The sequence below is a fragment of the Oncorhynchus nerka genome, linkage group LG3, assembly GCF_034236695.1.
Source record: "Oncorhynchus nerka isolate Pitt River linkage group LG3, Oner_Uvic_2.0, whole genome shotgun sequence".
Classification (NCBI taxonomy): Eukaryota; Metazoa; Chordata; class Actinopteri; order Salmoniformes; family Salmonidae; genus Oncorhynchus; species Oncorhynchus nerka.
Genome location: NC_088398.1, coordinates 27052031 through 27196209, shown reverse-complemented (window position 1 = coordinate 27196209; position 144179 = coordinate 27052031). Strand labels below are relative to the sequence as shown.

The 144179-nt window shown below is 43.7% G+C and overlaps 6 protein-coding genes and 2 pseudogenes across 9 annotated transcripts in view; 2 read left to right on the top strand and 6 right to left on the bottom strand.

Annotated features, from left to right (window-relative positions):
* Nucleotides 1-46492, bottom strand: part of LOC115141333 (zinc finger protein 407-like) — a 205315-nt gene extending 158823 nt beyond the window's left edge. The window contains exons 1-3 of one of the 2 annotated variants that reach the window (XM_065010852.1): nt 46404-46492; nt 39422-43241; nt 34196-34310 (exon numbers count right to left, since the gene is read on the bottom strand). In XM_065010852.1, the coding sequence (XP_064866924.1) occupies nt 34196-34310; nt 39422-43160 (3854 nt within the window). In that variant the 5' untranslated portion in view covers nt 43161-43241; nt 46404-46492. Of the gene's footprint in view, nt 1-34195; nt 34311-39421; nt 43242-46399 lie in introns of both variants that reach the window. The other variant, XM_065010847.1, reaches the window with a different exon arrangement.
* An 8495-nt stretch (nt 46493-54987) lies between these two features.
* Nucleotides 54988-56820, top strand: LOC115141349 (nuclear receptor subfamily 0 group B member 2-like). Its single transcript, XM_029680123.2, has 2 exons — nt 54988-55749; nt 56011-56820. The coding sequence occupies exons 1-2, from the start codon at nt 55218-55220 to the stop codon at nt 56250-56252; spliced, it is 774 nt and encodes a 257-aa protein (XP_029535983.1). The 5' UTR covers nt 54988-55217; the 3' UTR covers nt 56253-56820.
* A 5282-nt stretch (nt 56821-62102) lies between these two features.
* Nucleotides 62103-68618, bottom strand: LOC115141344 (keratinocyte differentiation factor 1-like). The gene is made up of 4 exons (XM_029680115.2): nt 68015-68618; nt 66362-67482; nt 65944-66021; nt 62103-62985 (listed from the first exon to the last, which is right to left on the bottom strand). The coding sequence occupies exons 2-4, from the start codon at nt 67461-67463 to the stop codon at nt 62897-62899; spliced, it is 1269 nt and encodes a 422-aa protein (XP_029535975.2). The 5' UTR covers nt 67464-67482; nt 68015-68618; the 3' UTR covers nt 62103-62896.
* Nucleotides 68619-81652: 13034 nt separating this feature from the next.
* LOC115142251 (trophoblast glycoprotein-like) lies at nt 81653-84176 on the bottom strand (annotated as a pseudogene).
* An 877-nt stretch (nt 84177-85053) lies between these two features.
* On the bottom strand, nt 85054-88737 carry LOC115141352 (transmembrane protein 222-like). Its single transcript, XM_029680127.2, has 6 exons — nt 88313-88737; nt 87968-88052; nt 87816-87847; nt 87599-87695; nt 87233-87363; nt 85054-85826 (listed from the first exon to the last, which is right to left on the bottom strand). Exons 1-6 carry the CDS (start codon nt 88423-88425, stop codon nt 85739-85741), a joined length of 546 nt encoding a protein of 181 aa, XP_029535987.1. The 5' UTR covers nt 88426-88737; the 3' UTR covers nt 85054-85738.
* A 919-nt stretch (nt 88738-89656) lies between these two features.
* Nucleotides 89657-104617, bottom strand: LOC115141341 (WD and tetratricopeptide repeats protein 1-like). 3 transcript variants are annotated; one of them, XM_029680110.2, is made up of 16 exons: nt 104528-104617; nt 101070-101205; nt 100772-100855; nt 100598-100644; nt 100385-100496; nt 100090-100277; nt 99109-99291; nt 98684-98778; nt 98321-98436; nt 98092-98164; nt 97603-97696; nt 97271-97441; nt 96738-96973; nt 96309-96477; nt 92247-92439; nt 89657-91778 (listed from the first exon to the last, which is right to left on the bottom strand). In XM_029680110.2, the coding sequence occupies exons 2-16, from the start codon at nt 101133-101135 to the stop codon at nt 91575-91577; spliced, it is 2031 nt and encodes a 676-aa protein (XP_029535970.1). In that variant the 5' UTR covers nt 101136-101205; nt 104528-104617; the 3' UTR covers nt 89657-91574. The 3 variants fall into 3 exon arrangements, with proteins under 3 accessions (XP_029535970.1, XP_029535969.1, XP_029535968.1); XM_029680109.2 differs by lacking the exon at nt 104528-104617 and adding an exon at nt 101949-102019; XM_029680108.2 differs by lacking the exon at nt 104528-104617 and adding an exon at nt 101683-101994.
* A 127-nt stretch (nt 104618-104744) lies between these two features.
* Nucleotides 104745-122625, top strand: LOC115141337 (centrosomal protein of 85 kDa). The gene is given in 14 exon segments (XM_029680096.2): nt 104745-105427; nt 106693-106824; nt 111676-112188; nt 112191-112477; nt 115965-116098; nt 116537-116654; nt 116781-116966; nt 117165-117317; nt 117585-117739; nt 117972-118089; nt 118227-118277; nt 119974-120081; nt 120394-120637; nt 121105-122625. Coding segments are annotated over 13 exon segments (2349 nt in total). The 5' UTR covers nt 104745-105427; nt 106693-106706; the 3' UTR covers nt 121269-122625.
* On the bottom strand, nt 121575-137978 carry LOC115142250 (UBX domain-containing protein 11-like; annotated as a pseudogene).
* Between the last annotated feature and the right edge of the window lie 6201 nt (nt 137979-144179).

Sequence of the window (144179 nt, the reverse complement as noted above, 5' to 3'; positions counted from 1 at the left end):
TTTCTATAGCAGCACCCATCCCCTATCATTTCTATAGCAGCACCCATCCCCTATCATTTCTATAGCAGCACCCACCCCTATAATATCTATAGCAGCAGCCCTCCCCTATCATTTCTATAGCAGCACCCATCCCCTATCATTTCTATAGCAGCACCCATCCCCTATCATTTCTATAGCAGCAGCCCTCCCCTATCATTTCTATAGCAGCACCCATCCCTATCATTTATATAGCTGCAGCCCTCCCTATCATTTCTATAGCAGCACCCATCCCCTATCATTTCTATAGCAGCACCCATCCCCTATCATTTCTATAGCAGCAGCCCTCCCTATCATTTCTATAGCAGCACCCATCCCCTATCATTTCTATAGCAGCAGCCCTCCCCTGTCATTTCTATAGCAGCAGCCCTCCCCTATCATTTCTATAGCAGCAGCCCTCCCTATCATTTCTATAGCAGCACCCATCCCCTATCATTTCTATAGCAGCAACCATCCCTATCATTTCTATAGCAGCACCAATCCCTATCATTTCTACAGCAGCAGCCCTCCCTATCATTTCTACAGCAGCAGCCCATCCCCTATCATTTCTATAGCAGCACCCACCCTCTATGATATCTATAGCAGCAGCCCTCCCCTACCATTTCTATAGCAGCAGCCCTCCCCTATCTTTTCTATAGCAGCACCCATCCCCTATCATTTCTATAGCAGCAGCCCTCCCCTGTCATTTCTATAGCAGCAGCCCTCCCCTATCATTTCTATAGCAGCACCCATCCCCTATCATTTCTATAGCAGCACCCATCCCCTATCATTTCTATAGCAGCACCCACCCCCTACAATATCTATAGCAGCAGCCCTCCCCTATCATTTCTATAGCAGCAGCCCTCCCTATCATTTCTATAGCAGCACCATCCCCTATCATTTCTATAGCAGCACCCACCCCTATAATATCTATAGCAGCAGCCCTCCCTATCATTTCTATAGCAGCAGCCCTCCCCTATCATTTCTATAGCAGTACCCATCCCCTATCATTTCTATAGCAGCACCCATCCCCTATCATTTCTATAGCCTCACCCACCCCCTATAATATCTATAGCAGCAGCCCTCCCCTATCATTTCTATAGCAGCACCCATCCCCTATCATTTCTATAGCAGCAGCCCTCCCCTATCATTTCTATAGCAGCACCCATCCCCTATCATTTATATAGCTGCAGCCCTCCCCTATCATTTCTATAGCAGCACCCATCCCCTATCATTTCTATAGCAGCAGCACCATCCCCTATAATTTCTATAGCAGCAGCCCTCCCCTATCATTTCTATAGCTGTACCCATCCCCTATCATTTCTATAGCAGCACCAATCCCCTATCATTTCTACAGCAGCAGCCCTCCCCTATCATTTCTACAGCAGCAGCCCTCCCCTATCATTTCTATAGCAGTAGCCCTCCCCTATCATTTCTATAGCAGCAGCCCCCCCCTATCATTTCTATAGCAGCAGCCCTTCCCTATCATTTCTACAGCAGCACCCATCCCCTATCATTTCTATAGCAGCACCCATCCCCTATCATTTCTACAGCAGCAGCCCTCCCCTGTCATTTCTACAGCAGCAGCCCTCCCCTATCATTTCTACAGCAGCAGCCCTTCCCTAATCATTTCTACAGCAGCAGCCCCCCCTATCATTTCTACAGCAGCAGCCCTCCCCTATCATTTCTACAGCAGCGGCCCTTCCCTTATCATTTCTACAGCAGCAGCCCTCGCCTATCATTTCTACAGCAGCAGCCCTCGCCTATCATTTCTACAGAAGCAGCCCCCCTATCATTTATACAGCAGCAGCCCCCCCCTATCATTTATACAGCAGCCCCCTATCATTTCTATAGCAGCAGCCCTCGCCTATCATTTCTATAGCAGCACCCATCCCCTATCATTTCAATAGCAGCAGCCCTCCCCTATCATTTCTATAGCAGCACCCATCCCCTATCATTTCTACAGCAGCACCCATCCCCTATCATTTCTATAGCAGCACCCATCCCCTATCATTTCTATAGCAGCAGCCCTCCCCTATCATTTCTATAGCAGCACCCATCCCCTATCATTTCTATAGCAGCAGCCCTCCCCTGTCATTTCTATAGCAGCAGCCCTCCCCTGTCATTTCTATAGCAGCAGCCCTCCCCTGTCATTTCTATAGCAGCAGCCCTCCCCTATCATTTCTATAGCAGCAGCCCTCCCCTATCATTTCTATAGCAGCAGCCCTCCCCTATCATTTCTATAGCAGCAGCCCTTCCCTATCATTTCTATAGCAGCACCCATCCCCTATCATTTCTATAGCAGCAGCCCTCCCCTATAATTTCTATAGCAGCACCCATCCCCTATCATTTCTATAGCAGCAGCCCTCCCCTGTCATTTCTATAGCAGCACCCATCCCCTATCATTTCTATAGCAGCAGCCCTCCCCTGTCATTTCTATAGCAGCACCCATCCCCTAACATTTCTATAGCAGCACCCACCCCCTATAATATCTATAGCAGCAGCCCTCCCCTATCATTTCTATAGCAGCAGCCCTCCCCTATCATTTCTATAGCAGCACCCATCCCCTATCATTTCTATAGCAGCACCCATCCCCTATCATTTCTATAGCAGCACCCACCCCCTATAATATCTATAGCAGCAGCCCTCCCCTATCATGTCTACAGCAGCAGCCCTTCCCTTATCTTTTCTACAGCAGCAGCCCTTCCCCTTATCTTTTCTACAGCAGCAGCCCTCCCCTATCATTTCTACAGCAGCAGCCCCCCTATCATTTCTACAGCAGCAGCCCTCCCCTATCATTTCTACAGCAGCAGCCCTCCCTATCATTTCTACAGCAGCAGCCCTCCCCTATCATGTCTACAGCAGCAGCCCTTCCCTTATCTTTTCTACAGCAGCAGCCCTTCCCTTATCTTTTCTACAGCAGCAGCCCTCCCCTATCATTTCTACAGCAGCAGCCCCCTATCATTTCTACAGCAGCAGCCCTCCCCAATCATTTCTACAGCAGCAGCCCCCTTATCATTTCTACAGCAGCAGCCCTCCCCTATCATTTCTACAGCAGCAGCCCTTCCCTTATCATTTCTACAGCAGCAGCCCTCGCCTATCATTTCTACAGCAGCAGCCCTCGCCTATCATTTCTACAGCAGCAGGCCTCCCCTATCATTTCTATAGCAGCACCCATCCCCTATTATTTCTATAGCAGCAGCCCTCCCCTGTCATTTCTATAGCAGCAGCCCTCCCCTGTCATTTCTATAGCAGCAGCCCTCCCCTATCATTTCTATAGCAGCAGCCCTCCCCTATCATTTCTATAGCAGCAGCCCTCCCCTATCATTTCTATAGCAGCACCCATCCCCTATCATTTCTATTGCAGCACCCATCCCCTATCCTTTCTATAGCAGCACCCACCCCCTATAATATCTACAGCAGCAGCCCTCCCCTATCATTTCTATAGCAGCAGCCCTCCCCTATCATTTCTATAGCAGCACCCATCCCCTTTCATTTCTATAGCAGCACCCACCCCCTATAATATCTATAGCAGCAGCCCTCCCCTATCATTTCTATAGCAGCAGCCCTCCCCTATCATTTCTATAGCAGTACCCATCCCCTATCATTTCTATAGCAGCACCCATCCCCTATCATTTCTATAGCAGCACCCACCCCCTATAATATCTATAGCAGCAGCCCTCCCCTATCATTTCTATAGCAGCACCCATCCCCTATCATTTCTATAGCAGCAGCCCTCCCCTATCATTTCTATAGCAGCACCCATCCCCTATCATTTATATAGCTGCAGCCCTCCCCTATCATTTCTATAGCAGCACCCATCCCCTATCATTTCTATAGCAGCAGCACCCATCCCCTATCATTTCTATAGCAGCAGCCCTCCCCTATCATTTCTATAGCAGTACCCATCCCCTATCATTTCTATAGCAGCACCAATCCCCTATCATTTCTACAGCAGCAGCCCTCCCCTATCATTTCTACAGCAGCAGCCCTCCCCTATCATTTCTATAGCAGCAGCCCTCCCCTATCATTTCTATAGCAGCAGCCCTCCCCTATCATTTCTATAGCAGCAGCCCTTCCCTATCATTTCTATAGCAGCACCCATGCCTTATCATTTCTATAGCAGCAGCCCTCCCCTATCATTTCTATAGCAGCACCCATCCCCCTATCATTTCTATAGCAGCACCCATCCCCCTATCATTTCTATAGCAGCAGCCATCCCCTATAATTTCTATAGCAGCACCCATCCCCTATAATTTCTATAGCAGCACCCATCCCCTATCATTTCTATAGCAGTACCCATCCCCTATAATTTCTATAGCAGCACCCATCCCTTATCATTTCTATAGCAGCAGCCCTCCCCTATCATTTCTACAGCAGCAGCCCTCCCCTATCATTTCTACAGCAGCAGCCCTCCCCTATCATTTCTACAGCAGCACCCATCCCTTGTCATTTCTATAGCAGCACCCACGCCTATCATTTCTATAGCAGCGCCCTCCCCTATCATTTCTATAGCAGCAGCCCTCCCCTATCATTTCTATAGCAGCACCCATCCCCTTATCATTTCTATAGCAGCACCCTCCCTATCATTTCTATAGCAGCCCCCATCCCCTATCATTTCTATAGCAGCACCCATCCCCTATCATTTCTATAGCAGCACCCATCCCCTATCATTTCTATAGCAGCACCCATACCCTATCATTTCTATAGCAGCACCCATCCCCTATCATTTCTATAGCAGACCTCAAGGACCTGCTCTTACGACATATGGGGAAATCCTATAAGACACAGTTTGTCTTCACTATATAGTGTATAGTCCATTAGCGCAGAAAAAACACTTCAGTCTGGCGTGAGGTAAAGTAGCTAATGTCCAACACTGAAACATTTATTCACAGTTCCTGACCATGACCATAGTATCAGGTTCCACCTTGTCAAATTGCCTCTCCCATGGCTGCATGGGGTGATATGAATACTTCCCTTTACTATGTCAGTGCATACGGTCAGCCCACGTCATTTACCCCGGTCTAATGCCACGCTGGGAGGGTATAGGTTACATGTTTTGTTTCTCACCCTCTCGCCTCCATGTTGTGTGTGAGAGAGAGAGAGAGAGAGAGAGAGAGAGAGAGAGAGAGAGAGAGAGAGAGGCTGGTGGGTGTGGAGGCAGTGTGGGGATTTCTCTCAGTGTGTTTAGACAGTGTTTAGATACGATCCCAGTCGAAGAACTGGAGAGGCTGGCCCCAGTGCAGAAACCAAATCCACCCACACACTCACTATACAGTCCAACCACCCTGCCTGTTAAACAGTGTAATGACTTGACCTGACAGAGAGTGGGGATTTTATAGTGCCTTTACTGCTGCGATAATTTACACCAGCAGCTAATATCTAATATCCCTCAACGATATTTCCCACCAATTCCAAACTCGAGACACCCAGTACGTACTGCACTGAAACCTACTGCTCTGTCTTCAATTAAATCATTGTGCCAATTTTGATACATTCAGCTCCAAATAATGATGCCAAATTATTTATTTTTAAACACACATTTTCACCTGAGATGCTTGCATCACAGTACTACTTTACCAGAGGCCCTATACGGGCTACCTTCATCTCTACAGCAGGGTTAAAATATTATTGTAAATCTTTCAAACTATTTTGGCATTAGCCTACCTGGGGTGCCAGATGGGCAAAATGTGCACATTTGCAACTATGTTCTGATTTCCTTTGCACCAGGCACGCTAAATCAAGGCCAGCTAGAGTATTTGAAATGATTTCCAATACCATTTGAACCCAGATCTGCTCCACGGCCACTCAGGAAGAAAAGCATGACCTCACAATGGAATAACTGCGGGAGGAAATCAGAGTGAGGGTGTCAGACGACCAGGAATGTGCCTCCAAAGAAAACACTGAAACAAAGTGCCCTGTGATTAATTAGCTATTAATTAAGTCGCACGCGGGGTAATATGCATTCTTCAATTAATTAAAGTTGGGCTCGCACCGTAAATCAAGCGAAACTGTCAATGTTTCCACAAATTAAATATATACTGTACATTTCGGGTATTCGGAGAATAGTAATGATAGTGTTGATTGCATAACTAGAGGGCTCATCAGGAGAGAGCGTGACATGGGCTGTGACAGGCTGTGACTCAGTCCAGTGCCCAAAATACTCAGACAGGGGTCGCCCACCCCCCCCCCCTTCTTAACGGTGCAGGTCTCCCACATTCACACAGCAGCACACATCATACATCCCTATATGTCATGGGACTGATATAACTAAAGTGTCCCGATATTCATTGAAGCCTTGAAGCAAAGACAATGCGTATATTGCACACTTTGAGTGAGCCACTGTCCGTCTTCTACCTGTTAAACGTGGCACTGTCATGTGAGACAAATTCCATATGCAGGTATTCAAAGTGACTGCTGTAACGATCACGGTTTCGTTGTGGTTTGTTATGTGGGAATCAGTAACCCATGTTCATGAATAAAGGAACAATATGTGAAATTGTAGTCATTATCCAAAATGTAGCGTTTGTCACGGTTAGCAAATGACAGAGTGTGATTTCTCGGATGGTTCAGACATTAATTTGCGGAAATACATTTGTAAAATGACAAACAAACACACGGGCGCGCACACACACGTATTCAAGCTGCTCTCTGACAGCAGCCAGATATATAATGAACCAATGACTGCAATCATTATCCTACACAATGTATTTCTTATCTCGGCACCGATAATGAAGTGTCTATTTGATGGTTGGTACAGTCTTTTTACAGAAGTGCCTTTATGAAATGAAATACACAGACAGGACATGCATACACACACACAAACAGTAATCTAGTTGCAATTTAACCCAAATTATTAATGAGTGTGTGTGTGTGTGTGTTTGTGAGTGTGCATACTGTACGTACATACACACATACAGTTGAAGTCGGAAGTTAACGTACACTTAGGTTGGAGTCATTAAAAAGTGGTTTTTCAACCACTCCACAAATTTCTTGTTAACAAACTATAGTTTTGACAAGTTGGTTAAGACATCTACTTTGTGCATGACACAAGTAATTTTTCCAACAATCGTTTACAGACACATAATTCACTGTATCACAATTCCAGTGGGTCAGAAGTTTACATACACTAAGTTGACTGTGCCTTTAAACAGCTTGGAAAATTCCAGAAAATTATGTCATGGCTTTAGAAGCTTCCGATCAAGGTCTATCTTCAAACTCAGTGCCTCTTTGCTTGACATCATGGGAAAATCAAAAGAAATCAGCCAAGATCTCAGAAAATAAATTGTAGACCAACACAAGTCTGGTTCATCCTTGGGAGCAATTTCCAAATGCCTGAAGGTACCACGTTCATCTGTACAAACAATAGTACGCAGTATAAACACCATGGGACGATGCAGCTGTCATACCGCTCAGGAAGGAGACACGTTCTGTCTCCTAGAGTGCAAAAAGTGCAAATCAATCCCAGAACAACAGCAAAGTACCTTGTGAAGATGCTGGAGGAAACAGGTACATAACGACATAACCTGAAAGGCCGCTCAGCAAGGAAGAATCAACTGCTCCAAAACCGCCATAAAAAGCCAGACTACAGTTTGCAACTGCACATGGGGACAAAGATCATACTTTTTGGAGAAATGTCCTCTGGTCTGATGAAACAACAATACAACTGTTTGGCCATAATGACCATCGTTATGTTTGGAGGAAAAAGGGGGACACTTGCAAGCCGAAGAACACCATCCCAACCATGAAGCACGGGGGTGGCAGCATCATGTTGTGGGGGTGCTTTGCTGCAGGAGGGACTGGTGAACTTCTCAAAACAGATGGCATCATGAGGTAGGAAAATTATGTGGATATATTGAAGCAACATCTCAAGACATCAGTCAGGAAGTTAAAGCTTGTCGCAAATGGGTCTTCCAAATGGACAACTTCCAAAGTTGTGGCAAAATGGCTTAAGGACAACAAAGTCAAGGTATTTGAGTGGCCATCACAAAGCCCTGACCTCAATCCTATAGAAAATTTGTGGGCAGAACTGAAAAAGCGTGTGCGAGCAAGGAGGCCTACAAACCTGACTCAGTTACACCAGCTCTGTCAGGAGGAATGGGCCAAAATTCACCCAACTTATTGTGGGAAGCTTGTGCAAGGCTACCCAAAACATTTGACCCAAGTTAAACCATTTAAAGGCAATGCTACCAAATACCAATTGAGTGTATGTAAACTTCTGACCCATTGGGAATGTGATGAAAGAAATAAAAGCTGAAATAAATAATTCTCTCTACTATTATTCTGACATTTCACATTCTTAAAATAAAGTGGTTATCCTAACTGACCTAAGACAGTGAATTTTTACTAGGATTAAATGTCAGTTTGTGAAAAACTGAGTTTAAATGTATTTGACTAAGGTGTATGTAAACGTCCGACTTCAACTGTACGTACTGTATGTGTCGGGGCTCTCGTCGGCATGAGGATCGGACTAAAGCGCATCGTGGTAAGTGTTCATGATATTTTATTACTCAAAAAACACAAACAAAATAACTACGTGAAAAAAAACGAAACAGTTCTGTCAGGTGCTGAGACTAAAGAAAAACTAACTACCCACAAAACACAGGTGGGAAAAGGCTGCCTAAGTATGATTCCCAATCATAGACAACGATAGACAGCTGCCTCTGATTGGGAACCACACTCGGCCAAAAACAAAGAAATAGAAAACAAAGAAATAAAGAACCTAGAATGCCCACCCTAGTCACACCCTGGCCTAACCAAATTAGAGTGTGTGTGTGCATGTGTGTGTGCGCAAGCATACGTGCAAGCGTGTGTGTATGCTTATGTGTTTGTGTGTGAGCATCTGTGCAAAACAAAATAACGCTATATACTTCTCACCAAATACTAACCAAGTTATTTCTTGTTCTTTCTTTTGAGATGTGTTTAAGTTTTGAGGGAACTTGGTCTTGTCACAATCACTTTGCCCAAGGCGAGCATACTAATATGGCCCTGGGTGGGACTAAATTATAGCTCAGATTAGCAGGAAGGATGAAGTGGTTTTATTTTTAGAAATTAGAATATCCATTATTAACAGGGGGAGGCATCCTTTGATTCTTCTTATGTCTTGTTTTCCTTACAGAGCCTAGTCCCCAAACTGCCTACCTGTGTAAAAAAAAGAGAATTCTCTTTAGTGGGACGTGAACATGCCTTCGGACATAAAAGTCTCTCTTTCTCTCTCGCTCTCTCTCTCTCTCTTTCTCTCCCTCCCTCAGAATCCTCTGGCGCAGCACATTTCTCCCTCACATCCTCCCAAAGCCTTTTCTCGTATTGTATCAAACCTTTTGTTGTATAGGACTATTGTATTTGTTAATAAGGCAGCCACACATACTGTAGAATACAGGACATACAAGTAATACACACATGCACATCCTCCCTTGACCAATTGTCACTTTGTGAAATTACATTAACGACTAGGCCTAGTACTTCTGAATAAAACAAATTATACTCAAACAGCTTCATTCAGTCTTTCAATGCATTTGTTTCCCTTCAGTTCACAATTGGTTATGAAGTGAGATCTAAAGATTCAAAATGTCTCTTTAGCCTCATAATGATCGTTTTGAAGGCTATTAGCCCAATAATCAGAATAGGGCACTCCAATGGATCACAATGGCAGTATGTTGCGACTGACCACACCACAACACACTAAGTGAGCCTATAAGGTCAAACTGCCCCCCCAACATTTGCTAATGTTGTTTTCTTAAATTATTTTATGACAAGGGAACAACAAGGCCTAAACAGGATTAGTCCACTGTGTCCAAACCCATTTGGGAAAAATTACCCCGTACTGATTTTTTTCAATTGCAAAAGACAGTTTTAATTATTGGAATAATTAGTCAAATATATGTGCCTTTACCTCTATTGATCTTTATTGTCTGTCCAGTTAGTAAGAAGGGGTCTGAGTATTGACCCCCACCACCTCCCTTCACCCCCCCTCCCCCGCCCCTCAGGGCTTGGGTCAGACGAGAGGCTGCACTACTGGCTGAAGGGGCCAGGAGAAGACAGATGACCAACCGAGCAGAAGGAACTGCAGAGCAAAATAGCTGGGCCTAAGTGTCCTGACGCCTACTTACCAGCCCACCACCAAACATCACCCAGTGACGAAAGCACAGCTCTCTCTCTCGCTTGTCCTCCTGCTCTCTCTCTCCATGTTTCTCTCTCTTGTCCTCCTGCTCTCTCTCTCCCTGTCTCTCTCGCTCTCTCTCTTGTCCTCCTGCTCTCTCTCTCCCTGTCTCTCTCTCTCTCTCTCTCTCTCTTGTCCTCCTGCTCTCTCTCTCCCTGTCGCTCTCTCTTGTCCTCCTGCTCTCTCTCTCCCTGTCTCTCTCTCTCTCTCTCTCTCTTGTCCTCCTGCTCTCTCTCTCTCTTGTCCTCCTGCTCTCTCTCTCTCTCTCTCTCTCTTGTCCTCCTGCTCTCTCTCTCCCTGTCTCTCTCTCTTGTCCTCCTGCTCTCTCTCTCCCTGTCTCTCTCTCTCTCGCTCTTGTCCTCCTGCTCTCTCTCTCCCTGTCTCTCTCTCTTATCCTCCTGCTCTCTCTCTCCCTGTCTCTCTCTCTCTTGTCCTCCTGCTCTCTCTCTTGTCCTCCTGCTCTCTCTCTCCCTGTCTCTCTCTCTTGTCCTCCTGCTCTCTCTCTCCCTGTCTCTCTCTCTTGTCCTCCTGCTCTCTCTCTCCCTGTCTCTCTCTCCCTGTCTCTCTCTTGTCCTCCTGCTCTCTCTCCCTGTCTCTCTCTCTCTCGCTCTTGTCCTCCTGCTCTCTCTCTCTCTTGTCCTCCTGCTCTCTCTCTCCCTGTCTCTCTCTCTCTCTTGTCCTCCTGATCTCTCTCCCTGTCTCTCTCTCTTGTCCTCCTGCTCTCTCTCTCCCTGTCTCTCTCTCTCTCTCTTGTCCTCCTGCTCTCTCTCTCTCTCCCTGTCTCTCTCTCACTTTCTCTCTCCCACTCTCTCTTTCTCCCTGTGTCAATCTCTCAACTCAATTCAATTCAAAGGGCTTTATTGGCATGGGAAACATATGTTTACATTGCCAAAGAAAATGGAATAGACAATAAACTAAATTAAATAAACAAGGGAAACATTAGTAAACATTACACTCACAAAAGTTTTAAAAGAATATAGACATTTCAAATGTTATATCGTTGGCTATGTACAGTGTTGTAACAATGTGCAAGTAGCTGAAGAATGAAAGGGAAAATAAATAAACAGAAAGATAAATATAGGTTGTATTTACAAAGTTGTTTGTTCTCCACTGGTTGCCCTTTTCTCATGGCAACGGGCCACACATCTTGCCACTGTGAAGGCACACTGATGTATTTCCCCTAACAGATATGGGATTTTTATCAATGTTTGATTTGTTTTCAAATTCTTTGTGGGTCTGTGTGATCTGAGGGAAATATGTGTCTCCAATGTGGTCATACATTTGGCAGGAGGATAGGAAGTGTCTTTCGCTCTCTCTTTCACTCAGTCTCTTATTCCTTTCACGCACTGACCGAAATCCCACAAATGTACCATGCTTGGATTCTTTTTGCCTGCTTTGTTGTATATCTGAAAGGGGTAAAGGGGTAAAGGGGTAGGCGGTAAAAAACAACAACATGGAGACATAAAACCCACCCATCAGACATTTCCTGGGCTTCAATACCTCTTGCCAATTGGTCAGGACCCTTTGCTGCCGACACGGAGCCCCGTCGATCCATCACGACTGGTCTGCCGACGTAGCCGTTCGAGGGGGTTTCAACAGGCTCTCCCGTTGCGACGTCCCCCTGAGGCCCATCTGCTAGCCTGCTAGCCCCGGCCTGCTAGCTGTCTGAATCGCCGTGCCTCCAGCTCGCCTAGCTACTCACTGGACCCTATGATCACTCGGCTACACATGCCTCTCCCTAGTGTCAATATGCCTTGTCTATTGCTGTTTTGGTTAGTGATTATTGTCTTATTTCACTTTATAGCCTTCAGCCCTGCTCAACATGCCTTAGCTAGCCCTTTTGTTCCACCGCACACTCATGCTGTGACCTCACCTGGCTTAAATGGTGCCTCTAGAGGCAAAACCTCTCTCATCGTCACTCAATTCCTAGGCTTACCTCCACTGTACTCACATCCTACCATACCCTTGTCTGTACATTATGCCTTGAATCTATTCTTCCGCTCCCAGAAACCTGCTCATTTCACTCTCTGTTCGAACGCACTAGACAACCAGTTCTTATAGCCTTTAGCCGTACCCTTATCCTACTCCTCCTCTGTTCCTCTAGCAATGTAGAGGTTAACCCAGAACCTGCAGCTCCCAGCATCACTCATATTCCCCTGGCGCTCTCATTTGTTGACTTCTGTAACCGTAAAAGTCTTGATTTCATGCATGTTAACATTAGAAGCCTCCTCCCTAAGTTTGTTTTATTCACTGATTTAGTATACTCCGCCAACCCGGATGTCCTAGCCGTGTCTGAATCCTGGCTTAGGAAGGCCACCAAAAATCCTGAAATTTCCATCCCTAACTATAACATTTTTCGACAAGATAAAACTGCCAAAGGTGGCGGAGTTGCAATCTACGACAGAGATAGCCTACAGGGTTCTGTCATTCTATCCAGGTCTGTGCCCAAACAATTCGAACTTCTACTTTTAAAATCCACCTTTACAGAAACAAGTCTCTCACTGTTTCCGCTTGCTGTAGACCCCCTTCAGTCCCAACTGTGCCCTGGACACCATATGTGAATTGATCACCCCCTATCTATCATCAGAGTTCGTACTGTTAGGTGACCTAAACTGGGACATGCTTAACACCCCGGCCATTCTACAATCTAAGCTAGATGCCCTCAATCTCACACAAATTATCAATGAACCAAGTACAACCCTAAATCCGTAACCATTTTGAAAAATGAGCGTGAAGGATCACATTGCGTAAGTGGAGAGTTGGGGGCTCTCAGAGTGAGTTTGTGCGCAATTGAGTAAAGCCGCCATTGTTCCTCCCGCTGTTATGGAAAAAGCTACACACTCGGTTGATATATTATCGAATACATATTTAAAAAACTACCTGAGGAATGATTATAAAAAACGTTTGACATGTTTCTGTGGACATTATGAAGACGTCTGCGTTTTCGTGACCGCTCTTTCCTGTGGATTTCTGAACATAACGCGACAAACAAACGTCGGTATTTTGGGTATAAAAAATAATCTTTATGGAACAAAAGGAACATTTTCTGTGTAACTGGGAGTCTCGTGAGTGAAAACATCCGAAGATCATCAAAGGTAAACGGTTCATTTGATTGCTTTTCTGATTTTCGTGACCAAGCTTCCTGATGCTAAGTGTACATAATGCTATGCTAGGCTATCGATAAACTTACACAAACACTTGGATTGCTTTCGCTGTAAAGCATAATTTCAAAATCTGAGACGACAGGGTGATTAACAAAAGGCTAAGCTGTGTTTCGCAATATTGCACTTGTGATTTCATGAATATGAATATTTGTTAGTAATATAATTTGTTATTCAATGTTATTCAGCGGTTGCTGACGAAAATGATCCCGCTACAGGGATGGGTAGCGTCAAGAAATTAACAAACAGATCACCGACCATTTAGAATCCCACCATGACTTCTCCACTGTGCAATCCGGTTTCCGAGCTGGTCACGGGTGCACCTCAGCCACGCTCAAGGTCCTAAACGACATCATAACCGCCATCGGTAATAGACAGTACTGTGCAGCCGTCTTCATCGACCTTCTCTGTATATATCAATGATGTCGCGATTGCTGCTGGTGATTCTCTGATCCACCTCTATGCAGACGACACCATTCTGTATACATCTGTCCCTTCTTTGGACACTGTGTTAACAAACCTCCAAACGAGCTTCAACGCCATACAACACTCCTTCCGTGGCCTCCAACTGTTCTCAAATGCTAGTAAAACTAAGTGCATGCTCTTCAACCGATTTCTGCCCACACCCTCCCGCCCGACTAGCATCACTACTCTGGACAGTTCTGACCTAGAATTTGTGGACAACTTCAAATACCTAGGTGTCTGGTTAGACTGTAAACTCTCCTTCCAGACTCACATCAAGCATCTCCAATCCAAAATTAAATCTAGAATCGGCTTCCTGTTTCGCAACAAAGCCTCCTTCACTCACACTGCCAAACATACCCTCGTAAAACTGACTATCCTACCGATCCTTGACTTCGGCGATGTCATTTATAAAATAGCCTCCAACACTTTACTCAGCAAACTTGATGTAGTCTATCCCAGTGCCATCCGTTTTGTCACCAAAGCCCCTTATACCACCCACAACTGCGACCTGTACGCTCTAGTCGGCTGGCCCTCGCTACATATTAGCCTTTCCTTCCAGTTCTCTGCTGCCAATGACTGGAACGAATTGCAAAAAACACTGAAGCTGGAGTCTTATATCTCCCTCTCTAACTTTAAGCATCATCTGTCAGATCACTGTACCTGTACACAGCCCATCTGTAAATAGCACACCCAACTCTCTCATCCCCATATTATTACTTACGCTCTTGCTCTTTTGCACCCCAGTATCTCTACTAAGAAACATCATCATCTGCACATCTATCACTCCAGTGTTAATGTTAATTGTAATTATTTCGCCTCTATGGCCTATTTATTGCCTACCTCCCTACTCTTCTACATTTGCACACAATGTACATAGATTTTTCTATTGTGTAATTGACGTTTGTTTATGTACGTTTGTTTATGTGTAACTCTGTTGTTGTTTTTGTCGCACTGCTTTGCTTTATCTTGGCCAGGTCGCAGTTGTAAATGAGAACTTGTTCTCAACTGGCCTAACTGGTTAAATAAAGGTGAAATAAATCAAATAAAAATGTAAAAGACCTAGTCATGTTTCCTGCCTTTTCACAGACCCTGTAACCAAAATACAGGTATCAGGTCTGTGTGAATAGTTTTCTGCTACCATTGTTAAAACACCTCTCTAATTTGAAATGCAAACAGCACCGATGGTTTAACCACACAATCCATTCTCTACCAATGTTCCAGTTACCCACTGATATTTATAAAAGGGGTATACCTGCAATAAAGTGGTAAATAAGGAGCTGTTTGAAAGGGGCTCATATAAACATTGCTGTATATTTTGTACGGGTAATATACCACACCACGTATTCTGTCTGAAATGGGTCTCTCTCTCTCTCTCTCTCTCTCTCTCCTTTGTACTTCATACACCGTAGTAAACGTGTGCTGGAGTGGGTGACAAGAATGCGAGGTCTGTTTTAATGTTACTTCATTTTTACTCCCAAATTGCTTTTCCTGACTCGTCAAAATTACGACACATTTTTATCCGAAAGAAAATATTTCCGTTAATGTGACATCGTCAAAGTTTCCCTAGACAAAGCACCTCTATAATCCCAGCCCCCGTCCCCGCAGGAGGTCTTTTGCCTTTTGGTAGGCCGTCATTGTAAATAAGAATTTGTTCTTAACTGACTTGCCCAGTTAAATAAATGTTAAATTAAAAAAAGAAAATAAATATATCCTACACTGATACGTGTGTTTGGTGATTGAAAGTACAGTGCTTCACGGTCCTGTGTGTGGCCACTCCGGCCAATGTGTGTGTCTCGGTCTACACATGGGGTGCTGGACATCACATACAGTACGCATATGTGCTGTGTAAGCGTATAGACTAACTGGTCGGTCTGAATTAAACCCGAATGAAGCCTTTTCGCTCTAAGGAGTGTTCTCTCCCAGTGCAGCCTTATGCCATTAGCTGTACAGTAAATGGGATTACACGGCAGCCATTGAGTCCTTCACCATGGATTTGCTCTGAAGCATCCAAGCAGGCTTTAACATAGAGAACAGAGAGGCCCATCAACAACCGGCACGTCTAATTGAGCGCTGGTATGTTTAACACAATCACACACACATGCCCACAACCAGGCTCTGTCCAGTGTGGAGGGGTAGGGCCAAGACTGCCATTCCACTACGAGCTAATCGGCCTGGAAGTAATAAAATAGAGGAGTCGGACTCCGTCAAAACATGTAAAGGGAAAACCTATGCAGAGAGCTAAAGCTGTGTCTTTTCAACTGAGCCTAGATCAGATCAGTGAACAGTCACATTATCTTATAAAACGAGGGATTTCTCGACGTAAGTGTCCTCTTGAGCAGCGTGTGAAGTTCAACTGGGAATAAATGATAAATCGGGGTTTGCATATTCGAGGCAGGTCGAGTGTCTGTACGACAAGAAGCACTGTTCGTTTCAATCAGGGATATACGGTGCAGTACGCAACGCAACGGCAAGCTGCCAGTGTATCTCCGTTACAGAAATGCTAAAAATACAAAAGCAGAGTAAGCCACTTAATCCTCTCTGCTGGTCAATATCTGGCGGCGCCACGAGAAGAGCACTGACCCCAAGAAACACACAGTGTCAGACACCCCCCCACACACACACACACACACACACACACAGAGCACGGGTAAACTCCACAGATAAAACCAAAACCAAAACCATTTTATTTTTTCCCAAGGAGGTGCTCCTCGTCAGGTTTTTAACCCAACACTCTAACCCGCGTGTTAATGCTCAAAGAGACATCATGTCCATCGATCCACTGGTGCCTGTGTGTCTTTAAAAAGGCCTAGGGACAACAACACTGGGGTTTTTATGTTTCTGGACCGGTCGCTGCCTCTGTGAATAGAAATACATGGATATGACACGGAAACTTCTATTAGCCCGCTTGCATATTAAATACGGTTCAATTAGATTCATATCTGATCAATTGATCTACAATTACTACTATTATCATCCTCATCTTTACAATAACTTTATGAAAAATGATTTACCTTGTTGATCTGCCTTGAGACTCTCATACACGTTTAACAACAAACCATATTTGAGATTCAGCACAAAGTTTGCAAATGCACCTGCCTGCAACAGAGGGATAGGATAAAGAAACCACTTCACCCTCTGGTGTTGCATATCCTGTGTGCTAATTATTGTAAAAATAACAATAATGAATAACACATTAAAGACAAGGGGGGGGGGGAATCCCAGCCATAAAACATATGTATTTTTAATATGAATCTCCCTGAATCAATACCCTCAATTAGCAACTGCAACCAAATTTCTAGGCAAAGCGTAATTACTGTAAGGTCACTAGGTATTATTCACAGTCACTTTAGTTTACCACATTAGGACAAGACAGGACGCCAGGCTAAAAATTATAAATTCTGTCCCCCATAATCTGTTCTTTTCTGATTTAGATGGATGAAGAATAATTAACTGCTAATTATTCAGATCACTTAAGGCACTTTCTGGATCCACAAAAGCGGATGCAGCTGTGTCTGTCAACCCACTTCGTCTAGCGATCATTTATAACAATCCTACTTGACCAGGGATGAGTCTTTAAAATTAAAATAACTGCCTGATTTCCCACCAACCCCGTTCTACCTCAGAGTGTCTTGGGAAGCACACTTCCTTTAAATTCACCCATATGCAAATTTTGAGACGTGATTTGCATTTTAAAGTATTTAACTCCCCATATTTATTGGGCTCTGAGGCCTTGCTGATCATTGATTTATGTGCTTCTGGCAATCATATTTCCATATTTTGTGTGGTTTTAATGACAGTAATAATTCAAATATGCAAAAAGTTGTTCTTTGAACGATATCTTTAATTATATCCTCAAAGCATCATTCCTTTTTATTTTTTTCAAACAAGGATTGTCCTGAAAAAGGCAAAAAAATAATAATAATTGCAGTGAAGTCTCAGACATTGATGGGCCAAACATATAGGCCTAGTCAGTTATGTGTGTGTATGAAGACAAGTTCTCATGTTTGCCAGTCTAGAAACCCAGAAACAGACCAGGTAGAGGACAAGGGATGGTCTGCTGCAGAAGGACCCGTGCGACATTGTCCCCAAACCCCTTGATTAATGCTGACATTCTTTCATGACAAATCCAATCTCAGATTCCTGAAATGAATCTCCCTGCTCAAAAAACAAGAACACCTTCCCCCTCTGTTATGCCGGTAACATACAACTTTCTCTGTTACATCTGCTTATTAGAGTTCTCATGGTCGCTGTGTGCTCTTATAAAAAGCCATCATGGTCCAGATGATTAAACGTTTTGGCCCATCAGCGTCATGAAGCAGCCGTCAAACGTGTCCAACGTCCTCGCGCAGCCGGAGCGGGTCCTCGCGCATATTCCCTTTGTCACCCCTGCACGCGGTGGAAACTTTTTAGAATCATTTCTCACTCGTGTTTAAAAACGCGGGTGACTAATATATTAGATGAGTAGCGTTCGGTTGCAGAGGGGGGTATATTTTATTATATTTTCAGTTGTGAGGCTGCATACTGTGTCAGTCGACATAAAAATAAATGAAGAGATAATTTATCTAAAGACTGCAATCGCCTACTGTACATTGCAGATTTATGATGTGTCCGATAGTTCAGCAAACAGGCTATCAATAGAATTAACAACATATCATATTGCTCCTCTCCTCTGCATGAATTAAAATATATTGAATAAATATACATCTCCAAATGATACAGTATATAGATAATACAATTTGAACATATCAGTATTGGTTGGACTTTTCAAAATGCATATATAGCGATTGATTTAAAATAAAATCAAAAATATATGGTATCTGTCTGGATGTCCATATCACATCGTTCTCGTTATCAAGATGTCTTGTGTATAGACACACATTTACATTCATTGTGTACATCTAGTTCTGGATTCATACCCCTAAGACAAAACAGCCTTATTTGTTAACAAGTTAACATGTTAAACCAATTACAATAAGTTGACATTTAATACTGCCAGCATAAATATTACTATGTTATTAAAATGCATGGGTAAACAAATTAACATAAACAGCACCAACACTATTTTGTATTATTATTATTATTATTATTATTAATGATTATTATCATCATTATTAGTAGTATTATTCTAATCTATCCACAATATGTGTGCCATTCAGCACCATTTGACCCTGTGTTATACATAGGGCATTCGTGTTTTAACTGGTGAGGACCGCAGTGGCTGAGTTTAAAACAAGCCCAACACATTAACACTCAGCCCCTTAGAGGGTACACTTCACCCTAATGTTTAACTATCACTGCTGAGCCTTGCAACTGAGTGCACGCAACATATGTTTCAACCCCCTCTGCCCCTGAGAATGCTGGCATACCACTCTCTCCCTCTCTCCATGCTCACACTTACCAATGTTTTCCGAAATCATTTATGTCTTCAACACGGTGAAAGAAAAATGCAATAACAAAACTAAATGGCAAAACAATTATGGATAAAATACCCTAGCTACTGTATTAAGGTGTAATTTCAGTTGTGATACAGATGCAAGCCAACATGCATGCCCACATACACACACACACACAAACAAACACACACAACAAGAGAGAGAGGAGTGGCCAGCCAAACCTGGATGGTAAGGAATAAACTATTTACAAAGCAAATTTAAAAAATCACCAGCATGTCTCAGACAGTGATGCCATACAGGAAAACAAACAATATCAACCATCTAATACATGACGACCGACCCCCCCCCCCCCCCCCCCCCCCCCCCCCCGTGGTCAACGTGGTAATTCTCAGCAAAAGTTTTTTTTAAATCTAAAGCGAAGAAATATGTTAGAGGCTGTGAAAACTGTTCATGTACTGCACAATGCACCCACTGTGAATCCCACTGAATCAGATTGTAAACTATTCTCTTCTCCTCTCCCAGAAAGGTTATCGCATCGTATCTTATTGCCATTACCTGGTCCTATTCACTCTGAACATGCACTGATTTGAATAAGCACTGCACCAGCAGCTCGCTTATCTGATCACAGACCTGTGTGCAAACACAGCAGTATCAAGTGCACCTCTCCCTACTGCATCTGGGATCTGTTGCCCTGATAACAGAATCCGAGCATCAATCAGAAACAGGCTGGAAATGCAAAGTGACCCAAGTAACGGAGAAAGGGATGCAATACCTCTCTCTGAAAATGATTCACTTTACTTTCTTACAATGACTTGTTCATCACATTCAACAACAACAAAAGTGTATGAGGCAGTATGTGCAATATGTTACATTTATAATTTAGATCAGAAACATTTAGACATGACTTGTTAGATTTTAAGGGAGAGATGAATATAAAATCCTCGTTAATTAAGTGTTCACACATAAAATGCATGTATTTTAAGGTGCGACAATGAGCCACATATATTGGCATATGTAATCCATGGTACCTGTTTTTGGATTGAGATTATCTTGGTTATCTTCGATTGAGATTTTTTCCCCCCGGCTACGGTCATGGTCAAATGAGTCCCTAACGATGAGCAGGTTTTGAGTTTAACACCGGGCAGTGTTTGGCTTCCCTGTATTATAGGGCACAGATCAGGTTAAGGAGGCAACAGTCAGTGAGGTAGGCCTGAATAGTAACAATATGACCTCAGAAGAATTATCCCCGGGAGGGTTACACACACATACACACACACACACACACACACGCACGCACGTACACACACACAACTGACCAATGCTCATTTCTCCACTCCTTGTAGTTGGCTAACCTGCTCTCTTCATTAGGGTGCCCCTGTGGGGACTTATCACTGTGTAGTCTTTGTCCTTGCTGTAATTGCCCTCTCGGTATGTCGCCTCCCACCACCCCTCCACCACCATGCAACCCCACCACCCACCCAACGTCAGCCCCCTCGTGACAGCCCGGCGCGGCGCTCTAGTGGGGGGGCTCTCCTGAGACCGGCTGATCGGACCCTGAGGTCCGCCAGCGTAGAGGAGCGTGTCCTAGTTAAAGCAGTACCAGGAGGGACACCCAGACTGAGACAGATACCACTGCCTGCCTGTTTCCAGCCTCTCTCCCGCTCTCTCCACCTACACAGAAAAGTCCAGGGATTGAGTCCATGAAAAATGTACCATATTGAAACTAGGCCCACTGTTAAGTATTAATGTGTGTTTTTTTTAATGCATTTATTTATATGTTTTTGCATTTCATTATCTTGGTTGATGTTTTTTTGCTGAATTCAATTGTGTATGAAAGCATACTGATATTTTCATGTGGGCATGATATAAAATGGTATCGTAATTTTGGTGAAAAATAAAATATATATAAATAAAATTGCACGTAAACCATTCAACTGTACCCTTATACTAATTATACTGCTAAATTGTACAGCTATTTTACTTCACTTGAATGCAAAAATGTAACAAATATAGATCGCTATTTTAGTATTCATAAAACGAAGCAAAGCCGGTACGCTACTTCTTGAACTTTTAGAGGATACATCACATGTGTACCATAAGACCTAAACGTACGACACATTATGCATTTACCACAACTCAGACATAACATTAGAGGCTCTCTTGACATTCTAAAAAGTAAAATGGCGCCATCTACTGTCCATTACCGACTACACACAACTCATCGACAGTTCTCTCTCCTACTGACTCCCAAGAAAAGGATATTTGAGAACATAAAACTCTCAAAGAAAAAATGTGTACATGCTGTCTTTCATCATCGGTGAAAATAAATATTGGGGGCTGGTGAAATGAGGGAGTTTGGCCACGTGGAAGTTAATTTGGAGAGACAAATAGTGGTCCACTGTAACACTGACCTATGTTAGTTGACTGAATAAACTGAATTAATAAATAAATGGTTCCTCACAGAGAGCGTGATCCCCCCTCGTCGCCAACCCCGTGCTGCTGTGTTCCAGTTCTGGTAATCGATGTGGCAGCGTTTTCACGGACGGCTGCAGGGTTCAGGCCGTAGCCCGCTTGGTAAGGGTTAATGCGGCAGGGAATGAGGAAGACAGTATGGCAGACTCTCGCTGTGGCGGAACTCTGGCAGAACGCGCCACCTCCCTCTGACCCGTGTCTGCCTCTCCCCTACGAGAAGCCAACCGGGTCCGACACTAGTGGATGTCCGAGGGGGAACGTGCGTCTCGGCCACTGTCGCTGACCAGCACCCTCACAGTCTTGACACTTCCCCATGTCCCAAATTTAGCCCCCTCGCCCCTTGTGAGGAGCCGGAGGGCAATCTGGTGGCAGTTGTGATGACGGGAAGATTTTAGAGGGAGCCATAGACAGAGCCTGTTGTAACCTCTCAGTGACCAGGGTCCTCCAACCCGCTAAACTCCCACATCAGCCTTTAGGCTAGAGGGGATACAGCCGGACAACAGGCAGGCAAGCGCATGTATAGGACTAGATTATGCCTTTACAACAAAACATACAAAAACACACACTGGCACATAGGGAAACAATGTGTGTGAGATAGTAGTGACGCGTATACGAGCGTGCACAGAGTACACACATCGCGCACACAAGCACACAAGCACAGACACATAGGCTATACAAATACACACACAGTACAAAAACAGACATTGTACTGCTGCATCCACATCTACAAGCCTTGGTGGAGTTTTCCTGGGGGCATTTGAGGTCTTCTGAGGGACCTGGAGCGAGGGGGCTGTAGCTATAGCTCACAGAGGATCCCAGTCAAGGACACAAACAACATCCCTCACCCGCCAATACTTCCTCGTATTTAAAAGACGGAAGGCTGTGGGGCTACCTGGGGGGGCCATATATACCCGTCCAGGGAGCCGCGGCTGGCAGGGAGGCCCGGTGATTTCAGGCTCCGAGGGTGTGTTGAGAGAGCTATAGGAGAGCTGGGCGGTGGGAGTGACGGAGGGCTTTCTATGTCAGGCACGGCGTTGCCAGGTTTTATGGCGGAATATTTTTGCTGTCAGAGATGGATAAGGAATCGCCATAAGGAGAGGGGCAGGGATACGAGCCTCGAGGGCCACGGTGTCTACTGATCGTGTTTACGGTTGACTTTCAATCATTTACTGTAGGTACAGTAGAAATACAATAAATCTAAGACTTTAATGAATCAATTAAGCGGCCAATGGAAAGCACCGGGCTAAGATGGTTGTGTAGTCTACGAGCTCTCACAGTCACAGGTCAGAATTAGACGTGAATCCCTTTGTCTCAAACGTCAAAATGTCAAAGTTGTTCCAAACGTCGAATTTCTAAGTGTTTAATGGTTAAGTTCAGGTATTAACTCTGAATGGTTAAGGTTAGGGATTAACTCTGAATGGTTAAGGTTAGGGATTAACTCTGAATGGTTAAGGTTTGGGATAGGCTTAAAACAAATATATATATAAAAAAAAAAAACGTTTTAATACTGGATTTGTACTTGCAACCTTTGGAATCAGAGGCAGATGCCCATCCACAACTGAAACCTACTTAAAGATAACAGCACTCACTGCTGCCCCTAGTGGCCAATTCCCAAGTTCTATACCAACATCTTCAGACATTGAGGTCCAATCCTGCCTTGTATCACGGGTGACCTGGCTGGTGGAGTAAATGTCTCTCTGATTGGTTGTTTGAGCTGGCGTGTAATCTAATTTCTAATATCGATCCCATTTATCATTATTGAATATTAACTGCTTTTTCAAAGAAAATGGTGCATATTGCCAAACAAACCTGAGGGATCGGCTGGATTTCTTGAATGTAAAATATGACCTAAAGCACGTGTCAAACTCATTCCACAGAGGGCCAAGCGTCTGCGGGTTTTCGTTCCTCCCTTGTACTTGATTGATGATTGTGAAATCAACATACATTTGAACCACGACATTAGATTTAAGTTGAAAAATTCCACAAATTCATTTTTGTTGTTGAAATGGCGTGAAAACAATGAATCAACCAGTTTGTATCCAGTGGGAACTACTGGTGGTTAATGGTTAGTCAACAAAGCACCAGACCGGCTCACGTAAACGACAAGCTCACTGAACGTTGGTCTCTCCTCACAGACAACAAACTGACATTATGATTCCTGACGAGACAGTTCACCTTCCCCCAGTCAAATAAAAACACTGCAAGTGTACTTTCTGTGAGAGAGGATATGAGTCGATTTAGTAAAACGGATGTCCGTTCCCGAGTGTGACAGACGCGGGTCCAGAGTGTGTGTGACAGAGTGAGAGGGAATCAGACATCCTAACCAGGACTACTCTCAGACACAAAGCGCTCCACACACACACACGTCCCATCCACTCCTCTCCCCTGTCAGAGTAGGGCCACCACAGAGCAGGTACATCAGCTCAATTATGATGATGGCAATGAGTGATTGCATTTAGTCTCTCACCCATTTTAATAAGTCTGGGCCATCACAGATGGAGGGAGGGAAGGAGAGAGAGAAAAGGACAGAGAATAATGAAAGTCCATGGAGAATAAGAGCACCTCCTCCCAGCTGCCCACTGCACTGAGGATAGGAAACACTGTCACCACCGATAAATCTACGATAATCGGGAATTTCAATGAGCATTTCTCTACGGCTGGCCATGCTTTCCTCCTGGCTACCCCTACCCCGGCCAACAGCTCCGCACCCCCCGCAGCAACTTTCCCAAGCCTCCTTAGCTTCTCCTTCACCCAAATCCAGACAGCTGGTGTTCTGAAAGAGCTGCAAAACCTGGACCCCGTACAAATCAGCTGGGCTAGACAATCTGGATCCTCCGCCATTGTTGCAACCCATATTATTGGTCTGTTCAACCTCTCTTTCGTATCGTCCAAGATTCCTAAAGATTGGAAAGCTGCCGCGGTCACCCCTCTTCAAAGGGGGTGACACTCTAGACCCAAACTGTTACAGACCTATATCCATCCTGCCCTGCCTTTCTAAAGTCTTTGAAAGCCAAGTTAACAAACAGATCACTGACCATTTCGAATCCCACCGTATCTTCTCCACTGTGCAATCTGGTTTCCGAGCTGGTCACAGGTGCACCTCAGCCAAGCTCAAGGTTCTAAACGATATCATAACCGCCATCGATAAAAGACAGTACTATGCAGCCGTCTTCATCGACCTGGCCAAGGCTTTCGACTCTGTCAATCATCGTATTCTCATCGGCAGACTCAACAGCCTTGGTTTCTCAAATGACTGGCTCGCCTGGTTCACCAACTACTTCTCAGATAGAGTTCAGTGTGTCAAATCGGAGGGCCTGTTGTCTGGACCCCTGGCAGTCTCTATGGGGGTGCCACAGGGTTCAATTCTTGGGCTGACTCTCTTCTCTGTATATATCAATGATGTCGTTCTTGCTGTGGGTGATTCCTTGATCCACCTCTATGCAGACGACACCATTCTGTATACATCTGGTCCTTCTTTGGACACTGTGTTAACAAACCTTCAAACAAGCTTCAATGCCATACAACACTCCTTCCATGGCCTCCAAATGTTCTTAAACATTATTAACACTCAATGCAAGCTCTTCAAACGATCGCTGCTCATACCCTCCTGCCCGACTAGCATCACTACTCTGGATGGTTCTGACCTAGAATATGTGGACAACTACAAATACCTAGGTGTCTGGTTAGACTGTAAACACTTCCAGACTCACATTAAGCATCCCCAATCCAAAATTAAATCTAAAATCGGCCTCCTATTTCGCAACAAAGCCTCCTTCACTCACACTGCCAAACATAACCTCGTAAAACTGACTATCCTACTGACCCTCGACTTTGGTGATGTCATTTACAAAATAGCCTCCAACACTCTACTCAGAAAACTGGATGCAGTCTATCACAGTGCCATCTGTGTTGTCACCAAAGCCTCATATACTACCCACCACTGCTGCGACTTCTATGCTCTCGTTGGCTGGCCCTTGCTACATATTCATCACCAGACCCACTGGCTCCAGCTCATCTATAAGTCTTAGCTAGGTAAAGCTCCACCTTATCTCAACTCACTGGTCACCATAACAACACCCACCCGTAGCACTCACTCCTCTAGATATATCTCACTGGTCATTCCCAAAGCCAACACCTCATTTGGCCGCCTTTCCTTCCAGTTCTCTGCTGCCAATGACTGGAACGAATTGCAAAAATTGCTAAAGATGGAGACTTTTATATCTCCCTCACTAACTTTAAGCATCAGCTGTCTGAGCAGCTTACCGATCGCTGCAGCTGTACATAGCCCATCTGTAAATAGCCCATCCAACTACCTACCTCATCCCCACATTGTTTTTATTTACTTTTTTGCTCTTTTGCAAACCAGTATTTCTACTTGCACATCATCATCTGCACAGTGTTCAATTGCTAAATTGTAGTTACTTCGTTACTATGGCCTATTTATTGCCTTACCTCCTCACTCCATTTTCCCACACTGTACAGTATATAGATTTTTCTATTGTGTTGTTGACGTTTGTTTATGTGCAACTCTGTGTTGTTTTTTGTTGCACTGCTTTGCTTTATCTTGGCCAGGTTGCAGTTGTGAATGAGAACTTGTTCTCAACTGGCCTACCTGGTCAAATAAAGGTGAAATACATTTTTTTATATTTTAAAAAAGAGAGAGAGAAGGTGAAAGATAAAGACATAGGGAGAAAGTGAGGAGAAGAGAGAGATAGGAAAGGGAGGAAGAGACAGTCGATGGATGGGTGGCTCATCTCTAGCCGGCTAACAGCATCCCAGATGCCTCCTGGATGGTATCAAACATCTCCACAATGAACTCGCCATGAAATAATCTATACCTACAGGAAGTCAATTAAAAAGTGTCAGGGGAGATTAAAAGCAGCATGACAAGCTTTTCACTGGGACACGGGTTCACCTGGTGGCACCATGGTGTGTGTGTGTGTATATACACGTGTGTGTTTGCGCATGGTGGGGGGACCAACCGCTCTCCGGCATCACTGAACCCCCTTTTAAAAGCCCCCTCATGCATATTTAAAAGGCCCTCAGTAGCCGGGCAGCTCCGACACAAGTTTGCAAACCAGCGTAATGTGCCTGTTTGTACTGAGAGGGGGGCTCACTCTGGATATCAATTAACTCAAACGCTGTCACTCTGAATGGAGGGACAGCCCATTCCCCTCTACACTTCAACTCAGCTTTGCGTCAACCCACACAGTGCCACCCATCTCTCACACTTCCGCTCATCCTCCCCTCCTCTCCCCCTGGCCTCCCTCCTACCGACTCTCACTCCCTCTATCTTTATCAACCCATCCCCTTCTTGCCCTCTTTCCCCTCACTCCCACCGCTCCCCCAACTCCCTCTCCGTCTCTCCGTCTCTCAAGCAGCGGTAACTGAATGCACAAATGACTCTCCCCTCCACCTTTAACTCCCACTAAATCTTTCCCCTTTTCCACTTTGCTGAGCCGGGATATTTTATTCCTCCATCAAATATGCATCCCATTAATTAAGTTAAATTACTCCTGACTGCCAAATATCCCCTGCCCCAATGGGTGTCAACACAGAAAGGCATGAATGTGAACCTGCAATGACACGGCCGCACACTTAAACATGAGTTACAGCCTTCCTCCGCTTCCATCCGCGGGCATATTACCAGACACTTCAGGAGTGCTGGAATTAAGCACTGTTCTCTCCTTCCCCTGCCGGCTTTTAATAAGTGCACAATGGATGACACACGCACTTTTGACAAAGAGAGGGACTGATATTTTAATTATACACTTTTTTCTCTCCATTCTCTCTCCCTCTCTCTCTCTCTCTCTCTCGCTCACTCTCTCTCTCATCTTTTAATTGCTGTTGTTAATCACTCATTAACTTCTCCTCCCCGGTTGGTGTGCAACTCCTACATCTACCTACGACAGGATTAGCTCAATGGAATCAACCGCTTGGCTTTTATCTCTCGAACAAGGGATTTCTTCTTTTTTAAACTAGGAGATGTGTTTCTGAGCCACAGCAGAGATGTTTGTTCTTCCTTTGCATTAACTGCATTTGAAACCATTGATGGAGTTGCAATTAAACACACCTTCGTTCAACTTACAGACATCCCCATAGGGCATGTGTTATTGTGTGCCATTTGCGGTCCCCTGATACCAACACACAAAGAGAGCAATGCACGGGTGATATCTATCTTATGTACTTTCTCTCCCTCTCCTCATATTCCTCCCTCTATCTCTCTCTCGCTCTCGACCCTCTTCATCTTCCCTCCTTCCTTGCTTCCTCTCTCTCTCGCTCTATTTTGTCACCATTCTCACCCCAGACATCGCCATGGGAGCTGTTCTGTTGTGTATAAAACTACGTCGAGACATCAGGTCCACTCATCTCTTCTGGTGAGATGGAGGTCTCTGTGTGTCGTGATTGGGAGTGACGTGTGCGGGGGGGGCGTACTCACAAGGGCATTGAGCCTTTGGGAACTAGCCAAGTCTCCCTATCACTCAGAGCGAAGGCCAGAAGAGAATGACAATCATGGATCGTCTGGATATTTAAAGGATATCTTGAACTGACTTTTCCAGAATGTCTAAGCGAACCAATAAACGCATGCCATTTCAGAGGGGAGCATTTTGCGCTTACCGTAAAACAAGGCTGCGATCAGACAAACCCTTCCATAAATCGCTATCATAATCATAACCCATTACAGCTTTCTACGTAAGTTTTCATTGTACCACACGGTACAGTGTAGCAAGGCCAATTGACTCCAACAGGCCCACCCAAACTCAGCCAGTGACAATGCAGCCTTTTTTGCTGATGTGATGACCAAGCCAGCCCTCCAGAGTGTATGTGCTGAGTTAGCTGCTTTAGCTAAAACACTGATCTTGCCGTTTATGGAGCCTGGCTTTTGTTTGTTTTTGTTTGATTAAAGGGGAATGTTTTGTTTTTAAAGCCCCTCAGCCCCCATTTCGAGGCCACTAAAGAGCAAGCAGGACCTCGACCTTGACCGTTAAGTGTCTGAAGATCTTACTAAAAGGTAGGCCTAATAGGATGGATAAGCTCAGAAAGAGAGAGTACGTACGATAGATGCAAAAGAGACGCTATACAATACAAAAAGATACTCGCAAATATTTCCACCTAAAGTGTAATTTGAAGCATGCATCTGATATTGTAAAAGAGGTTTGGGGTCACATTACTAAGAGTAACATTACTAAGTTTTGATTAACAGGTCTAGACTGATCCCAGCTCACAGAACAAAGATGCTCATTAAATTATTGAATATTTCCTCAATTACTGCATGCCTAATACCAGCATATAGGTCAGTGGAATATACTGTAGAATCTAACGCAAACTGACTGTGAAATATTTACGAACTGTGTTGCACATTGTATATGACTGTTAAAGATACTGCCCAGTCGTGGCTTTAGTGTGTGTGTGTGTGTGTTCCTTTCTGCGAAAACATTAATTTTACAAACATCAGCCCAAGGCTACTAAACACATCCAATCTATTAGGGTGTGCTTCATCATGTTATAGCGGGCTAACGGGCTGTAAAGCTGTCCCGGTCATAAAGAGCGATCGCGGCGCACAAAGTGAAGTCAGAAACAGAAGCCTGAGCTCTCCGAGCAGACGGACCCCTCCTTGTTATCATCAAAACAGCTCTGTCACATACTTAACCTTTCTAGACCAGCCTTTCTGCATTCTTTTCCGTATGACCTTTAGGGCTACTTCTTTCATTTCCGGATAATGCCGCACTAAATAAAGTTAAGCGAATCAAAGCAAAATGTGTTTGTTTTGGTCGATAAGGATCGTGCGCGCTGACGTGATAGTGAGGATGGGTAGCAAAACGGTAAACATTGATACTTCTTTTAATGTGGATAAACACCATGTGTGTTTCTGATTGGGGGGAGGGGGGAATTATTTTTCATTTAAAAAGGACAACATGACCTAAAAAAAAGCATACAAAAAAACCCCTGAGTTTGGTATAGGCGAGGAGTAATGTCTATTCAATCAAGATTGAAGCTCATTTAGAACTTTTTCAGAACGGTTGCAAATGAATTATGCAAACATAACGCGGCTCGTGGTTTCTGGCTTGTTGAGAGTAAATATGAAATGTTTTCATCTGTTGTGTGATAATGAATTCAGTGTTTTTGCATACCATTTCGTTCCACATGCACATGGGTGGGGGATCCTTTTCGTTCACACGAACCTATATAATTTACTGAGGCAATGAGCTTTCAAATGTCGTCTCCTCACATAAGTACAGAGCTATAGCCTGGGTGTTGTACTTTCAGACACAATCCAAAGCCTAAACAGTGAGAGAGAGAGAGACTGCTTCACACCAGAGTAGAAATGCGATGAAGTCGCTAATGCACATGATGATTAAGTGTAACTCAAATACCGACTGTGTTGTTCACCGACCTGACAGGCCGTAATTTCCTGTATTATATTCGCCGGTTTTAATTGCACGCCACCAACACCCCTCTGACACGTTATGAAGCGATGATGTACAATTATTTTGGGGGGCGGCGGAGAGATCAGGGGGGAGTGACGTTGTAACCCTCCTCATCGGGATCCCAACCATTAACACCGAAAAAATAGTCTGAGTTAAAACCAGATTCTGTTTGAGGATTAAAGAGTATCACGTCAGGGAGGAAGAGGGGTGGGAGTGGTGGTGGCGGGGGACACACAATGGAGGGGCTGAGATAAGTGACGGCTTTCTCTGGATAAGCAGAGCGCTAAGATGCTCCTCTCCTGTCAAGGCCCGGACTCTCTCTCTCACACACACACACACACACACAGAGGCCTGGGCATTAAGACATATTACAGAGGATGAGCTGGGGAAGGGAGGGGAGGGCGGAACTGAACTGATGGCGCTATTCTGGGACCAGCAGAAGACACACTCACAGACGGGGAGACACAAAAGCCTGACAAGAGCCAGCCCTATCCTGTTCCATTCAAATCACATGACACCAACATGAAACGATGACTAAATATACTCACTCCGGACTCGGCTACTAAGTCAACGGAGGGAGAGGGGGGGAAAAGGCCTCTCAGATACCGAAAAGACGGACAACTTTTTGGGGGAGATGAAGAGAGAAACCGTTAAAGTTTAAACTGGAGCTAGTTGACGGGTAGTTCCAACTATAGTGGCCGTCTGGCCGATATGATATCATAGAACCAGGTCCAATGTGAGGACCATCCAGGATGCTGTTAATACTTCCTACGACTTGGCCCCCAGATATTAAACCAATGCTTCACAGAGTTTAGACTCCTGATGCATAATTTAACACCTACAAACAGCACTGGCTGGCCATGGCATCTTTGGGGAGGGTGAGGCGAGAGCGGTGGGGCTATGGGGGGAGTGGTACGGGTAAGGGATGCTGAAACGCTGAATCCAGGGTCTTTTGGGAGGAGAGCACATGATGGAGGAAAGGAAAGGGAGTGCTCATTAAATGGCCCACTGTGGACCGACACACACCACACACAGAGAAAAGACAAGAAACAGCCTTGTGTTTAAAATGATTTTTGTTTACCAATTAAATACAGTATGAGGAATCTTGCCGTACTGTATGTGCTAGGGAGGCAATTTGTGTTTTTCTGCTGGTTTTGCAGGTTATGTTTTTATGGCCAACTTCGGACTACATCAATCAGTTAGGAGATGTCATTGCTGCAAGATTCAGTATTTTAATTCTTAAAAGTCTAAGCCGGTGGGGGGGGGGCAGGGGGCCATTAGGTATCAAAAAAATATATGTAAAGAATTATTTGAAAATATTGAATTTGGTCTTTACTACTATAGCCCATAGAAATGCATTGAATAACACTTTCATAAATGGCAAAAAAGACAGTCGCAGCAGTCTAAAGCACTGCATCAGAGTGTTTGAGGTGTCACTACAGACCCGAGTTTGATCCCGGGTTGTGTCTCAGCCGGCCGTGACCGGGAGAACCATGAGGCGGCGCACAATTGGCCCAACATCGTCCGAGTTAGTGGAGGGTTTGGCCGGCCGGGATGTCCTTGTCCCACCGTGCTCTAGCGACTCCTTATGGCGGGCCAGGCGCAGTGCACGCTGACTCTGGTCGCCAGTTGTATAGTGTTTCCTCCAACACATTGATGCGGCTGGCTTCCGGGTTAAGGGAGCAGTGTGTCAAGAAGCAGTGTGGCTTGGCAGGGTCGTGTTTTCGAAGGACGCATGGCTCTCGACCTTCGCCTCTCCCGAGTCCGTACTTGTCCCAGTGATGGGACAAGACTACTACCAATTGGATATCACGAAAAGGGGGTACAAAATAAATACAATTTAAAAATAAACTTGCTGTAAAAAGCAGAGGATATCAGCTAAGAGACGTGTCAATCTGAAGGACAAGAAAGACACAACGAAAGAGAGAGGAACCGAAACAGAAAAGAAGAGAGTAACTGTTAGCTAAAAGAAGGGGGAGAGAGAGAGAGAGAGAGAGAGAGAGAGAGAGTAAAGGCATGGTGTACACACGACACAACCTACCTATACTGAACAGCCCTCTCACAGCCGTCTCACGTTTGATTGGCAGCTGGGTCAGAGGTGCCTATCTGTCCTGGCCTTGATTTGCATTTGTTAATTAAATGCCACAACAATATGATCTTTAACTATCAACAACTTCCCAGAGTCCTCTGCGGAGACGAGCAGCCCTCCGTGGCTCTCGGCTCAGCTAAAGTGAGGTGGACAGCAGAGGTGCACCACATCCATTTGGGGGCGTCTCAATCGTTAGCGCACAGTGTCAAAAGCGGGTAATATTCGCAGCCACAGAGTTCACCGTCAATCGATGGCGCAGGGAGAAGGACCACACGCGTATTTAGATTGAGTTAAACAAACGCTGCTCCTCCTCAACATTCTAACGAGAGCAGGATGAGCTCGCTCTGTGACAGCAATGGGAAATGAATGAACAGACTACTGGTTAACGTTACATTGGCTTGTCTCGCAAAGCAGGGAAGCCATGTAGAACCATAGAAATATAATTACTGATGAATGTTCCAGTCAAATTGCCATGGTCTGAGGGGCTTTGTGCGTTCCAGTAATTGTATCTCTGCGTGTAAAACCACCCCATTTTGCTTAAACGTATGAATTTCAATTTTGTAGTGCCAGAAACGTCGGTCGAGTGAACTTAAAACGAACGCTTCAGCTATAGTAATCAAGATGATAAATCGTAATAACGAGAAACGATTTCATTAGATAAAGAGGGTTTTGTTTCGCAAAATATCACCTCACCCAGTGGGTGTAACAGAATGCCTAATGGCCAGCCTACATTGTAATCTCACTTTCTAGGTCAGCCCAAACCCGAAAAAGGGAAATTGCATTAACTGAGACATGAACAACCATTAGCAACATCTCTGCATTCAGATTAACCACCAATACGTAGGCCTATATTATTTAATCTGAATACTTTAGGAAGAGAGAGTATGTCTACGTTGGCCTTAATGAGGGTGTTTCTGGTCTGTTCTTTGTTTGCTGCTCTTTAGTCAAGAGGAAAGTTGCCCCAGTGATCAGTCAGTAGTGAGCGGCGCACGCAAACACACACACTCACAGGGCCGATTTGTTACCAGTGTCTGGCTCAGGCGGGAGATAGCTCCTCCATCCGCAGTGATTTGTGAAACCAGAAGCTGTATTTAGTACACTCATTTAAAGGCAGTCAGGCACATTGGAGAACTGCGTTCTCTCTGTCTCTCTCTCTCTCTGTCTGTCTGTTTGTCTATATTCTCTTGGTCAAAGCCCAAACACATTTATAGCACAAGGGGATAAGGCTTTAGCTGGAGGGCTTGTGAAACATGAGCCTTTCTCCTCATTAGAGGTAGCTGTGTTTAACAAAATCTGTTTGCCTTTCTGTAAAACGTTTGCGAACGGCGGCGACAAATAAACACGCTCATTCCACTCGAACGTGGCAGAAAGAAGAGGGAGAAAAACATAGTGACCGAACTGAAACAGAACACATTGAAACAAGCAGTTTTACACAGAAGCATCGAGGGGGACTAAATAACTACACGTCCTGGTCTATGTACCACATAGCCGCAGAGAACGTGGTACAAGCTGAAGATCCTGCTATTTATTTGGTCCATTTCCAAATGACACAGAAACACTCCCACGTGTCCATTTGAACACAGTAGGATGGTAGGAAGATCAAGAATGGGAACAGAACCGACTGAACTGAACTTGGCCTAAACGCAGTGCTTCTGTGGCCGTAGGAATGAGACGCAGAAGCTTTTTACGTTGAGTTTATGGGATTTAATGTTGACTAAGGTGAGATATGACAGATTGTATTGAAACATATCACAATAAGAGAGGAAATAATGGTTTGCCGAGCAAGAGTGTCTTTTTCTTGTGATCCAACCTAAATGGCAAAAAATGACTTAAAAACTCAATAAGACCGTAGCAACGTAAAAAGGAAAACAAGATTTTCTTCTTAAGTTCAGATAGTACCTTGCCGTTTCCTTCCGTTTAGGACCTTTTTTCTTCCGTTTGGAACTTAACAAACACAACCCGGGCATCCCCAGTTGAAAAGGTAGTGACTAGTCACTGACTGTGGTACTCACCCACAGATGTGGCACTTGTACTCTCTCATGCCCAGATGTCTCTTCACGTGGTTCCTGGCGTCACCCAGCTGGGCGGTGGCAAAGTTGCAGATTTTGCACTTAAATGGCTTCGATCCTGCAAAACAATAAATGGCGTCAATTTATCCTACTTTATGTCTTGGGGAAAAAATACACAAATGATTATGAACAGTATAATAAAAAAGAAAGGAGTGGTTGTAGACGTAGGGGTGAAGGTAGAGGAGAGCTATAATGCCGAGGAGGGAGGGACATTCTTTACTAGCATTCTAACAGAAAGATCGTTGCACAATTGCAGAGATGGTGACACTGTGAACGATGACGTGCTGGATTCTGGTTGTTAGTCAGGTTGTTGAAATCTGGAGTATTTTTAACAGCTACTGTACTACTTTTACTACCCAAGATTGACTGTAAAACAACCAGACAGCCTGAGTCCAGGACATACATCAAAACTATGAAATAAGATGGTTGAGAGAATGCCAAAAGTGTGCAAAGCTGTCATCAAGGCAAAGGGTGGCTACTTTGAAGAATCTAAAATCTAAAATATTTCTTTGGTTAAGACATGATTCCATATGTGTTATTTCATAGTTTTGATGTCTTCACTATTATTCTACAATATAGAAAATAGTACAAATAGAGAAAAACCTTTGAATGAGTAGGTGTGTCCAAACTTTTGACTGGTACTGTAAAAAAAAAAAAAAAAAAAACACAAGCTCCTACAGTGAGTACATGGCTTTTCTCTCCTTCAATCTCCTCTCTATCTTTCCTCGTCACTCTCTCCATCTCTCTTACCTACTCTTCCTTCCTTTGCTTCTGGATGCATAAATTGGATACCAAAGGTCAGGCAGAATACGTAAATCAATTTTGTGTGCACTCACTACCACGTTCCATCATTAAAAGCGCTAATCACTCTGCCTGGCTTTGCAGGGAGGTTTCCTTCTAATCATTGTCATTAATAAATGGGGAGGGGGGGTGGCGCTGGCGTTTGAGAGAGGGGCATAGTCTCTGCCCGCCATTTGTCATTTAAGAGCAGCAAAGAGAGAGGGGGGCTGCTATGGATCATCAGCGCCCATGATGGCTAGAAGGGACACCACACCCTAGGCTAATAGAACACACCTACTGGGGAAGGCCTATTCAATCAAACAGGCACTGCAGAATGCTGCAGAATAGTACTGTAGCATTGTAAATATGCCACAAAATAACAGTCCAATGCGGTTGCAGTTTGACTAGTGATAACATTTATGCATAAGTCAATTCATGATTGCAACAACAGTGCTATTTTTCCTAAATTAATTGAACCCCAGCCATTGTTATTTCTTTGTGTAGATAGAATATACACAAGATGTGTATGCAACTACAAGTAAGGACCATTCATGTGGATGGGCCAGGTCCCATGCAGACAGCATGCAGACAAACTAGGGCCAGGTCCCATGCAGACAGACTAGGGCCAGGTCCCATGCAGACAGACTAGGGCCAGGTCCCATGCAGACAGACTAGGGCCAGGTCCCATGCAGACAGACTAGGGCCAGGTCCCATGCAGACAGACTAGGGCCAGGACCCATGCAGACAGACTAGGGCCAGGACCCATGCAGACAAACTAGGGCCAGATCCCATGCAGACAGACTAGGGCCATGTCCCATGCAGACAGACTAGGGCAGCAGTTCTCCAGTATGACAAACCATTCTGTCTGGGAACCTCCTATAAAATACTCGCTATGCATTTTTTACAATCCTTTCTCCCAGTGAATATCCCAAGACGCATTGCAATATTTATTTCAGGGGCAGCCGCTGATTTGATTAAGCACTTTGTGTAGATTACTAATTCGTTCATACACGGTTCACTTGCCGCGAGCTGGAAGTACGACGCGTTGAATGTTAAACTTGTAACGAAGATTGAAAGGCAAGCGCGTGCTAACAAGGCCTGCAAACAGACGAGGGAGGGGCGTTAGCACATGAGCGCCGGTGAATCGGGCCTCTTCATTTAGCCTCGACACACACACCCCTATGATGCGCACCCAAAACAAACATACAAATACACACGCACAGACACACGGACACGCGCCCAAGCCGAGGTGAAGCGAGAGACAGGCGCAGAGGGAGAGGATCTGGCCAGATGGCTGTGTGAGTGAGTATGAGACATGGCAGGAGGAGAGAGATGTAGTATTCCTCCCTTCCCACGTCTCATCATGTTAATACACCACCACTCCACTTAAACAGCCTACATGAAACTGAAATTGACCATCAATGCAGTGTCATGTTAAATTAATATTGCCAACCACAATGTGGCTCCCTCTCACATCCCAGATGAGATGGGTAATGACTAATTCATTTCCTTGAGAACCCTCCCGCAATGTTTAACCCTCTATCTCTCGCTCGCTCTATCCACCCTCATCTCTCCCATATTTAAGCCTAAGGGATACTTCAGGATTTTGGCAATGCTAGCAGATACCCATAGACTTCCAGTCATTGCGTTAACGCTAGTTAGCATTAGCTTGCACAACTACCTCGAACTTCCTTCATAGTGGACACTGAGACATAAACATGGTGTCCACGAGTTCATCTGACTCTGGGGAAGTAGATAAAGGGCATCGTTGCCAAAAAATCCAGAAATACCACTTTGAAAACGGAAAACCCAGTTTTAAAATATTTTCAAAATGGACATGTTTTTTTCCCAGGGTTGAATATTCAATCAAATATCGTGGGAACATAATATCCATGTCTGTCTACCACCCCAAGATAAACGTTTTTTATCAAGAGAGGCCCGATCAGACATCATACAGCCAGACCAACACATACAAACCGAGCTTCTGTAACTAGCTTTTATACACCTTCAGAAACTCACTGTGTCTGTGTGTGTATGTGTTAGAGAGAAGAAGTGTGTGTGTGCACGCATGTTTGGCAAGTGTGTGTGGTGATTATGTGTGTGTGCCCATTACTTCAACCCACCCCAGGCCTCAGGAGGTCAGACAGCTCTCTCAAGTGAAAAAGTGACCAATTTAGCTCAAAATGCAAATCCAGTTGCATCCTCATTGGCAAAAATGGAAGTCTTTTTTTTTCTCCAGGGGACAAATTGACAAATATGCGTGCAGCCTCCCACCATCTCCTGATTTCACTGATTAATCAGGTAAATAAAATCTTGGTTTAATTAAAACCATCTGGACGTGCTCCCAGTCCAAACACTGGCGGAGCCCACAGTCCTGTTCCACAGCACTGGAAGAAGTGTACACGATAAATGACCACATACAAATAGAGAATAACTCAATGTTATGAGGGAACTTAGCAATAATAATAACTAGCATAAGCTGTCAAAATGCTAAGAAATAGGTGCATTCTACAAAGAGGCAAACAAAAAAAAGAAAGAGCAAACTCATAAATAAAAGAGATAATTCAATCGAAAAAGCCACCTAAAAAAAATAACGACACTACTCAGTCGAGACCTCCAAAATGTGCCCTTGACTTTGATAAACACATCTTCTTAAAGTGTCACTGTTTTCATTTGCTTAAGTAACACTTTTCCTCAGCTGGACCCAGAGTAATGGTGTTGTTTACATGGCAACATGAAATGCTGTAGTAGGCTCATAAACGGATATTACAGATTCAACAAAACATCACACAAAGGATACATCAAAATGTTGATCATTGGGCCTCACAAGCTTTCTCTTATTCATGTTGTGCGTCCTTTCTGACTACTCGACTGTACAACAAACAGAATTGCAATTCAGTCTTACTGTACAGTAATGTGTGTCTCCCCATAACCACGTAACCACAGAGTGGTTTTGTTGAGCCATTAGAGACACGAGGGGAATGCCAAAGTAAAGACAGTTAGTTGCTCTGCTCGTATGCTTTTATTTTGCGGAATTAATCAATAGTAGGACGTACCTCAGCAAAACAGACCATTTGCCAACCTGAACCGGTTCGCAATGGTGAAACCACGGTGACTCTTCCCCCATATTAGAAGTTGAGAGGTCATCACAAACAGAAGTAGGCCTCATCATGTCGTCTCAGTGATGGGTGAGGGCACACACTTAGAGAAAGAAGCAGCAGCCTGAGTAGGTGAGGATTCTGACCCACATGACCAGACTACCATAGTGCGTCGTGGCAGCACTCTCATTGACTTTGCTACTGGCAACCTCTCCGTCAACTCTCCGAGACGGTCCACACATCTTAACACTCCGCGGCCATTAGTCAGTCACTCCACACACACAGAGAGAGACACAGACACACACACACACACACACACACATAATCCACCCAGACCCGGCCATAGAGCTCTGCCTGTACTCCAATTAAAGTCCCATTAAAGTTTGGGCTGTAAGGGGGACGGACCGGAGGAAGCAGAGAAGGGCATTTATTGATGGCGCCCTCACTTCTCATTCCTACATTAAGTTGATTTTAAAAGCAATTAATACACATGGTCAAGGAAGAGTAATGGAGCGCCCTCTATTCTTAACCCGCCAAACATTCCCCAGTCATAGACCTGACCAGCCGAACCCTGATTTGCATTATAAATGACAAGATAAATCTTAATGGATTGAGGATAATCAGCTCACCATGTAGGCTGACACACATACACAAATTACACATACAAACACATACACACACAAATTACACACACACACACAAATTACACACACACACACACACACACACAAGGGAAATTAAGGGCTTTGAATACGCCTGCATTGATTATTTTAAATTATTAGCCCACCTCTCTTTGGGTCTCCAATGCTTTTAGCCTAAGCTTTAACACATTTACAGAGACTTATTGACTATAATTACAACTGAGTCTTGGTAATGGACACATCAATTATGAGTCGCACATGTCTTTGACCATGCGGTGCACAGGGAATCCTAATCCGTGGTCCATTAGCATCTCTCCTCCTGCAGCTCAGTCTTTACCTTCTCCTTTTCTCCAACGCGTGGCCTAAGCTCCCACCACTACACGAACCACGTCTCTCCTCTGATACCTGTCCAGCCCCTAATATAGTCTCGACCCCAGTATCTCAAAACCTGATGTCCAAACGCATGCAATGATTGACACGGCTGGTAAATTCTAAGTGGGGAATACACTGTATAATAACACCGATGAATATGAGTGACGCAGTTACCAATGACTTTATAATAACTTGTTAAAAAAATGAAGTATGTATCATAAAAATAAAAAACTATATCAGTGAAGGTTTTCAAATAAGTGTGTTGGGAAACGACGTACCTGTGTGTGTGCGGATGTGAGCCAGGAAGGCCATGGAGTTGCTGCTCTTGCACACCTTGCCGCAGTGCTTGCACACGCTGCCCTGGTTCTCCTCGCGCTCGCGGTTGATCTGCTCCGTGTCCTCCAGGACGTACTTATTGACCTCGCGCAACAGCTCCTCGTGCTTCTCCTTGATGTGCATGAACAGCTCCTGCTCCGTCTCGAACGGGTCCGTGCACTTCACGCACTTGAAGGTGGCGCCGCCCTCCGGAAGCTCCTCGATGCTGGCCTGCTCGTTGCGCAGGTGGGCGGCGCTGGTCAGGTGCTGGTGCAGGTTGCTCTCCGTGTAGAAGGACTTGCCGCACAGCATGCAGTGGAAGTGCTTCTCCTTGGACGGGTGCTTCATGGAGATGTGCACATTGAGGCCGCTCATGCCGTCCGCCACGAAGCCACAGTCCTCGCAGCGGATGCGGGGGTTGGGAGTTAACCGCTTGGACAGACCTGAAGCCCCTACAGGTTTGGTTCTTTTGATCTTCTGAAAACTGCCCGCCCCGGCCAGGCCACTTACAGCCGGGCCAGAGTGTCCCTCAACAGAGTGAGCCATTCGTTCTTCATGCAGAGCCAGCTCGGCTTCAGTCAAGGACTTGAGAGGTACGATGCAAGCATCGAATGGCAGTGCCCTGGTGAGCTGTTTCTCTGGGGAAGAGATGCGAGGTTTCTCATCTGCCATCTCAACGTCGTCGTCGGAACAGACTGGCTCTGCCTCTGCCTCTGCCTCTGCCTCTGCCTCGACCCCTTCCTTCTGGCCTTCCTCAGGCGGTGTTATGGTGATTTCTGTTGGTGCTTCCTGAGGCTCAATTGTACCTGGGGCTTCGTTGCTGGTTTGTTCCGCGCCACCACTGGATGCCTCACCAGCCACCTGAATCTCAGTGTTTTCCTCAACAACAGTGCCACTAACTTCCACTATTGGGGCTGCATGCTCGTTGCTCAAAACGTCAGAAGTCTGTGTGGGGTGTTCGGTGTCTGTGGGCTGGTCTGTAGCTGTGTCTGTGGGTTGCTCTGTATTGGTGATAGGGGGCTGGTCTGTGTCTGTGATGTTGGGCTGGTCTATGTCAGTGATGTTGGGCTGGTCTATGTCAGTGATGTTGGGCTGGTCTATGTCAGTGATGTTGGGCTGGTCTATGTCTTTGGATTGGTCTGTATCTGTGTTAGTGGGTTGGTCTGTATCAGTGCAAGGGGGCTGGTCCTTGTCTGTATCGTTGGGCTGGTCTGTGTCTGTAGGTTGGTCTGCATCTGTGTCTGTGGGTTTCTCTGCATCGATGATAGGGAGCTGGTCCGTGTCTGTGTTGTTGGGCTGGTCTGTGTCTGTAGGTTGGTCTGCATCTGTGTCTGTGGGTTTCTCTGCATCGATGATAGGGAGCTGGTCCGTGTCTGTGTTGTTGGGCTGGTCTGTGTCTGTAGGTTGGTCTGCATCTGTGGGTTTCTCTGCATCGATGATAGGGAGCTGGTCTGTGTCTGTGTTGTTGGGCTGGTCTGTGTCTAAGGGTTGGTCTGTGTCTGTGGGTTGGTCTGTGTCTATAATGTTAGGCTGGTCTGTAGTTGTGTCTGTGTTAGCGGGCTGCTCCATGTCTGTGTCAGGGGACACTGAAGGGGAAGGATCCTCAGTGCGAGCATTGTTGTCAGCATCAGGGTCAGCTCTGTTCCCCAGCTCTGTGGCCTCCTCCTCCGGCTGCGCCAGGTCTTTCGCCACGAAGCTCTCCAGGTTCTCTAGGTAGACCTCGCTCTTCTGCTTATGCTTGTCCGTGGAGGCGTGGCGAGACATCTCTCGACGCGTGACCGCATAGTAGCTGCACGCCAGGCACACAAACTCAAAGTCCCGGGTGTGTCTCCTCTTCACGTGGAGGTCGAGGGAGGGAATCGAATGAGCTACAAACTTGCAATGGCTGCAGGAGTTGACCAAGTCGTACTTGCTCTTTTTCGGGCTGCTCACTTGTGCTTTGTCGTCGTCTTGCGACAGCTCCCCTTCTTTGTCCATGGCCCCCCCCTCTCTTTTGGACCCTCCTCTGACTGGACTATTCTGATGTATAGCCTCACCCTCGCTGGCCTGAGACCCTGACTCTGTACTCACGACCTGCACTGATGTATCCAGGTCCACTTGGCCATCGCTGCTAGCATCCTCCGCGCGTTTACGGTGCTTCTTTGTGACACAGTGGCGGTCCATGTCGCCTTTCGTCACACAGTTGTAAGAACAAAGCCTGCAGGTGTAGCTGTACTGCCGGCTGTGCTTACGACGAATATGCACGTTTAGATTGGTACTATTGGAGGCGAGAAGGCCACAGTATTCACATGTAGTTGCAGTGGGCCCCTTTGGCCTGCCTCTCCTCCACTTGGGAGGGATTCTCTCGTCCATGTGCTCTTCCATGTTCTCCAACACGGCCTTCGCTTCCTCATTAACATCAGGGTGCAGCTCTCCATCGTGTCCGATGACCCCTACTGCCACGTCATCTGTCAGCATGTCGTCACTGACCGCATCTACACTCACCTTCTCAACGCAGTCCTCAAAGGAGGACCCTGCGTTTTTCTCCTCAGCCACACGCTGGTGGCTCTCCGAGGACACGTGTGTGTCCATCCACTCAGATGTAGCGGTGTAGTAGTGGCAGACGTTACAGAGGAAGCGATGCTCGCCATGGTGCTTTAGCCGAGCGTGGCTCTCCAGCAAAGCAGAGTTGCTGACCCTGAATTCGCAACTCCCGCACTGCAGCTGGAACCTGGCACCGAGGGCACGCTTGGACGCCCGGGTCTGAGTCGTTGTGGAGGCAAAGATTTGAGCCTGTTCGGCTGGCTTCTTGTCCGTGGGTGACGAGAGGCCAGAGGATTCCCTGCTTTCCATGACTCGTTTGTTGTGCTTGTTACTAAGACAGTGCTTTTCGTAGTCGCACTTTGCCACACAGGCGTACAAGCAGAATTCACAGAAGTAATTCATCTCCTTGGTGTGGCGTCTCTTGATGTGTGTATCTAGGCTAGGCTTGTCCTTAAACTCGTGACCACAGTAGCTGCAAGCATGTATAGTCTTTGGCTTGGTGCCCCGTTTACCTACCATCTTCTTACCGGGGGTATTTTCTTGCTCCTCCTCTGCAATCTCCTCTGTAGCTATTGGAGTCACCTTCCTGTCAAAAGCTTCTCTCCCTGTCCCTTGTTTCTCAGCTATTTCCTCTTTGGCTATTATTGAAGTCACCTCCCCCTCAGAACCTCCTGCCTCTGAGCCCTGACTCTCTGTGGCATCCTGCTGTCTCTCTCTGCTGCTCACTTTCCACTCAGTGTCTCCACCTATTTTGTCATTTGAACTCTGTGCTGTTGCTCCGGTTGTGGAGCCATCTATTTCAACAAGTACCTCAGCTGAGCTCACACCCCTGGTCTTTCCTCTACTGGTGTGCTTCCTCTTGGAGTGAATCTTCAAGGAAGTTGGAGTTTTGGCCACAAAGCCACAGATGGGACAGGCACAGCCGTAACATGTCTCCGGGGTAATGTTCATCTCAGCCCGAGGGGGTTGGTCTGACTCCTTCCCATCAGCCATCTCACCGCCGGTGTCCTCCTCAATCTCTCCTGTGCTGTCAGCTGTGACATCATCAGGCCTGGGCCTCTTTGCTAGGGAAGGACTTCCTCCACTCTCCATTTCCTCTGTGGAGACATTTCCTGTGTCACCATGATGAGGCACCTTGTCCTCGTTAATTTCCTTCCCTGACCTTAATTCTCCGTCCATGTTAGACACCTCCTGATGCCTTTACATGAGAAGAGGAAATTGGACTCTGTTCCAGCAATCAATGAAGTTATGATCCTGTTCCTGTAAAGTAACATTTAAGATGAGCAATCCTCATATAATCCTCATATAATTGACTGTGAACAAAATAATAATCACATAACAATACTGTTTCATATAACAAAACTGTGTTTCAAATTGTATAGATGGAGTAGGCTACTCAGAGATCATTCTGCATGTACAAAATGAAGTAGGCCAAATGTAGCTATTGGTCGCCATCTAGTGCTTTTAGAACGAAACTGTTCAATGATAAGGTGGTTGATGTTGGATATTTGCATGTGATCAAATAACTAAATCTAGATAAAAAGAAGCTAAACACCAGGGAAAGACAGTGAGTGGTCAGTAGCATAGATTGAAGTATGTTACAATTAATTAGGCCTAGATTCGATTTACCTCTCCCTTTTAAATATATTTAACTTCAAAATATTTTACAATAGACTTTGTACAGCTGATGGTTGACACAGAGGAGTCTCCTAAAAATATTTCACTCTCCCTTCTAATGACCTATCTACTTGGTATGGGATTTTTATGAATAATGACTAAATTATGTATACATTTAACTTAGAACCATAACTAAACAGAATACTACTATGTTACTCTATGAATGTATGAATCTTATTATAATCATAATACTGAATATAATGTGTGTAGTTTTAGTCAAGAATTAGAACAAGGACTTTCTGTTCCTTGTTAGAAACGAATGGAGCTATCGTCAGACCGGCTGGAATACTGTGTTCCTTACAGGACATTCTGTCCCTACCCAGGGAGGGGAGAGACCTTGGGCTTGTAGTAGATTGTTTAACAGGTGGCAGACAATCTGAGAAGGATTGTAAACTATATTGCCATGGTATCTGAGAGGAGGAGGGACATTTATGACAAAATGTGAGGTATATAAACCAATGTACATGGTATTATGACCAGAGCTCTCGAGAATAAACACTATTGGCTCATTTTGGTGGCTGGTCTCTGTCCATTTTATGTAAATAAGAACCTTACAAATTCTTAGAAACGGACAGAGTGTTTTAATTGAATTGGTTAATGAACACATAAGAACTAAATTCATCCAACAACACTGCAGTCTACATTTAGGCACCATCTCTCTGGATGTGGTGCCAATCACTTGTGAGAATTTCTATCAAAACCTCATTGCTATGCAATATCTTTTTCAACCTGATGCCAAAAATATAATTCCCAATTACATGGGACTTCGCCCCACCTTGACATTACATTAACTCATTTTTGTTCCCCATCAAATTTTATGACTACTCTCCTCAAACTTTTAGAAACTACGTAAAATGAATTATATGCGGGGTCAAGTTTGGTTTAAAGTAGGCAATGATTTATACAAAAAAAATCTAAATTAACTAAACCTGACCTGAACCTCTTCCCACCTGTTCCAGTAGCCAGTCTAGCCACCCTCTCACATGCCTTGCCAGGACACGTCGTCAAAGTATTGATTTATCTCAAGATAGTTTCCAAATTGATGAGATTATATTTTTGTTTAGTATACATACCATGTAAACACAACATGAAACAATTTCTAAGATTTTGCGGAGTTACAATTCATATAAGGAAATAAGTGAATAGAAATAAATAAATTTAGTCCCTAATCTATGGATTTCACATGACTGGGCAGGGGCCCACCCACTGGGCGCCAGACCTAGTCACAGGTGAAGAAACCTGATGTGGAGTACCTGGGCTGGCGTGGTTACACATGGTCTGCGGTTGAGGTCGGTTGGACATACTACCAAATTCTCTAAAACTATGTTGGCGGTAGCTTATGGTAGAGAAATTAACATGTAATTATTTGGCAAAAGCTCTGGTGGACATTCCTGAAGTCAGCATGCCAATTGCACTCCCTCAAAACTGGAGACATCTGTGGCATTGTGTTGTGACAAAACTGCTCAATTTAGAGTGGCCGGTTATTGTCCCCAGCACAAGGTGCACCTATGTAATGATCATGCTGTTTAATCAGCTTGTGATATGCCACTCTTGTCAGATGGATGGATTATCTTGACTAAGGATAAAATGCTCACTAACAGGGACGTAAACATATTTGTCCACAAAATTTGAGAGAAATAAGCTTTTTGTGCATATGGAACATTTCTGGGATCTTTTATTTCAGCTCATGAAACATGGGACCAGCCATTAACATTGTGTTTATATTTTTGTTCCGTGTAATTTAAAGATTTGAAGTCAGGTGGTTACTGGAGTGAGAAAATACCGTAAACACCGTACTAAAGTAGAATCATTAAGGACATGTTTAATCAGTCAGGGAGTACAATTATCTGACGAGCTGTGTTTATCACTTGACAGCCAACCAGGTACATTTCACATATTACTACACGAATTCAAACTTTATTTTCCTGCTGAAGACTCGTTTTTTCAGTCCCTTTCTCCAGGCTATCCTGGACAGCGGAATGTTACGCAGAGCTAGGCTCTTGCAACTGGGAGTCCAGCTTTCCTACCTAGTAGCTCCTTAGCTAACTAGCTTAGCATTAGCCAGTTACAGCCACGCGGGTCTAACTAACTAGCTCATCATGGTTGGTCCGGTGGTTATGCATGTACGAGATAGTTAATGTCGACGGTATGCATATAAAATTGGCAGCAAAATTACCTAACGTCAGCTAATTTGACGACACTGCTGGTCGGCTATCACACTGGCTAGTTGCTACCAAAAGTAGCTCAAGTAACCTTAGGTGCGGCAAAACTTCTCAATTTATGAGTCATCCTTCCAAACGTATTTCAAATCATTTGAGAACAAGGGTATCAAGTAATAATCGACTTTTGGGAAATTAGCGTCAAACTCGGTTCGGATGTAGCTATTTGATTTCGACTGGTTCCTATTTGTGTCAACCATCAATCCGATTCCGATATGTTCAAAATATTCATGAAAATACAGACGAGACAGTAATTTAAGTTACGTGAAGCCAGCCCTATCAAATAACAAAATGTTCACTGTCGTCCAATCAGTGCGGCACAGAGGTGGGACTTGTTTGCGCTTTTTGCTCTAAAAACGACGGCAGCACAGAGGCCCAAAAAGGAAGCTAATGTTGACCTTTGAAATACATGTGTTTGTAAGCTAAACAGTTGCTGTACATAAATTGGAAATATCCATAATGCTTTAGGAATTACAGACCCGTATTTAAGTAATCCATATGACGGTAGTTTAAATAGCTTACCTACAATTTCCCCAGTATTCTCAATGTCCGCGCTTTTCTCCCTTGGTCACAAGTGGCGTACCGTAGCACGTACTATACGTCACTCTAGCAAGCTGATGCGGTGTTCAGGACAATTCGGAAAGTTCCGATTTAGATGGATGATGGACAGTTCATTTTGGAATTTCATCCGTCATTATATCTTCTCCCGTTTTGGTGGCTTCAATTTTATGTTACTTTGTAACAATAACGTTGATAAGATTCCTACAAAATTATCTGATGTTCATAGACAATTCTTAGCGTGGTCGTTAATATATAAACCATTTTTTTTACCCACATAGGTATTTAATTTGGAACCATAAGGATATTTTGTATAGAAACCAGTCTTTCTTTTTTAAGAACTGGTTTAATAATCATATCCTGCGTGTGAGTCAACTTGTTAATGCAGAAGGATTGTTAATCAATTATGACTATTTTTATTTATTTATCTCCTTACAATATCCCGGCTACACCTACAGAGTTCGCCATAGTCTTTGATGCTTTTCCATTTGGAACTCTCATGTTATTTAGAGGTGTAGCCAGACCTCTTCTTCTTGACCTACCCTCGCTTAATCCAGTTGACTCTCCAATAGGGAACATATGTTTCTCTTTGCTCCCTCAGAAGAACAGATCTATACGTGCTTTATTTCAAAGGGACACTGTATCCATTCCTTATGTCACAAGTTACTGGAATACATTGGTCGCTAATATATGTTGGGAAAAAAGTTGGGTTATTACCACACAAATATTTCCTTGTTAACAAGGTCAGAGGCCTCAGAATGACCCATAAGTATTACCCTGCGAATCATTACCTGAAGAAACTCAAAAAAGACAATAACATTGATTGTACTTTTTGTGTTGCGCATCCAGAAATAGTTTCGCATTTATTTTGCCATTGTCTACATGTAAAGAAATTATGGCAAGATATTCATAGTTTTATAATTGTTAATATTCTTTCTTTATAGGAGAATGTGCTGCTCGGTTTCCTTAACTGAAATAAGGATAAAAAAAACAACTTTACCTCAATCTAATTGTGCTAATGGAAAAATGTCACATTCTTAAATGTAAATTCACGAATAAAAAAAACACTCTTGTTTTCTATAAGGAATTCAAGCAGTACATTAAGACCATTCTACATTATTCTAATAAGAAAGCTGTTAAAACAATCAATACGTATATTTTAATCTTTGTGTAATTTGTTGTACCCCCTAGCCTAGCATGTGTTATCATTGTCCGTTTGTATTTATCCTGTTTTTTGCGAGAGAAAAAAAAGAAGAATGATTATGGATTGGGGTTTAATGCCGCGTTCATATACTAGTCGGAACCAGGAAATTCAGAAATGTCTGACTTGCTGAGTCGTTGAACGCAGCACGTGTATAACTATTTCAGAGTTTCCTAGTTCCGACTAGTACGTGAACGCAGCATTATGGTGGGGACATCCCAAGGATCACAGATGGCACTGACCAAGATTCAAAACAACTGGGAGCTCGAAAATCTGCCCTCAAAGACATGATAGCCTGGGTGAAATATGGAGGCTGATAACCAGGCTTTCACTTGTAGGCCTATGTTCTTACACATACTTGCAGATGAAAGAAATTAGATGGCAGAAAGGAAACTAGCCTAGTTTTTAGACAATTGAGATGCTCAACAACAGGTATCAATCAAATGATCTCAAATGTGATCAGGGGCTCAGTTCCAGCAAGGCAAGGAAGGCAGAATCACAATCTCATAGTGAGTAGATTTGGGACGCAAGGTGATTTGTAGATCAGTGATTCTGCACGGTCTGACTGCAATGTTGTTGATCTCAAACATGCACTATTTCTCACTGTAATTCACCTTCGACCCTAGACTTCTTTTGCACTGTCCCTGTATTCCACTGCTCTGTTTCATTGGCAATTGTATACAGCCCACAAGTGGGAGCATCACTCCAGACAGACACACAATGTATCAATTAACATTGGTCAGTGATTAATCACCGTAGCCGTGTGACATCCCTGTTCGTTGGGGAAGTTTTGAAAATTGATTAATGCATGTGCCTTAATTGATATGGTAGTCTATCAGGTCAGGAGATGATAAATGATGCCCGTGCATTGAGTACACTGTTTACTTTCCCAGTAATTTTGCTTAATTCATCACAGTCAAAATTATATGACATGGATGGTTAGAAACGCAGCCCCCGTCTCCAATTTTTCATAACGTTCATTAGTCATTTGTACCTAGCGGTCTTTACTAAGAGAGGATGGGTTGGCTATGTTGGACACTGATTGAAACTCTGCCCGTCTTCCTTGCAGGATGCCTCGTCATCAATAAATAGATTTCACGCAACAAACCAGCATTTGCTCTTTGGTCCTTTTGATTAGTTATCTCAAAGAAAGCATGACATAATTGCAAGTAGAAATGCAAATGGTTATTGATTTTTAACGACGGCTTGATATACAATTTAATGTAAACCCATTGCAAATATTTAAAAAAAATTAAAAACACTGCTTGACAGGCTGACCATGTTTCTCCTAGAAAAACACTTAGAGGGCGCTAAAATGTTCCCAGGGTTAGTAATACATGTAATAACACAGAACCCATAATATCTGCTTTTAGGTATTTGCCTGGATTAGATGCAGAATGGATGGTGCGCAGTATTGCTAGCAGGGTTGTGTCGTCTCGTCATTTCTCATTCTTTTATACTGAAGGGGCTGATTTGCGATCAAATCGCTGATTTGCGATCAAATGTCCAGGTGTTTTAGATCAGTGCAGAAATTGAGATGAGAAGAGGACCCCACTTAGGCTTTTAGGCTGCATCCCAAATTCCCTACCCAGAACAATGAGCAGTCTTGATGAGATGGTCATATTTGACAGGTTTTGTCCCTCCAACGTAGACTTTGGAACAACAGGTTACTTGCTTATTTGAATCGATGAATCACAACCTTATTTTCCACAAGGACGCTCTGTGTAAAACGTAACAACATATGTCATGCAATGCCGTGAAAATCAATCTCTTTCTGAGTTCCTTTGTTACTACTGTCTTGCCCTCGACACAACTATTGTAGAATACCTGTAGGTTATCACAGTTCAGCAACCTGGAGATGACAAAGAGGAAGGCCTCTCCTTGGCCTTGAACTCTGCTTTTATGGCAGTATTTTTGAATTGGAGACAATAAAATGAGAAATATATGTGGCTTCTGGGTGCTGACACACCAAGTGACACAAATCCACTTCAGCCTGAAAAGTCTAGATAATGGTGCTGATGAAATGCGCTTTCACAAGGGTCTCTCAACAGTGAATTCAGAACCATTCAGTAAGAGTTTAGGATACAGGTCAAATTAAAATAGATTTGGAGAAATACAATGGTGGCAACGTATAAGTCTCCAAAACTACAGCAAACTCTTGAGGAATTGAAACAAATATTTGTATTTTCCCATAAAACTGAATTAATAGTGAAAATAAGAAAAAGCACACGAAAAAGACTAGTCATCCAATCAGTGAAGCAATGAAAATCACATCCTTTTGTAAGCGTCATGATATACACATACTAGACGGTGTCAGAGGAAGGCCAAAAACTACCAATAGACTCCAGTCACCCAAGTCATAGACAGTACTCTCTGCTACCGCACGGCAAGCGGTACCAGAGCGACAAGTCCAGGTCCAATAGGTTCCTTAACAGCTTCTACCCCCCCCCCTGTATATATCCTAATTATTGTTATTATTATTATTATTTTGTAAATATTTTCTTTAACTCTATTGTCTTAGAACTGTATTGTTGGTAAGGTCTACCTGTTGTATTCAACGCATGTGACAAATACAATGTGATTTGATTTGATATTGGCCTACTGTACACGTTTGAGGGAGCTCCACGTCCAGTTGGGAGTTCGACATGCTGTCACGAGGAGGCGACGTCACCGACCGGGTCTGATGCCCACAAGAACGTTGACTCGTGAACCTTTGTGACATGTTTAGTAGATCAAGGCCAATAAGAGTTGTGCCCGTACACACACCGAGTTAGACAGGATGGTATTCCCCGCTCTAGAACTCAATGACCGTGGTAGCAGAGAGGAGAGATGCTGCAGTTTACTATCTATTCCTGTGCTTAGTAAGTGATGTTGTTCAGGGGAATTGAATATGACAAAGAAATATACCACGATAATTACAGTTGTATAGTAAGTTCATGGCAATAATTAAATTCTTGGTGGAACTGCGCAATAAACTTCCTCACGGGAAAACATTCCAGTAATGATTGCTATCAAATGTTTCTGTTTTTCCAACACAGTATAAACAGTGTAACAAGCTGAAAGTAGAGGCATTAGACATTGGCTGGGGTGTATTAAAAGCAGTGTGAAAGCAATAAAGCATGTCAACAAGGACGTCACCGCAGGTGACAGCGATGGCCATTGCGTCATACGCCTCAGAGCAAATGTAGCACTTTAGGGGTCTTGTTCTCCAAAGATCGAAGAATGCAGCCCGTACGACATTTTTCCAGAATGAAGGACAGTGTTTGCTTTTTTTTTTTTTTACTATCTCTACGGTGATAAGCGTCTGTCCTCCGTGCCCGTCTCAGACTGTTCCTCACCTCAATAAAAAACCAGCCTTATCAAAGGCATTTACAACTGCCAGCATGCCTCACGACTTACAATACCTGGATGCTTGCCCTGGGAAGTGGAGACCTGCATGTCTGACTATATCCCTGTAGAGAATGTATCTGGCAAAATATCCCCATGTTTCCGTTAAACTAGCTAGTTACACCCTTGAGAATACAGATACATTACAAAAGAGCCCTAGGAGACGACGCAATACCGATCTCACACCTCCCTGTGCAGACCTTAACAGGTTATTGCCAGAGAAATGTTGTCTGTCTTAAATTCAGTTGCCTTTTTAGCCAGTTTGCCTCTTCGTCCTTACTCAATAAGGGCTTTATATCTGAAATTATGGATTTCAAGTCAGACGCACACCAATTATGCACACCACTCCACCAATGTATTTCAGCAAACCACATCTTGCATCAACCACATGTTGCGTGAGCGCTGGCCTCCTGTGAGCTACTCAATTTGTTATGGGGGAGAGGTTGAGGTGTTTGGCCTAGTGCGAGTGGCTGAACCAGGGCGGATCCTATTTCCACACCTTCCTCCAAAATCCCCCCAGCCAAGTCCATGGGCCTGTCACACCCTGACCATAGTTTGCTTTGTATGTTTCTATGTTTTGTTTGGTCAGGGTGTGATCTGAGTGGGCATTCTATGTTATATGTCTAGTTTGTCTATTTCTATGTTTGGCCTGATATGGTTCTCAATCAGAGGCAGGTGTTAGTCATTGTCTCTGATTGGGAACCATATTTAGGTAGCCTGGTTTGTGTTGGGTTTTGTGGGTGGTTGTCTCCTGTGTCAGTGTTTGTACCACATGGGACTGTTTCGGGTTTTCACGGTTCTTGTTTTTGTAGTTTATTCATGTATGGTTTCATTATTAAAGAACCATGAATTATAACCACGCTGCATTTTGGTCCGCCTCTCCTTCACCAGAAGAAAACCGTTACGGGGCCAAATCCCCTCCCCTTCTGAAATTCAGGTCTAGGTGTACCCCGACAAAAATCGGGATTCATCCAAATAATGATGCAAACAGTGATGAAAAAAAAAAAACAGCACACCGGTAGAATAGTTCTTCATCCCACAGATGTAGCATGTTGATGTTTTTCCATCTGTTAGGAGAAACTACTCAAAATACACCAATGGGCACTGTCTCATGTCAGAATTGTGTGACTAAAAGTGGAAGTCATGCAAGCATTCAGGAGACTGGTGATGCCATCGGCGACCTTGCAGTAGTTCAGCTTATGACCTTGACCGTGACAACTTTTAGCAGGAAATCTCTGATTTAGACATTTTGATAGCTATGAAACTGTATTTGACAGCTGAAAAGTGTATCAAAGACTCTAGCTTGATAAAATATTCTAAAAAGCATAAAAGATATTGAAGCAATAGTGTTGTGGTAACCAGGGTCCCCCTACTACGCCTCCTTACCCAAACACATGCAGTGCATTCGGAAAGTACCCCTTGAATTAAAAAAAAAAAAAAGTTTACATTACAGCCTTATTCTAAACTGGATTACATTTTTTACCTACACACAATACCCCATAATGACAAAGCGAAAAAAGTTTATTAGAAATGGATGCTTATTTATTAAAAAACAGAAATACCTTATTTACATAAGTGTTCAGACCCTTTGCTATGAGACTCAAAATTTGAGCTCAAGTGCGTCCTGTTTTCGTTTATCATACCTGAGATGTTTCTACAACTTGACTGGAGTCTACCTGTGGTAAATTCAATTGATTGGACATAATTTGATATATAAGGTCCCACAGTTGACAGTGCGTGTCTGAGCAAAAACCAAGCCACGAGGTCGAAGGAATTTTCCGTAGAGCTCCGAGACAGGATTGTGTCGAGGCCCAGATCTGGGGAAGGGTACCAAAAAAATGTCTGCAGCATTGAAGGTCCTCAAGAACACAGTGTCCTCCATCACTCTTAAATGGAAGAAGTTTGAAACTTAAGCACTGCATCACGTATGGAGGAAATCTGGCACCATCCCTACGGTGAATCACGGCGGTGGCAGCATCATGCTGTGGGGATGTTTTTCAGCTGCAGGGACTGGGAGACTCGTCAGGATCGAGGGAAAGATGAACAGAGCAATGTACAGAGAGATCCTTTATGAAAGCTGCTCCAGAGCTCTCAAAACCTGAGACTGGGGCGACGGCTCACCTTCCAACAGGACAACAACCCTAAGCACACAGCCAAGACAATGCAGAAGTGGCTTCGGGACAAGTATCTGAATGTCCTTGAGTGGTCAGCCAGAGCCCGGACTTCAACCCGATCGAACATCTCTGGAGAGACCTGAAAATAGATGTGCAGCGACGCTCCCCATCCAACCTGACAGAGCTTGAGAAGATCTGTAGAGAATAATGGGAGAAACTCCCCAAATACAGGTGTGCCAAGCTTGTAGCGTCATACCCAATAAAACTTGTGGCTGTAATCGCTACCAAAGATTCTTCAACAAAGTACTGAGTAAAGGGTTTTGAAATTTTTATGCATATGCAAACATTTCTAAAAATCTGTTTTTTGCTTTGTCATTATGGGGTATTGTGTGTAGATTGACGAGGAAGAAACAAATGAATCCATTTTAGAACAAGGGTGTAACGTAACAAAATGTGGAACAATTCAAGGGGTGTGAATGTATGACACATGCTCACATCCTGTCAATTTATCAGACTAATAAAGTAATCAGCTTATCTGGTTCAAACCTCTGTACTAGGCACTGCAAAGATAACAAACCATATCCACCAATTTTTCACATTTGTGTTTTTTCACTAATTAAATCATGGCATGGAGTTGTTCAATGACAGACGTATAAAATCGATCACTTGATTGTTTAAGTTCAGAGAGACAAATTTCCCGCTAATCCTGTTTTTTTTGCAAAGCTCTTTAAATATATTTACATACTTTAAATGGTTGGGTTAGTTGGAACCAGAGACGGGATCTTGTTGTCTTGGTCTTGAGATCACATGATGCCACGTATGGTAAATGTGTGAATGGTCTTTTCACTGGGTCTGGATCCCAGCATCAATGTTCAGGTCTAGGTCGGGATCTCAGTTCATGGTCCCAGACCATAGTTTGTCTCTCGACTCATGTGGTCAAGATATCTCCTGTCAAAGTTACAGTATGTGACTAAAAGTAGTGACACAACACAAACGTGTCAGGGCACCTTGCTTTTTGTTGGAGCTGGGTCTCGTTTTGTGGTATTGCTCTGGATCTCATTCTGGATCTTGTTTTTTTTCCCCACATTTGAACTGGTCTTGGGCTTGTCAGGCTCTCGATACACTTGGTCTGGGTTTCAGTCTCAAGAGTTTGGTTCTTGGTGTGTGTGTGTCTCAAAAGGTTGTGTATTGGTTTGGTCGGGGTCTGGTATTAATTTGGGTCTGGGTATCGAGAAGTCGGCCGGCCAGATTTGCCCAGAAAACTCACATTGATGAGACAAGCTTCTGAGTCAGTGTGGAATATATGGTGGGGACACATGGCTGGGATCAGAGTTTAGGGCAGAAGGGCTGTAGCTTCCAAATCCTCACTGAATTACAATATGTTTCATTATTATTTTCCTTCACTAATTCCGTCTGTCATTCCTGGCATTGTACAAAACACACTTTTAAAGCTTTTGTTCAATGTAAGATGTAATGTAACATTTTTATCCTAGAAATCCATTCGGTTATGCAGGCCTATTGGTTTAGGAATATTTAGCCCTTGTAAGTTTGAACTAAACTTAGTAAAAAAACAAAAAGTTCTGGTTGGGTACATCGATCAAGGACTTAACTGACAGGTCAGTGCTCCCGTACCTGTTTACGTTGGCCCGTGTTCAACTTAGGTGTGAGCTGGCAATGAACGGAGCTATATACAGAGTGCTTGAGTACTCCCACAGTCCTTGGTAGCTTGGTACAGCCTGGGGTAATGACCGAGTCACACAGATTAGGCTCACCCCGCCCAATATGGATATGCTCTTTCCTTTGGTTTCCATTGAGAAAACCTTATCTGCTCTTTAGGGGACGCCGTCAGTCGAGTTGTCTGCTCTTTAGGAGCACTTTGCTTTTCACCGAGGGAGTATTGACAGGTCAAGGTGCACAAGTTTAGCTCAGTGGGATGTCCTTATAAATAGAAGCATGGTGCAAGGCATCTGCACAACCACACACCACCTCAACAAGAGCCTGTCTTGGTAGTACAAGAACATTTGAATGTATTTCAGCTTTTCATTTTGTTTTTGAGAGTTTGTTCTGTATCTCATCAAAAATGGATAACGTATGTCAATGTACAGATTACAATGACAGGCGGTCAAATGCTATCCTTTACAACATCCTCAATCGAGAAAATTACAAGTCAAGCCACAACAACCCGAACTACAACTTTATGCCTCGTAGATGCAACTGCGAGATGCGACGGACAGTGTGCTTGAAAAGTCCAGCAGACATTTGCCAAGAGGCGTCGGGAGTGCTGGTGAAAACAATTCACTTTATGAGGAACTTACCTGCTTTCAACCAACTCCCACTGAACGATCAACTGTCGCTCCTCCAAAGTTGCTGGGGGCCACTCTTTATTTTGGGTCTGGCCCAGGAAGGCATGAACTTTGACGTCGTCGACACCCCTGCCGATAGCATGCTGAAAAGAATCCTCTTGAATTCTCAAGGGAGCTCAGAGATGGAAAGAGAGCAGCCCACCTTGGCCGGTGTGAACAAACTCAAGGCATGCCTCAAAAAGTTCTGGAGTCTGGATTTAAGTCCAAAGGAGTACGCATACCTCAAGGGCACCATGATATTTAACCCAGGTGAGGTTTGCCTTCAACCTTCAATATTTCAACCAGTCAATGGAAATGCATGTTCGGTAGGGATTTTACCTCCCCGCAGCTGCGTGATAATCCAATAAACGTCCCTACATACAGAATTCAAACATCAAATAACTTCAGCGAATCCAGCTGATCAGTAGGTTTACAAAAAGTCTATTGCAATGTCATATACAACTGAAAAGTACAACGGTGCATAAAAGTGTAGCTTGTCCACTCATGATACATTTCTGTCCTCCTCAACAGATGTGAAAGACCTGACGGCAGCTCTATTCGTGGAGGACTTACAGCAGGAGGCCCAGCACGCTCTGAGGGAGGTGGTCCAACCGCTCCACCCCGCGGACCGAGGCCGCTTCGCTGGCATCCTGCTCGCGGCCTCCATGCTCAAGACCATCACACCCAACCTCATCACCGAGCTCTTCTTCCGTCCTGTCATTGGCCAAGCAGATCTACTGGACTTCCTGGTCGATATGCTCTTCAGTAGGTAGCTTACTGTAGAGTTGATGTACAGAGACCTGATATAGTTTCCCGCTGTGAGGGATATTGAGCCCCCCAGGACTGAGTTGGAGTGCCTGGTCATGTGGTGAAGAGTTTGACAAATAGGTGCTCGTCATAAGGGGAAACAAAATACACGTGTATTCTTTATTCACAGTAACACTATCGCTGATAGGTTTTCATGTCTGACCAAATAGGAAAATATTTTTTTTCTCAAATATATGACAACAGTTTGCTATTGTTTACATCCAACTAATGAATGAGCAACATTTACTGTATATTAGCAACATTTACTGTATATTAGCAACATTTACTGTATATTAGCAACATTTTTGGTAGAAAATTGAGGTCACAATGGCGGGTAGTTATAACAGACATTTTACTGGTTATATCAGACAGGATACACTCCAGTCTACAATACACATTCCTTAAAACCATGGATATTGTGCAGAATACTGTTTAGATACATTGTTTGTTTTGTGTAATGATTGCATGAGTAATGTAAATCATTTCTGGGACTGCCCCCAGAATATTATTTCTAAATATATTTTTATACAATTACTGTGTTATGTCTTTACAATTTGGAATATGGTTTGCGAGATAGGAATACGAACAGAATTAGCCAAGCCAAAGGAGCCAGGGGTCCAGGGCAATGAAGCAGGACTGACGAGACGAGGGACTGGGGACAGGGACCAGAGTCAGAGCGGACAGAACTGTAGCAGAGAGTCCAGCTAGGGAGAGACAGGCACAACAGGATAACAAGCTCTACGCAAGAACAAACACAGACTGACTGAACAGAGCCTACAAACTGGCAGCGTGGAAGTGGCAGGGTTGAGTATTCGTAGAGTCCTTGATTATGGAACTGTTTGCAGCTTGTGGGGAGCTGCTCTGCCTCCAGCACACCTTTCTCCACTCACACAATCACATACACACAGAGAGAGAGAGAGAGGGAGAGAGCACTGGGGGAGTGGCGGCAGGTCAGGGAGACAGGACGAGAAGTAGAGGGCGTGGCAGGAGCAGATGTAACACTTGGCTGGTGGGCAGTGACATATTTCAAACCTTACTTATTTAAGTCTGATGTTCATGCCATCCATTGTGTGGATCCTGCTTGAATGCGTTCGGAGGCCACAGTTCCAAATGAATGGGAAAGATTGGCACCATCACTCATTCGTTTTGGATTTAGGCCTGCAGATTTCTCCTGATGCAATAGAGGGATCTATTAAACAAATAGTATGCGCTCAAGGTAACTTTTGACTATTAAAATCTGAGCAATATTGAGGTTATGAGGTACTACAAGGTTTTCCACAATATAAACTGAACAAAAATATACATGCAACAATTTCAAAGATTTGAGTCACAGTTCATATAAGGAAATCAGTCAATTTAAATAAATTCATTAGGCCCTAATCTATGGATTTCACATGACTGGGAATATAGATATACATATGTTGGTCACAGATACCTTAAAAAAAAGGTAGGGGTGTTGATTTGAAAACCAGTCCGTATCTGGTGTGACTGGATGCCTCATGCAGCGCGACATCTCCTTCATGTGGAGTTGATCAAGCTGTTGATTGTGTCCTGTGGAATGTTGTCCCTCTCCTCTTCAATGGCTGTGCGAGGTTGCTTAATATTGTATGCTGAAACATGAGGTGATGGTGGCAGATGAATGGCACAACAATGGGCCTCAGGATCTCGTCACGGTATCTCTGTACATTCAAATTGCCATCGATAAAATGCAATTGTGTTCGGTGTCCGTAGCTGATGCCTGCCCCTGTTCACAACGTTGACATCAGCAAACTGCTCGCCCACACAATGCCATACATACTGTCTGCCATCTGCCCGGTAAAGTTCAAAATGGGATTAATCCGTGAAGAGCACATTTCTCTAGTGTGCCAGCTGCCATCGAAGGTGAGCATTTGCACACTGAAGTCGGTTACGACTCCAAACTGCAGTCATGTCAAGACCCTGGTGAGGACGATGAGCATGCAGATGAGCTTCCCAGAGACGGTTTCTGAGTGTTTGTGCAGAAATTCTTCAGTTGTCCAAACCCACTGTTGTATCAGGTGTCCGGGTGGCTGGTCTCAGATCATCCCACAAGTGAAGAAGCGGGATGTGGAGGTCCTGGGCTGGCGTGGTTACATGTGGTCTGCGGTTGTGAATCCAGTTGGACTTACTGCTAAATTCTATAAAATGGTAGATAAAATAGCATTTGTTTCTGTGGCAACAGCTATGGTGGACATTCCTGCAGTCAGCATGCCAATTGCACACTCCCTCAAAACTTGAGACATCTGTGACATTGTGTTGTCTGACAAAACTGCACATTTTAGGGGGGCTTTTTATTATCCCCAGCACAAGGTTCACCTGTGTAATGTGGTTTAATCAGCTTCTTGACATGCCACACCTGTCAGGTGGATGGATTATCTCGGCAAAGGACAAATGCTCCAAAACAGGGATGTAACCAAATTTCTGCACAATTTTATTTAGATAAACAAGCTTTTTGTCAGTATGGAACATATGAGATCATATATTTCAGCTCATGAAACATGGGACTAACACTTTAAATGTTGCCTTTTTATTTTTGTTCAGTGTAATTTTACACACTGAGGCCCAAATCCTATGAGACAAAAACAACTCTTTCATTGACATCAATGTATGATTTTTTATACAAAGTTAAGTTCATGTAGCTTCCTGAGCCCCAGGGATAAAATCACCTTAGACTCAGAAAAGACCTTAGCTTCACTGGGTCAGTGGTATTTCCATGCAATCCCACTTGTGGAGCTCAAGTTCAGATATCACCCTGAAAAACAGAGAGCTTGAAATAGCCCATTCCCCCATAAAGAATCTTTCCAGATCCTTGATATCCTCGCTCGCGCTTATGGACTGCCCTCTTCAATTCTAAACACAGGTTTTCAATGGGGTTCAAGTCCGGACACTGAGATGGCCATTGCCAAATGTTGATTTTGTGGTCAATTAACCATTTCTTTGTGGATTTTGATGTGTGCTTGGGGTTATTTTCTTGCTTGAAGATCCACTTGCTGCCAAGTTCCAGCCTCCTGGCAGAGGCAACCAGCTTGGTTGAAGCAGAAAGTTCCTGGTACTAAGTCAAGTTTGTGATGCCGTTGGCCTTAAAAAAGAGACCCAGGACCAGTGGAAGCAAAATAGCCCCAAAAAAACAGTGAAGATCCACCACCATATTTTACAGTAGATATGGGGTCATCTTCTGCAAATGCATCTTTCTTTCAATGCCAAATCCTCCACTGGTGTGCGTGGCTACGGAGCTCTTATTGTCATGTAATCTGAGCATAGCACAGGTTCCAATTGTCGTTTAGCAAACTCCAGGCATTACCGTTTGTTGTTTTACCTGAAAGTAGAGCTCGTTGGCCACGTACACCAGTGGTGGGTTTAGCGCCAAAAGAAAGGACGTCACGCTTCCTGCTTAGCGAGTACCACTTCCTCCTGATTGGGCTCAAAACCGAAGCTCGAACCCAGGACCTCTGATAAAGACTTCACCTCTTTATAAACAATGTTTTTATAGATTAGGTGTGTTTATTAGTCACATGCACAGGGTGGCAGATGTAATTGCAACTACGCAGGTCAAAAAGAGAAGTGAACGAAACAATAATACAAAAAATAATCATCATATATACACTGAGTATACAGTACCAAACATTAGGAACACCTTAATATTGCTTTGCAATGTGTTGCCAAGATATGACCTTAGGTGTCATTTTGTATTTATATTTATTATGGATGCCAAAGCAGCAGCTACACTTTCTGGGGTCCCATCAAAATGAAGGCAGTTATATACAATTCAAAACATTACATTTCACAACGCATTGGTAATAGAAGTGACTGTGTGTGTGTGTATGTGTTCACAGAAACATGTATGGAGCCAGCACATGGAGACTTCCAAGAGGATTTGACTGACATGCATTGTACGGGCGAGACCTGGCATAAACATTTTACTAGACACAACTTTGAATTGTATTGACTTTTTTTTTAAATATTATGGAATGTAATGGTATCAGTCAATATGGGGAGGGAGAAACCCTGTGTGTTCTGCACCAGGATCAGGTAACTCCTGTTGTATACGGAATACCACACAGGAAGGCATGACCACTCCGACAGGCTTGCCAAGGTAGCCCCATTACCACCTGACAAAATTGTCGATAGGCACAGTACCTGTATTGGCTGGGAATGACAACAAAAGATGCACACTTTAGCAGAACACTGCTTCTACGGTATTAGGTAAAGCGTTGTTATTCTACATGGGCCTCTTTTAATACAGTTGAAAGTTATCAAAACACTTAGTTTAGAATATCCACCTAAATTCAGCAATTGCATTCTTCTCATATTACCCTGTAAGCTACTGACCTATCCAAAGCTTCCTCCGGCACCTCACCATACATATGGCTGTATTTATTCAACTCAACCTGCAGGAGGTTTGTTTGCGATTGCGTGGTGAGAAACGGCTACGGGCAAGGTTCTGACAGGTAGGTGTGTCTCGGTGTAGCAAGGACAGACCCGAGAAACACCCGTACCAACTCGCGTTCGGCTTGAGTCATGGCCCGCCACCACCTCTTCAGGAGCAAAGCCAAAAACAAGGCCAGATCAGCAGGTGCATTTCCTCTTTCAGCTGGAGCAGGGCAACGATTTTCAGTTATTTGTGGTACGCTGCTCCCTCCTGTGGTGGTCATTTAAACTGACACCAGGGCAAGAAGGGTTCGGCTGTCACCTGCATTAGGTTCATGTTTTTAACACAATACAATTCTTCCAAACAATCATGCGCACATGAATCGAGATAAAACTCCATGACACATCAAATCTGTTATCCACTGCAAACACAGGCTCTGTGTACACTTAGTGAAACACGTTACCACATAATAAGTCTATTGAAATATGTCAACATCCAAGAGAAGAGACATTCTCTGTGCCACTCGGTTTAGAGAAGGTACGTAATAACGTCATGTGAGGTGTTAATTGTGAAACCATTATTTCACGATGCCTCACACAGGTAGAACTGGAATGCAGAGAGGGGGGCAGAGAGCCAGGGAAAACAGAAATGAATCTCAACAGAGCCTTCGGGACACAGAGAAATTCTCAAAAGCAGGTTTTCGTAGTGCTCCCCTCTGCAATGAACTACTCAGGACAGACAGCAGGATTTGATATCCTTTCTTTTGTCAAGACCAGTCAAACGAGTTCCTCCTTTTTTTCGCTGAGGGCGGAAATAGACTGACGACACACTGACCCGGGGTGGGGGCTGACAACAGTAATGAGAGAGACGGGGAGAAAGAGCGCGAGAGAGAGAGAGGTGCTGGATAAAGTAGCCCAACAACATTGCACAAACATGTTGCTGTGACAGGGAGAGCAGGCAAAACTAGAGTTTAGGAGTAGTTGGTGTTGAAGGAATAAACAGCGATGCCCGTTACCACATTACTTGGGAAGATTGAAAGCTTGACAATAAATGACCAGCACAGGCTTTTTAAAAATGTAGTAGACTTACATTAGATCTTTTTAACCTTCTTGCTGCATAGCTGACCATTAACATATGATCAAATGACACATTAAAGACGAACCCAACATCAAACACACCATCCCTAGTGTTCCTCAATAACACACATCTGTGTAAACAATAAGCAGCACACAAAGTCATTGAAGACCCAACGGACTGAATCCATCCTTGAGATCTGTGTTTCACTCAAACGTTGGTGTCAATGGAGATTGCATGCACAGATCAAGTTAAAGACGCAATTCAATGTGCATACCGAATCCCATACTCTATTAGATTTAACTATATTATCATATATTTTAGATCAACAGAGTTGAATTAAGACAGTAGCAAGTTGGCATAAAAAGGCAAGGGTATTCATTGCTTTTTTTTATTTTTATAAAAATGTACCTATACATTGACCAAAAAAAAAAAAAGTTTAAAAAATGCCCCTATTCCAATTTCGAAAGATGTTTAGACAAACCAAAAAAGCAACGTACACTTGGAAAAAAGTTTTGTACAAAGTTGACACTGAAAGTAAAGTATGAAGCTAAACCTGCTACTGGGTCCAAATGGTAGGGTGCCCTAACACACTGTCACACACACACACACACACCACACCACACCACACACACTAAAACAGGGACGGTTATGAGTTAGGGTTCAGTCACTTGACTGAGAACGGAGTTAAAAATGCATGGAGTGATTTTGGTGTCTGCTAGGAGTGGCAAGGCAACAACATAACTGGTATAAAAACTTACAATATAGCATGCAAATACACAAAAGTCCATAGTTTCTTTCCCGTAAAAACAAAAAAATCCCCTTGTTTTTTTCCAATGTTCAGATATATGCCAATTGGGCACCTGTAGACTGGTGCCACCATCTCACCCTTCCAAGCAGGCCTCCCTCACAGACAGTTCAATGGTTTGGAAGGACATGCTGATTCCACACCAGAGAAGAGATGACTTCAATAGTCCCACACTTAAGAGCCTCTCTGTCATTATAGGATGTCCTATTAGTTCCAGGGAGGTAAAATGACGGCGTTGGAGGAGCAACATGTCCCACTATCACACAACAGCCGGCCCCAGTTCGATTGAGGCCCTTGAGAACGTCGTGCCCTGGACGTTGGCGTTGACCTTGTCATGACGTTCAGAGGACGTGCAGCAGTGGGACTCCTGACGAGTCCGCCTCTGTGTCATGCTGGTAGGGAGAGTAGGCTGTAGCTGAGCTGGAGTCAGCTAGGAGGGCCAGAAGAGAGAGAGAGACATTCACCAGTCAGTATTTGAAAATGGACAGAGACTATTAAAAAGAAAAAGGTATAGAAATATTTGAAGTTCCCACTTTAAAATGGTTACCGGACACAATACCTTATGGAACAGGTTTCCTGAACACTGGTTAAGCTTCATCCTGGATGTAAAAGCTACAGGTTCTCCATTGAGTATTTTTTTATTTACAGGACTAGGTTTAAATGTGTCCGGTAAACTGTCCCTTTATCAAATAAAAGACAGAAATGACATTTTGACAGCTGATATCCTAGAATACTCCCACAGATGCATATGGTGTGAAAACACCGCAATGTTCCTCCATTCAAACGGCACTGTAACAAGACTCTCCCCCCACACCATCGTACAACAACAAAAAGCTGTAATCAGAGTTACTCCCCAAATTCCACCATCAAATTTACAGTCACCTGATACGCTGCCCGAGGGGGGCGATATGCACTGCCACTACCACCTACCCAGAGCATATAGGGAAACTGAGGTGGGATGCAAGGGGTGTATAGGGTGGCAGAGGTGGTATAATAGCCAGGGGAAAACAGCACACGGAAAAAGGAGGAATGCGAAGGCTTTCCTTCTCCAGGAGTCACGTCAAAGCAGTGTGCCAATTGTGATCAGAGAGAAGGTTAGAAAACTCCTGCAGCTGCACTGGGCACTACAGCTGCGTTGAACAGAGCCCCTCAGCTACCATGACTTACCGGAACAGTCAGTTAGGCCAGAGGTTAGGCCTACTACCTCTGCTGCCGCATGGAACCCAGGATTGTGTTCATTAGGCCACGCAGATAGAAGCGTTTTGCGACGGAAAATGAGCATTTCTAATTGGACAAGTCTAGCTAGTTCTTCCCTGTTCCAGTCACTTTTCTGCTGTTTGGTGCCTAAATGAAGACTGCCCAGGACATGTAAAGAACCATTCCATGTGCCGCAAAAAGGAAAGAATGTGTTATTGTTCTGAAAACATGTATTGGATCAGATATCAGGTATTTCCAGTGTAGAAAAATTACACAGATGCTTCAGAACCCACCAAACTGTAAATAGATGCTGGCTCAGATTCAAGATATACAGTGCATTCAGAAAATATTCAGACCCCTTAACTTTCCACATTTGTTACGTTGCAGCCTTATTCTAAAATCGATCCGATCCCCCCCCCCCCCCCCTCAATCTACACACAACAGTCCAAAATGACAACTGTTTTTTTTATAGAAATGTTTCCTAATTTATTTTTAAAAATACAAAAATAAAAATCACATAAGTATTCAGACCCTTTACTCAGTACTGTGTTGAAGCACCTTTGGCAGCGATTACAGCCTCGAGTCTTCTAGGGTAAAGACGCTGAAAGATTGGCACACCTGTATTTGGAGAATAAATCCCATTCTTCTCCGCAGATTCTCTCAAGCTTTGTCAGGTTGGACGGGGAGCGTCGCTGCACAGCTATTTTCAGGTCTCTCCAGAGTTGTTTGATCGGGTTGAAGTCTGGGCTCTGGCTGGGCCTCAAGGACATTGAGACTTGTCCCAAAGCCACTCCTGCGTTGTCTTGGCTGTGTGCTTAGGGTTGTTGTCCTGTAGGAAAGGTGAACCGTTGCCTAAGTCTGAGGTCCTAAGCGCTCTGGAGCAGGTTTTCATCAAGGATCTCGCTGAACTTCGCTCCATTCATCTTTCCCTCAAGCCTGAATAGTCTCCCAGTCCCCACAGCTGAAAAACATCCCCACAGCATGATGCTGGGACTACCATGCTTCACAGTAGGGATGGTGCCAGGATTCTTCCAGATGTGACTCTTGGCATTCAGGCCAAAGAGTTCAATCTTGGATTCATCAGACCAGAGAATCTCGTTTCTCATGGTCTGTGAGTCTTCAGATGCCTTTTGGCAAACACCAAGCGGGCTGTCATGTGCCTTTTACTGAGGAGTAGCTTCTTTCTGGCCACTCTACCATAAAGGCCTGATAGGTGGAATGCTGCAGAGATGATTGTCCTTCTGGAAGGTTCTCCCATCTCCGCAGAGGAACTGTGGAGCTCTCTCAGTGACCATCGGGTTCTTGGTCACCTTCCTGAGCAAGGCCCTTCTCCCTTGATTGCTCAGTTTCGCTGAGCGGCAAGATCTAGGAAGAGTCTTGGTGATTCCAAACTTCTTCCATTTAGGAATGATGGAGGCCACTGTGTTCTTGGGGACCTTCAATGCTGCAGACATTTTTTGGTACCCTTCCCCAGACCTGGGCCTCGACACAATCCTTTCTCAGAGCTCTACGAACAACTCCTTCCACCTCATGGCTTGGTTTTTGCTCTGTCATGCACATTTCAACTGTGTGACCTTATATAGAGGTGTGAGCCTTTCAAAATCTTGTCCACAGGTGGACTCCAATCAAGTTGAAGAAACATCTCAAGGATGATCAATGGAGACAGGATGCACCCGAGCTCAATTTTGAGTCAAATAGCAAACTGTCTGAATACTTCTGTAAATAAGGCATCTGTTTTTTTGTTTTAATACATTTGCAAAAATATCTAAAAACGTGTTTTTGCTTCGTCATTATGTCGTATTGTGTGTAGGTTGATGAGGAAAAACATTGTAATTAATCCATTTTTAGAATAAGGCTGTAAGGTAACAAAATGTGGAGAAAGGGAAGGGGACTGAATACTTTCTAAATGCACTGCATCTTATACAGTACAACATCTATGGTATGGGGAACTACAGGGTCTTGATACAGTAGTAGTCTAAACACTGTAAAATAAGTGGCAAACAATGTTACTGTAGGGGCAGGTTTGGCCTAGACTAGGGCACGTTTTCAAAAAGCATCTCAGATGAGTGCTGATCTAGGATCAGGTACGCCATGTCCATATAATCTCATTCAGTATGATGTAAAATACTAAACTGATCTTATATTAGCACTCCTACTGTGAGACAGTGAATTTAAGTCCAGAAGTACTTACTTCTTCCACTGTAGTACCTCATCTTCCTGGCTAGTTCGTCCGACTGTGTCAGCTCTGACACTTTCACCTCAGGCTCCACTGTGGTAAAAACACAACAGAGTTACTCAAACATAGATGTATATGAATGAATAGAAAATGGAGACTCAATGATACCGAAGAGGTGAGACAACAAACACTAGCGCACCAAAAGCATTTCAGCAGAGTAATCTATGGTTTCGGTATGCAACATAAACATGAAGTAAGAATAGGGGAAAACTGGGAGGTTAAATGGGAAAGTAATGTGGAATAGAATTCATTGTTGGATTTTCTGACTTAAATTGAAAGAAAACTTTGTCACCCTTATTCTCTCAAGACCCTCAATACCTGAAATGCACTAGTTATTTTGAATGGATACAGAAATGTAGTAACCCTCTCTTACTCTCACTGCTGTTAAAGGTGTACGTCATGGTTTCATTGCCACTGTCAGGAAGGAGGGTCCCTCGGTCGTTCCCCCCGTTTGCTCGCGGCTGCTGGTGCACTGGCTCCTGGGCCTGGGAGTTGGAGTTTTTGTTCCTCTTGCCTTTGCGCGTGCTGATGCGGATGACGCCGTGCACCAGCCTGCACTCTGCCTCCTGCTGCTCCAGGTTGTAGTCCTGAGCAATGCTGCAGATCAGCTCGCTGATCTCATTGGTCTTCCTTGAGAACGACGAGTCAGACGTGCACTTGGCCAGTTGGTCGATCTGGTGCAGCGCGTAGAGCTCTAGAAGTTTCTTAGTGATGAGCGAGTCAATGTCCGTGCCGCTGTCGCTCAGGTCGTCCAGATCCAGGTCCTCCCGGGAGTAGATGGTGCTGGTGTTGCTGACGGGACGCTGGCTGTCGCCCTTGCCGCCCGTACGCGTCCGCTTGGGGCCCGACGATGATGTGGGATAGACCACCGTCTGGCCCCCGATGCGGACGTCCTTGTAGCGGAAGCTGTCACTGGGAGGCAGCTTGGAGAGCTGCTTGGAAGGCTTGATGCTGGACTCCAGAGGGATGCCGCAGGTGGGCTTGGACACGGACATGCCGTTGGGGGGGTGGGGCTGCTCAGGGTCAGCCTTGCTGGGGTGTTCCGTGGAGCTCTCGTTGTTGGCAGGCAGACAGAGATCCCGGCTGCCACAGAAACCACAGGTGAGGACACAGCAAAGGATTGCCTTGCAGCCACTCCAGCCCATAGAGGCACACGAGCCACATGCATTTGTGCTCTGGGGGGAGTCTGCTGAGCCAGGGATGAAGCCCAGTGTCTCTGACCCCCGCCCGTTGACGTGTCGTGTCGAGGGGGCTCCTCTGCGGCCTTGCTGCCCTTCAGAGTGACGGGTGTGGTCGCCATTGTACTGTTCCCGTGTGTTGTGGTCGGCATGGGAGTCCTTGTAGGACTCTTGGCTGGCGGTGCGGTCTCTAGAGATGGTGTGGCCCTGCTTGTAGCCGTCAGCCCTGGTGCTGTGTCCCCTGTGCTGTTTGTCGTGGCGGGACTTCTGAGGAGCCCCTGTGCTGTGGCCAGGCATGGCTCAAAGCTCCCGGGACCTTTCAATGTGATAGGAACAATGGAATATGGGCACTTTATAATAGTCATATCTAAACACAGTAATTATTATGCTTACTAATCAGCTCTTTGCCAGTCACAGTCACATTAATCATTTCCTGTTGCAACAAGTAGACTATTGACGCCAAACATTGAACTAATACTGCATTTTGAGATAGGCTACTTGTAGGCAACTTTAAAGATACATGTTTTAACAATCATGCAACTGGAGAGAATGCCATAGGAAAAAGTCAAATTCTGATATATTTCAAGTAAATCTAAATCGCTTATCAATTTGGCCTGTGGAACTGTCACAACGACTTTGTTATGGATACATTTTCCGTGCGTGCATTCGGTCTATTTTGATCGGGTAGGCTACCTTTGTAGGGTAAAGAAATTGGGAAGTTTTAAATATGACTTTTCAAAACACAATTTACATGTCATCTCTAAGATCACCATGTCAGGCTTGAGTTTAGCTTGTTCGAAATTGGGATACGCTTCTTCATATGGTGAACATTTCATTAGTCAACTTACCGCATAAATCGCTTGGGTTACTTTTGTTAACTCTTGACGCCGATAAAATTACGGAAGTCCGTACGGAAAACGTTCTTTCTTCGGATCGAGTTTGTGTGTATCGGTTTCTCAACTCTCCAACTGTGTTTTCTTCACAACAAAGTCAACCGATTTCAAGACAAATAGCTAGCTACCAACCCTAACCACCGAAGACTAAACTCATTTTGGTAAATTCCACAGTGTTCTGCTCCTTCGTCTTCCCGTGTAGGTTATTACCTGCGGCTACAGGTAAATCCAAATTCTACAACACCCACCCACAGGGAAGACGTGACGATCAGAAATGTTCATAATAAAAGTCCCCCACGTAATAGTAGAAAATTGTCAATAACCTGTATTTCTTCATAATATATGAAAATAATTGTCTAAACATGAACAATATTCATATTGGTTCATATTTAAATTACATTTGCAATACGTGTGTTTTAAAACATGTTCCAATGTCAAATAAATACCCCCAATGCAGAGCACTGTACATGAAATATTATTGGCGTATAAAACAAACTATTCAATGTGCCAGAGGAAAATATATTGTAGGGAATACTCTATAGGGTCTGTAGAAGGCAGGCTATATATGGTGTCTATTCATGGGGCGCTAGATAATATAGAATGTTGCTGGTCTTTGCTCCAGCTATTCCATTGCCCACAATGAGAATCACTCTGCCCTCAAACTCAACTCTGGACCTCGAAGCCAGTTCCACTGCTTGTTTTCATTGTCCCCCCTCTAATCAGGGAACGATTTAGACCTGGTAACAACAGGTGAGTGCAATTAATTATCAGGTAGAACAGAAAACCAGAGCAAAAACTATTTCTAGATGTCGCAATAAAAGTAATGTAGAGAATACTCACTAGGGTCTGTAGCATCTATATGTGGTATCGTTTCATGGGGAACTGAATAATATGCAGTGTTGCTGGACATTTACTGTGGTCAAACATTTTAAAATGGGTTGCCTGAACGCTATACGGTACAAAAAATAGCGCTGTACAGGAAAAACGATTATTTGTGCCGATGTTTCATTTTTAATTTTTGATTTCAGTCATTGTAGTGACCGGATTTCACCAGAATCCCAAAAGTTATTTGTGCGTTGTTCAGATAATATGTTTCTCAACACTGGTGTATCTACCTGAGTGGCCAAACAGCGGAGGTGTGCACCTTAAATGCAGCAGTATTATGAAATTACAATGCAAATGTCTCCCTCTATGGAGCTAATATATATAGATATAGATATATATATATTTATGTTTATATATATGTCTGAAAATGTATGATGCCAAAAATTTACTACACAGTAAGGATTCTACTCTTGAATCTTTCCTGCAAATAGGCCTACCCATGAGAACGTTTTGAAATGCCTACCATTTCCCTCCGAATGGACCCTCTCCCATTCATCACGAGTCAATGTAAACACACCATTATCTGGAGTGGTATGCCTGAACCCTCCATCTGACAAAACATTTCAGTGTATCCTCGCTTATTTCGACGTCAACCTCTCCCGTGACATGCTGCTCATCTAATTAAGTTTTGTCATAGAGTTTAATATTTCCTCATCTGATAAACCTCTACCACAACTTTCTGGGTGGATTGCACCAACATGGATTAACTCTTAAACTGGGTTAAATCAAGGTTTATCTATTCATATTGTTGCACCAAATGTTAAAACTAGTTTTAAATGAATCCTAGTTCAAGTAAATCCTTCCTCTAATCTAAGTTTAGTTTTCACTTTAAACCTAGATTAATTTTAAGCCTGTTGCTCAATTAATCAAAAAAAATATATAAACTTCGATTGGAGATGAATTCTAAACTGCCACTTGAGGTGTTTAACCTGCTAAAATGGCAGCACATCTACTGTGGAGAGTTCCTATTGAATTGGAGTTCATGATATGCCCAACCTTGGTACGAATTATGATTTTATGCAACATGCTGTAACGGGCCTGATAACGGTAAGATTGTAGTGAAGTAGCATTAATGTTAGTCATAACGTGCATTATACACAGTACATTTGAAAGTGTTAAATCAACATGTTAAGTGTTAAATTTAACACTGTCAGTGAGTACATATGGTCCCAATCTACACAGAGTAAAAAGTACACTGAAAAAAGTGTTACATTTCTAGTGTTCATTCAACAAAAAGTTAACACTGCACTACACTGGCCGGTGTTGATAAACATTTACAGTGCCTTGCAAAAATATTCATCCCCCTTAGCGTTTTTCCTATTTTGTTGCATTGCAACCTGTAATTTAAATAGATTTGGATTTGGATTTCATGTAATGGGCATACACAAAATTGTCCAAATTGGTCATTTTTTATATTTTTTTATAACTTATTTCAAAATTAAAAATTAAAAAACGGAAAAGCATATGCAAATGTATTCATCCCTTTGCTATGAAGCCACTAAATAAAATATGGTACAACCAATTACCTTCAGAAGTCGCATAATTAGTTAAATAAAGTCCACCTGTGTGCAATCTAAGTGTCACATGATCTCAGTATATATACGCCTGTTCTGAAAGGCCCCAGAGTCTGCAACACCACTAAGCAAGGCGCACCACCAAGCAAGCGGCACTATGAAGACCAAGGAGCTCTCCAAACAGGTCAGGGACAAAGTTGTGGAGAAGTACAGATCAGGGTTGGGTTTAAAAAAATATTTAAAACTTTGAACGTCCCACGGAGCACCATTAAATCCATTATTTAAAAAATGGAAAGAATATGGCACCACAACAAACCTGCCAAGAGAGGGCCCCCCACCAGGCAAGGAGTGCATTAATCAGAGAGGCAACAAAGAGACCAAAGATATCCCTGAAGGAGCTGCAAAGCTCCACAGCGGAGATTGGAGTATCTGTCCATAGGACCACTTTAAGCCGTACACTACACAGAGCTGGGTTTACAGAAGAGTGGCCAGAAAAAAAGCCATTGCTTCCCAACCCACTGGTGGCACCTTTTTTCTTTCATTTGTATTTTTCCATATATAGGAAGTGCATCCTGCATGACTTCACTCACATCGGGACCTCGCTCCCTCTTATGTTTCATTGTTCACCGAACTATTCACAATATTTACACGGGCCAACTTTATACACACTCTTCCCTTTATCTACTATCGAGCACCTCAACAGTTGAGGACTGTAGCCTAGTTGAAGGGCTCTTCTAACCCCTACCATGAGATTCACCCGTTAGCAGGTAACCCCAAAGTAAAGGAGACGGAAGGTCAGGAAGGCCAATACGCGGATAAGGTCCAGGTCACAGGGCCTTGCCATCAAGAGATGGTGATTATAGCGGGCAAGAAATCCTGTCAACAAGATTAAGTGGCCAGGGCACCACAGAATAATACAAGTGGTTTACCCAAGGTCAGGAAGGCGGAGCAGTAAGGGAGTTTGGATAAGAGGCGCATGCAAGAGGCCACAATAGTGAAAGGGTTCAGAACACAGGGCCCCACCATTTAAGAATGGTGATGAGAATACAAGAAAAGTGTAACGCATTGATTGATAACCAAGGTGCAAACAACACTGAAATGGGCTATATATACCTGATTAAGGGCATAAAAGATAAAAGAAAGATAAAGATCAGGTGGAGGCCATGTAATAATGGAGGGCCGTCAAACTACACAGGTCTAACATGCTGACCAAACTGGACACGTCACGTGCGCGAGTGTCGCAAAATAAATGTAGAAATCCAAGTTATTCAATTATTGCACCCACACTGCTCGGCGCGCCAACGAGCGTCTGCGATGCCAAGGGCTAAAATAAAACTTCTTTCTATTTCTGGCGCAGATCGTGCTGCAAGTCCTGCCTCTCCCATCTCGTCATTGGTTTATAGAAGCAGATACCCTCATTGGTTATACCCACGTGGGTGATTGAAAGATTAACTGTTTTGCCGGTCGTCGTGGTAATACTATGAAAGTGTGGATGCGATCACCATATAAGTTCAAAGATGAAAAAACCTGGAAGGAGAGGAGATGACTAGAAACTATTCGTTTGGCATTTATATGTGTGGATTAATTGTCGGAGTAGAGGACCGCGTGAATTTCAGGTAAAATAACAACTCAATGTTTATATCCCAGGACAAATTAGCTAGCAACAGCAAGCTAGCTAAATAGGACAATTTAGCTAGCAAGTGCAAGTTAACTATCTAAATTGCCATACACGTTTAATACCTTTCGACCTGTCCCCAAATTAATGTAATTGGATATTTTTAACCTGCGTGTCGTGATCACATTTGGTTTAGGGGGACAAAATAAATTTACGCACGATGGCGCACGCGCGCAGCCGGTTTGGGTTCCGTGTAAGCTACAGGACCTTACCCTCTAATGCATTGCAAAGTGAGAGGTTAAAGGAGAGATCAGGATGCACTTCCTGATTATAGAAAAAAATAAGCAAACCCGTTTGGTGTTTGCCAAAAGGCATGTGGGAGACTCCCCAAACATATGGAAGAAGGTACTCTGGTTAGATGAGACTAAAATTGAGCTTTTGGGGAATCAAGGAAAATACTATGTCTGGCATAAACACGAAACCTCTCATCACCCCGAGAACACCATGTTTTTCATCGGCAGGGACTGGGAAACTGGTCAGAATTGAAGGAATGATGGATGGCGCTAAATACAGGGAAAGTCTTGAGGGAAACCTGTTTCAGTCTTCCAGAGATTTGAGACTGGGACGGAGGTTCACCTTCCTGCAGAACAATGACCCTTAGCATAGTTATAAATGCTCAAGTTCTGTTTTTTTGTCTTATTTCTTGTTTGTTTCACAATAATATTTTGCATCTTCAAAGTGGTAGGCATGTTGTGTAAATAAAATGATACTACAAACCCCCCAAAGATCTATTTTAATTCCAGGTTGTAAGGCAACAAAATAGGTAAAATGCCAAGGGGGTGAACACTTTCGCAAGACACTGTAAACCATGTTGGTGCAACCCATCCTCTGTCTCTGAGTGGTACTATTCATTCCCAATATCTTGGGTGTCTGAGATTTGATTGAGCTGCACCACTAACACGTCCTTATATGAACTCTTGGCTCTTGGATGAAAATCAGAAGCAAGTTCATTACCCTCAAAAGTCTGTACACTTTGCATATTTAGTTGGCAGTCTGAGGGTCTTCTCTGAGCAGTTGACATTCGCCTCATTTAAACTCTCCACAGGCAATAGGTTTTGAACCTGAGCCTCATTTACATTCTCTGTTTGCACTATTTTGTTCAATCTCACCTTGTTGTCACTAGCAATAGAATGTATACATGTGTCACAGTCATACAGATATGACAGCCCGTCATTGTTGCAGTCTTTGAAGCAGTTGGCTTCTTAACAAATCGCCTGCTAATAATCAGTATTTGGCACCACCATTAGCGCAAGGCAAGAGTGCATTAAAGTCGTGTATGGAATGGCGTTTTATTTCACGCTAGGGTAAACGACAAAAAAGTGTTACAGGTTTTGTTTTTCCAACTGATATTCAACACAAAAAAAGTAAATTAATTCATTAATTTAACATGCAGGCATTACAACAATAACCAGCAGGCTGTTCGACACAGCCCCCTGAAAACGGAACATATTTGGTTAGTAGAACCCCAACTGGGTATCTACCACCCAAGTTTATCTGAGACAGGTAATAACATTTTCTCCTTACCAGTGTGTGGTCTAGCAATGACTAAGATATGAAATCACATTAATATGCTTTTGGGCCACATACACGGCTGACAGTGACAACATAACATGCTAAAAAGGTAGCTGTCCATGGTGCTGATATATGTCACACTGTTCAAATGTCAACATAAAGCTTCCTAAAGCTTCCTTTAAGGACTGTAGTGAGTAGACTGGACCCTGGTTTGATCAATCATTGTAGAGTGCTATATTTGTACCGTACAGTGTCCAGGCAAACCACGTTAAGCTGTTTGACCACAGTAAAAGTCCAGCAATACTCCGTATTATTCAGAGCCCATGAAATGACACCCTATAGATTCTACTGAGCCTGCTAAGTATTCCCTACAGTACTTTTACTGCGGCACCTAGAAAGGTTTTTGCTCTGTAAAGCCAATATGTACTCCATATACAGTGATTTGCATTGTGGTCAATGGAATGGGTGGAGGAAAAGTCCAGTAATACTCTGTATTATTTAGTGCCCCATGAAATGACTCCATACAGTTGAAGTCGGAAGTTTACATACACTTAGGTTGGAGTCATTAAAACTCGTTTTTCAACCACTCCACAAATATCTTGTTAACAAACTATAGTTTTGGCAAGTCGGTTATGACATCTACTTTGTGCATGACACAAGTAATTTTTCCAACAATTGTTTACAGACAAATTATTTCACTCATAATTCACTGTATCACAATTCCAGTGGGTCAGAAGTTTACATACATTAAGTTGGCTGTGTCTTTAAACAGCTTGGCAAATTCCAGAAAATGATGTCATGGCTTTAGAAGCTTCTAATAGGCTAATTGACATCATTTGAGTCAATTGGAGGTGTAACTGTGGATGTAGGCCGCTCAGCAAGGAAGAAGCCACTGCTCCAAAACCGCCATAAAAAAGCCAGACTACGGTTTGCAACTGCACATGGGGACAAAGATGGTACTTCTTGGAGAAATGTCCTCTGGTCTGATGAAACAAAAATAGAACTGTTTGGCCATAATGACCATCGTTGTGTTTGGAGGAAAAAGTTGGATGTTTGCAAGTGGAAGAACACCATCCCAACATTGAAGCATGGGAGTGGCAACATTATGTTGTGGGGGTGCTTTGCTGCAGGAGGGACTGGTGCACTTCACAAAATAGATGACATCATGAGGGAGGAAAATTATGTGGATATATTGATGCAACATCTCAAGACATCAGTCAGGAAGTTAAAGCTTGGTCGCAAAAGGGTCTTCCAAATGGACAAGGACCCCAAATATACTTCCAAAGTTGTGGCAAAATGGCTTAAGGAGAACAAAGTCAAGGTATTGGAGTGGCCATCATAAAGCCCTGACATCGATCCTAAAGAAAATTTGTGGGCAGAACTGAAAATGTGTGTGCAAGCAAAGAGGCCTACAAACCTGACTCAGTTACACCAGCTCTGTCAGGAGGAATGGGCCAAAATTCCCCCAACTTATTGTGAGAAGCTTGTGGAAGACAACCTGAAACATTTGACCCAAGTTAAACAATTTAAAGGCAATGCTACCAAACACTAATTGAGTGTATGTAAACTTCTGACTCACTGGGTATGTGATGAAAGAAATAAAAGCTGAAATAAATCATTCTCTCTACTATTATTCAGACATTTCACATTATTAAAATAAAGTGGTGATGCTATCTGACCTAATAAAGGGAATGTTTACTTGGATTAAATGTCAGGAATTGTGAAAAACTGAGTTTAAATGTATTTGGCTAAGGTGTATGTAAACTTCCGACTTCAACTGTATATACTTTCAACAGACCCTACTGATGATTTCCTACAGTACCTTTCCTGTGGCACCAAGAATAGTTTTTGCTCTATAGGCCAATATGTATTCCATATACAGTGATTCACATTGTGGCCAATGGAATGGGTGGAGTAAAAGGTCATTAAGGTCACTCCGTATTATTCAGAGGCCCATGAAATAACACCATATATAGATTCTACAGACCCTACCGAGTACTCCCGTCCCCACTTTTACATCGGCACAAATAATCGTTTTTCCTTTACAGTGCTTTATATGTACCATATAGTGTCCAGGCATACCATTTTAAGCTGACCATAGTAAAAGTCCAGCAACACCTACTATAACCTACCTGTTTGTTCAAACTCATCTGATTTGTATTCTAGGGACTTTACTTGGTAAGTAGACTGGACCAATCAATAGTTTGTTCTGTACATTGCAATTTGTTTGTACAATACAAAAAAAATACTGTTACTTTTCTTAAACATCACATTTTAAAATTGCATTCTTCAACAATATTACCAGTAAATAAACTAGAATAATACTATAAAAATAATGATATATAATGATATTTTTATAATTGTAATTGTAGATTTATTTACTAGTAGGCTATTATTATGTTCTTGATATTCATTTACTTAAGCTCCAACCATTTCTCAATGTGCTCCACCTTATAGTTTTCTTTATCTTATATAAAGTAGTAATTCTCTTTAGTTTATATTTTCCTCCATGTAGTTATAATTTTACATTTTGCACTATGCAAAGCTGCAAAAAAAATATTGATTTCGTATCATACACATAGCTTTTTACCGTGGACTGTTATTTTGAAGGCAAAACCAGAAAACCGGAAGTCTAAATGTGGATCGTCTCGGGCTAGTTTTGTTGCCATGATGTTCATCACGGAGTTTCTAAACCCAGAGGTGCAACATTGTGAAGTCAATGAGAGAAGTGAGACATTCTTCCTTAGTTGTTAATTTTATTGAAATCTAATGGCACAAACTAGATTTGAGCCAAGGTCTGTAGAAGTTGGACATGTTATTACTCCAACCTCGTGAAAGTGGAAAACTGACACGTTGCCATTTTTGTCAAAAACGACTTTATATCGAAGGAGTGTCTTTGATTTTTGACGACCTGCACCTGCGCAGTTCGGTGCCAGACGACAGTATAGACCTGATGATGTGATTCTATGCATGAGTTTAGCTAGCCAACATCGCCTACAAGTGTGATCAGGGATTTCTATTAGAGAAGCAGTTTTAGCCTATCTTCATACTGTAGTCTTTGCGCTAATGAGGTGAAGTCCACAGTATATGTCATAATACCAATAGACCTAGCGGTCAAACAGGGAAATGTTTCAATTGTTTTTCCACAATCCACTTTTCCCATAGGGGATTTTATTAACACTTAAAATAAGGGCTGTGTTTCCTGTAGGTTAACCATGGTGTGAAGTTTTGATAACTGTGTAAATCCTTCTAGGACAAGGTTACTTTGATCAATATATTCGCCTGTATTTACCTCCCAAAAATGAAATGCTAATTAGCTTCTAATGTGGCTACCATAAACTACAAATGCCATGATGATCTGGACGAGACTGCCGAATCAAGGCAAAGGTAAGAATCTCTGGATGAACTATCTGTTAGCTAAATGTAGTAAAGAATAAATTGGCAACATTTCTTAAAAATTGTACAATTCTGTGAATTGTCTTGTGCAAGTTATAAATTGACACAATACCTGTTAGCAAAGGTGTCAGTTAGAAATGTGCAGGAGCTTGCAAGGATTTGTAGTTTTGCATGATGTGTACTTTGACGCAAATTGGCATTTGAGTCTGAGAGTACAGAATGCTGAAAATATTGATAAGTCACCTTGTCCAAGGGAGATTTGTACGGTAATCAAAACGTCACGCCAGGGTAAGCCTTCACGAAACACAGCACTCCTTTTAAGCATTTCTAAAATCCCCTATTAGAAAAAATTAATGTGGAAAAATGATTGGAACCCTCTCCCTGTTTTCTGGCTTTCTTTGGCTCCTCTCATGTGTTCTGAGCAAAATAACATTTCAAAAATGTGTGGGGAATTTTCATTGTTGAACATAACAGACTGTAAAAACACCAGGAAATCAGCTCCAAGTGATTTTAACATTTGAAGACACGGGATTGTCTACAAATGTAAGATAGGTTTGAAATCATGATGTTCTTGCTGTCAATTTGCAGTCTCAAATCATATCTTAATTAGTCACATGTGTCGAATACAACAGGTGTAGACCTTAAAGTGAAATGCTTACTTACAAGCCCTTAACCAACAATGCAGTTTTAAGAAAAATAAGTGTTAAGTAAAAAATAGACAAGTAAAAAAATATATATATATTTTATGTATATATATTTTTTTACTTATCTATTTTTTACTTAACACTATTTATAATATATATATATATAATATAACAAAAGAGCAGCAGTAAAATAACAATAGCGAGGCTATATATACAGGGGCTACCGGTACAGAGTCAATGTGCGGGGGGCACCGGTTAGTGGAGGTAATTAAGATCACATTATGTCCACTCATCCTTTATTTCACTGCCCTCGTATTCAAGCTCCACGTCCGTTTCCTCCGTGTGTTGGCCACCAGGCGGATATCTATTCATATGACATATTTATCATCCAGTAGTCGGCGCAATTTGCAAAGTATTTGACCAGAGATCTGCTGATATGAGTAGCATCAGAGATATGGAACACCCAGTGTCACTTGAATTAAATACATATCAGTCGAGACATAATTAAACGTGGAAATGAGATAGATAAATAGAAGATGCAACACAAAAATAAATAAATATCCTAGACTGATCAATTGGAAAAGAAATGCTGAAATAGAAAATAAAATACACAAATAAATAAATAGAATGAGGATTATACATGGAAATAGACCGTTCAATCATTTTATTCATTTCATTTCCTTTTATATTTTATTATATTGAAGGTTTTCCTTATACTATTCTAATCCTAATGCCTCAAACTGTTTTTTTAAAGAAGTAATTTAAAACCTCAAATTTAGCACACAATTTAGTGCAAACAAAAAGTATATTTTATTATCAAAAGTCGTATTAAAAAATGTCAAATCAGAATGAATGATGCCCCATATTGGTAATCTGGATAAAATACTATCTAGTATAAAAGGTCTTAAAATTCTGACCCTCAATATCTAAGTGTTTTCAATCATCAGTAGGTTGGTGAGTGACTCCCCTTATTTGTGGGGCCCCTCTTCTTTATGGAGCAATGGGAGATTGATGCTGGTTTGACTTCCCACTCAACTCTATTCTGCTTCTCCTGTCCATCAAACTCTGACACGTCCGATATCTGAGGAAGTGAAGAAAAACACATGGCTTAAGTCTTGGTTGGAAACAAAACTATATACAAAGTGCAGTTTTTCATTCATCTTGTTGCCCTTCCACTGGGCTCAGACGTCAATTTAATGTTGGTTCAACATAATTTAATTGAAATGAAGTAGAAACAATGTTGATTCAACCAGTGTGTCCCCAGTGGGTTGCTACCTAAGTATTGTGCTATCTTATAGCCTTTCAAATACTTCCTCATACCCCCAGTGCCCTTCACATCACTGTACCTGTAGAAGCCATCTGAAGCTGGTCAGGCCTATGCCACCCAACACGCAGAAGATCTGTCCAAATGTGTGAGCAGAGAGGCCCAAAATACACATCTTTCAGCCTCCTTCCTTCTTTCAGCACTCCCATTGGCCTCTCCAACCTTCTTCCTCCAGACAGCTCTGCTCGATCCTGCGCTCTCCCCACTCCCAAGCTCAGTTAGTCGGGTAAGAGGTTCTCCAAACATGGCTCCAAACCTGGGTGTATAAGCATCTTTGATGGTATGGCGAGATCTTTATCCGATGGTGGCCTGTGTCATTGTCCAGTGTTTGTAGATATTTCTCAGAGCTGGCTGTGTGTCTATGTCACCCCCAGGTGATTTGTGATGTTCCTCTTGTTTGATTGGACTCTTGGAGTTGGGTTGTTGTGGTGCTGCCATTAAGTGGCCTATGGTGTGACAGAAGCCAACATGTCATCCCTTTGTTAGATATGTCCATAGAATTAGTGATCTAATTCTATGGTCATGTCCAACAGAGACACAGTAGACTCATACCAGTAGAGGGCACCCTCATACATTTGACCCAAATGGGTTGGTTTCCTGAAGAGTACTTCTTCTTTTTTTAACCCTGGCCTAAACCCACTATAGGAGCAAGTCACACAATAATAGCAATGCCTCAGCCTAAAAGTAGCATTAACTTTTGTATACTTTTCACTTTACTGCATTAAATAACTGATGAGAGTGGAGCTTGCTGGTGTCAAACAGCTGCCTGGCAAATGTTGGTGTGGTGAGGCGATCTTATTCCTTGGTAAAAGAGTGAAAAGGAACTGTTTCTATCACATTCAGTGTCTGTCATAGATTTCTGTTTTCAATTCAAAAAGCATAGAGCAAAACATGGGCTCATCAGTCACTTAAAACCATTGAAACGCTTCCAGGTCACGTTTGTTTAGAGCATACGAACCTTATATCTCCTCTCCTTTGTTTTGTGCTGACTTTCTGTAGGTTATGCCCCTCTTCCAACAAATAATGAGTGAGCCGGGAGGAATGCGCTGCCTCTTCTGCTCCATGAGCATGTAATCAGAGGACTGGCTTTAACCTTACTCAGTGCATGGTGAATCCCAGCCCATTTACTGTCTTCAGTAGAATGCATGGAAGACCTTGCTGGGGTTATTGATGATAACTGACACCTTTCCAGGTGTTTTAGCAATTCTGCCTGTGCTCACCACGTCCCCCGTACACCTCCATTTTGACAGAGGCTGAGGCCTGTGAGACTAGTGTATCAGTGCAATACATCACCTGCCTTGGGATGACTGCGCATGTGTACTTTTAGCTGAAGATACCACTTAATAAATGACTAATTAAGATGGACTCAACATCCTTGGAAAAAAAAATCTGTAAAACGATTTGCACTTTACGTTACTACAACAACATATCAGACATCATTCAGTACTATATCATAAGATCACTCAAATGTGCTTACTGAATAGATAAACTCACACAGACCAGAGCCAGTTGCATTGTGGTGGGGATGAATATCTACTGTCAGTGCTGCTTTGATCAATAGCGATCATTAGGTAGAAAGTCCTGCAAATAAACTCGCACACAGGATAGAGATGCAACACTGCCTGCAGAGCCAGCAGGTGCAACTCTGTCTAGCATCCTTCATCTTGTTCCACTTTCCCCCTACAGACACACTTAATCACCCCCCCCCCCCATCTGCGATAAGCAGGAGAATCACACTAGCACTACACTTAGTAACAGAAGGGGGAAACGGGAGAAGTGTCATTCCCAAGAGTTTCCTGTAGATTTGTAAAGTTAATTTAAGAGTACATGGAAACTTACTGCAAATATGATTTGGATAACATTTTGGAAAAAATGGTTTATTGAGCAGCACAAAGGGGTTTTACAATTGTTTCATTTAAATGATCTTGCTTAACACGGGTAAATTATGCACATGAGTTTATACACCACACGAGATCCTGCTTCATCACTTCAATACCATGTCACTTCTGCACTCTGGAAATATGTGCCCTTCCTTTCTTGCCCTGTCACGTCTGGTTACAAAGTCAGTTAAGGACGAAAAGATGACTTCGTGCAGTGTGGAATCATTCAATCTTCCCAAAAGAGTAGACATTCAAGGTTAGTTTTGCAGTCAAGACCCTTCAGATAGGCAATATTGCTTTGGTTCCATCTAGATATGTCAATAAGACCCACAAAGTATAATAAAATAATACATGCAACACCAAAGACAGATGGCAACTGGTTAAATCTATGCAAGTCAGTAAAAATGTGGCCACAGTAAAAGAGGTATCAAGGCTATGCAGGTACAACGAGCCCGGCTGTTCACACTTAAAATAGGCTCTCCATTAAATAGCATAACTGTTCTACAGTTTTATGCTTACATTCGTGATGTAATTATATTCAACACATTGTACAGAAATGCATGATACAGATAAGTCCCTCACAAATGTGAGCAGGGTTGGGCAGAAACTGATTATATGTCATCTGATTTTTCAAAAATGTACTTGTAATCAGTGATGTTACCAGCAAACAAATATTGTAATCAGATTACAGAGAAAAAAAAACTAGATGATTACTTCTTGGATTACTTTCAAATTCAGAAAGGATGTTTTCTGTTTTCTCAATTACATTTAATTCAGCATTGATAAAAGCACAGGTTTAAGTTTGTTCCACCTGAGCGAGTGTCACAGACCACAAGTCAGAGACCACATGTGTGTGTTGATCCTTTTTTGTCTACTTCTAATAAGGGGAAAGTAATCCGATTACATTACTGAGTTTGGGTAATCCAAAAGTTACATGACTGATTACAATTTTGGACAGGTAACTAAACTGTAACAGATTACCTTTAGAACGTAACCTACCCAACCCTGAATGCAAGTTCACTCCAGTCCAGTTCCATTCCAGGGAATGTGGAATCACAAATCCACCGAGATGGAGCCTGGCTTGACCTGTGTGTCTGAGGAGATCTGAACTAAACAGGTGTCAGTGGGTAGCTGTGATAAGCGGTTATCTGAGTGAGCCTGTCCAAAACTACCGTTTGTCGGTGGCTTCTCTTCGACTCTGACGTCTTTTGAGAGGTATTCCCGGCGTGGGTCAGTGTCGATCTCATAGCGGTGTTGATACCCCTCTAACACGTCATGGCAGGCATCTCGCGTCTCCACCACCCACTTTTTAATACCTTGCCGGTTGAGGTAGAGCACAAAGAGGAAGACCATGCCCACAAAGCCCAGCACCAGACCCAGGAGGACGTAGGAGGTCTGCAGGGAGAGGTCGCCCACCTAGTCTCTGATTCCGACCAGAGGTGGTGAAGTGACATGGCATCCGATAACTTGGACCCCGAGCCCTTGCAGGGGCCTGTCCTGAAACTCCCAGGGTGAGGCGCAGGTCAGGGCTTCTGCATCCCCCACCTGAGCCCGGGTGCTCTTGAGCCACACGGCAAAGTCTTGGATCTCACATGTGCAGACATAGGGGTTGTGGCTCAGCAGGATGCGTGGGGCTTGCACCAGCCTCTCCAGCTCCCCCAGAGCATCGCTTCCGAACACCCTGAAAGAGTTGCTGGTCAGGTCGAGCAGCTCCAGGCGGCGCAGGCCAAAGAAGGTGCCGTTGTAGACTGATGCTAGGGAGTTGTTACCCAGGAGGAGGTGCTGCAGGCCGGGGAGGTGGGAGAACATCCCTGGGGGTAGGAAGACCAGGCAGTTCCCAGAGAGGTCTAGGCTGAGCAGCCCTCCTAGGCCTCCCCAGCGCAGTGCGGTGGTGAGATCAGTCAGTGAGGTGTAGTTATACAGGGAGCGGCTGAGGTTGAGCTCCTTTAGAGGACTCCCTGGGATGTTGAGGGCTTCAGGGTGGATGAGAGCCAGATGGTTGCAGCTCATGTCCAGGTAGCGCAGGTAAGAAAGGGTAGAGAAGCTGTGGGACGCAACCTCTGTGATCCTGGGAAGACAGACGGTCCATGTTTACAGTCCCCAAACCGATTATTGGACTTAGAAGTAATGTTTGCAGAATTATTGTCATGCTCAAATAAAGGTATCTAAATATTTCCTAAATTGGTGTGATGACATTCAGGAGAACATGGAATAATAATTTTGTTGTAGTTTAGAACCTTAACTCAAAGCTTCAGAAATGTATAGGCAAGTAAATACAAATGCATATGTCTCAATGGTTGAAAATGTTGAATCTCTGCAATGGCAAGAACACAACTCTTTATTTTATTTATATATATTTTTTTCTACCGCTTTTTCTCCCCAATTTTGTGATATCCAATTGGTAGTTACAGTCTTGTCCCATCGCTGCAACTCCCGTACGGACTCAGGAGAGGCGAAGGTCGAGAGCCATGCGTCCTCCAAAACACGACCCTGCTAAGCCGCACTGCTTCTTGACACACTGCTCGCTTAACCCGGAAACCAGCCGCACCAATGTGTCGGCGGATACACTGTACAACTGGCGACCAGAGTCAGCTTGCTGACGCCAGACCTGCCACAGGCAGTCACTAGAGCGTGATGGGACAAGGACATCCCAGCCGGACCAAACCCTCCCCTACCCCGGATGACGCTGGGCCAATTGTGCGCCGCCTCATGGTACTCCCGGTCACGGCTGGCTGTGACACAGCCCGGGATTGAACCCGGGTCTGTAGTGACGCTTCAGAAAACAATTATCCTTGATGAGAATATTTACTCACCCATTGTTGCTCAAAATGATGGTGGTGACATTTTTCAGTTCTTGAAACGTCTCTGATCCAATTCTGAATATATTATTTCCTGTGATGATCACCTTCCTTGTGTATCCTGGAATATCTTGTGGTATGGCGCGAAGGTCCTTGGAGACGCATTTCACTGTGTCAGCAAAGCATCGGCAGCCTGATGGGCATTCCAAGCACTGGTGGAGCGCACAGAGTAGCGCACCAAAAAGTACAATAATCACCAAATTATGCATAACTCAACCGAAAAGTTATAAACTGATAAATACCAGAATATGCAGAAGGTGATGGTGGGTCATATTACGCCGTATCATGCACATCAAGGCGTTAAAAAAAACTCAGATTCCGGTATGAGGTGTTAGCCTTTCTTTAGATGGTGCCGAAAGAAAGCCCAATGGTTTGTGTCTGCATTGAGTGAGAAGGATGTTTCATCTGCTGATCAACAGGACCGGCGAATTGTTAGCTTGAGTTTAAATACCGGCGCAGAATCAAAGAGAGGAATAACAGTGAACGTCTTTTAAAGGCGCAGACGCTAATAATATTATACTACGGTACACAGAAGTCGACCTCTGTGGTGTCTTTTGTGTGATATGATTTAACAGTTTATAAACAATGAACAAGTAGTCTATGCATATTATGTAGTCTATGCATACATTTATTTATATTTGTTCCAATAAATAACAACACAAAACAGAGGGTAGTGCGCATTGCCCGTTACATATAATAATTTGGGCGGTGCATATATTTGTCCTGCTACACACAAGTGTGTAATATAAATAAATACAAATGTTAACTCCCCTGAGACACCCGCAGTGAGTGGGGGTCACGGACAGGGTCGCCATTGTCCAGCGCCCCTGGAGCAATTAGGGTTAAGTGACTTGCTCAAAGGCACAGCGACAGATTTATTTTCACCTTGTGGATCCGGTATTCGAAACCCAACGCTCTAACCTCGAGGCTACGTGCCGCACTCAATAACAGGCAGTTATAGACTCCAGCCATCCAAGTCATAGACTGTTCTCTCTGCTACCATAAGGCAAGCGGTACCGATGCATCAAGTCTGGAACCAACAGGACCCTGAACAGCTTCTACCCCCAAGCCATAAAACTGTTTAATAGTTTAGCTAAATAGTCTGGGTAGTTAGTTAAACAAATATCTGCATTGACCCTTTTTGCCTCATCACATATGCTGCTACAACTGTTTATTATCTAGCCTGTTGCCTAGTCACTTTATTCCTAGTTATATGTACATATCTACCTCAATTACCTCGTACCCCTGCACATCGACTCTGTACTGCTACCCCATGTATATATAGAAAGGTTAGCGTTACTCTGTGTATTTATTATTACCTTTCTTTATTTTCTTTCTCTCTGCATTGATGGGAAGCACTTCACTGTTAGTCTACACCTGTTGTTTACGAAGCATGACAAATACAATTTGTTTTTACTTTACTAGCCTGTATGGTATAGCCTATTGCCCATAATTACTGTAATTCTATCAAATGCTTGGTCATGATTATGTACTACTGTACAGTATATTAACATTCCTGAGCATGTTGCTTCAGAGAACTTACAGTATTGCATGAACAAATACTGTCTGATAAAATACAGTAAACAATTACAAAGTAAAATGATGTTGAGCTGTTATTATACTGGTTAAATGGGGTTCAGTAAAAGAGACCAGTATGAATTTATGACCATAGACAATATATTTACGTTCAAATTCTTGTCATTTAGCAGACGCTATATCAGTTATATATTTGTGGTTATGACTATCCCAAGCCAAACATTCATTTATACGACATTCCTTTCTGTTATCGAGTAAAAGGTACTTCAAAACAAGCCAGAACAGCTGGACATAACTGCCCTCATGAGACCCTTTCTGATGGATGTCGGAGAGTGTGGATATTAGTACTGCACAAAGAAGTGTCCCATCGGAACATTCCTCTTCTTCATTCACTTTCATGATTACAACTGAGCAGGAAAATCCCTTGTATTATCTCCTCCATCTCCCTCGCGTGGTCAGTGCAGGTTGAGTGTTAGGATGAAGGTGACGAGGGCTCCAGTCAGCATGAGGAAGGGCAGCCAGGTCTTGAGGAACGACACACAGCTAGGGAAGGACAGAGAGAGAGAGAAAGCACAGTGAGAGTAGTAATGACAGTCATTAAATCTTCAGCCGTCGGTCAAAAACACATACTCTAAGACATGTGTAATCTATACTGCCCTACAAAGGCAAAATGCAGGAACTACACTTTTTTTGGGTCAAAATTTAGTTAAGACTGAAATCAGGCTTTATAGTATCTGTTTTATCTTGTGACAAAGTGACCTGGACCAATTATGTTCTGTTTCATAGAAAGTTTGAGTTGGATTTTGTAGTTACTGCAAACTTCTAAGTAAAATAAGCAGTAACTGAAGTTACTGCACTTGGGCTTTGTTTCACCATGTTTTGACTGTAGTTACCCACTCTGCCATACAAAGAGCAGTGAAACTGAGAAAAATGTCTTTAAACTTTTATGTGTTGTCCAGACAAATATGTTGTAAGTAGATAAGTTATAATGCACTGATGTAGTATCTTATTCTGACGTAATTTTTTATGCATTCAACCATGACCCCTGATTTGACCTAATATCAAATAAATGACCATTCAAAGTCAAACAGAAAAACAACAAAGAGTGTTGGATAAACACATTTAGATTGTAGAATCTACACAGTCAAATATTGTTTTATTTAGATATAAACATTCAATGTGATGAAACAGTCCTTACTTTATGGCGGGAAAAAAGCTTGAGGGTCACCTTTGCCTTTTGTAGGGCAGTATACAGGGACAGGTAAGGATGTGCAGTCAGTTCAATTTCCCTGAATTTACACAGGGCACTGAGGGCAGACCAACTCTCTTATCTCCCAGAGGTTTACCCCACTCCCTTCTCCTCACTCCCTCCCCGTCCTCTACCCTGTCCTCCACCCCTGTCCCCCCGATCCAGCAGTGGGAGCCCCAGCAGAGAGTTGATGTGGTGATGCAGGGGCCACATCGGGCAATGATGAATTACACGCTGCCCCACTGTTGAAGGACGTGGCGCCCTCGGACGATAATGTGCAGGCTGCACAAAGCAGTGACGCCAGCTCCCTATGTAGGTCGGGGGAGAATAATGAGGGGGTTTCTCAACCGCATATGTTTCCCCGTGTCTGGAGCTCCTCTGTCCCTCCTGTAGAGCGTTGCCTGCTGCCAGGTGCATGCTTGCTTGTTCAGACTCGGGGATGCTGTTTTGCAATACAGACCGGTGTTGCATAGTTTGATTCTGCCCATTTCAGAAGCATGTCTGATTCTACTTCCACACCAGTTAGTCAAATGATCCAGAGGAAACTCACACACACAGAGTGATTGGTCAGTCAGAATGATGCTTTGTGAGTGGCAAGTATTGTTGTACAGAAGGTTCCGTGTTCGCGCCTTGGTTAGGACAGGAATGAGCATACTCTGTTACATAAAGTAGAGTACCTCTTCATTGCATGATATCTCACCTGACATGCCTGCCATGGATAAGGGTCTGCAGGCATAGGTTGACCATGTTCCAGGACGTTCTGTTGTCGTAGCGCATGAGGTTGAGGGCCCGGGCCACGTGGGAGTGGCAGTTATCACAGCAGAGGTTGTGCTACAAGAGACAGAGGAAGAAGGCTAGTCAAGTCTAACTCTAGGCATTTTTGTCACTATCGCTCCAATGGGCCTTTACAATCACTGTACAAAACATGTACATATTTACCCTTTGCAATATGCCTTATGAATATGAACCTGAAGATGTTCATTAGAACCTAGGAAAGAAATATAATTCCACTACTAGACCTTCCTGTCTGTCGTCTGTCTTATTATGACACTGTCGATGTTCGTACCGGCCTGCATTTGTACTCCTCCGATGCATCGTGCACTGCTTTGTCCCAGGCAGCTGAGCCAGTGCCACACACCTTATCAACATCAAGCTTCCAGTACCTGTTAAGAGACAAGCAATGCTGCAGATACCTTACCACATAACCGCAATGCCTGCATGTCAATTTTGAGCACAATACGCCAGGCCTAGCTCCAAGCATTGAACGAACAAAGCCAACTTACTTTGTTGGTCTTCCAAAGGCCATATTATCTTCCTGAAAGGAAAGATGGGAAATGTTGAGGAACTATCACGAAACAGATGGTCCAATAATATTAGGCTTATGCACATAAAGCTGTAGGCCTACTGTCATAATGCATGATCTGCATATACTCACAGACACGAAGTATGATCCAGCGAAGTCTCTTATCACGCCTGCAGAAGTACAGATCCCCATGTGACCAATGAAAGGGAGCAACCACCTGAACAAAACAGAGGTACAGCACTGTATTGGGGGGTCCTGGGAATAAAGAGTGCGCGTATATTATAAGGCATCTAACAGTATGGGCGTTTTAATTCCAGCCCACATAGTATTTGGCAATTTACTAGCTATAATGCAAGCTAAAACGATGTGATAAACATCACTGGTCATGTAGGCTATCAACATGATCTGTCACGTAAATAGTGTCTCCATTTCAGATGGTGAGAACAAAAGAAAACAACCGGAAAAGTGGCTACTCACGACAGTATTGGAATAGGTGTCCAAACGATACAATAAGGATAACGGCTGTTTTTCCGGTCTAATTTTTCGAATCCGCCGTGATAATTAATCATTATGTCCGCCTCCTGCGCCATCAGTAATTTGGCACTCTGACGTAGCCTATGGCTACTAAACGCACAGCTCAAAAATGGCGGCCGCGTTCCAGGCTGTCTGCAAAGCAGTCACGCTCCAAATGTTACAAAGCCAGCCTGGATATGAATTAAATGCCAAATGCAGACGTTTTTAAATCAATATCAAATCATTTCTCGGCAAAAAGTAAATTAGATTTCCATTCAAATTGGAAAATAGCTTCTTTTTTTTTGCAAAAATCTACTTCTCAAAGGTCCAATGTTAAGAAGCCGAATGTGGTGGTCCTGGGCTGGCATGGTTAATTAAACGTGGTCTGCGGTTGAGGCCGGTTCTACATCCTGCCAAATTTTCTATAACGACGTTGGAGGTAATTTATGGTAGCGAAATGAAGATTCAATTCCATGGCAACCGCTCTGGTGGATATTCCCTTTTGTCTGCATGCCAATTGCACACTCCCTTAAAATGTTAGATATTTGTGGCATCGTGTTGTGTGACAAAACTGCACATTCTAGAGTGGCCTTTTATTGTCCCCAGCACAAGGTGCATCTTGTCATACTTGAGTAAAAGGAAATATTCCTTAATATAAAATGACAAGTGAAAGTCACCCAGTACAATACTACTTCAGTAAAAGTATTTGGTTTTAAATATACTTAGGTATTGAAAGTCAATGGAATATCTAAAATGTACTTAAGTATAAAAAGTAAAAGTATAAACCATTTAAAATGTCTTATTTTAAGCAAACCAGACAGAACTGTGTTATTGTTTTATTGACAGATAGCCAGGGGCACACTTCAACACTCAGACATAATTTACAAATTAAGCATTTGTGCTTAGTGAGGCCGCCAGATCAGAGGCAGTAGGGATGACCAGAGATGCTCACTTTAAGTGAATTGGACCATTTTCCTGTCAAAATGAAAATACTAGTTTTGGGAATCAGGGAAAATGTTTGGAGTAAAAAGTACATTATTTTTATGAATGTAGTGAAGTAAAAATTGGCAAAATAGTAAAGTACAGATAACCCAAACAACTACTTAATTAGTACTTTAAAGTATTTTTACTTAAGTACTCTACACCACTGCGGAATGGGTAGTTGTGGACCTGTGTGTAGCCTATTTCTGCACCTGGAACAGTGTGCAGGTGGAAAACATTAGTAATACAATCCAAATCATCATTACCCTGGTTAAATAGGTCTAATGTAAATACACGTCGGAAGTGAAACAAACTCAAGACAAGTGGTTCAACAACATTAGACCTCTTTTATTTTTCTCTTGCAGCAAACTTTGTCGTGGGATTTTTCCCAAAGAAAAATAAACATAAAACATTTCTTAAATTATTTTTTAACAAAAGAAATTACACATGGAAGCCTAGTGTTAGAGGACTCCATCCTTAGGTTTTCTTTGAACCCACGTCATCAGTGAGCTGGTGTTTTGCTGGTCGGGCTAGAGGACCAAGAGGCTCATTGTCTAAATTTGCCATTTACAATGTTAACATTAGACAAAATCTCATAAGTAAAACTCCAACTGCTGCAGAGGACTCATGCTGGGTCCAAAGCTACAGGAAGGGAAAAATCCCTATTCCATTCTTTGCCCCAAAATGTTCTGGGAAAAGCTGAAAGTGCTTGTATTGGGATCCTGAACCCCAAAAGCCACCAAATGGATTGCGTCTACGAAATTGTCTCTATGCCATGCATGAGTGATATTAGGACTGGTGGTATTGCCCTAGGATAGTGAAATACCCTTCTCTCTTCATCACTTTCTCTCTCTCTGTTCAGAGCATCACTTTCCCATAATTCCCTGGTTTTCCAGAAATACTGGTTGGAAGATTCATGATTTCATGCTTATTCCATCCGGATCCTGGTTATCTGCCAACCGGGATATCTCGTAAAAACTGGGAATTTTGTGGAAATTACCTGAATTTTGCAACCTTAGGACAACAAAGTTCGACAGATTCTGACCAATCAACACCTGACTATCAATTAAATCAAACCCCTTAAACTAAACCCCACAACCCTTCCGGCTCTACATCGTTATCAACAAATGACAGAGGAGCAAATGTCTAAGTGTTGGAGAAAATGTGCAGAGCTACTGCTTCAGTTTGACAGCTTTGTCTTAACCTACATAATAAAAGTAAAAGGGAAACATTTTGCATACCTGTCAATAAAATAGGCATATAGAGCGACAAGAAGAACTTCAACAGAGAAAGCAAATGCAACATGGATCCTTGGCCATTATTTACTCTTAAAACTTTGAACAAATGAAGATAAACTTTTTTTTTGTTGCCAGACCGAGTTTAAAAGAAACGCACAAATGCACAATCCTAACAACACATTTAAGTTGAGTTGGAGAAACACTTCTAGACTTGTTAACACTTAAAGTCAAGACTTCTTCTGCTCTGTTCCTGTTGACCAATATTCCAACAACTTTAAAAAAAGGACTGTAAATCAAAAACTTTAGGTAGAGACTTTCAGAGCTGGAGAGGGGCTGAGAGTGACCTCTTATACTCCAATTGAAAAGCCCACTAGAGATGAAACAAAGCAACTTCCTGTGGCCTCAAGTCTCATCCTCCAATGAGGACACTGACTATTGGGGCCTCGCTTTGACCTCTAACCTCTGAGCCGTCTGCAGGCTACACTACCAGAGGCCTGGGGCTTCTGCTTGTAGTGTTTCCCTCCAACGCACTTCCTCTTGGGGAGGGTTTAGAAGTGGTTGACTCTTAGCTCATAGTGAGAGATTAGGGAGTGATGGAGTACTCTCTTCTTTACCGTATAGGCCCAATACCTCCAGCCTTGGAGCAACGGAGGGAGCGGCCGAGGTGATGTTGTTGGTGTTCTTAAAAGGGGTGAAAGGTCGTTGTCGTCACCCCCGTGGAATCCCCTCGCCAAACTGGTTTCCTCCAATCCTGCCTCGGGATGTGGTGGAGGAGGGCAGTGCATAGTGCAGAGCTGTGACATGACATTCACTCGATGTTGCTTTCGTTTTAGAGGGGCGAATGAAACATTGACAAACGGAATATCTATGGTGCTTTTTCCCCCTCCTCACAGACACACACACAGACGTACACACACACAGACAGCCTCAGGGTTTGGGAGGGGGTAGGGGAGGAGTGCCTTGCATCCTGCTGCCTCCATACTGTATGTGGTGTTGGACCTGCTAGTCTAGCTAGGCCGGCACTGCACCTGGCCATCTGAGCTGTCCTCATCGTCTGAGCCCTCTGGCCCACGGCCACTGAGGCCCGTGATGCGGTAGCCCATGTTGAGCAGCATGACCTCCAGGGGGTCGGCATTCATACGCCGCTGGTTGGCTGCAGCGGCGCCCTCCATGTCCTCCACCACACGACCGTTCCCACTCTCACTCTCCGTCTGGATGACAGAGGGGAAAAGGATAGAGACAGAAAGGTTAAAAAAAAGGGTTAACTTCTGGTGTTTTGTAAAGTCAGACTTTTTCTTCTTCTTCTTATTATTATTTTTTTTACATCTGACTATTACAAAGGAGGCCATAGGAAAGGATAGGTCATAGTGCAGCCTCTATTGTGACAATCCAATAATCAGATGTACAATTGTTTATTTATTGCGTAATCCTTGATAGTTTTTAATGCATGTATTGGCAGTAAACATTTTTTAATCATCAATCAAACATTCAATCAAAGAATCAATCATGTCAGTGATTGAATGGATTGCTTTTTAAAATGCATCAACTCTATGTATAGTGTCCTTGGTGCTGAGGTGTGTTTTTACATCCTGTTTCTTGCTGTATCTAGCCTACTATTCCACACAAAAGAAGTTTGCTCGTGGGGAAAATGAAGACATTTGAATAATGTTGTTAATGACCTCTGGCCTGGGGTTCCAGAGCCGCACCACAGGGTCGATGCCGCTGGTAGCCAGGAAGCAGTAACTGGGGTGAGGCTGCAGGCAGTTGACTATGGACTCGTCCCCCTGGAGGATCCGCACCAGGTTAGCAGTCTCCTTCTCCCAGATGAAAAAGGAGCCGTCGTCGGAGCCGCTCACAATGTACTGGCCTTTACTGTGGGTGGGGGATTATATATACACTGAACAAAAATATAAAACGCAACAATTTCAAAAGATTTTACTGAGTTACAGTTCACATAAGGAAAATCAGTCAATTGAAATAAATTCATTAGGCCCTAATCTATAGATTTCAAATGACTGGGAATACATATATGTTGGTCACAACTTCTTTTTTTTAAAGTAGGGGTGTGGATCAGAAAACCAGTCCGTATCTGGTGTGACCGGATGCCTCATGCAGCGCGACATCTCCTTCATGTGGAGTTGATCAGGCTGTTGATTGTGGCCTGTGGAATATTGTCCCACTCCTCCTCAATGGCTTTGAGAAGTTGCTGAATATTGGTAGGAACTGAAACACTGTTGTACACGTCGATCCAGAGCATCCCAAACATGCTCAATGGGTGACATGTCTGGTGAGTATGCAGGCCATGGAAGAACTGGGACATTTTCAGTAATTGTGTACAGATCCTTGCGACGTGTGGCCGTGCGTTATCATGCTGAAACATGAGGTGATGGCGGCGGATGAATGGCACGACAATGAGCCTCAAGATCTCATCAAGATCTGTGCATTCAAATTGCCATAGATAAAATGCAACTGTATTCGTTATCCGTTGCTTAAGCCTGCCCATACCATGACCCTGCCGCCCCTATGGGGAACTTTGTTCACAACGTTGACATCAGCAAACCGCTTGCCCACATGACACCATACACATGGTCTGCAGTTGTGAGGCCAGTTGGACGTACTGCCAAATTATAAAAAATGGAGGTGGCTTATGGTAGAGAAATGAACATTTAAATTCTCTGGCAACAGCTCTGGTGGACATTCCTGCAGTCAGCATGCCAATTGCACGCTCCCTCAACTTTTGACATCTGTGGCATTGTGTTGGTTGACAAAACGTCACATTTTAGAGTGGTCTTTTGTTGCCCCCAGCACAAGGTGCACTTGTGTAATGATCATGCGGTTTAATCAGCTTCTTGATATGCCACACCTGTCAGATGGATGGACTTTCTTGGCAAAGGAGAAATGCTCACTCAGGGATGTAAATACATTTGTGCAATTTTTGGTTGTTGAGAAATACGCTTTTTGTGCGTATGGAACATTTCTGGGATCTTTCATTTCAGCTCATGAAACATATGACCAACACTCTACATGTTGTGTTTATATGTTTGTGAGAATGAGAGTGAGAGAAGCAACTATTAGACCTTGTTTTATACTGCACACAGGTGGCAGAGACATTTCCGTAACATTTCATTTGAAGGGCACTTAAATAAGGATGTCATAACGCATTCATAATCAAAACATAAGCAGTACATGAGCATTCTTTCATTCTTATGTCAACTACCCCAATTTGACACCTTATGAACTGCTCATGGCTTATGAAGTTCTTCAGGAGGCACCAACGTTTCTATAGAACATCATCATGTTTTTTCTTCAAAAATAAATTACTGCACGCTTACAAAAAAAAGTTTGGGGTCACTTCGAAATGTCCTTGTTTTCCACAAAAACACATGAAATGAATTCCAAAATGAATAGGAAATATAGTCAAGACGGTGACAAGGTTATAAATAATAATTTTTTAATTAAATAATAATTGTGTCCTTCAAATTGAGCTTTCGTCAAAGAATCCATTTGCAGCAGTTACAGCCTTGCAGACCTTTGGCATTCTAGTTGTCAATTTGTTGAGGTAATCTGAAGAGATTTCACCCCATGCTTCCTGAAGCACCTCCCACACGTTGGATTGGCTTGATGGGCACTTCTTACATACCATACGGTCAAGCTGCTCCCACAACAGCCCAATAGGGTTAAGATCCGGTGACTGTGCAGGCCACTCCATTATAGACAGAATAACAGCTGACTGCTTCTTACCTAAATCGTTCTTGCATAGTTTGGAGCTGCGGTTTGGGTTTGGGTCATAGTCCAGCATCTTTTCATTTATCTGCTTCTCATGAATATTCTTCTTTGTAATCCGAACACCTCAAACTTAGATTCTTCTGTCTAATCTTCCTCTGTCCAGTGTCTGTTCTTTTGCCCATCTGGCCAATAAATATTTTTATTGGCCAGTCTGAGATATGGATTTTTCTTTGCAACTCTGCCTAGAAGGCCAGCATCCCAGAGTCACCTCTTCACTGTTGACGTTGAGACTGGTGTTTTGCGGGTACTATTTAATGAAGCTGCCAGTTGAGGACTTGTGAGGCGTCTATTTCTCAAACTAGGCACTAATGTACTTGTCCTCTTGCCCAGTTATGCACCGGGGCCTCCCACTCCTCTTTCTATTCTAGTTAGAGCCAGTTTCAGAAGAAAGTTATTGTTTCTGGCCATTTTGAGCATGTAATCAAACCCACAAATGCTGATTCTCCAGATACTCAACAAGTCTAAAGAAGGCCAGTTTTATTCCTTCTTTAATCAGCACGACTTTTTCAGCTGTTCTAACAATTGCAAAAGGGTTTTCTAATGATCAATTAGCCTTTTAAAATGATAAACTTGGATTAGCTAACACAAAGTGCCATTGGAAAACAGGAGTGATGGTTGCTGATAATGGGCCTCTGTACGCCTATGTAGATATTCCATTAAAAATCTGCCGTTTCCAGCTACAATAGTCATTTTCAACATTAACAATGTCTACACTGTATTTCTGATCAATTTTATGTTATTTTAAATGGACAAAAAAAAAGTGCTTTTCTTTCAAAAACAAGGACATTTCTAAGTGACCCCAAACCTTTGAACAGTGGTGTATATACAGTGCATTCGAAAGTATTCAGCCCCCTTTCCTTTTCCCACATTTTGTTACGTTCAGCCTTATTCTAAAATGGATTAAATAAATAATCCTCAATCTACACACAATACCCCATAAAGACAAAGCGAAATACCTTATTTACATAAGTATTCAGACCCTTTGCTATGAGACTCGAAATTGAGGTTAGGTGCATCCTGTTTCCATTGATCATCATTTAGATGCTTCTACAACTTGGAGTACACCTGTGGTACATTCAATTTATTGAACATGATTTGGAAAGGCACACACGTCTATATAAGGTCCCACAGTTGACAGTGCATGTCAGAGCAAAAACCAAGCCATGAAGTCAAAGGAATTGTCCGTAGAGATCCAAGAAAGGTTTGTGTCGAGGCACAGATCTGGGGAAGGGTACCAAAACATTTCTGCAGCATTGAAGGTCCAAGAACACAGTGCCCTCTATCATTCTTAAATGGAAGAAGTTTGGAACCACCAAGACTCTTCCTAGAGCTGGCCGCCCGGCCAAACTGAGCAATCAGGGGAGAAGGGCCTTGGTCAGGGAGGTGACCAAGAACCCAATGGTCACTGTGACAGAGCTCCAGAGTTCATCTGTGGAGGTGGGAGAACCTTCCAGAAGGACAACCATCTCTGCAGCACTCCACCAATCAGGCCTTTATGGTAGAGTGGCCAGATGGAAGCCACTCTTCAGTAAAAGGCACATGACAGCCCGCTTGCCAAAAGGCATCTAAAGCCCTTAGACCATGAGAAACAAGAACATTTCCAAAAACCTGTTTTTGCTTTGTCATTATGGGGTATTGTGTGTAGATTGCTGAAAAAACAAACAATATAATTCATTTTAGAATAAGGCTAACGTAACAAAATGTGAAAAAGTAAAGGCGTCTGAATACTTTCCTGAACGCACTGTACTCTCCCAAAAATGGAACGGGGAAACATAACCAACGTTACAGAATGCAGTGTCTTCTTCGGGGTTGACTATACGTTTAGTCAGCACCTCGACAAAAAAGAAATGTGTACGTCAGCTCATGCTTTTTACTTTTCCCTTACAGGTCAACAACTAATATTAACAGTGTTTTTAGAATGTATAAGTTATCCGTGTCTAAAATGCTCCACTGACCTGCCAAAGAAGTTGGCCTCCTTGATGTCTGTGGTAGTGTTGCAATGACCACAGTAGCGGTGTTTGTAGTCGTAGCTGCGCTCTCTCAAGACGACCTCGTCTTCCGGAATGGACTCCTTCCTGTTGAACGTGTGGAAGCGGATTGAGCTGTTGCCCTTTTTGTCCTCAGCTGCAAACAGACATGACATGGAAATAAATAAATAAAATAATTAAACAATGAATGATATCAAATCCATACACTAATTAACACGGTATTCATTTGCATAATCGCCCTTGTGGAATATATAAGGTATTTTGAATTGAATCAACATGTAAAAAAACACATTGTAAGTCAACGTGGAAAGGTGACGGAAAAGTCAGCCAAAAACCACACTTTATTTTTTGGGGGAAACAGACGATTACCCAACATCACCATTAAACCCTTCTCACCAGAGTCCATCTTGGAAAAGAGGGCGGTCTTGATATCCTTATCCAGGGCGTCGCAGGCGCTGCTGTGGGCTTGCTCGGGGAACTTGCCCTTGAAGTCATCCAGGCACTCCAGAGCCTCGGCCACGTACTTCAGCTCAAAGAGGCAGCGCGCCAGCCGGAAGTGGGCCTTCAGGTGCCCAGGGTTGAGGGACAGGGCCTTCAGACAATCCCTCAGTGCATCATAGTGGTCACCGTCCCTGGGGGAGAGAGAGAACACATCACACACAACCGTATATACCACACAGTCACACACACATGTACCAGCATAGTGGTAAACTGTTTTAAACGCAATTTAACATTTAAGTCATTTAGCAGACGCTCTTATCCAGAGCGACTTACAAATTGGAACAAGGACGTTATACCTGAACTCCAATGTTTTCTTTTTAGCTCCAAAACATTTTGCTACAGTATGCCCTACTGAACATGACCATTTTCTGTAATAGGAGAAACACAGAAGGAGAGTAGATGAGGCTAGGGGTTAACTAGATGCCTACCACTTGCGCTTCATGTAGGCGGCGGCGCGGTTCCCGTACAGCATGGCGTTGTGGCTGGCCTCGTGGATGCCCAGACTGTAGAACTGGATGGCCTGAGTCCACTGCTGCCGCGCAAACGCATCGTTTGCCTGCTGCTTTATCCGCTCCAAGTGAGGCGGCAGCTCACCAGAACTAGGGAAGAAAGATGAGAGGACGACACGATGAGAGAGAAACTAGGGATGTCACTCCCCATAGCGTAGTGTTTCTAGAAATACACTAGGGCTAGGCTGTTGCCAAATGTAATATGTGGGTGAAAATGAACGATTAAAATCAAACATGAGAAAAGAAGTTACCCAGAGAAGACTTTGCTTTCTGCAAATCGAAGTCGGCTGGCTGGCAAGTGAATTCCATTTGACACACCGTTGGTTGTCTTTCCATTCTGAACATCTGTTGGGATATCACCCCATACAGTTCTGGGCATTACAAAGTTGTACTGCAGCACAGTAAAGAACGTTTGCCGAAAAGTGGATGTAACTGCACTGTCAGGAACATTTTTCAAAAATGCATTTCATCACATGGGTTATTGTCAAGTGATTGATAATGACCTTGGTGGTTGATGTCACCCTCTGAGAGAGTAATTTGTCACATAGACAATGTACCTTGATGTACATTGCTGCTGCAATATTTAATGCCCAGATCTGTATATAAACTATGGGCAGACTTTTAGCAAGCAACTACCCTCCTCCATATAACTCATTGGTCATAAATAATACATACTGTAAATGTCATTTTAATGACAAAATACTGTAGTAAGCTTTGGGCGATTTCCATAATCATAATACCTGTTGATTGACACTTTTTGGGAAGCAGATAGGTGTACGGCTTCTGTTTGAACGTCAAGTCAAATAGATACACCTGCAGACAAGAGAAAACACATTCCTGGCAAAGTTACCCTTTTGAACCAACCACAGGTAATCATCAACTTTAATGATTTGGTTGTTTTTTTTGCCTAGTGGGCTGACCTGGAGGTTTGACCTAAAATAAGAGTTTAACTTCTAAAGCCGCCTTTACCTGTTCCCCTCCCATGTTAACTAGCAGCTCGGTGCCGTCGGGGCTGAAGGTGACATAGGTGGCCACTAGGACCCTCAGGCGGTTATTGTAGTCAGGGAGCTTCACTGGCAGGTGCCCTGAGGCAACGGAAACAAGGAGAAGAAGTTGGGTGAGAGGCATACAGAATCACCTTACCTGTCCCACTAGTTTAGTTCCATATATTGTAAATGACTGCGTTATAAACGCACATATTGTCCATGTGTGTTTTTACTGTTTATAATACATTGTAGATACTGTATGGGCTTCATAGAAAATGTTCACAGCTGTTTCTTACTAATACATTTTGTGCAATAAGCCAAACCATACGATCACACACACACACACCTGCGACATAATACTGCCCCGCTCCGTCTGGGATGGGCTTCTGCCTGTCGCAGAATGTGTGCACTCCTGCCGATGTGCTCTGACTCGCAGACTTCCTGTGAATGGGAGTGGAGGAGAGAAACATAAATGATTACCAAAAACACTCAAAGCTGAGAAAATAACATTGGTATGACTTATGATAGCCCAGAGTAGTAGGGAGACATATTGGACGTTCTATCCAGCAGTCGTGCATATTCCTTATGTGATACAAAATTAAAAACTATTCAATTAAACACTGAAATTTGACAGTCAAGCAGTGAGAGCGAAATCCTAACTTCAGATTTGAGATGTCTTGGACTTTCAGGTAAATTATGTATTGATGCCAATGGAAACATGAGCCACAAGCGTCAATCTCAAGTTAGGATTCGAGCCCGACTACTACACACCTGTGGTTGTGGATCATGCGCATGTCATAGAGGCGTACAAAGGGCCCGTTGGCCCCCACTGCTAGGTAGTTATTATTTTGCGGGTTGACAGCCAAACACTTGGCCTCCACCAGCTGACCACAGTATTCCGTCAGGTCGATGAGCACTTCTGAACGCTTACTGCTCTCCCTCAGGTCATATTGCCTAAAATAGTAGAAGAAAGCACATCATGAGGACATCAATCCTCTCCAAAGAGTCAGAACGTAGCTCTTTAAAATATTGTTTTGAATTCTAATCAAATACTATACTTTTTGGCAAGGTTTAATGGCAAGGTTGAATTAAAACTGCAATTTGTATCCATAGCCAGCTTGCTCAAAAAATAAACAACTAACTACTATACTATACTATACGTGGGAGCCATATTTTGAGGTTGTAGACGACTGGTTGGGTTAGTCAAAAAACAAAAACACAAGCCACTATTGAAACATTGGCCCTTTGAGTCATAAGCAGCGGCGGCAGTCAGGCAGTGACGTACTATAGCGAGAGTAGGATACTAACTTCCTGGGTCTGAGCTGAGCTATGAGAACCATCGCCTGAAGCCAACCATGCATCTGCAGTAGTCCACAATATCCACTGCACACCTGAGCTTCGAAGGGTAGTTAAAGGGTATTCTCTGGAGATACAATAACCTCCAAGACAGGGTTTGTGATGGAATTGCTGCTGGAGGCATGTGGCCACAGAGACCCAGGGAAGAAGTCCCTGGGAGAGCCAAGGAACTGATAGGGAATACAGCTTGAGGTAAGAAAGGGGCTCATGGCATAACACTCCCATTCCAACCTTACTGTTTCACGTCATCTTTTCACCTTCGATATTCTACTACAAGCCAGTAGAAATAACATGATGCATCTGACAATGTATCTGACGCAGTGTCACCTTAACCAATGAACATCTTTGGATGCGACAAGGATGCTCCAATGGTTAGCTAGCTACTGGGGCTCTGACCTGATGATGCCATCCTCCGCAGCACTCCAGAAGATGTTAGGCCACATGGGGGCTGTAGCGATGCGCTTGACGCGGTTGGTGTGGTCAGAGAACATGTGGATGGTCTCCTTGACAGACACGTCATGCACGTGAACCTTGGTGTCCGCTGCACCCGTCACAAGGATACGGTCACCTGAGTGAGGGAGAAACTGCAAGAGGGGGACGGGAAAAACAAGAGGATAAAATAAGAAACTATAAGAAAGAAGCTTCATTTCTCCACACACAGACTTTCCCATCAAGCAGTTTCTGTTTTTACCTTCACAGAGAAGATGTTTGCTGCATGCCCTGTGTGCATAGTGGTGAGCTTCTTGTGTTTGAAGGGATCCCAGATGATGCAATGTTGGTCATCTGAGCCCGATGCCAGCAGACTGAATAGAACAAGAATAAATATTACAGATAGGCCAACATAAAATGTAGAAGTGGTAAATACGGTCATTAAATAGAACCCTGCTTTCAGCTCAGGACTTACTCTCCCCGTTCGTTCCATTCCAGGCAGTTCACACACCCAGTGTGGCCCTGTTGACACAACAGATACGGGCTGTCAGATTGGCAAAGACGTTAATGCTGTATGTGCACACACACAAACACACACACACACACACACACACACACACACACACACACACACACACATATATATCACCTGCAACTCTGCCTCCAGTCCAAGTCTATTGATGAAGGGGTCTGTGACATGATACTGCCTTTGGAAGCCCAATGCTCTCTTGTCCTACAGACATTAAGGCAAAACATCACCTGTCTCTCTCCAAAATCTCCTGTCTCACTCTGTCCAACATAAATAAAGCATTTTTGGTGAATACTAGTGTTCATTGTTGAATAGATTGCAATGCAGATTGCATTTCAGGGTTGTTAGCAAGGGCAGTTTGTTTGGGTAAAAGAGTACAGTATTTCATAAAAACAAGGTCTTAAAACATTGGACCCACCCTGATCTGCCTGTGCAAGATGTCTCTGGTGATGTTCACAGCAGACATGGCCTCACAGCAAGTCATAGAGCACGGACTAGAGGTGCAGGGTCCGAGGGTCAAAGGTCAGATAGCATCTGCCGTCTCTAGGAATGGGCTGCAATTTGAGAAATAGAACAGAACTGACATCACACAAAGAACAAGCTTACTTAGATAGGATTAATATGTAAACAGAGATGTTTGTTTCTCTACTAGGTGCATCAGTCAATGGACACTGGAGTAATGTACACCTAAATTGAAGAGGGGTTCCCAAGTGTTTGAGGTTTAAATACTGAAACATAACTGTTAGCTAACTAGAACAACAACTGGTTATATCTCTGCTAGCCAAGTAGTGGTCTTCAGATAACCATGTACACACAATTCCTTCCTAATACTAGCCATTGCGACTGGTGATGTTTACATTAGCCAAATAACGTTAACCGTAGCTAGCTGGATTAGCTGCTGGGATGCTAGCTACCAATAATAACAAGCCGTATACGTAGTGACAGCAGGCTGGGTTGGCCTCCCAAAAAGACAGACATACAGCTCCGTCACCGCAGATATTTCTGACATTCCCTAAAAAAATGCGTTGTACCTGTGTCGTCTGGCATTCAACTCGAAATCGTTCCCAATCTTTGCCCAAGTTTCCAGATAACGACAGCGCCTGCTCAGCTACAGTAGCTAGCTAGCTGAGCTAACGTGAGATGATTTATTCAAGAAACAGGGAATTCTCAATGCTCTAGTTCTCTATCTAGCACTTTAGCTACTCCTTACCAATGAAAGTCAAACTGTAACAAGAGCGCTTTATATGAAATATTTTTGGTAAAAATTTACAAGTGTTGACTGTCACTGCTTACTTACATGGGTTTATCAACTGACTGAACCCTCCCACTACCCTTACGTGAACTAGCTGACGTGAACTAACCTTTGGATATTAATTTTAGGAAGAGAATTATGAGTACACCGCTCTGTGAATTGCACCGCTGTTTTTCTTCCGTTGCGCGACTGTACTGTTGAGTGACAGGTCAATTAGACAAATGAAAAAGTTGCAAAGTTCCTTAGAATGTTTTTTATTTTTTTCCAGTGGTGTAAAGTATTTAAGTAAAACATACTTTAAAGTACTAAAGTATTTTGGGGGGATATCTGTACTTTACTATTTATATTTTTGACAACTTTTACTTCACTACATTTCTAAAGAAAATCATATAATTTTTACTCCATACATTTACGTTACATTTTAAATGCTTAGCAGGACTGAAAAACATCCTTGATTATCCCGACTGCCTCAAATCTGGTGGACTTGCTAAACACAAATGCTTGATTTGTAAATGATGTCTAAGTGTTTGAGTGCCCCTGTCTATCCATAAATTAAAGAAATCATGAACATTGTACATCTGGTTTGGTTAATATAAGGAATTTGACATTATTTATACATTTGAAACTTAAGTATATTTTAGCAACTGCATTTACTTTTGATACTTAAGTATATTTAAAACCAAATACTCTGACTTTTACTCAAGTAGTATTTTACTGTGTGACTTTTACTTTTTACTTGAGTGATTTTCTATTAAGGTATACTTTTACTCAAGTATGAAAATTGGATACTTTTTTCCATGTCTGTATTTTTCGATTTATTAACCTAATATGAGATCGCCAGTGACATTCAGCACTGTTTTCCTGGTGAGATGTATGAAGGAGTGGGGCCTGTGGGACAAAATAATGAATTAATAATAAATTAATCCTGAAATAATTAATAAAATAATAGATACATATATCCTGATACATATGTACATGGTCTTTCATTACTCTCAATCATGATATTACTGCATGTCCGTGAGACTTGTCCAGTGGCATGGACTGGTCCAGTGGTTATTGACTGTACGTTTGTTTATCGCATGTGTAACTCTGTGTTGTTTGTGTCGCACTGCTTTGCTTTATCTTGGCCAGGTCGCAGTTGTAAATGAGAACTTGTTCTCAACTGGCCTACCTGGTTAAATAAAGGTGATATAAAAATATAAAAAATAAATAAATGGACAATTGTCTCGAAGTGGAAGGCACCTGTAGACATTCACTAGTGCTCACTGTTGTATCTACATTATGATATCAGATCAGTGCAGATGAGGAGAGGAAGCTGCTTTCGAGTATTGACTTTTTGAAATAGAGAAGCAAAGAACTCGGCTTTGTGGAAGTCACAGGCGAACCTTGCTGCTTGTGCAATTAACATAACAACCAAAGAGGTAGTGATGGATTTCCCCAAACTTCTTTGCAGCTTCTATTTATTACAGCTGGTGGTCTGTCTTGGTCAGGCAAAGTGTTCAGTTCACAAGCTGGAGACAGGCATCTAAGGGTAAGCGCCCATTCTATGAATGTTCAACTTCTTTCTTAGAGAAATTCTGAATGTGTTATTTAACCCTTGGCAAAGCTTGGTACAGAGGCTTCTTCTGCATAGTAGCCAAAACACGTACGTATGTGGTTTTAATTATGCTTGTGGACATGACAAGATCATAAAGGCATTAACTTGCACCAAAAAATGAAGAGTGACATGGTATTTCTTCAAATATGAACATTTGATCATGAATAATCCAAAGACCACCTTCCAAATGTTTGTACACCTGTTTTCACCCAGGCAGCACCCTCTGCCTCTAATTCTATGATCGATTTGTCGTGCCATAAAATGAAACTTATTTTTTCTTCTTCTTCTGTGCATGTCAAGAAGTCAATGCCATGGTTCTGGAGATTGTGTGGAGACTATTGTCACCAGTGCAGTGGAGTCTGTGTCTTTTATCCCTTCTCCTGCTTCTCGTAGTATCAATGTTATTATGTGCGATCCGTTCAAAAAGGTAATACGTCTTCCTGTATTATGGCCCTTTATGAGCATTTTTTGGGGGTATTGCTGACATCCTGTCTGCATTTTCCATTAGTAGAAAGACATCCAGGTTGTCATTGGCTGAAATGGGACCGATCTCTGGTGAAAGGGTCAGTGTACAAAATAACTGGGAATGTCCCATTCACCTTACCAATTCATTTACATGACCATTTGCTGTTGTTTGTGGATGTCCTGCTCCAGAAAATAGTAAATAAATAAAAACTTAATGTAAAGCTGGAATTCAAATGTATGGAATAATCAAACTGAACTGAAACCAATGTCTCCCTCTACTGGTACTTATATGATTGCTCATTGCAGCCTCCAGATTCAATTGAGGTCACGACCTCAGAACTAAGGAAGAACATCATTGGACCAGCATCCTCAAAAAGAAAGTCAACCCAGTCCCAAAGAGAACACAGAGGTTAGAGTCAGTTGTTCATCACACTTGCAGTTGGACATGTTTCCCCACATCACACTCAGCTCACTGTTTATGTTTCACTCTGTGCAGGGTCTTTCCTAGGGCAGGATACCCCAAGTCCGGTGAAGAAGGCTTTGAGGCAGTTGCCTCCCTTACCTGAGCTGGAGAAGAGCAGTGTCCGACGACACAGCAGCTACACTGGGTCCGTAGTGTACGACGTTGTGGCCACAGAGGTCTGTAATCTATGGCCCACTACAGACAACCAGGCTTCTCAACAACATACAGCAGACTACAGCAACCACCTGGAGGAGGAAGATGAAAAGGGGGAAATTCCGTTCCCTGTCTATGCCAAAGTCAACAAAACCAAAGTTTGCTCGAACTCATCAAGATGTTCACCACTGTATGCCAAAGTGAACAAGACTAGATCCCGGACTGTGAAATCGGAACTACTGTTCTGCAGTGACTGATAATAAGTCAACACTGTGACTGACATGTCCTCCAAATGCTAAATACTCTACTATGTTTTACGCCAAAAGCTTATTTGAGATAAATGCTTCAAATGCCAATCTGATTCATGTAAACGGATGACAAGTGTAATCCAATAGACAAGAGGAGTAAAAAGTATCACTCACTCACAGAGCCTAATTCATCAAGTTGTTTTGTACTTTCTGAAATGTTGTTATGTTGTTTCCCAGGCCCACAATGCTGCAAAGACACATGAATGACTTCTGTTGTAATTTACTTGAGTCTCAAGACAACAAATTAAGTTGGTTTGCTCTATGTTCAATAATTCTACTGCATAATCTACCAATTCTATTATAATCAGATCTAGACAAATGGAACGTTCCCATGTCTCCATTCTATTTTAAAATGGGCGGGACTCTGAAGTTGCTAGCAGCTTGTGATGTTGTTTGAGTCAAATCCGAGACGGTTAGCTAGCTAATCTCTAGAACAGCAGCTCTGGCAAAGGAGAACGATTTCTTGAGAGCGACCGAAATTACACATGTGCTAATCTCGGCACACTCAAGCCGTTCATTTTCAAGTATTGCAGAAAAGGTAGGTTTAGGTGACGGAAGTTCTGTTACGCTGTCGCCATGGGTTGCTAGCGTTACTTAACGCAACTTTGTTAGCTAGCTTGCGTTGTTATTTGTATTGAGCTAAAGTTAGCTAGCTAATTTGCTAGGCTATGCAGCCGACTAACTTTTAGCTTTTTATTAAACAAACAAGCTAGATAACTAACAAACACAATTGACATGTAAGTTAGCCATCGACTTTATATTACAGTTGCGTTAGTTAGGTAACAATAGGTAGCTAGCTATCTCGTTAGTTCAAGTTGGGGTCCGTGGCTATTCTTTCCCCCCGCATTGAAGTTAACATTTTAAATGGTTAGGTAGGGTTTAGTGAAAACACGTCCCATGAATCCCGGATAGCACTGACCGTGTTCGCTTGGTAACGTTATTTAGCTGACCAATAGCTAACTGGCATAAGCTATATCTAGGTAGATGGTTAGCTACACAGATCTCGCTTTCAAACGCAATCAGAGCGAGAATCGACTGTTTTCCAGTCATGTGGGCTAACTTAAACTGAAATATGGGATCTTCAGCAGATGCTATTGAGTGTTTCTGATACAACTGTGTAACATTCCCCTCGCCCCCTTGGCTCTTAAATTCAGTTTAAACTCTCTCACACCCCTCCATTAAACCACTCAAGCTCCCGTTATGTAATTTCGAGGTGTTTGTTCTTGCCAGCACAGTTGGTCTGTGTTTGCCCAGAAATACTGTTCCTGTGGCTCTACTTTGTGGTCTCTTGAGCAATTGCTGGGTTATTATATAACAAGGGGGAGGGAAGGCTTGTGTTTTATATCTTCCTATACTGTTCTGCAGTTCACATTGCTCTAGAACAATCTGTGTTATTTGTCCACTCAAGGAGCACGTTCAGCAGGACACAACATTTTGAAACGCTCAGATGTAAATATAGTATGTAGAACATATTATGGAATTTCTATCTGCAACTGAAAGTGGCCCAGAATTTCACAGATGTTCCAAATATCACTCTCCTTTCTTGACAGGTGACATTTATTTTTAATTTCACTAGGCAAGCCAGTTAAGAACAAATTCTTATTTACAATGACTTTAGGGAGTATGAGAACACACTCGCTTCGCCTAACAAAGTTCTGCTAGGAGCAAACATAACATGTAGCTATGAGGATACCTTTAGCCTCCATCAAAATGAAGAGGGGGGGGATACCTGCTTGTCGTGAAATGCTATTAGTGTCACCTTGTGGATGATGGTTGTATTTTTCCCACATGTATGTGTTTCAGCTGGGTTTCCTGACATGGAGTGGCAGACGCCAGCTGTGTCTGAGAAGTTCCAGAGCCGCTTTGGCCGCCGGCCTGGGACAGCGGACAGTGGGGACACGGGGCTAGGCGTCACCCCATCTGACAGCACAGAAGGTGAGAACGTTCACTCTTGCTCTGACTTCCTGGCGTGTACTACCATAACACCCATGCTTATTATGCAGCACGTGGTATAGCTCAGTTCTGTTACACCCCCCACACAGCCGTACACGGTACACACTGTTCTCTATGTTCACCGTGGTGCGTAATGTTAGTTACACTGCTGAGTGCTGACTAGCTCACAAGTTTAATGTCTTATAAAAGTTAGCTTTTTGTTCAGATCGACCTCTGTGTATGTCAATTTGAAATGCCTTAGTTCCAGAGATGCCAGACATTCATAGAGTTGGAAAACGATTATCAGGTGTATGAGGTGATTGTCAGGTTTATTGGCTTATCACAAAGCTGTTGTCAGATCAGCACAGATCAAGGTATGTGTTACTCGCTGGACTTACATTTAAGTCATTTTGCAGATGCTCTTATCCAGAGCGACTTACAGGAACAATTTGGCTGGGGGGGATTCGAACCAGTGGCCTTTCAGTGACTGGTCCAACACTCTTAACTGCTAGTCTACCTGCCGCCCTACCTACCATATCAAGTTGACAGCAGTCGATGGGAATGAAAAGGAGAAACCCACAGGAGGTTGCTGTTTCTCTCTGCGACTGTTATGTTTGGAACAAGGGGTCGGGGGGTCAGCATCCTCTGTTGTTGAGTACAGCCTATTTATAAGCAGGGTGATGTGCTCAGGAGATTTACAAGGGGTAGATTATATTCCTTACCAGGTGGCTCTGCCAACCTAATTGAGGGATAGGGGGGGTGGACTGCCAAGACTGGACAGCTAAATGGAAACACTGAACCCTTGCCCCCCTTCTTTGCTGAGTGATACATGTAATGCTCACAGATTAGCTGCACCCGACGGGGTTTAAATGAGAACATAATTTGGGAAGTACTAAGACTGGAAGTGAATGTACTGTCTGTATGCTCTATTGAAGGTGAGACTGGTGTGCTTTAGTAGTAGTGTGTGTGTGTGTGTGTGTGTGTGTGTGTGCCTGTGGTAAGCCTACTTGTGATTCTATAGTACATTTCCTAATAATTGGGCGCGAGTCCATTAAACTATTGTAATCATGCCATCTGCATTCACAATTGAACACCTAAAAGGAGAATTGCATTTAACGAGACATTGCAACTGTCAAGCAAGCTAGTGCAGCTGATTTCCCCCCGTGCTGTAACTGATAACAGTGCTTAGCAACATGAGTCTTGACTCCCTTACTCCAGTCTAAACTGTCAAAGGAAGGGGTCCGTGTGGACATAGTGTCGTGTCAGAGAGTTCAAAGGTCAGTCTGACAGGTCATCCTTCATCGGCACTGATGTGTTGTTTTGGGGGCTCTGGATGAAGTTGTTTGGTCTTTGAATGCCCCTGATTGTATCCTACTATCCAATTGTCTATTTCTATTTGTGATAGATGTATGTTTTGGTCACAGTTATTCCGGTACTGCTGGAGTAGCATTTTATATTATATCTTTGTCGAATTAGGTTTTGAGTGAGTTTACAAACCATTACCTGCTGGAGAATTAACTCTCAACTTCAATTCCACATAGGCCTAGTTTGTTCTCCCTCAAAGCGTCGGAGCAGTTTGGACTTGTCCTAGCCAGACAGACTCATGAATCAGTCGAGCCTTGAGGGCACCTGAACGTTTAATTTGAAGAATGTTTTCACTGGAAGAGCCTCTGTCTTTGCCAGTTCCTTCCCGTTGTGTGCTCACTAATTGTTATTTTCCCCTGCCATTGCTAAGCACGTCTCTGTTCAAAATGAGCCGTGTTTTTGGGGGTTTTTGGAGTTTTTTTTTAGCCTCCCTCACTGTTTTTAGTCTCGCTTTTGGGGTGTACGCATGTGACGTACGCGGGAAGGTGGGAGAGGGCTAGGTGCTTAAATAAGCAGCCAGCACGGATCACTCTGTAACCTGAGAGTGGGGCTATAAATACCCCTAACCTTTCCTGCCTGTGTCTGTTTGTGTGTGGTTGCTCCGAGCGCTGTACAGGGCAGCCTGGCTTGGTTATTCTCTAGGACAATACTCCCTGCTGTACAAGGCCTTCCTGCCTGCGACACTACACTGCTGTCAGCCTAGAACCTTCGAGCCTCCAGAAAAATGCATTGGAAGGAATTAGGCAACCGCATTAAACATCTTGCTGCTGCAGCTCACCCCTTCCACTGGGCTGTTAAATGTCACAGTTAATAAGACGTTTCTCCCAGTGTCGGAGTGAGTGCCAGGTGAGCAGTGCTGTCTGTTTCTCTTGAAATTGCTGTAATGAAATGGGGCTTGTGTGTGGGGTCTGCTGTCACACAGGCCCAGTTGTTTTTTACTAGTTTACCAGTGCTTTAAACGCTGATGTTTCTTCATTTGAGAACCAATGTGTCTAACGGTTTTCATTTCAAAATATTGCTTTGTAGCCGTTATCACACAATCAAAATGAGGTGCTTCTTTGGTGTGTAGTCTCATGATCTGAGGTTAGGCTATTTGCCTGTCTGTTCTTGTATGTGGTAAGGAGGCTGCAATGGGTTTCTCGGTTCGTGAATGAATGGTCTTTCTGTTGGCAATGAAATAAAATCAAACACGACTGTGTCTAAGGTTTATTTGAATTAGTCGCTGCCCTTTTTAAATGCATTGGGATGGACCAGGGATGACCCCTAAGACACATGTTCTAGACCTGTTACTTTTAAGTTTTTTTTTTTTTAATTGTTGCAACCGCTATTACTAGCCTGTTCAACCTCTTTTGTATCGTCTGAGATTCCCAAAGATTGGAAAGCTGCCGAGGTCATCCCCCTCTTCAAAGGGGGTAACACTCTAGACCCAAACTGCTACAGACCTATATCTATCCTACCCTGTCTTTCTAAGGTCTTCGAAAGCCAAGTTAACAAACAGATTACCGACCATTTCGATTCCCACCGTACCTTCTCCGCTATGCAATCTGGTTTCAGAGCTGGTCATGGGTGCACCTCAGCCACGATCAAGGTTCTAAACGACATCATAACCGCCGTCGATAAGAGATATTACTGTGCAGCCGTATTCATCGACTTGGCCAAGGCTTTTGACTCTGTCAATCACCACATTCTTATTGGCAGACTCGACAGCCTTGGTTTATCAACTACTTCTCAGACAGAGTTCAGTGTGTCAAATCGGAGGGCCTGTTGTCCAGACCTCTGACAGTCTCTATGGGGGTGCCACAGGGTTCAATCCTCGGGCTGACTCTCTTCTCTTTGTGTACATCTTGTGTACATCAATGATGTTGCTCTTGCTGCTTGTGATTTTTCTGATACCTTTACGCAGACAACACCATTCTGTATACTTCTGTATACCCCTCTCTGGACACTGTGTTAACTAACCTCCAGACAAGCTTCAATGCCATACAACTCTCCTTCTGTGGCCTCCAACTGCTCTTAAATGCAAGTAAAACTAAATGCATGCTATTCAACCGATCACTGCCCGCACCTGCTCGCCCGTCCAGCATCACTACTCTGGACGGCTCTGACTTAGAATACGTGGAGAACTACAAATACCTAGGTGTCTGGCTAGACTGTAAATTCTCCTTCCAGACTCACATTAAGCATCTCCAATCCAAAATTATATCTAGAATCGGCTTCCTATATCGCAACAAAGCATCCTTCACTCATGCTGCCAAACATACGCTCGTAAAACTGACCATCCTACTGATCCTCGGCTTCGTTTATGTCATCTATAAAACAGCCTCCAACACTCTACTCAACAAATTGGATGCAGTTTATCACAGTGCCATCCGTTTTGTCACCAAAGCCCCATACGCTACCCACCATTGCGACCTGTACGCTCTCGTTGGTTGGCCCTCGCTTCATACTCGTCGCCAAACCCACTGGCTACAGGTTATCTACAAGTCTCTGCTCGGTAAAGCCCCGCCTTATCTCAGCTCACTGGTCACCATAGCAGCACCCACTCGTAGCATGCGCTCCAGCAGGTATATCTCACTGGTCACCCCCAAAGCCAATTCCTCCTTAGGTCGTCTTTCCTTCCAGTTCTCTGCCTCCAATGACTGGAACGAACTGCAAAAATCTCTGAAGCTGGAGACTCACATCTCCCTCACTAGCTTTAAGCGCCAGCTGTCAGAGCAGCTCACAGACCACTGCACCTGTACATAGCCCATCTGTAAACAGCCCATCTATCTACCTACCTCATCCCCATACTGTATTTATTTATCTTGCTCCTTTGCACCCCAGTATCTCTACTTGCACATTCATCTTCTGCACATCTACCATTCCAGTGTGTAATTGCTATATTGTAATTACTTCGCCACCATGACCTATTTATTGCCTTAACTCCCTTATCTTACCTCATTTGCACTCGCTGTATATAGACTTTTCTTTTGTTCTACTGTGTTATTGACTGTTTTGTTTATTCCATATGTAACTCTGGTGTTGTATGTGTCGAATTGCTATGCTTTATCTTGGCCAGGTCGCAGTTGCAAATGAGAACTTGTTCTCAACTAGCCTACCTGGTTAAATAAAGGTGAAATAAATCAAGTTGAGTTGGCTAAGGTCTACTTACTAGGTCTGTCAGCACTAGCGGTGTCACCTGACAGGCAAAGTCGGCCACCCACTGACCCCAGTCACGGTGTGTAGTATGCTTTACATCACCATCTGAAAATAGTGTGGCTGGAATTGGGTAGGTACATCATACCAGCTCTCTGTAAAGGAATCTTAAGCCAGAGATTGTTTGGAGAAAGGAAGAGTTGTAGTCTAAGGCCATTCATTGAATTCAATGCCACCCGAGTGGCAGTTTTGTTCACCACTTCCCAGTGAAAGCAATGTACCTTTTTGTTACTGAATGAATGCTGCTTCAAATTCGTAACCAAATCCAACGGTTCCTTTCTTTTACCCCTCCAGATTTCTGCAGTTCCAGCAGCAGCCCCTCGTTCCAGCCCATCCGCAGCCAGATTCCCATCCCCACTGCCCATGTCATGCCTTCCACGGCCGGACCACCGGCCTCCAAGCCCCAGCCCTGTTCCCAAGAAGATTCCCAGGCTTCTGCCGAGGCACACAGGCCCTCCTCGGGCTCCCGAACCTCCAGTGGAACCTCCAGCTCGAAGTCGTCCTCCCTCTCCAAATCAGCCTCTTCCCCCAACCTGGACATGGCACAAGACGGCATGGGGGGATCCGACCCCGCCGGACCCAAGCCAGACTGCTTGAGCCGCTACCGCAGCCTCGTGAACGGACTAGACCACTCTTTGTTCCCCTCGGGGGACCACTCTTGCCTGGAAGAGGGCCAGAGGTTCGACATGCCTGCCATGGAGCCCACAATGAACCAATCTGCCCTGCTGGCGGGCTACTGCCCAGACGTCCGACTCAGGCTCCAGATGACCAGCCTAGGGGTGACTCCCGAGTGCAGTGGAGAAGCCTACAGGGTGCCATGGAGCACTCGTACAAGGCTCTCCCCGAGACCAGGCCAGGGGTCCCCGGAGCTCCAGACCCCTACAGCCAGAGGAGCAGCCAGCCCAGTGGAACTGTGGCTGGGTCAGCAGGTGTGTACCCCAGCTCTCTGTATCTGCAGACCCAGGCTCTGTTGAGGGAGGCCAAGGCCTATGAACCCATGCTGCAGGAGAGATGCAGCGAGCTGCTCAGCTGGCAGCAGCAACAGCAGCACAAGCAGCAGCTGGAGAGTCTCCGTGTTCAAGTGGAGCAGATGCAGGTGAGCTGAGCATTTAGACGTAAGAACAGCTAGCGTAAGACTGACCCATTTCACTCTGGAGTACACATGTAGTTAACATTAGACCTGATCACAATTCCCATGTTAGGACAACAGAAAACATTTTACGTGAGTAAAGTGGTTGAATGTTGCCAAATTTAGAGAAGATGGCTTCCTTTTTAAATTTTTGTATTTATTTTAGCTTTAATATTGTAGCTTCCATCAGTGTAATTGTCTGCATCACTTCCAATCCCCCATATATTATTTTGCATATACATACTGTCGTGTCATTGGCATCCTTAAAACTGAAGACTTATTTATCAAATAACTCTCTGTAATTATTATTACACGATTAAACTGATTAATCATGATACTGTAATTAACTAGGAAGTCTGGGCACCAAGGAAAATATTCAGATTATAAAGTTATATTTTTCCTAATATAACTTTCAAATATTTTTATCTGATCACTTAGTCTTCTGATTAATGAATTATTATTTACCTCACCTTAGTCTCATTCCAAATGTCGTAAATTGTTGGTTATCTGCACGAACTCAGTCTTCACCGAGTCATCCATACATCAATTGTCTTAAAATCATTTATTTACTAACTAAGTAATTCACAGAAATGCATCACACAAGCAAACAAAATAGATATTTTTACAAAGAAATTATAGGGGGATGTGCCCTAGTGGGCTAAACCGGTATGGCGGCTTGTTAGACAGTGATAATTATAACAATTGAAATGCTAATTCTTTGCACATGAACACTCACTCATTCGTGAACAATTGCAATCAATATATTTACGCTCAGTGAGTCGTCGGGGTCTCTGTTGAAAAGTTTGTTTCTGTTGGAGAGTCGGTCCGCTCTCGCTGTGTGTGTGTGTGAATGACAGTCATTCATGTCGTTATAGAATAGATGTTTCGGCTGTTGTCGGTCTTCGCGTTCAATGATACCGAATTCCTAGCTGCAGACTAGTAATTAATATCAAAGACTTGATCTTATTTTGTCGGTATCGATCGTCTAAGAGTTTAACCACGTGGTATGGTTAAAAGATTCATTCATCTACTCAAACTTTAGGTTTATGGTCTCTACTCAAACCTTGGCCCTCTCGTGGTAAGCTGGTCTGCAACCTTTAGCTATCTCGTAATTTAAGTAAACTCGGTCTCCTCTCAAACCTTGGCCCTCTCGATGTCGAGGTAAGCTGGTCTGTAATAGAAAACCCGAGTGGGGGTGTTATTTGGAAGAGCAGAAAAGGGCCTGTCCCAGGACACCAGACCATAACTGTGCTCATGAGTGGTCCTCTGATTTAGTTAAACTCCCAAGGGAATTGGAGTTTCCTTCAATAAACAGCCCAAAATCACATTACACAATTTCACAAACAGTATCATCCTCACTCATCTTATACAACAATTAGATGTAAGCCCATATCTGAGGCTATTGTATAAACAGCGTTATGGTAATGTGGCTGTATTGTCTACAATGAGTTTCACAAAATTGTACCAAACGGACCAGTTCGTAGCTGGATTCTTCACCGATCTTTTATACGTTCTCCAGAACATAAATACTGTTCGGACCTCCAGTTCTGTGAGGTGGAAGAAATTCCTTTATTCTCTCTGAAAACTCACTCTCTCTCTATACTGTGGCCATGAGGAGATCATCTCCTCCAGGAATTTACAACCTGAGGTCGCAGCAGCCTGAGTGTAGGAGACAGAGGGTGATGGTGCTCACTGTACCCAAAGAGGGCAACGTCATGACAATACACACACACTACCAGTTAGAAGTTTGGACACACTTACTCAAGGGTTTTTATTTATTTATTTATTTTCTACATTGTAGAATAATAGTAATGACATCAAAATGGAATAACACATATGCAATCATGTAGTAACCAAAAAAGTGTTAAACAAATCAAAATATATTTTATATTTGAGTTTCTTCAAAGTAGCCACATTTTGCCTTCATGACAGCTTTGCACACTCTTGGCATTCTCTCAACCAGCTTCACCTGGAATGCTTTTCCAACAGTCTTGAAGAAGTTCCCACATGCTGAGCACTTGTTGGCTACTTTTCCTTCACTCTGCGGTCCAACTCATCCCAAACCATTTCAATTGGGTTGAGGTCAGGTGATTGTGGAGGCCAGGTCATGTGATGCAGCACTCCATCACTCTCCTTCTTGGTCAAATAGCCCTTACACAGCCTGGAGGTGTGTTGGGCCATTGTCTTGTTGAAAAATGAAATTATAGTCCCACTAAGCACAAACCAGATAGGATGAAATATAGCTGCAGAATGCTGTGGCAGCTATGCTGGTTAAGTGTTCCTTGAATTCTGAATAAATCACTGACAGTGTCACCAGCAAAGCACCATCACACCACCTCCTCAATGCTTCATGGTGGGAACCACCCATGCGGAGATCATCCATTCACCTACTCTGCATCTCACAAAGGCACGGGGGTTGGAACCAAAAATCTCACATTTTAACCAAAGGACAGATTTCCACTGGTCTAATGCCCAATTCTCGTGCTTCTTGGCCCAAGCAAGTCTCTTCTTTATTATTGGTGTCCTTTAGTAAAAAAATAAAGAGAAACCCTTGAATGATTAGGTGTCAACTTTTGACTGGTAATATATAATATATATATATCACACACACACACAGTGGTGTAAAAATCCTTTTTAAAGTACTACTTAAGTAGCTTTTTGGGGTATCTGTAGTTCTGTACTTTACTTTACTTTTTATATCTGTCACAACTTCTACTTTTACTTCACTACATTCTATAAAGAAAATTGTGCTTTTTACGCCAAACATTTTCCCTGACACCTAAAAGTACTTGTTACATTTTGACAGGAAATGGTCAAATTCACGCACTTATCAAGAGAACATCCCTGTTCATCCCTACTACCTCTGATCTGGCGGACTCACTAAACACATGTTTTCTTTGTAAACGAATGTGTTGTGCCCCTGGCTATCCATAAAAAAAGAATGGTGCTGTTTGGTTTACATAATATAAGGAATATTGAAATTAATACTTTTACTTTTGATAGTTAAGTATATTTAGAACCAAATACTTTTACTCAAGTAGTACTGGGTGACTTTTACTTGAGTCATTTTCTATAAAGGAATCTTTACTTTTACTACAGTGACTTGTGTACTTTTTCCACGTTTGTGTGTATTTATTACCCTACCACCCCTCCCCCAACTGGAGCAAACTAGTGAACAACGCTTAGACCCTGTATTTCCAGCTTATACATACTATATATATTTTATGGACACTATTTCTATTTGCCATATCTTTCAAACTGCTCTTTCCAAAAAGTTCTTAATCTATATACGTTTTACAGGCACAGTATGTTTTACATTTTAGTTATCTTGCTATTAGTTGTTATTAGTCACAACCTTCAGCTACATTCAAACCTTCCTTGGTTATAAGGCTGTTGGGTATTCTTTATAGTTGAGTCGGACATCGGACATGTCCAATACATTGTGTGTGTGCAGATGATGACTGCTGGAGTGGGCCAGTACCCTGCTCTCTACTCCACCTCCTCCATGCCACCAGAGACCAGGAAGTGGGAGGCGGCGATCAAAGCCAACGAGAGCATTCTGAAGGAGAAGGAGCTTGTCATCGAGAGGTACACGCCTATTACTTCAGATTGAAAACGTTAATCAAACTCACTTCGGCCTTGCTTGAACAAAATAATCAGGTGCGCGACTGCTGGATAATCCCAAGAAAGTTTTCCTTACCCCAGGACACTGCAACTGGTGACTATCCAGGAAAAAAAGGGAGAAGTGCCTGCGTTGATCTGTCTTTTGGGGGGGGGGGGGGGGGGTGACGACAAACAGGCTTATGTTCTGGCGTAGCGCGCCTTTATCAGAGCTTTGGGTAGGCTGACCGTAATCTCTGATCCATGAAGACGCTCCTTTAAAGTGTCCTGGGGTAAGGGATATCTAATAACCTACCTGGGAAAAACTCATATTTTCTATACACTTCCAGCGGGCTGTGTCAGGGGAAGTGTGTGTGGTATCTGAACATATCACTGGTGTTTTACTCTGGGCTGTGTTGTTTGTAGACAGAAGCAGCAGATGTCTCAGCTGGAGCAGCGGCTGCGGGAGAGCGAGCTGCAGGTCCACGGAGCCCTGCTCGGCCGCGGCGCTCCGTACGGCGATATTTGTCTGCTCCGACTGCAGGTGAGCGAGCGGAGCACACTCGCACATCCTTTTACATTTTGTCATTTAGCAGACTCTCTTATCCAGAGCCCCACACACACTGCATGACCACGGATGACCTCGAAGTCTTTCCTGTGTGCCTTCCAGGAGGCTCAGAGGGAGAATGCCTTCCTGCGGGCCCAGTTTGCAGAGCGCGGTGACTGCGCCGCCCAGGAGAAGGCGGAGGCAGAGCGCCGCCTCGGTGCCGTGGAGGCGGAGACGCGGCGCCTGAACGATGCGCTGAGGGAGACCAGCGAGAGGCACGCCGAGGAGCTGAAGAAGCAGGAGGAGAGGGTGAGAAGTCGGGCCACAACATCACACTGCTACATTGATAGTCCAGTTGCTAATTACATAAACTGATTCCCTTTTCGAATTGCATAACGTCACAGTTATTTCATGAGACTTAGTAACTAGGTGTCGTGTTGCAGTCGGGGAATTTTTCTATTTATAAAAAGTGACCGTTATTCCATACTTAACGTTGCGAGTGTGTAGATTCGCAGCCGGGACAAGCACATCAACAGCCTGAAGAAGAAGTGCCAGAAGGAGGCAGAGCAGAACCGAGAGAAGCAGCAGCGCATCGAGACTCTGGAGCGCTACCTCGCTGACCTGCCCACTATGGAGGACTACCAGGGCCAGAGCAAACAGGTCAAAACCAGCACAGACTGCATTAAACACACACATACCTTCATCTCACTCAACACAACTACGTCCTACCTCATCAAAATGACTGGGTGTTTATGGTCACGTTCCAGGTCGTCTTTTTATTGCCGTCTGGCGATTTAAAAATATATATATATATTTTTTTGTGTTCACTGTCTCAGGAGTCTCATTAATAAGATGTATAAATCGTCTGATTTGCCACACGCGAGCAGGCCGTGAGTTTAGTGCTGACGTGTGTGGTGTGTGTTTTAGCTGTCGGAGGCGGAGCAGCGGGCGTCCCAGCTGCAGGGCCGGGTCAGAGAGCTGGAGGTGTGTCTGGAGGAGGGTCGCTCACACACCCGGGAGAAGGACACCCAGCTGGAGGAGCAGAGACGCAGGGAGAGGGAGCTGCTCACCACTGTCACCAGGTACACACACACACCAATCTAAACTCGACGCTATGGTTAGAAAAGAGCAAAGTCTCTGAGCTATCCAACCAGGGCCAAGTATTTTACTACCACACACACAGCTTTACATTCATTCTGAAATGATTGCATTCCAGGTGTGCATGCACACTGATTTTAACATGCACGCCTACTCGTATAACCTACGCTGTTTGTATAATGACCCGTTTTGGTCATTTGTTTTTGTGTGTGGCAGTTTACAAGAGCGGGTGCAGGAGGGCCTGGAGGACGGGGCAAGGTTACCCTCCCTGGATGTGGAAATACTCAGAGGGGAGAACAGCAGCCTGAGAGAAGAACAGCAGAGACTTAAAAAGGTCAGTCTTTTCATCTGGTTCCTTCCTTACATTGACATTTTCACCCGGTACATTACATTGTGAAATGTTTCTCTGCTTTTTGTGGTTGTCGTCTCGTGCCGGTTCTAAAACGTTCCCGTTCTTCTCTTCTTGTCCAGGTCCTAGAGAAGCAGCTGAGGGTGATGGAGAAACTGGGCGCCCAGATCGTAGTACGTGATACGAATTCAATCAGTTCACACCTCGGATGATACAGTTGGGCAAAAAAGTATTTAGTCAGCCACCAATTGTGCAAGTTCTCCCACTTAAAAATGAGGCCTGTAATTTTCATCATAGGTATACTTCAACTATGACAGACAAAATGAGGGGAATAAATCCAGAAAATCACATTGTAGGATTTTTTTATGAATTTATTTGCAAATTATGGTGGAAAATAAGTATTTGGTCACCTACAAACAAGCAAGATTTCTGGCTCTCACAGACCAGACTTCTTCTTTAAGAGGCTCCTCTGTCCTCCACTCGTTACCTGTATTAATGGCACCTGTTTGAACTTGTTATCAGTATAAAAGACACCTGTCCACAACCTCAAACAGTCACACTCCAAACTCCGCTATGGCCAAGACCAAAGAGCTGTCAAAGGACACCAAAAACAAAATTGTAGACCTGCACCAGGCTGGGAAGACTGAATCTGCAATAGGTAAGCAGCTTGGTTTGAAGAAATCAACTGTGGGAGCAATTATTAGGAAATGGCAGACACACTGATAATTCCCTCGATCTGGGGCTCCACGCAAGATCTCACCCTGTGGGGTCAAAATGATCACAAGAACGGTGAGCAAAAATCCCAGAACCACACTGGGGGACCTAGTGAATGACCTGCAGAGAACTGGGACCAAAGTAACAAAGCCTACCATCAGTAACACACTACGCCGCCAGGGACTCAAATCCTGCAGTGCCAGACGTGTCCCCTGCTTAAGCCAGTACATGCCCAGGCCCGTCTGAAGTTTGCTAGAGAGCATTTGGATGATCCAGAAGAAGATTGGGAGAATGTCATATGGTAAGATGAAACCAAAATAGAACTTTTTGGTCAAAACTCAACTCGTCGTGTTGGGAGGACAAGTAATGCTGAGTTGCATCCAAAGAACACCATACCTACTGTGAAGCATGGGGGTGGAAACATCATGCTTTGGGGCTGTTTTTCTGCAAAGGGACCAGGACGACTGATCCGTGTAAAGGAAAGATTGAATGGGGCCATGTATCATGAGATTTTGAGTGAAAACCTTCCATCAGTAAGGGCATTGAAGATGAAACGTGGCTGGTTCTTTCAGCATGACAATGATCCCAAACACACCGCCCGGGCAACGAAGGGGAGGCTTCGTAAGAAGCATTTCAAGGTCCTGGAGTGGCCTAGCCAGTCTCCAGATCTCAACCCCATAGAAAATCTTTGGAGGGAGTTGAAAGTCCGTGTTGCCCAGCAACAGCCCCAAAACATCACTGCTCTAGAGGAGATCTGCATGGAGGAATGGGCCAAAATACCAGCAACAGTGTGTGAAAACCTTGTGAAGACTTACAGAAAACGTTTGACCTCTGTCATTGCCAACAAAGGTTATATAACAAAGTATTGAGATAAACTTTAGTTATTGACCAAATGCTTATTTTCCACCATAATTTGCAAATAAATTCATTAAGAATCCTACAATGTGATTTGCTGAATTTTTTTTTCTTATCATTTTGTCTGTCATAGTTGAAGTGTACCTATGATGAAAATTACTGGCCTCATCATTTTAAGTGGGAGAACTTGCACATTTGGTGGCTGACTAAATACTTTTTTGCCCCACTGTATCTCTATGAGTAACCAAATGGACTTAGTAGCCATGCCTAACCCATGTCCAACCTCTGACCTGTCTGTAGACCCTGGAGGAGCAGGTGTCTCAGGAGGAGAGCAGCTCCCATGCTATGAGAGAGGAGGTTTGTTCTAAAGAGCAGGGGCTGCTCCAGCTCCGCACAGCCATGAAGGAGGTGAGACAGGACTACACGGCTACTGGAAATAATGCTCTGCTCCATGTTCTGATGGGGAATCCTCTTGAGAGCCCCAGAGTTCATGTTCTGTCCTAATGCATAAAATGATGAACTGGACAGTAGGTTCAGTAGGTTCAATTTCAATAGTTATTAATTAATGACATTTTGGGGTGCTGGAACTGTCCATTGTATTTTACATGGAGTATCTATGACGATTCTCCAGCACCCAACAATTTTAGGTGTAGAAACACTGAGTTGAATATGTTGCCTATTTCTGTCATTCTTAACGGTGTTTTCTCTGCGTATTCCCAGCTGTCGGCCCAGAACCAGGAACTAATGGAGCAGAACCTGACCCTCCATGAGCGTCTGGAGGACTCTGAGAGGGTGAACCTGGACAGGACGTCGTCCTCGCTGCGGCCGGCCGGGGCCCGCCTCACCCAGCGTCTCCATGGGGAGATGGCCTCGTGCCTCTGCGACCTGCGCTCCCTCTGCAACGTCCTGACCCAGCGGTCACAGGGCCGAGACCCCAACCTCTCGCTGCTGCTTGGCATTACATGTGAGTGATGGCCACTACAGGGTTTAGTAGCATTAAAAGAAGGCTGCTGCTATTTTTCACTTAATCCTGAAACGCTGAGCTAGCTTGAGCAATGGTAAAGATGAATGTTTGATCAATTTAAGTGTTGTCGCCACAGAATACTTCCAGCGTTGTAATACGTTGTCGCCTTACGTCATACTTCCAGGTCTGTCACTTATCTTTTGAATGGGCTTGATGATTGTATCATCAATTTCCTGAAAGTGTTTGGTTGTTTAAGGTGTGTGTGTGTGTGTGTTTTTTGGGGGGTTGATGAATTTACTTCAGCCAGATGACTTATGTTCTTGTGCTGGAAACCATATGCTCTACATTTTTGCCCGTTGAAGACCATTCAAAAAGCCTAAAGTTAAAAAACCACAAGGCTCCATTCTGAAGAGAAGATTAAAAAAAAACTTTCCTAGTGTGTAGTAACTGTTTCTTCTTCACCCCAGCTCCCCCGCCCATGGCAGAGCAGGTGGAGGATTGGCTGAGTCCTGAGGTCCTCCAGAGGAAGTTGACTGAAGCCCAGCAGCTGCGTCGTGACGTGGAAGAGCTCCGCACCACCGTCTCAGACCGCTACGCCCAGGACATGGGAGAGAACTGCATTACCCAGTAGCCCCAGCTGCTAGCCTGTCTCTAAAACAGACTGAACCATCAGGCTAATTGGTTAAGGCTTCCATGTTGGCCTTGCTTCTTCCATACTCCATTGAGTATGAAATGGAATCTCATGTTGGCCCATTGGAGACGGAATCCTTGATCAGGTCATGCATTTCAGTCAAAGGGCTTATGGTGAAAGAGCTGTTCTCAAACCAGTGTGTGTTTTTATCAATGTTTTACTGATACATTTGTTTCTTTGTGTTGTCAGAGGCCCTCCCTTCTTTTTATGACACACATGGATGGGGTTGTTGTCTTTTTCAATAAATAACACTATTTTATTATTTAAATCTTCCCTCTGGGGAAATAATGTTGGATGTGGTTGACAATCAACTGAAAATATTTAAATCTGTTTTTGAGTGATTCAACAGGAAATGTTACTAACCCACATTTTTTTATTTTATTTAATGGCGTATTTGTAGCATCTGACTCTGGCATGTGGGTGGCTTTTAACAGTGGTAGGGCTAATACTTTAAAGACATTCTGTCAGCCTTATAACAGAGATACTGTTCAGAGACCTCTGTCCCGTTTGTAAATTATGATTTTATTTTAATGTTAGCAGATGTTTCTCTCAGGTAGTGGGCTTGCTTTGATGTTCAATCGTGCCTGTCTGTGCTTTTGCTGCCATCACCATGCAAGCCAATATACTCCCAGGCAAATTTGCTAGTGGCTTTCTTTCTCTCAACTTTACTTATTTTTGGTGTTTCAGCCGACAGAGCAACTCAATACATTCCTTAAACATTGCTTCATGGGTTGTCCTCGAAGAAGATATGTCAAACCTAGTTATGGGGGATAACGGTCTGTGACGATGTGGACTGAAGCCATTTTTACACACTCAACAGTATTTGTGGGACTGGTTGTTATGGGTCTGTTTACTCTTGCAGAGCAACATACTGTAATCTAACAGGTGAGTCCCTGTGCCTACTTTGTCCTGATACACTGTTCACTTTGGTGCCCTCATCTGTACTAGCAAAATGCTATCTAATAGCAAGAAATGTTTGGTTTCAAATGAATAACATAACTAATGGTTGTCAGAATTTTGTCATCAAAAAAATTTGACATGACTGACCACTAACTTTATTCTAGTTTGTTTCAGTGGTTGAAGAGCAAAAAGAGTTCATTTATTGCTGGAATGTCACGTCAAATGCTTTCCTTCAGTTGATGAACATCATGACACTAACTTGGGACAGACTTGTCTAGATGAGACTGAGTTCTCATTTGAGCTTGAACAAAGTTAGACAACTTGCCTTATGTCATATTTTTATATTGAATTTATCCTTAATTGTATTTACACTGAAATAAAGATTGTTTTCAATAAATTGGCTTGGCGATCTCCACATGGTGAATTGAAATTAACTTGTTTTAAAATCTTTCCATTTTAAAAGGTAGTCAGCGATTATAACGTAGCTGCAGTGGGTAAATTTTCCACAGGAACTAAGATCATTGGTGCGCCAGGCTAAACGTCTGCTGTTTTGATCCCTTGGCTACGACAAAAGAGCGTGAAGAGAGCCCATGCCCATGTGCCACCCATACTGTGTGTGTGTGACTGTGAGAGCAAAGTCTTGCATCTTGCTCATTGCAATATCTGCGGTGCTGCTCGTGCACCGTTATTTTGTTATCTCTACCTTGTAAGCAGTCATGGTTCGAGGTGAATTATCAGCATCAATAATTATTGCAAGTATTCCTATGGAAATTAGGCTTTTCCCATGTCATGATGATCCTGAAAAGGATAGTTCTGTATGTACGTGTTGGCACCCCCTAGTGGCATCCCTATGAGATCTGAATATACATGCTTATAAAAGGAGAGCAACAGGGTGATTGTTGTTCTGTCATTGAGGTGGGCCTGGCCTAGTCCTGAGCAGCAGAGCAGCATTGGGAGTGAGCCCACAGGAGAGGACTGTCAGTCCTCACTGTACCAGCGCTGTGGGAACGCACTGATGATGTCATATGCTGGGGCATCTGTCCATCTGAAGTTATGAGGAGGGAGAGAGTTGATAGTGATGGCACTGGACTGGGCTTTCATAACATGTCAAACAGACGGATGTGACTTAGTTCTGGTATGCAGATTGTCACTGATCATTTGGACAAATTGTGATTCCCCAGTTAGAAGAGTGGATACTTCACTAGCCTCGTTGGTACATTTTCTATCACGTCTCCCCCGAGAATATATTTTTTTCAATGTAGTAGGTGGATCAGCTTTAATATTGCAAATAGAAGCCACAATCAATGTAATTGTCTACATTTACTTTGGAAAAAAAATAAATATATATATACATATTACCAGCCAAAAGTTTGGACACTTAGTCATTCAAGAGTTTCTTTATTTTGATTTTTTACATTGCAGAATAATAGTGAAGACCAACTATGGAATCACATAACGAAAAAGTGTTAAACAAATCAAAATATATTTTATATTCTTCAAAGTACCCTTTGTGTTGATGACAGCATTGCACACACTTGGCATTCTCTCAACCAACTTCACCTGGAATAATTCCAACAGTATTGAAGGAGTAAGCACAAATGCTGAGCACTTGTTGTTCTGCTTTTCCTTCTCTCTGCGGACTAACTCATCCTAAACCATCTCAATTGGGTTGAGGTCGGGTGATTGTGGAGGCCAGGTCATGTGATGCAGCACTCCTTCGCTCTCCTTCTTGGTCAAAAATCCCTTACACGGCCTTGAGGTGTGTTGGGTCATTGTCCTGTTGAAAAACAAATGATAGTCCCACTAAGCACGAACGAGAATGGATGGCAGAATGCTGTGGTAGCTATGCTGGTTGTGTGCCTTGAATTCTAAATAAATCACTGACAATGTCACCAGCAAAGCATCCCCGCACCATCACACCACCACCTCCATGCTTCATGGTGGTAACCACACATGCAGAGATTATCCGTTCAACTATTCTGTCTCACGAAGACATGGCGGTTGAACCAAAAATCTCAATTGGACTCATGAGACCAAAGGACAGATGTCCACTGGTGTAATGTCCATTGCTTCTGTTCTTTGGCCCAAGCAAATCCCTTATTATTGGTGTACTTTTTGTAGTGGTTTCTTTGCAGCAATTTGACCATGAAGGTCTGATCATCTGAATAGTTGATGAGATGTGTCTCTTACTTGAACTCTGAAGCATTTATTTGGGATGCAATTTCTGAGGCTGGTAACTCTAATGAACTTAATCTCTGCAGCAGAGGTAACGCTGGGACTTCGTTTCCTGTGGCGGCCCTCATGAGAGCCAGTTTCATCATAGCGCTTGATGGTTTTTGCGACTGCACTTGAAGAAATGTTCAAAGTTCTTTAATTTTACATATTGACTGACCTTCATGTCTTAAAGTAATGATGCAATGTAATTTCTCTTTGCTCATTTGAGCTGTTTCCATAATATGGGCTTGGTCTTTTACTAAATAGGGCTATCTTCTGTATACCCCTTACCTTGTCACAACACAACTGATTGGCTCAATGCATTAAGAAAGAAATTCCACAAATGAACTTTTAAAAAGGCACACCTGTTAATTGAATTGGATTCCAGGTGACTGCCTCATGAACCTGGTTTAGAGAATGCCAAGAGTGTGCAAAGATGTCACCAAGGGAAAGTGTGGCTACTTTGAAGAACCTACAATATATTTTAATTTGTTTAACACTTTTTTGGTTACTACATGATTCCATATGTGTTATTTCATAGTTTTGTTGTCTTCAGTATTAATCTATAATGTAGTAAATAGTACAAATATAGAAAAACCCTTGTTAACATTTGACTGGTACTGTATATGTTATCCTTAAAATTTTAAAAAATATATATATATAAAATAATATATATATATATATATATACACGCAGTTGAAGTTGGAAGTTTACGTACACTTAGGTTGGAGTCATTTAAAACTCGTTTTTCAACATTTCTTGTTGACAAACTGTAGTTTTGGCAAGTCGGTTAGTACATCTACTTTGTGCATGGCACAAGTAATTTTACCAACAATTGTTTACAAATAGATTATTTCACTCATAATTCACTGTATCACAATTCAAGTGGGTCATACATTTACATACACTAAGTTGACTGTGCCTTTAAAAAGCATGGAAAATTCCAGAAAAGGATGTCATGGCTTTAGAAGCTTCTGATAGGCTAATTTACATAATTTTAGTCAATTGGAGGTGTACCTGTGGATGTATTTCAAGGCCTACCTTCAAACCCAGTGCCTCTGCTTGACATCATGGGAAAATCAAAATGAATCAGCCCAGACCTCAGAAAACAAATTGTAGACCTCCACAAGTCTGGTTCATCCTTGGGAGCAATTTCCAAATGCCTGAAGGTACCACGTTCATCTCTACAAACAATAGTACACGAGTATGAACACCATGGGACTACGCAGCCGTCATACCGCTCAGGAAGGAGACGCGTTCTGTCTCCTAGAGATGAACGTACTTTGGTGTGAAAAGTGCAAATCAATCCCAGAACAACAGCAAAGGACCCTGTGAAGATGTTGGAGGAAACAGGTACAATTATATCTATATCCACAGTAAAAACGAGTCCTATATCAACATAACCTGAAAGGCCGCTCAGCAAGGAAGAAGCCACTGCTCCAAAACCGCCATAAAAAAGCCAGACTATGATTTGCTACTGCACATATCGTACCTTTTTGGCCATAATGACAATTGTTATGTTTGGAGGGAAAAGGGGGAGGCTTGCAAGCCGAAGAACACCATCCCAACCGTGAAGCACAGGCGTGGCAGCAACATGTCGTGGGGGTGCTTTGCTGCAGGAGGGACTGGTGCACTTCACAAAATAGATGGCATTATGAGGGAGGGAAATTATGTGAATATATTGACGCAAAATCTCAAGACATCAGTCAGGAAGTTAAAGCTCGGTCGCAAATGGGTCTTCCAAATGGACAATGACCCCAAGCATACTTCCAAAGTTGTGGCAAAATGGCTTAAAGACAACAAAGTCAAGGTATTGGAGTGGCCATCACAAAGCACTGACCTCAATCCTATAGAACATTTGTGGGCAGAACTGAAAAAGCGTGCGCGAGCAAGGAGGCCTACAAACCTGACTCTGTTACACCAGCTCTGTCAGGAGGAATGGGCCAACATTCACCCAACTTATTGTGGGAAGCTTGTGGAAGTCTACCTGAACCGTTTGACCCAGTTAAACAATTTAAAGGCAATGCTACCAAACACTAATTGAGTGTATGTAAACTTCTGACCCACTTGGAATGTGATGAAATAAATAAAAGCTGAAAAAAATCATTCTCTACTATTATTCTGACATTTCGCATTCTTAACTGACCTAACTGACCTAAAACAGGGGATTTTTACTAGGATTAAATGTCAGGAATTGTGAAAACTGAATTTAAAAATATTTAGATGAGGTGTATGTAAACTTCCGACTTCAACTGTAGGTGTGTCCAAACTTTTGACTGGTACTGTATATTTTCAACTGTGCTGTTATGTTTCACAAAAATTCTGAACCTATATACATTTTACGGACACAGTATATTTTACATTAGTTTTCTTGTTTTTTTGGTGTTATTTTTAGTCCCACCATTCAGCTACCCTCAATAAATATTTGAACACCATCTAGTTTTGATTTCTATTTGCCATATATTTTTCAACTGTGCTGTGACGTTTCAAAAAAGTTCAGAACCTTTCTATTCTCATAGTTTCTACAGATTGTAAATCAAAGAGAAACATTTTTGCTAAGAGTATTATTTTATACAACGATTGATTGTCAATGACTTTTCAGATCACCCAGTAGTGCTATTTGCAGAGTTCACAACAGGTACAGTCGTATGAACATTTCGGGCACCACTCTGAGGCTGCATAATAATTTACTCTGTCGTCACAGACAATTATCACCGTGGCATGCCATTCATTTTCTAATAAAAGCTGAGTACTGGGGTATTGTCCAGACAAAGATTTTTAGTGTAGCAATATTAAGTTGTATGAAATTAAATCAGATGTGAAAAATAGGCTTTGCAAAAATGTGTGCACCCTTGTCATTCTGTTGATTTGAATACCTGTAACTACTTAGCACTGATTAATTGGAACACACAATTGGTTTGGTGAGCTCATTAAGCCTTGAACTTCATAGACTAGTGCATCCAATCATGAGAAAGGGTATTAAAGGTGGCCAATTGCAAGTTGTTCTCTTTGACTCTCCTCTGAAGAGTGGCAACATGGGGGCCTCAAAACAACTCTCAAATGACCTGAAAACAAAGATTGGTCAACATTATGGTTTAGAGGAAGGCTACAAAAAGCTATCACAGAGATTTAAGCTGTCAGTGTCCACTGTGAGGAACATAGTGAGGAAATGGAAGACCACAGGCACAGTTCTTGTGAAGGCCAGAAGTGGCAGGCCAAGTAAAATCTCAGAGAGGCGAAGGATGGTGAGAACGGTCAAAAACAGCCCACAGACCACCTCCAAAGACCTACAACATCATCTTGCTGCAGATGGTGTCACTGTGCATCGTTCAACAATTCAGCGCACTTTGCACAAGGAGAAGCTGTATGGGAGAGTGATGCGGAAGAAGCCTTTTCTGCACACACGCCACAAACAGAGTCGCTTGAGGTATGCAAACGCACATTTGGACAAGCCAGCTTCATTTTGGAATAAGGTGCTGTGGACTGATGAAACAAAGATTGCGTTATTTGGTCATAACAAGGGACGTTATGCATGGCGGCAAAAGAACACAGCGTTCCAAGAAAAACACTTGCTATCCACAATAACATTTGGTGGGGGTTCCATCATGCTGTGGGGCTGTGTGGCTGTGGGGCTGTGTGGCTGTGGGGCTGTGTGGCTGTGGCGCTGTGTGGCCAGTGCCGGTACTGAGAATCTTGTTCAAGTTGAGGGTTGCATGGATTCCACTCAATATCAGCAGATTCTTGGGAATAATGTTGAAGAATCAGTCACAAAGTTGAAGTTATGCCAGGGCTGGATATTTCAACAAGACAACGATCCAAACACTGCTCAAAATCTACCCGGGTATTTATGCAGAGGAAAAAGTTCTGGAATGGCCATCCCAGTCCCCAGACCTGAATATCATTGAGAATCTGTGGGATGATTTGAAGTGGGCTGTCCAACCATCAAACCTAACTGAACTGGAGATGTTTTGTAAGGAGGAATGGTCCAAAATACCTTCATCCAGAATCCAGACACTCATTAGAGGCTATGGGAAGTGTCTAGAGGCTGTTATTTTAGCAAAAGGAGGCTCTACTAAATATTGATGGGATTTTCTATTGGGGTGCCCAAATGTATACACCTGTCTAATTTTGTTTTGATGCATATTTGACATATTCTGTTAATCCAATAAACCCAATTTCACTACTGAAATATTACTGTGTCCATCAGTTATTTGATAGATCAAAATGAAATTGCTGATCCAAACACCCAATCATTTATAAATGGCAACTGTCAGGGGTGCCCACACTTTTTCATACGACTGTAAATTCCTGAACCTGTGACCAAAAACAAGCTACATATGGACAGTACCAAAATAAATGATGTAATGATTATGTCTCTTCGCAGCAAAATCTGACGAGCTGGGATGGTTGATACAACCATCATATACAGTGGCTTCGGACCCCTAGACCTTTATCCTTTATTACGTTACAGCCTTATTCTAAAATTGATTTAATTGTTTTTTTCTCCCCCCCATCAAACACAATACCCCATAATGACAAAGCAAAAACTGGTTTTGAAATGTTTGCTAATTTATGAAAAAGAAACATGTCACATTTACATAAGTATTCAGACCCTTTACTCAGTACTTTGTTGAAGCACCTTTGGCAGCAATTACATTCTTGAGTCTTCTTGGGTATGACCTGTATTTGGGGAGTTTCTCCTATTCTTCTCTGCAGATCCTCTCAAGCTCTGTCAGGCTGGATGGGGAGCGTTGCTGCACAGCTATTTTCAGGTCTCTCCCAGAGATGTTCGATCGGGTTTAATTCCGGGCTCTGGCTGGGCACTCAAGGACATTCAGAGATTTGTCCCAAAGCCACTCCTGCATTGTCTTGGCTGTGTGCTTAGTGACGTTTTCCTGTTGGAAGGTGAACTTTCGCCCCAGTCTGAGGTCCTGAGCTCTCTGGAGCAGGTTTCATCAAGGATCTCTCTGTAGTTTGCTTTGTTCATCTTTCCCTCGATCCTGACTAGTCTCCCAGTCCCCGCCACTGAAAAACACCCCCACAGAATGATGCTGCCATCAGCATGCTTGGATGGTGCCAGGTTTCATCCAGAAGTGATGCTTGGCATTCATGCCAAAGAGTTGAATCTTGGTTTCATCAGACCAAAGAATCTTGTTTCTCATGTAGTCTTTAGGTGCCTTTTGGCAAACTCCAAGCGGGCTGTCATGTGCCTTCTACTGAGGAGTGGCTTCTGCCTGGCCACTCTACCATAAAGGCCTGATAGGTGGAATGCTGCAGAGATGGTTGTCCTTATGGAAGATTCTCCCAACTCCACAGAGGATATCTAGAGCTCCTTCAGTGACCATCGGGTTCTTGGTCACCTCCCTGACCAAGACCCTTCTCCCACAATTGCTCAGTTTGGCCAAGCGGCCAGATCTAGGAAGAGTCTTGGTGGTTCCAAACTTCTTCCATTTAAGAATGGAGGCCACTGTGTTCTTGGGGACCTTCAATGCTGCAGAAATGTTTTTGGTACCCTTCCCCAGATCTGTGCATCGACACAATCCTTTCTCGGAGCTCTACGGACAATTCCTTCCACCTCATGGCTTGGTTTTTGCTCTGTCAACTGTGGGACCTTATATAGACAGGTGTGTGCCTTTCCAAATCATGTCCAATCAAGTTGTAGTAACATCTCAACGGTGATCAATTGAAACAGGATGAACCTCAGCTCAACTTTGAGTCTTATTTTGCAAAGGGTCTGAATACTTATATTTTTAATACATTTGCAAAACTTTAGAAAAACCTATTTTTACTTTGTCATTATGGGGGTATTGTGTGTACATTTTTTATTTATTATTCCATTTTAGAATAAGGCTGTAATGTAACAAAATGTGGAAAAAGTCAAGGGGTCTGAATATTTTCAGAAGGCACTGTATATAACATTCTATTGGTTGCAAGAATTTTGTATAATTTAAATAGAAAAACTATTACGTTTTGAATCTGGTGTCGTTTTGTGTATCAGTTCATAAACCATGTGCCTGGTACATTGAAAATCTCTTCGCAACTATTTTGCAATCTGTATGGCACAGCTGTCAATTTGTTGGTCCTTAAATGAAACTGGTATACTTTTTTATATATCACAATTTTCTTGAACCTATTTTGGTTGTTAATGCAGGGTCGACAGACAAGTTCCTTACCTTCTCCCCCTTCCATTTGCCTCTTCCAATTTTGCGGTATGCAAGATTTTAGTTCTGGGTGTCCGAGATTAACATGACCCAAAAGTCACTGTGACTAAGAAGAAGTACTGTGAACCTGATGGACTTCCTGGGCAAAATACTCTGCACAGCATTTTGTGGTAATGGCTCCCAACCCACCTGTGCTTGTCCAGATACTGGTGCAGGTGACCTATGGTCTCTGAGAAGTGCATCTTCATGATGTAAGTGTGCTCGCCATCCTCTGACTTTACCCTCAGTGTGGTGACATCACGGGCCGAGTTGGGGGGGGGGGGGTCAGTCTCATGCAACTCCAACCTAAGTTAGAGTAGGAGACAACAGGTTCATAACCCACATTAGCAAATGTGTGTCCCTCTTCCAGGGTCTCCTCTGTCACAAGGTCCCACAACGCCCCCTAGTGGTGGAAGTGAAAGTATTGTGCATGATTCTAGACACCTGCATACCTCTCTTTCAAGGCCTGTAGCACTGGTGTGTCTATGAGGGTCACAGCATGGCTGTTTGGAGCATCAGAAGAGCCCTAAACACAAGACACAGGCATGTACTAACGTATAGTATACTCACATTCATCATCTACAGGTATCAGCAGAAACATGCAACAGATATCAGTCTCACCTGTAGACTGGCTTTCACTGAGTCCCTGATGTCAATCACTCTACCATCCTTCACCAACTCTTTGGGCAGCCTGTTCAGCAATTGGTCCATTGTCAGTGTTCTGCCTGTGGCTAACTCAATGTTCAAGTCAGAGCAAAATAGTCTTGGGGTGAATCTCAAGTGACATGCATATAGTTGAACCAACTTCAAGTATGACATTCAATTATTTCACTGATTCCTTGCGTCCCCTCCCCTCGCCTCCTCAAAGAAGATCCAAGGTTTCTTCCCATCTCATGCATCTTCGGGAGGAGACAAGGAGAGAGGAGTCGAGGAATCCAAAAACACACAATTGAGATTCCACCCCTGCAGTTGGTTCAACTAGAGTGTAAAGTGTAGCACATGTTTTCAGGAACAAATTGAAGCGATACAGAGGGGTCCAACCGGGTATCTGGGAGACGGCACAGTACGCGTGTTCTAGTCTGTCTGTTGATTTCTCCCCCTCTGTGCATCCAACCACAGCCTGCCCCTTCCCAGGGAACTCCGCCCATGGTCGCCTCTCTTGGAACTCCTCCTCTCACCTGTCGTGAACCTGTGTACACCAAAAGACGACGTGCCACTACTTGCCACATAACAAACAGGAAATACATTGTCCATGTAGTCCGTTTTCCTACCGTAAGCACATTTGAAATCCACGCATGCACACAAAGCACACACACACACCCGAAACGGCACCCCATCTGCAAACCTGTCCTGTAGGTCAGAAGGGAAGTATCCGTGCATCACGTCTTGCATGCACTGCTGTAAAGTCATGTGCGGCAGGGTGTCAGACACATTGGACTGAGATACAAACGGAGCTTCCTGTACTTAGTTATTCTGTCCGCTACAATCTGAGAGAGAGTCAATATATGGAAACATTGAAATCAAAGAATCTTCAGTGAAAATGTATCTAAAGCCTGGTTCAAATATCTTGTCTGCTTCAGTGCCTGGTCTAGGTATGTTGTACTCTCTCGTAATAGCCTTAACAGTAGCTGATTTGGTTCTGGGTGCTGAGACTATGTACTGACTAGCCAGTTAGAGTGTAGAGAGTATTCCCTATACAGTCTCTGTCTGTACCTGTGTGCTGGCTTCCTGGTAAGAGCGGAAGGGCCAATTGAACATGAGGATGCCATTGCTGTAGAGCCTTAGTGGAATGAGGTGCTGCTGGTCCAGCTGTGCTCCTCTGGACGTGACCCTGACGAAGGACTCTCCCTCCCCAGCCAGTATGTTCTACTGCTGGATGTTCTGGAGCACCAGGTCAAAGTTCATCTGGACGTTTCTCCTGGCCACAGAGGTCTCTGCAAAACACAGGCCACCATAATAAGTGAATGCATACTTGAAGACATTCTGTTTGAAAACCATCCGGGCATCACACGAGCACAGCTCTGTGAAACTTTACTGCTGCATTGAAAGAACATCAAAGTTGTGACAGAAACCACTCTTCGGGGGTTGTTTGGCAACTGCTTCGTACGGTTGGAAATGACAGTTTGAAGATGTGATTTGATTAGGTTTCACTTCACGTGTATATTGAAAGTCAGGCCTAAGGTGAGGATTAGTGGGTTACTGAGTACTGGGGCTGCCTGTTACGGAGGGTGTACTGTTACAGCGTGTTCAGATAGAAATGTATCATGTAGAAAGAATATGATTGTCAGAATAGGGAAATCTTAGCAGCTCTATTAACTGCTTTTCAGTCAGGCCAGGCTTCCCTTTATGGTCTCAAACTGGTCTTGAATGTACAAAAAACTCAATTCATGACCTTTACCAGAGCTAGAACTCTGCCAGAGAACGTTAGCGTTGTCACATCTGGTGGCTTATCCATTGAAAAAGTGTCATCCTACAAATACCTAGGTATTTGGTTGGATGACAAGTTGTCCTTTAAAGATCATGTGGATAATCTTGTGGCAAAGTTTACTTTGAAATTGGGTTTTTATTTTTGTAATAAGGCTTGCTTCCCGCTTATGGCTAGAAAGAAGCTTGTTCAGGCCACTTTTCTCTCTGTAATTGATTATGGTGACTTGTTGTATATGCATGCAACCACCTCTGTCTTACAGAGACTGGACTCTGTTTATCATGCATCCTTGTGCTTTATTACAAATGCCAAGTAACTCACTCATTGCACATTGTACCAAATGGTAGGTTGGACCTCACTTTATATGCGCAGAAAGATACATTTGTACTGTATGTGTTCATCTACAAAGCCCTTTTGGGCTCCCTCTTTACCTCTGTAGTCTGGGTCTCCTTCACCACCAGCAGTTACCATACACGGTCTGCTAGGTGGTTGCTACTTAAAGTCCCCAGGACACTCACAGTATTAGGCAAGACTACCTTCTCTTCTTGTGCACCAGACGGATGGATTAATCTACAATCCATGCTTCATCTAGATATGTTAGTGCCCCTGAATTAATTTCAAATATTGATGGGAGACTCTGTTACGGAGGAGTGTAAATGCTTTTTTTGTTGTTGCCTGGATCATGTTGTATTGTATTGTTGTATGTTTTAATTATGTAATGTATTGATTGTTGCTGCCTTCTTGGCCAGGTCTGTCACGTTCTGTCCATCGTTCGTATGTGTTTTCCTTGTTTTAGTGTTGGTCAGGACGTGAGCTGGGTGGGCATTCTATGTTGTGTGTCTGGTTTGTCTATTTCTATGTTCGGCCTGATATGGTTCTCAATCAGAGGCAGGTGTTAGTCATTGTCTCTGATTGGGAACCATATTTAGGTAGCCTGTTTTGTGTTGGGTTTTGTGGGTGATTGTTCCTGTCTCTGTGTTTGCACCAGATAGGACTGTTTAGGTTTTCACTTTTCTTGTTTTGTTTAGTCTGTTCATGTATAGTCATCTTTATTAAAAACATGAATAACCACCACGCTGCATTTTGGTCCGCCTCTCTTTCACCAGAAGAAAACCGTTACAAGGTCTCCCTTGAAAAATAGACTCTGGGTCTCAATGGGCTTTTCCTGGTTCAATTTCTATCTGCACCATAAGGTTCAGCACTTAATACCGCCCTGGTTTCTTTACCTGGCTGCCACACCCCTCCCTCAGAGCTCTGGGTCTGCTCAGCTTCCTTTACTTCCTGTTGTGTTGAGCTCCTCTCCGCACCCCACCCACATCATGCCGTAGTCATTCAGAAACCACTGGGTGGTTAAAAAACCCACTGTGAGTTTAAAAAAAAGAACTTTCAGTGACATCGGTTAAAGAGGTGAACTAAACTATTTAGAACAGACTTAAAGATGAGTCAACCACCACAACTCAACGTATAACTATGTTATACTGTATGTATAAAAGTTAAAGTCTAAATTGGACAAGCACTGACTAAGATATATTGTGAATCACACAGACACAGGTTCGTGCTTCCACGGCTTTCAATACAGTGCGGCCCATCCATGTCTGTGCAATGTACGAAACTGTTAGCTGAGGGCCGGAAAAAAACATTGCAACAAAAACATTGCTCCGTTGTATCACCATGGCGATGAGAACACTGTATCGGCCTACATTCTATAAATATACGAATACTAGACCTACGTGTGCTGTGACTGGAGCTCTGTGGTTCTAGAACTGTATGAGATATGCGATAGGCTGAAATAACTGTTTCCCCGTTTTGTTACGTTACAGCCTTAATCTAAAATAGATTAAATGGCTTTTTTTCTCCCCTCATCAATCTACACACAAAACTGCATAATTACAAAGCAAAAACAGGTTTTTAGAAATTGTAGAAAATCTATAAAAAATATATCACATTTACATAAGTATTCAGACCCTTTACTCAGTACTTTGTTGAAGCACCATTGGCAGCGATTACAGCCTCGAGTCTTCTTGGGTATGACACTACAAGCTTGGCACACCTGTATTTGGGGAGTTTCTCCCATTCTTCTCCGCAGGTCCTCTCAAGCTCTGTCAGGTTGGATGGGGAGCGTCACTGCACAGATGTTTTCAGGTCTCTCCAGAGACGTTCGATCGGGTTTAAGTCCGGGCTCTGGCTGGGCCACTCAAGGACATTCAGAGACTTGTCCCGAAGCCACTCCTGCATTGTCTTGGCTGTGTGCTTAGGGTTGTTGTCCTGTTGGAAGGTGAACACTCACCCCAGTCTGAGGTCCTGAGCGCTCTGGTGCAGGTTTTCATCAAGGATCTCTCTGCTCCGTTCATCTTTCCCTCGATTCTGATTAGTCTCCCAGTCCCTGCCACTGAAAACATCCCCACAGTATGATGCTGCCACCACCATGCTTCACCGTAGGGATGGTGCCAGGTTTCCTCCATACGTGATGCTAGACTTTCAGGCCAAAAAGTTCAAGAGTGATTATCGGGTTCTTGGCACCTCCCTGACCAAGGCCCTTCTCCAACATTTGGCCGGGCGGCCAGCTCTAGGAAGAGTCTTGGTGGTTCCAAAAGTCAAGGGGTCTGAATACTTTCTGAATGCGCTGTATACCGTATATTCTTTTGGCGAAACATTTAATGGGTAGTTGCAGTAGCTACTTACACTGCTACATGGCAAAAAAGTCATTAACTACTGAAAAGACTACGAAGATTTGAATTTCGGTAAACTGCCATCAAGCTACTGCAAAATGTAGGTACATGACTATTTCAATGACATAGTGGAACTACTCCCAAACACGGTCTGTTTTCAACTCGACAGCACAACTTTGGAAAATATGTTACTGTTTGAGGAGGTCTCTTATTACCTCATCATACAAACTATAATACATATCTTGTCATTCAAAATATAAGAAGTCTCTTATACAAACTATAGTAGAAGGAGTCTCTTGTCAAGCAAACTATAAGGAACAAAGGTCAACTATGGAATACCGATGCAACATCCACACATTCACACATTTGGTAGATTTTGTGTAGAAAACATTTACCGGCACCATTTAGCTACTGCTCACACATACTGTAGCAGGAATATGTGTAGACTTAACACATGTATGACAGGCATCCTGTATGTACAACTTCATCAGCACTCTGTAGTCGAGCTTTCCTTTAAAATGCATGCTTTTGATTGGGTGTTGCGGAGGATCACAGAGGTCGATGTGGTTGAGGTCGATTTTCAGATCTAACCAAAACCCTCGTCTTGCTGGAGGTGTTCACAGAAGCTGGATGCAGAGTTGTTACAGGTTTTCCCATCGTTTTCCCATTAAGCGTGTGCTAAATTACTCAAATGTAATGTACAATGTCATTTCTATGCCTGAAGGTGTGTCGTACTTGGCTCCCCTTGTGGTCAACGTCCAGGGCTTGGGTCTTTACCTTGGTCTCCAGCAGGGTCAGCCTCTGTATCATGGAGGGCATTAGCTCAAAATCACTAAAGGGTGCACCTGGAGGGTTCAGTCAGAATTCCCCAGATTAGGCAGCGTAATACCTGTATAATAAAGGCTACTGTACAACACTCGGCAGATGTTTTTTTTTCTCCAAAGCGTCTTAGGTACAGTGATGCATACATTGTTACTGATTCTGAGAACACTCTGATTCAATGTTACTGTACATTATCAGAAACTCGAGCTGGCTTTTTTTGAAACACACATGTGACCACAGTGCTGTAGTAGGAAAACGAGACACTTTTTTTTGTGCTGTCCATGCACCCAACATACTAATCTAACAACCACGCATGAGATTTCCAGTGTTATCTATATTGTATGTGCTCACTGCACTTATTTTGAACATGGCTGTGGTTGTGAATATTTCAGCACAGGGCAAGTTGCAAGGACATCAAAGAAACATACAAAAGGAGTTGCTTTTCCTTTGTTTGACGGTAGATTTCAGTTGTCGTGGTTATTTTGTTCTCACTTAAATTTGTCACTATTATAAATTGCATGAGTTATGTTACGGGTCTCATTACCATCCCGCCTAGACTGTCAGGCCAAAAGGGATTCGTAACACCAGGTTTTTAAAGAACTATATTCAGAGGCAGCATAGGTTTCAAATCATTGGATATCTCATAGTTAGACTACAGCAGGATTCCCCAACTGGCTGGTGATTTTATCTGGCCATCCAAGTTTTATGAGCAATAAATAATACTCAAATGTTTTTTTACATTTTTGTTGTTGGTCATAAACGACTAAAAACATCAGCAAATCAGCTCCAAGTGATTTTCATTTTGGAAATCTATTCCAAAGTATTCCCACGCACCATAGTGATCGTATACAAATGTAAGCACGGTTTGAAATGATTATGATTAGTAAAATAGTATATGTTCTTGTGGTCAATTGTAACGATCTGGGTGTAGTGGGTGCGAAGTCAGGCGCAGGAAGCAGAGAGTTCAGGGGAGTGCTATTTAATGCACTAACGGCGAACATAAGCCACCCCACGAAACACAGGACGCACACAAACCAAATGCCCCAAACACGGGGACTTAAACAGTCCAGCAAAACCCCAAGAAATGGGAAACACGTAAACCTCATTCGTGCCACAAGTCACACAAAACAATCCCGCACAAAGAGCAGGCAGGCCTCCTGGTAATTATAGCCCGACTAATCAGCCTAAACCCAAAACAGGTGAAACCGATCAACAGAAAGGGGGGAAAGGATCAGTGGCAGCTAGTAGGCCGGTGACGACGACAGCCGAGCGCCACCAGAACAGGAAGGGGAGCCACCTTCGGTAGTAGTCATGACAGTACCCCCCCTCTAACACGCGGCTCCAGCAGCTCGCCGACATTGGCCTCGAGGGCGGCCCGGAGGGCAAGGCGCAGGGCGCTCCGGGTGGAGGCGATGGACATCCCTCAACAGTGATGTCCCCCACCGGTACCCAGCACTTCTCCTCCAGGCCGTACCCCTCCCAGTCCACGAGGTACTGCAGGTCCCTCACCCGGCGTCTCGAGTCCAGAATGGCACGTATCGTGTACGCGGGGACCCCTCAATGTCCAGAGGGGGTGGAGGGACCTCGGGCACCTCACCTTCCTACAGGGGACCAGCTACCACCGACCTGAGGTGAGACACATGAAACGAGGGGTTAATACGATAATAGGAAGGGAGTTGTAATCTATAACACACCTTGTTTATCCTCCTCAGGACTTTGAAGGGCTCCACACACTGCGGCGCCAGCTTCTGGCAGGGCAAGAGGCAGGGTAGGTTTCGGGTCGAGAGCCAGACCCTGTCCCCCGGTACAAACACGGGGGCCTCACTGCGGTGACGGTCAGCACTCCTCTTCTGCCGTTCACCGGCTTGTTTGAGGGATTCCTGGATGGCTCTCCAAGTCTCCTCCACCGCAGGAGCCTCGGTCTGAATCGGATGCCATGGTGCCAGGGCTGGCTGGTAGCCCAACACACAATGAAATGGTGATAGGTTCGTAGAAGAGTGACGGAGTGACGGAGTGAGTTCTGGGCCAACTCCGCCCATGCGACGTACCTAGACCACTCCCCTGGCCGGTCCTGGCAATATGACTGCAGAAACCTACACACCTCCTGGTTCACTCTCTCCACCTGCCCATTACTCTTGGGTGATAACCGGAGGTCAGGCTGACCGAGACCCCCAGACGCTCCATAAATGCCCTCCATACCCGGGACGTGAACTGGGAACCTCGATCAGAGACGAAGTTCTCCGGCACCCCGTAGTGCCGGAAGACGTGGGTAAATAGCGCCTCCGCAGTCTGTAGGGCTGTAGGGAGACCGGGCAATGGGAGGAGACGGCAGGACTTAGAAAACCGATCCACAACAACCAGGACCGTAGTGTTTCCCTGAGACGGGGGAAGATCGGTCAGGAAATCCACTGACAAGTGAGACCATGGCCTTTGTGGAACAGGGAGGGGCTGTAACTTCCCTCTAGGAAGGTGCCTAGGAGCCTTACTCTGGGTGCACACCGAACAGGAAGAGACATAGAACCTAACGTCCCTAGCCAAGGTGGGCCACCAATACTTCCCCCTGAGATCCGCACTGTCCTCGCCACACCAGGATGACCTGAAGAGGGTAGGGTGTGAGCCCACCGAATCAGTTGATCACGGACACCAAGCGGCACGTACTTGCGACCAGTTGGACACTGAGGAGGCGCAGGTTCCACCCGTAACGCCCGCTCGATGTCCGAGTCCACCTCCCATACCACTGGTGCCACCAGCCTTGAGGCTGGAAGGATGGGAGTAGGATCGGTGGGCCGATCCTCCGTGTCATGGAGACGAGACAGCGCGTCAGCCTTCGTGTTCAGGGAGCCTGGTCTATAAGACAGGGTGAACCTGAATCGGGTGAAGAACATGGCCCACCTTGCCTGACGCGGATTCAGTCTCCTAGCTGCCCGGATATACTCCAGATTCTGGTGGTCGGTCCAGATGAGAAAAGGGTGCCTAGCCCCCTCAAGCCAGTGTCTCCACACCCTCAGGGCCTTTACCACCGCTAACAACTCCCACCCCCCCACCGGACTGAGCTTCCTTGAAAAGAAAGCGCAGGGGCGGAGTTTCGGTGGCGTACCCGAGCGCTGTGGTAGCACGGCACCCACCCCAGCCTTGGACGTGTCCAACTCCACTGTGAATGCTAAAGAGGGGTCCGGGTGCGCCAAAACATGGGGGCATCTGTGAACAGCGACTTCAACCTATTGAAGGCTCTGTCAGCCTCTGCCGACCATCTCAAACGCACCGGTCCCCCCTTCAACAGTGAGGTAATGGGGACCGCTACCTGGCCAAGACCCCGGATAAACCTCCGGTAGTAATTGGAAAACCCTAAGAACCACTGCACTTCCTTCACCGTGGTTGGAGTCGGCCAATTACGCACGGCCTTAACGCGGTCATACTCCATCACCACCCCCGAGGTGGAAATAAGATAACCCAGGAAGGAAACGGCTCGTTTGGAGAACACACACTTCTCAGCCTTGACGTATAGGTCATGCTCCAGCAGTCTACCAAGCACCTTGCGCACCAGAGACACATGCGCTGCGCGGGTGGCGGAATAGATCAGAATATCATTGATATAGACAAACACGCCCTGCCCGTGCAGGTCCCTGAGAATCTTGTCTACAAAGGATTGAAAGACGTCTGGAGAATTCTTTAACCCATACGGCAGGACGAGGTACTCATAATGGCCCGATGTGGTACTAAACGCGGTTTTCCACTCGTCTCTATCCCGGATACACACCAGATTATACGTGCTCCTGAGGTCCAGTTTTGTGAAAAACCTGCTCCGTGAAATGATTCCACCGCTGTAGCGGGTAACTAAACCCCACCGTGATGGCATTTAGACCTCTATAATCAATGCACAGACGCAGACCTCCTTCCTTTTTCTTCACAAAAAAGAAACTCGAGGAGACGGGTGAAATGGAGGGCCGAAAGTACCCCTGTCCCAGAGATTCCATGACGTATGTCTCCATAGCCAACGTCTCCTCCTGTGACAATGGGTACACGTGACTCCTGGGAAACACAGAGTTTACCTGGAGATTTATCGCACAATCCCCCTGTCGATGAGGTGGTAATTTAGTCGCCCTCTTCTTACAGAAAGCGATAGCCAAACTGTGGCCTCCCTGACCTCCCTGACCAACAGGGGGTTCTGGGTGAGTTTGGTGCAGACTCACCTGGGGTGACCGAAAAGTGTTCCGCCTGCCCTCTCGACTCCCAGACGGGCTCCCCCAGCACCGGTCGGCCGTGTGTTCTCTCCGACCACAGCTGGTGCAGGAGGAGCCTCCTCCTCCGGTACCACTCGGCACGGCCCCCTAACTCCATAGGAAGGGGAGCGGGAGTGCTAGGTGGTGGAACAGACAGGACCCTCTCCGAATGCCCGAGGGGAGCCAGCAGATTTTCCAGCTGGATAGACATGTCTATTAGTCCGTTGAGGGAGAGAGTGGCATGCAGACATGCTAGCTCCCTGTGGACTTCCTCCCGGAGACGACACTATCAGGGCCCTGTTGTTCCACCCAGCCCCAGTGGCCAAGGTCCGGAACTCCAGCGCAAAATCCTACACGCTCCTCTTCTCCTGCCTAAGATGGAATAGTCGCTCACCCGCCTCTCGGCCCTCTGGAGGGTGAAAGCTGCGGGTGAATTCTGGGTAGTGCTCCTTCGCCGAGTCTGGACCATTCCAGACCGCGTTGGCCCACTCCAGAGCACGACCCGTCAGGTAGGAGACGAGGACACTCACACTCTCCTCCCCCGAGGGAGTTGGTCTCACGGTAGCCAGGTACAGTTCGAGTTGGAGCAAAACCCCCTGGCACCCAGCCGCCGCTCCATCATACTCCCTCGGGAGCGCAAGACGAAGTGCGCCGGAGCCGGATGCGGAGGGAGGAGAAGGTGGACTCGTCGGAGGAACCGGAGGTGCAGAGAGGAGACCACTCCTCTCCCATCGGTCCATTCTCTCCATCATCTGATCCATCGCCGATCTTATCCGATGGAGGACGGTGGTATGATGGAGGCCACGTTCCTCCATCGATTGAAGGGGGTTGGCAGTTGCTCCTGCTGACTCCATTAAAAGGTGCGGGATTCTGTAACGATCTGGGTGTAGTGGGTGCGAAGTCAGGCGCAGGAAGCAGAGAGTTCAGGGGAGTGCTATTTAATGCACTAACGGCGAACATAAGCCACCCCACGAAACACAGGACGCACATAAACCAAATGCCCCAACCACTTAAGCTTAGGGCTTACTTTTTCGAACATTCTGTTAAAAATCGCGCAACATTTCAGCGTCCTGCTACTCATGCCAGGAATATAGTATATGCATATGATTAGTATGTGTGGATAGAAAACACTCTGACGTTTCTATAACAGAACGTGCGTTTCGTCGAAAAGCCCAAGGAAAACTGATCACCAAAAAGTGGAAAAAATATCAATGCGCCACTTGCATGTATTGTCTATGGCTCAGCAAATTAGATGGGGCCGAGATTACAAGTCCTACAGCTTCCACACGATGTCGCCAGTCTTGGCAATTGCCTGGGAGTTGTTCCTTGGTCAAACGAGGAAGAGAGACCTCATTCCTTCCGGTCTCCGACAGGATGTTTTGGAAGAGAGATTTCCGACCATGATTTGAAGACGTGGAGCTATTGAATACACATCGCCCCGTGATCAATTTGATAGATTATTAACGTTTACTAATACCTAAAGTTGGATTACAAAAGTATTTCGAAGTGTTTTGTGAAAGTTTATCGTCAAATTTTTTAATTTAAAAAAATGACGTTACGTTTTAAAACTGCGTTTTTTTCTGGATCACACACTTTTCATAGATTGATATTTTGGGTATATATGGACCGATTTAATCGAAAAAAAGACTCAATAGTGATGTTTATGGGACATATAGGAGTGCCAACAAAGAAGCTCGTCAAAGGTAATGAATGTTTTATATTTTATTTCTGCGTTTTGTGTAGCTAATTATTTTGTTTACGTCCCCTTCAGGTATTTCGGGGTGTTGCATGCTATCAGATAATAGCTTCTCCTGCTTTCGCCGGAAAGCATTTTAAAAATCTGACTTGTTGGCTAGATTCACAACGAGTGTAGCTTTAATTCAGTACCCTGCATGTGTGTTTTAATGAACGTTTGAGTTTTAACGGGTGCTATTAGCATTTAGCGTAGCGCATTTCATTTCCAGATGGCTAAATGGGATGCCTGCGTGTCGGGTGGGCTTAAGAGTCCAGCAAAACCCCACGAAATGGGAAACACGTAAACCTCATTTGTGCACACAAGTCACACAAAACAATCCCACACAAAGAGCAGGCGGGCCTCCTGGTAATTATAGCCCGACTAATCAGCCTAAACACAAAACAGGTGAAACCGATCAACAGAAAGGGGGGAAAGGATCAGTGGCAGCTAGTAGGCCGGTGACGACGACCGCCGAGCGCCACCCTAACAGGAAGGGGAGCCACCTTCGGTAGGAGTCGTGACATCAATTTGCAGTCTACAAATGACTTGTAATATGTTCTGTCTCCCTGGCGATCTGCTCTAGAAAATAATCTGCTTTTAAATACCTTAATTCCATAGCTGCAAATGGAGTCTCCTTGAAAGGCACTCATCTCTTATTTGAGCAAAATTAGCAATCATCAGTAACGCAAATAAACACGGACATCCATCTAAGTGCAATACTTTTTGTCTTGGAAAAGATCCACTTTGTTTTCTCTCGAACATACTCTTGATGATTCATGGGCCCAGGAAGAGGAAGCTGTCGGGTTTTTCCCCAAAATTGAAAGTGGTGAGCTCATCTCCTCACATTCATTAAACACTAGGGTTCGATAGGATGCACAAATTGGCTAGCAGACTAGTTTACAGAGGTCATTTTGTGATTCAACAATGAATGTAAAAAAACACAATAGTTATGAGCACCTGGCTGACATTGACATGATTGACATGCAAGCACATAGCAGCTAAAAACGCGAAATAAATGTCCTGAAAGTCAAGACTTGGTTCAGTTATTAGACTCAATAAACAAAAGTAACTTTTATTTGCCGTGCAATGAATTTAGAAATGACTTACAAGTGACTGGCACTAGATTCTGTAGGTTGGAATACTATTACTAAATGATTGTTTGGAGTTCATTGCGATTGGTAACGTGGATTGTGATATTTCAGTGGCTCGTTGCTGGTTCCAGAATTCAATATACCCTCTTTCCCACCGTGAAGAACCCGCCAAAGGGATACGTTGTAATTCAAAGTGATACATTGTAATTCAAAGTATGTGTCACGATCGTCGTAAGGAGTAGACCTAAGTGGTTAGAATACATTCTTCTTTATTAATGAAGAACACAAAGAACACTTAAACAAAAACAACAATTGACCGCTATATAAACAATGTGCTAACGTGCAACATAACATAGACAATAACCCACGAAATAGCCAAAGAAGATGGCTGCCTAAATATGGTTCCCAATCAGAGACAACGATAAACACCTGCCTCTAATTGAGAACCAATCTAGGCAACCATAGACCTACATAAACACCTAGATGGAAACAACCCCATAAATCTACAAAACCCCTAGACAGTACAAACACCCTAGGTGAGACAAAAACACACATACCACCCTCGTCACACCCTG

What these genes read in the sequence shown, in the direction of transcription:
- LOC115141349 (XM_029680123.2), top strand. Translation starts at nt 55,218, where the DNA reads ATGGATAACGTATGTCAATGTACAGATTACAATGACAGGCGGTCAAAT. An exon ending in CACCATGATATTTAACCCAG is followed by an intron (nt 55,750 to 56,010) that starts GTGAGGTTTGCC and finishes CCTCCTCAACAG; the next exon opens with ATGTGAAAGACCTGACGGCA.
- LOC115141344 (XM_029680115.2), bottom strand. Translation starts at nt 67,463, where the DNA reads ATGCCTGGCCACAGCACAGGGGCTCCTCAGAAGTCCCGCCACGACAAA. An exon ending in CACCTTTAACAGCAGTGAGA is followed by an intron (nt 66,022 to 66,361) that starts GTAAGAGAGGGT and finishes TTTTTACCACAG; the next exon opens with TGGAGCCTGAGGTGAAAGTG. An exon ending in GAGGTACTACAGTGGAAGAA is followed by an intron (nt 62,986 to 65,943) that starts GTAAGTACTTCT and finishes TGGCCCTCCTAG; the next exon opens with CTGACTCCAGCTCAGCTACA.
- LOC115141352 (XM_029680127.2), bottom strand. Translation starts at nt 88,425, where the DNA reads ATGGCGCAGGAGGCGGACATAATGATTAATTATCACGGCGGATTCGAA. An exon ending in ACACCTATTCCAATACTGTC is followed by an intron (nt 88,053 to 88,312) that starts GTGAGTAGCCAC and finishes TGTTTTGTTCAG; the next exon opens with GTGGTTGCTCCCTTTCATTG. An exon ending in ATCCATGGCAGGCATGTCAG is followed by an intron (nt 85,827 to 87,232) that starts GTGAGATATCAT and finishes GTCCTTCCCTAG; the next exon opens with CTGTGTGTCGTTCCTCAAGA.
- LOC115141341 (XM_029680110.2), bottom strand. Translation starts at nt 101,135, where the DNA reads ATGACTTGCTGTGAGGCCATGTCTGCTGTGAACATCACCAGAGACATC. An exon ending in GAATGGAACGAACGGGGAGA is followed by an intron (nt 100,497 to 100,597) that starts GTAAGTCCTGAG and finishes TGTTCTATTCAG; the next exon opens with TCTGCTGGCATCGGGCTCAG. An exon ending in CAAACATCTTCTCTGTGAAG is followed by an intron (nt 100,278 to 100,384) that starts GTAAAAACAGAA and finishes CCCCTCTTGCAG; the next exon opens with TTTCTCCCTCACTCAGGTGA.